The sequence below is a fragment of the Copadichromis virginalis genome, linkage group LG6 (assembly GCF_057382275.1).
Source record: "Copadichromis virginalis isolate Kocher_CV1m ecotype Utaka linkage group LG6, C_Virginalis_male_GT1.1, whole genome shotgun sequence".
Taxonomy (NCBI): Eukaryota; Metazoa; Chordata; class Actinopteri; order Cichliformes; family Cichlidae; genus Copadichromis; species Copadichromis virginalis.
The window spans coordinates 18,506,297-18,627,802 of NC_140623.1; the positions used below are offsets into that span (position 1 = coordinate 18,506,297).

Below are 121,506 nucleotides of genomic sequence, written 5' to 3' on the forward strand. Positions count from 1 at the left end.
ATCTGCCCCACAGGATGCTTTAATCCGCCATTAAGCAGATGAAATGTTGCACTGAGCCCGCAGAGCAGCAGTGACGGCAGGAGCGGTTCTAAAATTCGTATGCACGCCCCTCCGGCCTGACCGCAGTCATGGACACCCTGCGTCAAACCACCCAGTGCAGCAAAACACAAACCTCTTCCTCCTCGGAACTGGATCCAAAGGTCTCAGTTATCCCCTATTTATACGCAGTGTATATTTACAACGGGCTGGATGATTAGGATGCTAGCGAGTAGCGCAAGAGCAAAGAGAATGTGGGGGAAATCTTCCTCGGCTATTCTGAGGAGACAAGGGGTTTATCAGGGGTGAGCCACCTCTCTGATGTCAAAGCTTGTTTTCAAAGAATCTGTCAGAGCTCCTTTACCAAGGTGCTTATCACCTCCTGCAGCTGATCCCTAACAGCTTTTTCTTTTATAACTTCTACATAATCAGATAATTTATGTGAGGCTGAGATCTAGACTGCAAAAGACACCAGGGAGAGAGAAAAGAAGAGAGTCGGTTACACTGAATCAGTGCACAAACAGCAAGAGCGTCATTCACAAATCTATGTGTAACCATAGTTTTTAAAACCACCCACGTTGAGATGTTCAGGACTCAACATCCTTGATCTTTCTTTCATCTATGTGAGATGAGAAGGTGGAAGGTTTTCCAACGTCTGTGTTCGTGTGGAGCAGTTAGATCTGCAGCAACAGTGTGATGTGATCAAGTCAAGAGTCTGTGCCACGAAGAAATTAGGCAGCTTTGACGGGAAAAGGTGGTTCATGCAGGTAGTAGCTTAATAAAGCCTGGTGAGTGTATGCTTGTATGCCAAGAGATGAGGAGAGAACCACGAGGCACAACCGCAATCTGATTCAGAACTAAATATACGGTTGGACAGGATGCAGCACACGATCGTCACCCACATAGCTGTCCTCAAACAGGAGCCTTGAATTATGCCAGAAAATCCAAAATGTGAAACAAATGATGCAGCAAAATGTGATGTGATGTTTATAATAATGTACTGAGATATCCAGTGTTTCTGAATATCTTCATACATCAGGTATTCTGGTAACTCTACAGACACTTACACATCAAAAGCTGGAGAGAGCTGTTTCATCTACTTTAAAAATAGTTGAGATGTTCATGCCTGAAAAGAGTTGCGGGCACGCTGAGAATCTGAAGAATGAGCACTAAAACTTTCAGCTTTCAAAAAAGCAAAACACCCATTAAGGCTTATGTCAGCGTGTTAAGCTGTGGAATGTTAAACTAGTTCCAGTTTACTAAGTCGCTTTCTTGACCCATTTTTTAAAACACTTCCCATCTTTCTTTCTTTTTTAAATCAAAGACAAACGCAGGCGAGGTTGATGCCAAATAAAAAGTTACATAAATTTAAAAAAGAAATTTCCTACAGTTGTCAGACCTGTTGCAGTGTCTGGTGGTTCTCACACAAATGAACAAATAAATAAATAAATAACTTGGGATCATCATACAAAACAAAAAACAAAATCCCAGCACTGCTATCACCTCCAGCTTCTGTGTACGGTGATTTTGTCAGCTATAAAATCACACACAGTCACCTCTTAACTGGATTACCATTGGAGCCAAGAAAACAGCATGCTATGATTTACTCGTGAAAGTGGCTCCTTTGACACTTTCCTCATGTTTAAGTCAGCCATGCTTAATGCTTATAATTATGTTTAGAGGGAAGAACGCAAAAAGGAGACACTTTTAAGTGTAAATATGGTACGTGACACAAATTTAAAGTCAAGACATGAAAGACAAAATCATTTATTCATATATTTCATGTGAATCCATCCATTACTCCTTTGACTTAAAACCAAAAACGCCCTCCTCACGGTGGTGCTAGAGGGTTAGTCCGCAGAAGAAGATCTATCCTTTTCCCGGGGACCTTGAGCGTCTGCACAAACTTCCAAGGCAATCCTTCCAATAGTTGCTGAAGAGGTGTTTCATTTTGAACCAGCGAGCTAACAATGTGAGCCCTGGAGCGTGACTAAAACGAGGGGGTAAAGTCAACAGTTTGTGCTGAGAGCATGTCAAACTGTGAAACGTGTTTACTAAAGAGCTTTGCATTCCCTGTTCTCTGAACATGATGACGCAGACCAGGAATTGTGGGAAACTGAGGAAAATAATCAGCAAATCCTGGATTTTGCCACCGTTGCTGTTAGGGATAAAAGGACGAGTGCTTTGTTTTCCATTTATCACGATGTCATTAGTGCTGCTGTCATCACAGGCTTCCCCCTGGATGAAGAGATGATCCTGGGCACCAGAGGCTGGCATCACACCAGCTTCATTCTCTGTTTATCTTAGACACTTATTAAAAGCATGTCGTGTCTTTAATGTCTAATTTGGAGAAATGCAAGTTAACCAGTTAACCAGCTCGACAGACACCTTAAGCAGCTGTCATCGGGTGATTTATACACGCCTGTTTCATCAGTCATGCTTCCAGCCCAGCAATCAATATCAGGCTTTTCTAACTATCTGAATGGGAAGTTCTTGTTTTTAAGTCTTCACTTTTTTCCTCACTATGGGAGGAACGTGGAGAGTAACAGAATATAAAAAGCTTACTGTGTTTGTTTCTATAGTTACACCATTTGGTGCATGTCCCATTTTTATTCTTGTCCGGTCAAGCGAGGAGGGCAAGATTTATTTAGAGGATGCAATGAAAAGTGTGATACAGAATGCTGGGATGCTTATGGCATCTCTGCTATTTGACCCACACTTAGAGGAAGGTTGCTGAGTGGTTCACAGCGTTGTCCTAAAAGCTTTACCGCCACCGATAAAGAAGCAGCACTTTCACTGAATAATAATTCTAGCAGCTCTGAAGGTTCATTTTTCACTATATTGAAGCATAAATTGCACTGAAGTGCCCTACCTAGCAACAAATTCTTCCATACAAGCAACTCATTATCAGTCCATAACTGGATAAATTTACTGGTGTGTTAAACTATTTAAAAAGAAGATTTTTCCTAGTACGTAGAAATGTCACAGTCAGCGGTTACAATAAAACGAAACTCAAACATTTCCAGCGTTGCAGCTGGAAGGAAAGTGTGAAAATGCTCGAGCGCTGCACATGGATCACTTCGTCAAGTGTCAGGCTCAACTTAAAAGATGACCCATAAAAGGCTACTAGGTATTTTTATCTTAACATGACCTTGTGTAGCATACTGAATACACATTCTCGCTGCATCCAGTGTGAGTGCTCGATGTGTCCACGCTCTGCTTTGTCACTGCAGAAAAAGAACGTCAAATTTTCTTCACCTGCTTATTCTGCTGAAACTTTCTTTTGCGCACTCAGTTTGCCGAACAACAGTGTTCGGTTGCATGAAATATGCAGATGCTGTAATCACAGACGAGGGGACTTTCCCTCATTTGAATCTTATTTAACCTCAAAACACGCAGCCATTGCTTGCAGAGATTCGGTTATTACAAGCGCTTGCTCAGCAACTAAACTTTATGAGAAATGAAGCCAGAGATGTCCCGTGCTATATTTATGCGGCGTATTATATATTTATTTCCATCACAGGTGGCTTAGGTGGCATATTTTCAGCTGTATAATGTTTTTTCTGTGTGTGTGTGTGTGTGTGTGTGTGTGTGTGTGTGTGTGTGTGTGTGTGTGTGTGTGTGTGTGTGTGTGTGTGTGAGACCAAACAGTTTCCAACACCTGTTGTGCCAGCTGATGCCAGGTTATTGTCCCCATGTTTGGAACAAATGGCCCCTCCGGAGCCGAAAGTTGCCTGAACTTAGAGGCCCTTAACTCTAGAAGAGAACAGAAATATCTCCACACGTCATCATTCTGCACAGACACGCCTTTGGTTGAGATACTAAACTTTATTCTTCTGATACTCTAAGAATCCTGTTCAGTGTCTGAATCCCTGCTGACTGGCTCATCTTTGATATAATGATAGTTTGTTTGGGCACATTACATTGCCTTCTCTTAGTCCGCCCTCCATGGTAATATAAGGGATTGGTTGATAGGATAGGTTACACCCTTAATAATGAAGTTGCGTGTGATATCACACAGGTCAGTGATCAAACATCAGAAGACACTGTTCATTTTAAAGTAACTAAAAACAAATCGATTAAATAGCTAAAGAATCATTTTATCGCTGGGTAAAGGCTTTATTACTGTTTTTCTACTATTTCTTAGCTTTAACCCTTTTAAAGGGAACATTAACTGGGTTGCATTCTGACACATTTGCATGTTCACACTTGTGTCTAAAAGAAAAAACTTGGAGGAACAAGATATCAAATTATATTCAGTTGATTTTTTAATTAAATGTATTTATAAAATGATGCATCATATGAAAAAACATGGATATCTATCTATAGTACATCACATTTCCTAACCTATACAGTATAGTGTCAGGGGTTTTAACTGTACAGATTCCATATAATCAAATAAGACTTGTTTTTTTGAATAGGATTTTATCCTCCAACCCCCACCCCAACACCCTTTTTTTAGTGAGAGAAGAGGAGAAGGGTAGGTGTTGTTTGGGGCAATCTTGTCCAATGGTCTTTCTTAAATTAGCTTTGGGGGCTGGAGGCTCCCCTCCCTGCACTGACAGAAGGAGGAGCCTGTGCAAGTCACAGACTACTGTTTCATTCACCTGCACAGCCCTGCAGCATTCACCACACTTGGGTCTGTGCAGCCACACAAGAAACACACAGAGGAGATTCCAGCCGGCCCAAAGTTTCTTTTTTTATGCTTTTTTTCTCACTTAAGAAGCATCAGCCTCCTGCTGCTGCTCACTTGTTTTAACTAAATTACAAGGCAACTAGCAGCAGACATGGCTGCTTGTCTGCAAAGTTGCAAACTTTGTAAAAAGAGTTGCCTTCTTTTGGCTTTTTCTCTCAGCTTCTGTTTTGCCTCAGTATGTGCAGGGCCTTTTGATTCAGCTCACCTCTATCACCGCAGGGCCGGACCTAATGAAGATGATATCATTGTTGCTAACAATGGGATCAGAGTGCCTTTTGGGCGGTCCGTGTTTCTGGACCCTGTGAATGACCTGGTAACAGAAGTGCAGCCCGGTGACCGCTGCCAAATCACAGTCCTGGACAATGATCCACTGGCCCAGAAGCCTGGGATGCTAACCCCTAAAAAGTTTCCCTGTTCATTTGGATCTGAAGAAGTGAAATACACGCATTTTGGATCAAGGAGCCCCAGTAAGGATCGTGTGAAGCTGCAGCTTCGTTATGACTCTCACACAGACACAGTCATTGTCCCCTTCATGTTGGAAGTAGAGGTTGTTTTCCAGCAGCTTGAGATCCTCACCAGGAATATGCCCCTTAATGTTGAAAAGCTCAATGGAGAGAGCAATCCTATTGACAAAAAGGGCCTGGAGTTTTCCTATGAGGATGGTGTCACACAGTGTAAGATCAGCACTCTGGTCGGCGCTGGAGGTCTTCCCAGGTATGGCACTCTTTTGAACAACCCTTCCAATGGCCAAATGGTTGACTGTGATGAGTTTGTGAAGCAGGGTATTCGCTACAAGCACACGGCTAAAACCAACTCACCAAACAGAGACTATATTCCAATGATGGTAGAGCTGCAGGATAACGAAGGAAACATGATAATGCAAGAGCATTTCCAAATGATGGTTAGAATCAGAGAAGGTGCAGAGAACACTGCTCCCAAACCCAGCTTTGTAGCTATGATGATGATGGAGGTTGATCAGTTTGTGATGACAGCTATTACAAGTGACATGCTGTCGGCTGAAGATGTCGAATCTCACCCAGATGACTTAATCTTCAACATCACGTCTCCGCTGAACCCTCAGCAGGGTTATATCATCAGCACAGATGATCAGAACCTGCCTATCACCTCCTTCTATCACAGGGACATCAAAGAGCTTAAAATAGCCTATAAGCCACCCTCAGATGACTCAGAACAAGAGAGGATTTTTCAGCTAGAGTTTGAAATTGTAGACACCGATGGTGCAGTGTCAGATCCATTTGCTTTTATGATTGTGGTAAAGCCTATGAATACACTGGCTCCTGTTGCAACCAAAAATACAGGGCAGCTATTGTTTGAAGGGCAATCTCGAGCTCTCTCCAGCTCTCAGAATTTAGAGATTAGCGATGAGGATAACCTGGAAGACGTGAGAATCACAGTCATCGATGGTTTAAAGCACGGAGACCTTACCATGCTCGGCACACGCAGGAAGTTCTTTACACCTGCCGATCTAGACGCTGGCATTGTTGCGTACCAGCATGACGGCAGCGACACCTATAGCGACAACATTATTTTTAGAATGACTGACGGCAGTAATGAAGTGGAATTTTTGTTCCCCATCACCATTGTCCCCACTGATGACGAGCCCCCTATTATTAATGCAAACACTGGCTTGGTGTTGTTCAAGAATGAAATCATGCAGATCTCTCCATTCATCCTAAGTGCAACAGACATCGATTCAGAAGACTCCACTATTAAGTTTGTCGTGGAGGCACCATACTCCACCATAGGGCAACTCCTGCTTAGGCAAGCAGAGCTACCGTCTGACCCATCTCTGTGGAAGTTCAGCGAGACAGATGAGATGTTTGAGCAGGTGGTGACTGAGTGGCTTCAGCAGGACATTCTGGATGGAAAGCTGTTCTATCGTCACATCGGGCCCCACAGCACCACCACTGTAACCGATCACTTTGTATTCCGGGTCCAGGACGATAACGATCCTCCCAATCAATCAGGCGAGCACACGTTCACTATCAAAATCCATCCCGTTGATGACCTTGCCCCAGAGCTTTTCCCAGGCACCACCCTTCACATGACAGTGCAGGAATATGAGCTCACATACTTTAGGAAGAAATTCTTGTGTTATACTGATCTTGATTCAGATGACAGAGATTTGAAGTACACCATCACTAAGCCCCCGACTGACACAGATGAGAACAATCCAGCCCTCTTGGGTGAAATTGTACTGACTGACAGCCCTGACACTGTAATTACAGAGTTTACACAAGCCCAGGTTAATCACCACAAAGTAGCTTATAAGCCCCCAGACCAGGAATTGGGCATCACTCCAAAAGTGGCTCAGTTCACATTCACTGTGGAAGACACAGCTGGAAACACAGCAGATGGACTGTTCACCATTTTCCTACAGCCGGTTGACAACAAACCTCCACTTATCACCAACACAGGATTCACTGTTTTGGAAAGAGGTACATATGTCATTACCAGGAAGGAGCTGCACGCCACTGACACGGATACAGATGACGACAATATCATCTTCACGGTGACCCAGATTCCCCAGTATGGGCAGCTGCAGTATTTGGGGATTGATATGTCAAATGGCGAAACATTTGTGCTCGAAGACATCACAACCGGTCGTCTAACTTACATGCACGGAGGAAAAGAATCTCTCACTGATGTCATCAAGCTCTCTGTAAGTGATGGTTTCCATGAGGTACCAATTGCCATCAGGATCACAATCGAGCCAGTTGATGACAAAAGGCCCACGATTATGCTCCCACCCGGCCTGCTCGGAGCCTCCATAGATGTACTGGAGAATGGAGCCACGGAGATTACAAGTAACGTCATTCAGGGCCACGATGAAGATACAGATGACCTCATGCTCACTTTTATTGTTGAAGAACCTCCGAGACTGGGTGAAATCCTGGTTAATGGTGCTCCTGCTGAGAGATTCACTCAGGAGGACATAATTAACGGGGTGGTTGTGTATGCTCACACATCTGGTGAAATAGGGCCGACCAAAGAGCACGACTCCTTCAATCTTACTTTGTCTGACATGTCAGAGCAGTGGGTCGTTGGTGGCAACAAGATCCAAGGTGTGACAGTCCATGTGACAATCCTTCCTGTTGACAGCATCCCACCTGTTGTCAGCGTCGGCGAGCAGTTTATAGTAGTGGAAGGGGAGAAGAACGTCATTACTCTGGAGCAAATTCATGCCGAGGATGTTGACACCAACAGCGAGGATATCTTGTGTACCATCATTGTCCAACCAACTTCTGGTTATGTGGAGAACATCTCACCTGCAGCAGGCTCAGAGAAATCAAGAGCTGGGACGGCCATCACCGCATTCGCCATTAAAGAAATTTCCCTTGGCCACATCTACTATGTCCAAAGCATCCACAAAGGGGTTGAACCTGTGGAAGATCGTTTCACGTTCCGCTGCTCAGATGGTATTAACTTCTCTGAGCGCCACTTCTTCCCCATAGTCATCATTCCAGCCAATGATGAGAAGCCCGAGATTTTTGTCCGTGAGTTTGTGGTAATGGAGGGAATGAGTCTGGTCATTGACACCCCAATTCTGAACGCAGCTGATGCTGACATCCCCAAGAATGAGCTGGACTTTGAGATCATCAAACCACCCAAGCATGGGACAATTGTTCAGCAGCTCAGCACTGGCACCATCCCTGTGGAGAAGTTCAACTTGGAGCAGCTCATAGAGGCATCCAACATTGTCTATGAACATGATGACTCTGAAACCAAGGAAGACAGCTTTGAAATCAGGCTATCTGATGGAAAACACAAAGTGGAAAAAACAGTTCCTATCGTGGTCATTCCTGTTGATGATGAGACACCAAGAATGGCCATTAACGATGGCCTCGATGTGGAGATCGGAGAAACAAAAGTGATTAGCAACAGCGTTTTAAAGGCAACAGATCTTGACTCCGAAGACAAGGAATTAACTTATGTTGTGCGATACGGCCCTGGCCAAGGCTACCTGCAGCGTATCAGCAAATTTGGAGACGTTTTAGGAAATATCACCCTGGGAATGAATTTCACACAAGATGAAATTGACAGACAACTCATTCAGTATGTGCACACAGGCCAGGAAGGAATCCGTGACCTGCTGAAATTTGACGTCACAGATGGTATAAATCCACTTATTGACCGCTACTTTTACATCAGCATTGGAAGCATTGATATGGTTTTTCCAGATGTTGTTAACAAAGGTGTGACTCTCAAAGAAGGTGGAAAAGTAACTCTCACCACTGACCTCCTCAGCACCTCTGACATCAACAGCCCTGATGAATACCTCAGTTTTAGCATCACGAGAGCGCCTAGTAGAGGGCACTTAGAGTGCACTGACCTCCCAGGTGTTCCTATTTCCACCTTCACCCAGTTGCAGCTTGCTGGCAACAAGATCTACTACATCCACACCTCTGATGATGAAATTAAAATGGACAGCTTCGAGTTTGAGGTGACAGACGGCTACAATCCCGTCTTCCGAACCTTCAGAGTGTCCATCACCGATGTGGATAATAAGAAACCTGTCTTAACCATAACGAGGCTACTTGTGGAGGAGGGCGAATCCAAACTCATCACACCTTTTGAACTTACTGCTGAAGACCGGGACACTCCAGACCACCTGCTGCGCTTTATAATCACGCAAGTGCCAGTACACGGTTTGCTGCTTTTCAACAACACCCAGCCAATTACGACTTTTACCAAGCAGGACCTGAACGAGAACCTTATCAGCTATAAGCACGATGGCACTGAGACCAGTGAAGACAGCTTCTCTTTCACTGTCACCGATGGCACTCACACCGACTTTTACGTTTTCCCTAACACTGACTATGAGACACGCAAACCCCAAATGATGACTATTCACATCAATACGGTGGATAACGGTGTCCCCCAGATTTTGGTAAATAAGGCTGCCGCTTCACTGAAAGTCCTCCCAACTGGACACCTGGGCTTTGTGATCACCAGCAAGGTCCTTCGATCAGAGGACCGGGACAGTCCCCAGAAGGTGTTGAAGTACACGGTGTCCGAGGCTCCACTGCACGGCTTCATCATGAATACCGCCGTGGGCAATGACAGCATCAAGACATTCACACAAGGTAAGATGATGTCACATTTTTAAACCTTGTAACAACGTTTTTCAAAGGTAAGATTTACTCATCAGTGTTTTAGAGTTAATATTGGATTAGAGTGGATGTTTTGTGTGGCACAAAGGAAAGAATTGTTCTGAATTCATGATGCCAACAGCTTTGAGTTAGTATAAAGTTGACAGAACACCAGATATTCTCCCAGGATTTATTACAAAGACTTGTTTTTATAGAATTTAATAAGATGCATAGAAGCACAAATCCAAATCCTGAATGTGTAAAACAGAAAGACAGCTTTTTATAACCGGTGAAAAAGCAAAGAATAAAAAATATTCAAATAAATAATATTCAGTTAAAACCAGTTGGCTGCATTCTTATACTAATATAATGATGCTTAACTGGTTACTACAGACCCCATAAAACAATTTTAACCTCCTAGGACCTGGCGTCCACATATGTGGACATCAAATTTTGGGTTGTCTAGACCAAAATACAAAATTTTGCTCTACAAGGGCCTGATTTCCACTTATGAGGACGTTATGCTGCCACTGTTCTGTCAAAATTTTCAAGCTAATGTCCTCATATGTGGATCTCATTTTTCTCAGAAACAAAAATCAGGGAAAAAAGTCACGTAACTCTTTGTTTTTACATTCATCAGGTCCCAATCAGCCCAAATGGTAAAGACAAATTAAAATTGCATGCCCTGAAAGGGTTCAGGTCTTAGGAGATTAAATATATCTCTGTAAACTATATTTTCTGACTTTGTATTTATACAACCTTATAAAAGTGGTTTAGTTGTCACAGTTATCATTTTAGCTAATTGTTTCTCCATATTTTTTATGCAAACAGCTGATATCAATGACATGAAGATCTGTTATGTGCTGTTGGATGGGAGCAACGCCACCAGTGATATCTTCTACTTCATAGTTGAAGACAACGGTAGGACCCCTCTAATATTTAACGTGCAGTGGCTTCAAGCCACTTTGAGTTTGACTTTTAATGGCTGCTTAAAATTTAAACTTCTTGCTCTCTGTCGGTCACCTAAGTGTTTGCATCACAAAGGCTTAAAGCAGTTGGCCATGACTGACACCCAGTACCGAGGCGCCGCCTCTGTTCGCCCCACTGGAAAGGGCAGCAGGTTTAAAGGACAGGGGTCAAAGGGGACTTAAGTCAAACACTGAATGTGGGTTAGTAAAAGTAAAAGACTACCACATGCTCTCAACTGTATTGTTATTGAACAATAGGGTCCTATACTTTGGGGCGCTTCTCTGGGCTTTCAAACGCCACCTTTCATCATCTGCCTGAAGTGACACAGTGAAATGTGCATAGGTATGCTGATATATCTGGTTCCTCTTACAGCAAGTCTCACAAACATCTTCTTTTATCTTTCTAAGTATCCACTATTCAATGACATGACTTGTGAAATAAAATCTGCAGAATATTTTGACATTATGAAGATTTTCAAATTAAAAGATTCTTAAATTTCTTTTTAATAAATAACCAACTTTATCCAAAATATAAGAACTTCATATTTTTTGTTAGCTCAATTTCTTTCTCTCTCTGTTTTTACTCGCTTACTCTGACATAACATTGAAGCACTGAGGCTTTCTGTAACACTGCCTTACTATTAAAACATTATTTATATCCACCCCAAGCATAATGCGACAATCTGACAGCCGACATCGGTTACCCTAAAGAATTCTCTTAAATGAATCGGATATGCATGGTATATGATGGGTCAGGGTATAATAAAATCACTCGTTGCCTTGTCACATTCACCTCTAACAGCATTACATATTTATAGCAAATGCAAAGCGATAAAATGCAGCAGGTGGGTTTTACTATTTTAGCATTGGCTGTAAAATATGAAACAAGATTTAGAAAGGCAATCAATGCTGAAGGGAAAGTTTAGTCTATAATTATGCTGTTTGGAGGGACATGCTCCACCTCCTAACACCACCATCACACCCATTGAGAAAAAGGAGGACGTGAGTTTGTCTGTTTTTAGTTTAGCTTCGCCTTAATGCCTCCATATTAACTCTTACCCTCAGACTGTGAGTGATATATTTATTTTTAATGAGAATCAGTAGCACTGACATTAATCAACATAGATTAGATAAAAGTGCCTTAATCCTATAATCTTCATTTAGGCCAACATTTTTCCACATGTGGTTTAATAAGATGCCTAAAGCTAAGAATTTCTGTCTTTAAGTGTGGGTTTTACCACAGGAAGGGAACACAAGGGCTTCAATTAGCTCAGCGCTCCCTTTTCTGTTTGCTTACACACTTTATTTAAGCTTCCAGCCAACTCAGCTGAACCAGGTGCAGTGGAGCTTATACTGGGACGTAAAACCAGACCTTGTTTCTACATGACCACGGCTGACACGTGTGGCAGCGCCACATCATCTGTGTGATGAACTGCATCTGCACTTAATGGATACACTTATCAGTAAAATCATCACCATACATATACATAACTACACACACAAATACAAAGACACGTCCAGGAAAAGATCAAAGAGATAATACATGAGAGCGAGTCGAGCCAGCTGGTGGCCCGCTAATGTGAAGTGTTGAAGAGGTGACCCCTGAGGGATGTGGCTTTATCCTGGACATGTAGGGGCATGTGAGTGGAGAGCACAGTGATGGTCAGGCTCTCTGATAACAAATCTCAGTGGGTGAGCTGCTTGTGTGAGAACCGATGGTGGGTCAGTAGAGATTAGCACCCAAGATAATCCATTTTTCACTGGCCTCAGGGAACAAACTTTTGTACTTAAAAAGAAAATCCAAATGCGACTTCATTAACCTAACCTAAGGTTAAATAGAAATCTGTGCTTAAACACCACAAAAACACTATTAAACTTCTTTATAATGAATTCTTATCTAATCAAAGTAGTTCTAGATCCAGACACATCCTTTCAAAATCAGTGGGTTTTAAACCTCCTTTGTAAACTCCAGTAATTCTTAATCCTGAATCGAGTGTAAACATACCACTTCTAAACCTAGTAAGTTTTACACAAATACACACAATCTGAATGTGGCCTCACGCTCCGGAAATACCCCTCAGATGCACTGATATGGGAAGCTCCCTAAGGGTCTTAGCAGCCTTTAAAAGATACCTGCCACTACATGCGCTCCAGTGATGCTTCTTCACGAGCAGGTCAAGAATACACACTCGGATAATTAACATATCCTCATGTGGAACTGAAGCAGTTTGGCATTCCTCTATAAGCCCTGCAGGCTCAAATGTTGCAAGCATACATGTACATATGTAACTGCGAGTCCGTGTATCTGCTGATACAGAAAATTAAGATCTTAATCAAACATAAACCAATGATGTGCAGACCAGTGACATTGTGTGTGTGGGTATGTGTGTGTATGTGTGGCCAGGCAAAGCGGAAGTATGGCTCTTGTAAGAGCACGTGTGTCAGTAAGTTGGGTAAGTTACTTTAAAAAAGTAATTAATTACTAATTACTTAGTCAATATTGTATTTAAACTACTTATCTAATTACTGTGTCAGAAAAGTAACTTAATTACTAAATAAGTAATTTAACTAAATACTTCTTAAAATCCCTATAAACCTTGAGTGGGCAAACAACAGAAATTAAACTTTCTAAATAATAAATACATTTTTTTAAAGACGGAGACTCTACAGTATGCAGCGGTAGCATCTCTTCCACAATGCAGCCTGCAATCACTTTTTTAAGCTCACCTTCAGATGCTTTCTGTGCTGCTGAAGTAAAATCGAGTTTTGCCTGCTTAGCAGGAGCTGCCGCGGTGTTACCCATGGATGATGAACAAGGATCACTCAGAAGTGTTCGTCTATGCTCTCGTGTCAGGCGCTTCAGTAGATTACTCCTGCTATTAACAGCAGCCGATAGTTTTTTCTCCCCAGGACATAGCTTACATATTACTGTAATAATAAGTGATCCGACCAGTTACCATGTAAGTGAAGAGACGGGAATATGTCCATTTCAAAAAACAGCCACTCGCTTCAGCTGAGTCCGACATCTTCCGCTTTAGAATACGACTATAAAGCAAACTGGTGCGAAATGACGTACAGCTGCACTACAGCGATGTTAAAGCGGCAGAGTTTACTTCTACGTTTAGGAGACAAATTATTGAAATTAAATAATGATATTCAGCGAGTTTAATTATTTTACAATGTAACGCAAATACATTGTAAGTAACTGTAATTAAAATACCTAAAAATGAACAGTAATTTGTTACTCTACTTTTTCAGTGGAAAAGTAATTTAATTACAGTAACGCGTTACTTAGTAACGCATTAAACCCAACACTGGTCTTAGTAAGAAGTCAGGAGCAGACACTCGGTTTGATTTCAGGGGTCTCTGTGAGGATCAGTCATTAGCATAGAGTTAGCATAGCAGTCAGTTGTTAGAAAAAAAACCCTCCTCTGTTGCTTAAAGTTTAAATCTACAGTGAAAAACATCTAAATTCTACATTTGATCTGCATTATCCGTACTATATGGTGCATAGTTTGTTTCTTTTTTTAATGTCTTGTGATTCCATTACAGTTTCTGCAGCCTCTGGTTCATTTGAGGTATTCTATACATGTTCATATCTGTATATTCACAAGAAAGCTATTATGTAACATTAAATACTTAAAGGTGTAACGGTTTTTCAAGTCATTGGTTTACTTTTACAGCACCTCACCTTGCTACAAGTTTAACAATAAGAAAGATTTTCTCAAATGCTGATTTGAGCAATAAAAATCTTTTAAAAACACGACAACGTCATCAGTACTGATTGTCCACACCACTGTCCAGCCTCACTGTCACTCTCCTTCTATGCATCTTCTGTGTTGTGGAAAGTTAAATAGGTGCAGAAAGTTGCTTTAAAGTCAGGTGGAGACTGGAGGCATAAAGAAAAATCTTTAATCACAAAATTTTGAATATCTTATAATTATTTGCCAGCAAATCCCGTCTAAAGTAGAAAGAAACCAGTATAATTATCATCTGCTACTGCGGTCATTTTAAAAAACTAATGGCTTCTTACTAAGTACTCAGAATACCAGACTTAACAGATCTGTGATGATGATCTTAGAAACAAACTAGGATTCAACTTGGGCCATCCTCACACCGTTTGCAAGCAGTAACTTGCACTCAAGTGACCAACTCTGGAATTTCTTACAGCCATTCAAAGAGTGGGATACTGAAGCAGTAAATACCTGCTGTGACACAGCTCACATATATCCCCATCCATCAGGAATGGGTCCAGTGAGCCACGGGCTAAGAAAAGAAACCCTTTTGTGTCAGGCCTGTTAAACCTTGTAAATGTAAAGATTTTGGAGTGTTTTGGAACAATAATTTAAAAACAACAACAACAACAACAACAAAAAACAAACAAACATTTCATTCTTCTTAATCTTTGGTGCAAGTCAAAGTGCACCCCAAACAGAAGACAAAAACCAAAGACAGAACAAATAGCTTTGCATTAAGATAAGGTTTTTTTTCTAGTTGCAACAATATAGTCTCCCAGTTCTGCAGGGGGATCATGGGCCCTGGTGAGTTGAGTGTTATGTGATCATTCAGAGCCGGGGAGAGGAATGCACTTCCTATGGGACTCCAGACTCCAGGGCCACAGACAGAGCAGGGCCTAGAAGTGAGGTGGTATCCCAGGCAGACAGGTGTGTACGTGAGAGTGGAGGCTCCAGAGGGATCCCCTTTCAAAGCCTGTGGTCACCCCACTCCCAGCTCTGCAGAAATCTAACCCAATCTCAGATAGCCCGATAACCCACAGATTTCCAGCGTAAGAGTTGCCCGCTCTGGAGGGGGCAGCTCCCCAGAGGGGTGCAATGATATCAAGCCAGAAGAGAAAAGGGGAAACTGAGGAAAAGGAACTTGAAATATTTTTAAAAGGGCAGCATTTTGGTCACATTTCTTCAGTACTGTAAGGGTACCCTGCTGCATGTGGACTGCAGGCTGGCTGACATGGACATGCTAAACCTCTGCTCCCTAACAGTGTTTTGGGATCTTACATGTCACTCGTGTCAACAGTCACCGGGAGATTTACTGGCTAATGGTGCCACTGTCGGGGCCCCCGCGGCTTAAAGAAGCTAAGGCCTCTCAGTCCTCCTCCACCGCACCCCGTCCTGTTCTCACTTACCCTCCTTCCCCTTTCCTCTTCTCTAAGAGCCCTTCAGGGTATTACTATTCTTTTTTCTTGTTTCTATCTCACGTTTCCCTCCGGCCCTTTCACTGAGCTCTGCTATTCCCTCACTCTTTGTCTCTATTTCTCTTTTTGTTCTTTATCTTGAGCCTTGATTTATGGCGACTGGTGGACTTCTGGGGTGCAGAGTTATGATGTATAGCTAGAGCGGTTATTCTTATCTGCTCCCACGTGGCAAAGCTGTCACTGAGTTACTCTGTGCCATGATTTTTTTTTTCAGCCGCACTAGTGACTTTGCTGCAGAGAAGGAAACACTGGTTTGTTGGATTGTTGGTTCACTGTGGTCTGAAGTGAAATGTCTCAACAGCTTTTGAATGGATTAGTTTTGGTACATTCATGACACACCAGGAAGAGTTTGAACTTCCTGGTTTCAGTCGAGGTGCCTCAAAAGATTAATCAGGTGCAGTTTTTCATAATTTTTTGACTCAGTTGTCTTAACCAGAGCCTCCTTATATTTCAGCATTACACCGGTAGCTGATGCTACACCTGATGCTACACCTGATGCTACACCTGATGCTAATTTTTCTGGTGCCACAAGGGACCATGTATGAACAACAGGGTGGAGGGAAATGATGTTCAATGCAGGGAAGCACTGACTGTATGTGCACGTTGCACCAATACGGGAAGCTGCTGATTAGTGCTAAGCAGCAGACCAATAAAGCGCTAAAAGTGTAGGTCACAAAGCAAGCCACATTATTTATCACATAATTGCGTAAATCAGCTAAATCACTAAAACCCCATATGCAATCAAGGTACGCCGTTCAATGTCATTCAGTCATTGTGATCAGACCGAACAGGCATTTAGTTAAAGAGACTGATTATGTATTAATACAATTTAAGTAGATATGTCCATGTCATCATAATAATGTTGGTCCACGATTAACATTGCAACTGACTAAGTCATGTTGTGTGAGCATTCGGTTAGCATTAGCAAAGAATTTGGTGAATGCTATTAAAAACAATCACTAGCAAACCAAAATGTTAACCAGTGTCCAATTATGGGCACTGAATAAGCCAGTCTACGGGTATTTTTCCGTGCTTTCACACTGGTTTTATTTTTTGTCCCCTGAGGCAGCGTTCCAACATTTTAGCCTGAAATATCCTTCAGTACAGCCTTAATCTAGATTTAGATTGATCAATAGTGTTGTTTTGTTCATTATTTTTGCTTTTGAACTTTTTGCATGATTTGACATCTACATGTCAGTGCTGTCTAAGTTTGCTTGTTTTCGTTTTGTTGTCCCCGCCTACTGGCACACATGGGTCAAAGCTATTTTCAACTTCCTGCAGAGATGTCCTTAATGTCCTGAACAGATGCTGTGATGCAGACACTTCGATTCGTTGATTCATAGCACACACTGAAACTGAACGATTAAAGTCATCATTGCATCTAAGAAACCTAAATTTTAGATGAATCTTACCTGATCTCCTTTTTTGTCTGTTTACCCAGATGTTTGACATCCTCTAGATTTAACAGACCACACTTAAAGCCAGTGATATTAAATGCTGAGCATAGCTGGCAGGAATCTCACCAGTATTCATATGAACTGGATGATTGATGACGAAATGCAATAACGTGACGCTTGTCACTCAATGAGGATATTCTTAGAAGGTTGCTCTTCCTTGCATCATGCTGGTGAGCTTCATATTGACCTTCCTCTCAAGTGATACCTCCAGCCTGACCCACTGTACCACTGCATCTATGTATGGTTCCGGCAGTGCCGCTGTGTAAATATGAGCTGAGGGAGAATGCGCCGTTAAAGGACGCCTTTGCAGAGAAATTGTGAGGCTGCAATGTCCTGTAAATAAGCCATGATGTTGTGCTGAGTCATCCTGTTATTCTGTAACTGCTCTGTGTTTTCTGATGCACATTCTTAGTGCTTGTTAGGAGTTTGTGTCACTCGGCTCGTATAACAGAACACATTTCTTTAGCATTCGTTGCCGTCCAACTGGCATCAATCAAAGTGAAGCTAATTTATTAGATGGCTGCTAACAGGAAGGTTTGGAAATACATGGAGCCTATAAAACATTTCATCCCAGCAGAAATTATAATGATTGTCAGTTTAAAAAGCTAATGGAAATGTGAGCTTAGTGAGTCAGTCGCCGAGTGTATTGGATTTGATAGCCAGACTAATATAGCATGAGCGTCATAACAATTGCAATAAATCAAAAGAATTAATCATAAAGCACAGCAATCTGGCTCCTATGTTTGCAGCTACTTTTTGTGCGGGTCTTTCTATTTTGGGCAAAGCTAAACCATTTTCATTTATTTCTGAAGTGCTATGTGCACGCCTGGCATCCCGACTCTTGGCTTGCTCAGCCTCATGCCAGCGCCGGCCTCAGCGTCTGACAGCACGCACAAAAGAATTCAGAGAAATGTGGAGGCAGGCAGGCAGGGAGGCACGCCATGGCGGCAGATCTGGCCCACCCAGACTGCGGCCTGCTGTCCTTCTCAGTTGTTCATCCCCTTTTTGCGAACAAAGCCGACACAGGGAGGAAGGGGAACACAGAGGGGGAGGAGGTTTGTGGAGTACATCTGTCACTCTGCTACACATAATCTGGGAGTCTGGCGGGAAGGAAGGTTTTGTGAGACAGGGAGGGACAGACTGACAGACTAAGGGAGATCTTCGCTTTGATGTTCTTAGCCAGAAAACAGTAGTGCTGCTTTCTGCTCCTCCTGAGCATATATTATAACAGCAAATCACATTCTTCGTACTGTAGGAGTGAGGTGCAACGGAAAAAGGAAGATGTGAAACAGCCATTTCAAACAGCAGTGACAGCTGTTATTTTGGATAAAAAGATTATTAAAAACAACCGTGGATCACGCTGTGGATAACAAGGAGGCAATGCCAGATGTAACTCTGTGGTGGTGTCTCTTTATGATTGTAAATGCAATCATAAAGAGACACCACTATACGTCCCCAGAGCAGAGCTGTGAAACACACAGCACGACCGTTATTCGGCTGTGTAATGGGGCCTGTTGTTTTAAAAGTACAGGATTTGCATTTATTCACTTCTGCAGGTTATTTACTGTTGGAAAAATGAAAACGTAAAATGTAAAAATGAAGCTAGAATGTTTGTTGCTTATGATGGCAAACACATCATGTCAGCAGCAACATGTGTAGTGTGTTTCAGATAGTAATGTAATAAGATATAAAACATGTTACATTTGTCCCCAGCTTTCCCCATATATGTACAATTATATTTATATCTAGAAACAGTCACAGAGGTGTCGTAAAATGTAACTTTTCAGTGTCATTTGAATACTGTAGAAATATGTCGTTGCAATTTCGATGCTTGTTATTCAACAGCCTGTGAAATATCAGCCCAGCACACTTGGTCTGATTCATAAAAAGCCCTTTGTTTTACTCCTTGTAGTAATGCAGAAACCTAAAGCTGCCTGATTGCTTGGTGCCAAAACAATAGCAGTTTTTTGTCTTTGCTGTGTTCATTCAATAAGCCCTGATGAGAGACTCTGAATGAGCTTCTCCTCATATCAGCTCCAAATAGGGCCAACTGCCAGCAAGCACTTTTTTTTCCAGCACAGAAACAATCTGATGATTCAAGTCTTTTTTTCTGTGTGTGACTGTACATCAGGCTGGAATTGGTGCATTTTCCTTCTTGGGTGCTGAGAGCAAATCTGTGTCTTTAAGAGTTTTGCTTGTTTAGCAGGTACTGAGTCGATTCTGCTCAGAACACAACAAAGTCGAATGTTTTCAAAAGCCCGTTATTCTATTAACACTTGAAGAATTTGGGTCAAGCAAAAACAGACATGATACTTGTTTCCTGTATTTTTAGCCATGGCTGCGGGAAACCTGAGCACGAGCCTGGTGCAGAGTGCTCACCAGGCATTGCCGCTCCATTTTCGCAAGAGGATAGCCTGCATTCATGTATCCATCCGTGTACGCTAAACAGAATAAGACTCTTTCTTTAACTTGAACTCAGTTGTCCACACTCTGTTTTCGAGAAAGAAATGAAAAGTGATTATTTATGTTTACTATCCCACATTTTCCAGACATTCATCTTACTCAATCAAACATCAGCTGAATCTGATCATGCTTCTGCCTTTTGGTCCATGTGGATCGTTTCTATTGTGATACAACCTGGCTTGGCTTCAGCGCTGACATGTGGGTTCGAGGAAGCGGCCCCCTTCCCATCCTGAATACCCACACTCAGCTCCCCAGTGTTTTCATTCTCCCCGGTCACATAGCATAAAGACTGCAGCCCCTTTCTTCTTCACTGAGGCAAAAATGAGCTCAATGGTGGTTCAGTGTGAGGACAAGGAGAGGCTCCTTTCTATTGTCCCGTTGTTTGTTTTTGTTCATGCTCCTTTGACTGGTGTAATGTCTAGTTCACATTTGTTTTATTTTTTCTGACACCTGTATCAAACCTTTAAAAAATCTTCCCAAAAACTTCTGCTTCTTCTCATTCAGTCAAGTCCTCTCACTCCTCTAAGCAACTTTTTTACAGAGTTAGGTCAGCGGGGCTGCTCTCAGTGTGACCAGCCGAGCAAAACTAAAGCGAGCCAGTTGTCTCTAACCTCTCTGATCCAGAGAATCCGCTGAGCCTGACCCATTTCAAAAGTCACAGGTCACCAGGCTCGCCTCACTCAAGGATAAAGCATTAAGCTATTTTACTGCCATTGCTAAAAAAAAAATATTCCAAGTATGCAGCAGAACTTATTCGCTGACATATTTCTGAAGCTGTCTGCATTAAGTCAGTGATAGAAACCAAACTGGCAGTTAGAGGGATTACATGAGTCATGAGATAGTGTGGATTAAAGACGGGATCTATGACTCTGACCTTTTGATATTTCATGTCAAATGTGTTTCACTTTTGGAGGATAGCCTCTTTCACTCAGTATTTACTCAGGCTCATATTGTGCGCATCCACACATTAAATCATCCTTAAAACAGGGGCAAGAAATTAATATTCCCCAAGGGGCCACATGAGAAACTGTTGTGGATGGCCGCACCCATAAGTAGTTCTCCACAACAATCTCAGTTTCTCATCTGGCCCCTTGGGGAATATTAATTGGCTGCCCCTGGCTTAATGTATGATAAAAAGTCAGAAATTAGTAGAAAGGGGTAATTGTGCTCACTTTTTTTAAAGCCAGAAACATGTAATCATTTGTATATGCTCTTTGAGGTCACTAATAATATCCGACTCATCTCTATGTCCTGGAAATGCCCCACTCCACTTCATTATTTTCACAAGGGAACGCTACAGAGCATGAACAGTGCATGGCAAGTTCAATAAAGATAAAACTCTATGAGTTTTTCAAAAGCAGACAATTTCCATTTTATCTGAGTTCGCAGGCATCCTACTGAGGCCTGAGAATAAGAGAGAGCTGTAGGTAGACGTGGATAAGAATCCATTGAAATAACAAGTAATGCAACTCCTCCTGGTGAAGTGAGCTTTAGAGAAGCCCTGGTATTAAGTTATCATGTTTCCCTTCCTAAATTAAAATATCCCTTTGATTCCTTTTATCCTTGAGCCCAGAGCAGATTGCAGTTTATATGCCTCAGTGAGTCCCGATAGGAACAAACCAGATTATTGTAGTCTCCATCGGAAAGAAGTTTCAAATGAAATGCTAATGCGTTAGGTTCTTTTTCCCCCTGCCTCTCTTTAGGTGGAAATAAACTAAATCCCCAGCCATTCCGACTCAACTGGGCCTGGATCTCTCTGGAGAGGGAATACTATTTGGTGGATGAAGATGCCAAATTCCTGGAGGTGACGCTGAAACGCAGAGGCTACCTGGGAGAAACTTCTTTTGTCAGTAAGTGCTGACAAGTCATTTATTTAGCTTCTAATTAACTGCAGGAAACCTAATTAAATTTGTATGCTTTAGAAATGAGTGAGTTTTTTGTTTGTTTTTACAAACATAATGATTGCTTTTACTATAATCTGCAGACATAAACAGGTTTTTATGTGTTATGCTACTGTCTGCTTCATATTTTGGATGCAAATATTGTATTTTCTACTCCATAACATTTATTTTAAAGCTTCAGTAGCTTATTTTGGAGATACGTTGACTCAAGCTACCAATATATAAGTAATTAATATCAACAGCTGCAATGATCCAATAATATAATGGTAACAATATAATGGTAAATGGACGGGTTAATGCTTTTCTAGTCTGCTTGAGCATTCAAAACACAGCATGTCTCATTCACCCATTCACAAACATAAGAGCGTTTTTGTCTCAGTGCTTTCTATCCAACATTCACGCTCCAACGAACGCATCAGGAGCATGGCTCAGTATCTTGCCCGTGGATACTTTGGCATGCAGACTAGAGCAGCCAGAGATCAAACCACCAACCGTCTGAGTAGTAGATGACATGCTCCACCTCCTGACCCACGTCCTCCCCAGTTATATGAAGTGCCATCCTCATAGTTACTTTAGCTTCTTTAAATATACAATAAATACATCATCAGCTACGTAAGCTGGATTATAACTTTGACTTCATTAAAAAGTCCAGATACATTTTTTCCACATGACTAAATTTAAACTCTTTCCTGGAAATGATCCTGAGCATTGTGGGACTCACTCGTTTTTAGAGCCAGCTTCAAGTGGCCCTTCAAGAAAGTGCAGTTTTTGGTACTCCCATAATGGCCTTATTTTTTAGCTCCTAAGGGGCCACTTGCTTGTCACTCATAAAAAGATATGATGGATGATGATACCACACGACCCTTTATTAAACTGACATTTTAACAATGAATTATTACCCACTTTTAAAGTCTCTTTAGACTTTCATGTTATTTATGTGTTTTTAAAGGTCAGACCTGCAATAAAGCATGACCATAGCTGCCTTTAGTTAAAATCTCTAAACATTCCTTTTAAGGCTGCAGGGCTTATCCTCAGCTTATCCCTGCAGCCAAACGAAGAAAAACTCCACACTCACGCTGCAGACATGTCCCCAAAGGAGCAAAGCTTTTGTTTTCTTCTTTGACTGCTGCTCCATTTCCTGTCCTGTCTGTGACAGAGGTTCAGTTGAATTCATGTATGACATTTCCTAGTAAGGCTTGCATGCTGGCCACTCACTCGCTGTGCAAAGGAACGTAAAACTCGAACTATCTTTTTCTTATTCTGCGGCGTCAGCAGACAGAATATTCTACCTGTTATTGTTGCATCAGATTGAAATTATCATGTGTACTGTTCAAATATGAAAGCCTGTACTTTGACATAAGCCCCAGGAGGAAGCACTGGGGTAAAATATTGCTGCCACTGGAATGCTTTTCCTCAGGTATTGCCACTAAGGACGGCACAGCAGAGAAGGACAAGGATTTCCGTGGTAAAGCCCAGAAGCAGGTTCAGTTCAACCCAGGCCAGACCACAGCGACCTGGAAAGTGAAAATCTTCACAGACCAGGACTTTGAGACCTCGGAAACATTTGAGATACAGCTGTCAGACCCTGTCATGGCTGTACTGGAGTTTCCTGACGTCGCGACGGTGGAGATTGTGGACCCTGGTGATGGTAAGAATCTGGTTATTTTGAGTTATTTGAACAAAATTGTTGTTCTTGGCCTTCATTTGTTTTCCTTCAAAACAGAATCGACCGTCTACATCCCTCAGTCAGAGTTCAAGATAGAGGAGGATGTTGGAGAGCTGTTGGTGCCAGTGCGACGTTCGGGAGATGCCAGCCAGGAGCTCCTGGTAGTTTGTTACACTCAGCAAGGTGAGATCAATCTGTTTTTATCAAAACACAAATAAATGAAATTTCAGGAGTGGAACCTTTTCTTTCATTACTTTTGACTACTGGTGATATATTAGAGCAAACATTTCTATGTTCATGTGTAGGGCTGATTATTTAATTAGTATTTATTTTGTGTTATTTTTTACTTCCCCCTTTTTAGTCCAATGACTTCCTGCTGTTAGTTTCCCTGCAAACTGATCTTTCTGTTCCCATAATTCCTCAGGAACAGCCACCGGCACCATACCCAGCACAGTCCTTTCCTACTCTGACTACATCACCCGGCCCGAGGACCACACCAGCGTGCTGCGCTTCGATAAGGATGAGCGCGAAAAAGCCTGTCGCGTCATTATCATCGATGACTCCCTTTACGAGGAAGAGGAGAGCTTTAACGTCAGCCTCAGCATGCCCATGGGGGGCCAGGTGGGCGCCAACTTCCCGTCTGCCAAAGTCACCATTTTGGCAGACAGCGATGACGGTGAGTGGGAGCGTTTGATCATTTGAGAAAAATAATGATGAACGTATGCTGAGCTGAGCTCGTTCTTTTTGGACCCGCATCAGACCCGGAGTTGAAGATGAAGAGAGGGATCTCCATCAATCATCTGTTTACAGACAGAAGGAGGGACCTCGTGAAACTATTGCACGTACAGTGTGGAAAATGATTATTTGATCCCCTGCTGAATTTGTAGTTTTACTCAAACACTCACAAATTTTACGCTAGTTTCATTTTAACTCAGAGAGACAGAATATCAAAATCAAAAATCCAGAAGAAAAACACATTACATAAAAGTTATGACCTGATTTGCATGTCATTGAGTGGAATAAGTATTTGACCCTGAGCAAAACACAGCAGTAAGATGCTTCTTGTAGTTGGTCACCAGGTTTGTTGGTGTACGCTGACATCCTTTGCTGCAGTTAGAGAGCCACAGAGGGCGGCAGGTGTGCTTGATCCTGTTGCTTACAGAGTCTCTTTGCTCTGTGTTTGCATTTGCATGTCTGCTCGCTATTAATCCACCAAAGGTGCGCAGACAGTCTGATCACCACAATCACCAAAGCCTAAAGACCTGGATGCTGCGCCTGCATCAGCGGCTCGACAGTATGGCTGTGTTTATGCTACAGTTATCCACTATACTCAGCCTGTCTGGGCGTCAGATACAAGATAACAGCAGACAGGTGCTGAGTGGGGAAAAGGCGACCTCTGTGAATGTTATGCTACACTGTAGCCCGACAGATCAAAGGACTTTAAATCTCACCGTGCTCCGCGGGCGACCCTCACCGGCATTTAGGAAGGCCCAGGGGGAAACAGAGGGCACCCCTTTGTATGAAGGGACCAAAAGGCAGGTGGTGGAGGGGGGGTGGGGGGAGGCTTTTATGCAGGGAATCCAAATGACTGGCATGTTTTCCAGCACTATGTGGTCTGTATCTCTAAGGAGTCTCAACATATTAGCTTGAGAAAGAATCACAACATTCATTAGAGCCTCTTGTACTTTCTTTTCTGAATCATTGATGACAGATTTATTTTCCTTTCTCACATTTACCCCGTCTCTCGCGCCTTTCGCCCGTTTCTCGCACTTGCTTGGAGTTTAATTGATCTTTATATAAATATAACCATTGTGCATTCCCAGACACGTGAAGAGACAAGAGAAGAGTCTTTATTGTAAACCTCTATTGTGATCCTTCTTCTTCTTCTTGGTGGGTCCTGAAGTACCACCGCGCCACAAATCTGCTTCAGTGCCTGTAATGTGTGCGTCTCTGTTAAACAATCAGCCCTGCCTGAGTAAACTTGTGGTTTGGGACCTTGCCAACGACGAGCCTCTATTGTTACTGTTTGTCTGGATCTTCCTCCCACTGATCTTAAGGTTGCCATGTTGGCACTCACTTCACCCTCTCACCCTTATTTTGGTGCTAAATAGAAGCCGGAAGGCGCTGAATGCATCCCAGCAACCATTCCCTCAGCTTCAGTTGTCTCTCGCAGCATACATCGACTTCTAAGTAAACTTTAAGAGCAGATCTGCCGTTTCTCCTCAAGTAGTAATTACTGAGAGGGAAATTATTGAGACATCTGACATTCACTCATAGTGTCCCGAAATGGTTAACAGATACAGTGATAGATTTTTATTGACTTTTGTTACATATCAGCTCTGAAAAGATGAACCTCTATATCTCCACGTCTATCTATAGGTCAGATCTCTAAGAGCGCTGGCCGGACGCAGTGTGTTGAAAACCTGCTTTATACACAAGTGAAGAGAGATGAATGTGTTCCAGCGGTCTGAATTCTTGCCCTCTGTCTTTACAAAGGAGACGGTTGCCTCTCTGTCTCTGCCACCACCCCCCTCCCCTCCTTTACCATGCTTCTTATCAGCTTCTCTGTCATCAGACTCCAGGAACGTCCCTTCGCTTACCCATCATTGCCTGTGCACATACAAGCACACAGCTTATTCATCAGGTGTACCCTCAACCCTTTGGCGTTGAGTTCAGAGAGAGCTGTCGGGATTTAGATAAGTGGGGGAGGAAGGTTGAGGCAGGATAAGATGGATGACAGCTCTCTTCCTGTGCTGAGTAAAAAATGGGGGCATTTTGCTCAGCTATTTACTTCAATCTGTCCCTGAACCTGAACTACAAAACATGTAGTCTAAATATCCTCACAAATTAACTGCCAACATCCAAATGTCTGGGCTTATGCTGTGCCACAAAAAGATCTTTGTTTTAAGAGCCTGTAGAGAAAACACAGATTACTTCCTTCACTTTATGCGGTTTTGGAAACTACTTTGTCAGAATATTTCCATTAAGAAAATACTGACCGCTGATCATGGCTCAATTATTTACTAATTTCCCTTCCTAATATTCCCAACTCTCACAGAGCCTTCACTGTACTTCGGTGAGCCTGAGTATATCGTGGATGAGAGCTCAGGCTATGTCGAGGTAAAGGTTTGGAGGACAGGCACTGACCTGTCCAAAACCGCTACCGTCACCATCCGCTCCAGGAAAAGCGACCCCGTTTCTGCTGAAGGTAAAAATCAGACGTTTGACAGAATCCACAGCACTCAATCGCATTAAATAACACCATCATTTAATGGCTTCTTCTCTGTCTGCCAGCTGGACAGGACTACGTTGGCATTAGCCGCAACCTGGACTTTGCTCCAGGGGTGACAATGCAGACTTTTAGAGTAACCATCCTGGATGACTTGGGCCAGCCGGAACTAGAGGGACCCGAGACCTTTGACCTTGTGTTGCGGATGCCCATGAATGCGGTGCTAGGAGAACCAAGCAAGACGACCATCACCATCAATGATACTGTCACTGACTGTGAGTATCAGGTTTAGAAATCAAACCAAAGTACGGATTTATAAATCTGCACTCATAATCTTTTCAGAAGATATTCTATATTCATATTACTTATAAAAAAGTTCATTATCAGTAAATAAACAATGACTTAATGGCTACTCTGGCGCACTGTTATGTAGCTTTAAGGACAAATAAAGACTTTCTGAATACTTTTCATGTAAGATGTCATATGCTGGCTCTTAACTATTATACATATGTACATTATGAAGCATTTATTAAATGGTTTTACACATAAATTGTAGGACAAAAAATATCAGATCGCTTTAAAAAAATATGGATTCTTCATAGCATGAAACACTATCTTCTTTTAAATTTGTGAAGACTTTCTTGTAATTGATTGCTTGTTGGCTTCTCAGTGCCTAAGGTTCAGTTTAAGGAAGGAAGCTACAAGGTGGATGAGTCTGATGGGGAGGTAACAGCCACAGTGTACCGCAGTGGAGACATCAGCCTCAGATCCACTGCACGCTGTTACACTCGCCAAGGCTCTGCTCAGGTCATGATGGACTATAACGAAAGGCCCAATACTGATGCATCAGTCATCACCTTTCTGCCAGGTGACACCCTCCCTCTGACACCCTCCCACCCAAACTAATCTTTCATGTATCATTTGAGGTGTATTTATACATATATATAATATTTATTCTCTGTACCCTAATTTTCTCCCCAGGTGAGAGTGAAAAGCCATGTGTGGTTACCCTGGTAGACGACTCCATCCATGAGGAGGATGAGGAATTCCGCTTGGTGCTGGGAACTCCTAAGAGCAAGTCTCCTTACGGAGCCTCTATCGGGGAGCAGAAGGAAGCACTGGTCACTATCACAGATGAGAAAGACAGTACGTGTTTTCTGGAACTAAATATATTGCAAATAATAAAACAACATTTGCACAAGTGGGAAAAAATGTATCAAATATCTTGGCTGAGGAAAAAAAAGATACCCCTGGCCCAAGCCAAAGAGTGTGTATTTGTACTAAGTTAGCTAAAACTGATGTAAATAACTACAATAGAATAGCTCAATTATTTTGCTGCGTCTCATAACATCTGCTAACAACAGAACACGAGAATCTCAGTACCTTTGCCTTTTTTAACACTTATTCCCATAAACCACATTGTTATTTGGTAAAATCTGAGTTCAAATCAAAGATGTTCAAAAGAAAAAAATATGTTCATTTAAATGTTTATAGTACGTGAATACAATTTTTCTTCCAGAGCCGATCATCCGTTTCTCTGAGATCAAGTATAGTGTGCGTGAGCCCCAGGTGAAAGGCGAAGTGGCCACAGTGAAGATTCCTATTCTTCGTTTTGGTGACACTTCAAAGGTTTCAGTAGTGAGGGTGCACACAAAGGATGGGTCTGCAACCTCTGGAGAAGATTATAACCCGATGTCAGAGGGTGAGAACCTGGTTTTAGCAGCTACACAGTGACTAAGTAACTTGCATGCTGCCTCCTGATATGACTGCACACGTCACTGTTTGTGTTTTAAGATGTGGCGTTCAAGGAGGGCGAGAAGGAACACTTTGTGGAGATTGAGGTCCTGTATGACGGTCAGAGAGAGATGAGAGAGGCCTTCACTGTGCACATGAAGCCTGATGACAATATGGTGGCTGAAATACAGGTGAGACGACGGCCACGTGGGATGCACGAGCAGATGCGCATAAACAAATATAAACCCAGAAGAAGGTTGTGTATGTGCGGGGTACAGTACTGCAGATCTACACAGGAGCCCTGTCATGTCAGCCTGTGTTAAAATAAGCAGGCAGCAGCTGGCAATGCTGTCAGCACGCCTGAACCACAGATATATAAAAAGCAGGAATGAGATGCTGAGGGGAATGTCCCAGCAGAGCCAAACAGAAGACAAACCTATAAACAGAATGGCGACATTCTGCCCATATACTCTACAGCAGGCATGTACAGCTCACGTGACAGAAATAGGTGATTACAGTACAATTTGTGTGTTGAAATTACACTGTATCATTTAAAATGACAATGTTTTATTTCGGTGAAATTAAACTAATCTCGAGGGCTGCACGGCAGATATTATAATAGCAATGTTTTGAATTCACAACTAATTTGTTTATCAAGAGTTGATTGATAAACATGTTTAGGAGCAAATCAAAATCCATTGTGGCATAACTATTAATCTCCAGCACCCAGTGTGTTTGCAGTATTACTCAGAGTGTATTTCTTTGTGAACAGTGCATTGAAAAGACAATTTTGTGAAAACAGATGAAAATTTCTTCGGGCTGGCTTCATTCAGATACACTCCTCAGATATTTTAACAAATACACCCGTTCAACTGCTTTCTAACACAAATATCTAATCAGCCAATCACGTGGCAGCAACTCAATGCATTTAGGCATTTAGACATGGTCAAGACAAACTGCTGAAGTTTACACCGACCATCAGAAAAAGGATGAAATTTGATTTAAATGGTTGTTGGTGCCAGATGAGCTGGTCTGAGTATTTCGGAAACTGAAGAGCATCTTAGGTATGCAGAAGACCACACCAGGTGCCACTCCCGTTGGCTAAAAACAGAAAAGTAAGACTACAATTCATATAGACTCTCTTGAATGAGTGTAATGAGGACCCAAATGCAGACACAAAGGCAGACGAAGGGTTAAACAGAAAGCGAGCCCTTCGAGGCGTTGGAACAGATACAAACGAAGATGAAAACCCAAAACATAAACGGGAATCTACACTGGGAATAGCAATAGGGAAACTGGAGCACAGAACAGGGATACACAATGGAGGACATCCAGGGACAGGAATTTAAAAGATACATGATTGGAACATAACAGATGTTCTGACAAGGGAGACTGACACTGTATACACACAGGAGGGTGATTAGTGGTGGAGACACATGGGAACACAGCTGGACTAAATACATCTAATGACAAGGGGAAGTGAAACAGAACTTAATACACACAGGGAAAGACTCACAATAAAACAGAAAACACACACAGAGACACACAAACTTGTACACGAGAGAGAGACATGACAGAGCTGAGAGAGAGGGAGAACGAGAGAGAATGACATGGAGAGGACTTACAGATGAGACCAAGACAACCTAGAAAGGGAACTGACTAAACATGTAACTAATAACTAGAAATACAAATGATTAAACACACATAGGGAAAGTTGCAAAGGACTAGGTGAAGAAGAATCGCAGTATAACTGCATCATTCGATTTGCTAGGTGTACCTAATAAGGCGTCCAGTGACTGTACACCAAATTGTGGTAATGACTAATCACACTGCATTGTTTTGAACCAAAGCATTCAATGAGATAAATATGTTACTTCTAAACCTTTGCCACACTAGATTATGAGTTAGAGTATGTGCTTTTTACACATGCATACACATTAATGATACCCATAATCTAATAGTCTAAATGGCAGCGCTATAGGCTTATTTAAAGTGTTGGGTAGTTGTTTAGGATGACAGCCAGTTGACTCTGCGTTTTCTCTCTGTTTCCCAGATGAACAAGGCCATTGTTTACATTGAGGAGATGGACAGTGTGGCAGATGTTACTTTCCCTGCCATCCCCCAAGTGGTTTCCCTTCTCATGTATGACGACACATCTAAAATGAAAGACAGACCCTACCCACCCAATGGATACCCTGTTGTTTGTGTGACGGTGAGTGAGACGCTGCTTTATTTACTCTAATATAAAATCAAACAAAGCACTTTTTCAGTAGTAATTATTATATAAAACATATTGGTAATGCTGTTTTTAAAAATGTAAGGTTTATCATATTGTTTCTAGGCCTGCAACCCTAAATATCATGACTTTGATAAAACGGGTTCCATCTGTGCCGCGGAGAACATCAACGACACGCTCACTCAGTACCGCTGGCTCATCAGCGCTCCCACCGGATCAGATGGAGTAACCAGCCCCATGAGGGAAGTGGACACTAACACTTTCTTCACCAACACCAAGTCCATCACCTTGGATTCAATCTACTTCCAAGCCGGCTCTAGGGTTCAGTGTGCAGCAAGGGCTTTCAATGCCAACGGAGATGCTGGCCTGGAGCTCGTCAGTTCTATAGTTGTGATCAGCAAAGAGGAGGGTAAGAAGAAGCCAGCAGAGATTTACAGACAAAATACTGGATGTAGAATTATCTGGTTTAGCTGACCCTACCTTTTGCAGGTATGTGTCAGCCTCGTATCCCGGGTACTGTTGGAGCTGAACCTTTCTCTGCAAAGATTCGCTACACGGGTCCAGATGATCCAGACTTTCCCAACCTCATCAAACTGACAGTCCACATGCCTCACATGGACGGTAAGTGGCAAATTTTGTTGCAAATCTCAATATATGCCCTTATATAGCCAATGTGTGTGACAAAAAAAAAACAAAACAATCTTTTGCCCGTTCATCAGGAATGCTGCCAGTGATCTCCACAAGACCTCTGTCCAACTTTGAGCTTACCCTGAGCCCGGATGGCACACGTGTGGGCAACCATCGCTGCTCCAATTTGCTGGACTTCAATGAGATCCAAACCGGCTACGGCTTCATCACAGACGCAACAAAGAACCCTGAAATAATTGGGGAGACATCGCCCTATCAATACAGCGTTGTCATGCGTTCAGCCAACTCTCTGCGCTTTTACAGGAATCTCAACTTAGAGGCCTGCCTCTGGGAGTTCACCAGCTACTATGACATGTCAGAGCTGCTGAACGACTGTGGAGGATCCATCGGAACCGATGGACAGGTAGGAAAAAAAGTTAAATAAGTGAAGACGGTAAAATGTGTTTTAAAATCACCACATTTTACTCAGTCTGAATTTTTTTTTTAAGTTTGTAACATTTACAGGAGGGCCAGGATCCAAGGTTTTCCAGCAGAAAGCTATATAGTAACATTATGAATGAGATATTGTGATTCAACTGGTATTAGCTGAATTGCCTGGTGAGCCTGTCTCTAGCTAGCTTGCTAGCAGTACCCCATAAAGTTGATTGTGTTCATCTGGAGGTCGCGTTATTCATCCAAGTGACCGGCTGACTAGAGGTTTCTCCAACCTTATAAATGATACAGCTGCATGACTGAAGCTCGGGCTGTTAGCTCAGTTTTGTTAGCCAGTGGTGTTAGTTTTGGTCATTATTGCAACTGTAGCATTTGTAAGGTTGGAGAAACCTGCAGCCAGCTGAGATTGAAGAAGTCACTTGGATGAGGGACAAAAAGTGTGTTTCACTGAAAAAGTCCAGATGAGCAGAATCAACTTCCTGGGATTTTCTTACCTGGATGATTAAAGACACTCACTAGCATTAGTTCCCAAAGAAATAGGTATTATTCACGACGGTGCCTTTTCCCTGCCCATTTAGGTGCTGAACCTGGTCCAGTCTTATGTCACCCTGCGTGTTCCTCTCTTTGTGTCTTACGTCTTCCACTCTCCGGTGGCTGTCGGAGGCTGGCAGCACTTTGACCTGCAATCAGAGCTCAAGCTCACCTTTGTGTATGACACAGCTATTCTGTGGCAGGATGGCATTGGCAGCCCACCTGAAGCTGAACTACAAGGTATCTTCATAGCCAACGCTGTTAGTCTTTACTGAGGAAAAATGTAAATTGGTGACGCTCATTGGAAAACGTTCCCCTCTGTACTCGTAGGAGCCATGTACCCCACCAGTATGCGTATAAATGAGGAGGGCCGTCTCGTTGTCAACTTCAAGACCGAGGCACGCTTCAGGGGGCAGTTTGTCATGTCTCATCCAGGTATGCATGTACAGTGTACACACCCTAAACCCATCTTGTGGGGTCATTCTGTACAAGCCGCCTCTGATTACCCTGAGGTCCACATCCTGTCGTTATCTATTTATGGAGTTCCACCTCAGGGGTCTTCCTGTTTGAAAGACCCAGAGGTCATTCAGCAAATGTCAAAATGACCCAACAGCGTTTACTTTTAGGCCGCAAGTAGCACAGGCAGTGTGAAAGGTCACTCTATAAATAAGTAGACACTGTTACTAGCTTAGGTTGGGCAAATTGCATTTGTGAAGATTTATGACTGTATACATGTTTGTTTTCAGGAACCAGCGTGTCATCTATGGTGATATGTGCTGACCACTCTGGGCTGACGTTCACTCTAGCCCTGGTCAGGACTGAGCCTACATACAACCAGCCCATGCAGCAGTGGAGCTTTGTCTCTGATTTTGCTGTGAGTCATTTAACTGTGAAAGCATCCTTCAACTGGTAAAGAAATAGCAAACCAAACAGCCCCATTCCTCAATGTCTGTCCAACCTCTAGGTACGAGACTACTCCGGGACTTATACAGTGAAGCTGGTCCCCTGCATTGCATCACCCAATGGGGAGTTCAGCATCCCTCCTGTCTGCCACCCAAGGGAGCCGCTTACTTTTGATATGGACATTCGCTTCCAGCAGGTTAGAGCTGATCGCTCTTAAAGGCTTTTTCAGTGTGTTGTATTTACACTATTTATTGCCTTTTTAATGATCCTTGCTCGGCAGGTGAGTGACCCGGTGGCAGCCGAGTTCAGCCTCAACACACAAATGTTCCTGCTGTCCAAGAAAGAGCTGTGGTTGTCCGATGGCTCCATGGGATTTGGAGAAGGAACCGATGCTGCTTTTTCAGAAGGTACTACACTGCTGCCATCTAGTGGTGTTAAGTAACATCACAGTGGGAAACCATGACCCACAGGGAATGTCACGTCATCTGTACTTCAATTCAGGCTCCATGATTTATGGCCGTGTGATGGTGGATCCAGTCCAGAACCTGGGTGACTCCTTCTCCTGCAGCATTGAGAAAGTCTTCCTCTGCACCGGAATGGATGGTTACGTTCCCAAATACAACCCCACTAACAAAGAGTATGGCTGCCTGGCAGACGCACCCTCTCTACTGCACAGATTCAAGATCCTGGTATGATGCAATAGATCACAAAGTATGATTGGATACTGTGGAAGTGAAAAAAGTAGATGGGGTTTCTGATTTTTCTGTGTGTGTGTGCCGTTCTGCAGGACAAAGCCCAGCCAGAGACTCAAGCTACATCATTTGGTGACGTTTCTTTTAAGGCCACACTGGCGCAGGACACACCAGGAGCTCTGTCTTTGATCAGACAGCCAGGCACTGACGGCTTCACACTGTCTTCCTCTCCACTTTTTCAGGTCTGCATTATTCTCAGATACAATATGTTCATATATGGAGGCCCAAAACTGAAGAAACAAAAAAACCATAAATAAATGAATAATTTAAGTAAATATGGTGAAAAACATAGACATGCTTTTCCATGTTGATCCTTTGAATGACAGCACCCTCATGTTAAAGTAGAAATTGATCAAAATTGATAAAAATCAATAAATACACATAACGTAATAATACAAAACTGAATTTTAAGTGGTAATGATAATAAATATGGGAATTAATGCAAAAGCGATGGAATAAACTAGCACGGCCTGCAATATTTTTTCAAATTCTTCTTTTCAAAGTCTTTGTTTCGCATTTATCAAACAAAATTCAATCAAAGACACAAGCTTTGGTTACCATAAAGCTACAAGCAACATATGTTAAATGTGAAGGGTGAAACGAATTTAAATGGAAATATAAATGTTTTTAAAAATATTTTGATATTAATGATCGCTGTATGTGTGACAATGTTTGTGCAAAGTATTGTTGCGACTGGCCCACCCGGTAAGAACGAGGTAGGATACTTACAGACATATGTGCGTACATATGCTACAAATATTATAGTAGGATTAATGGTTGTACATTTAATGATAAAATACTTTATTTATTATTATTATTATTAAATATTTTTTGTTTGTTTTTTAAATTTGGCACTTCTGGTCCTCCGTAGTTGTTTTTGCACAGGCCCAGACTTAAAGAGAATTACACATCTTGTGCTTTCAGGTGGCTGCTGGTCGAGAATGGTTCATCCACACCATCTACACTGTCCGCTCCAGAGAAAATGCCAACCGCAACATTGGCAAGCGCAGCGTAGAGTACCTCCATCACAGCATCTTCTCTGTTGAGCAACCCCGCTCCTCCACCCGCCACCGCCGTGCCGCCCCCTCTTTCTCCGCTCCTGCTGTAGCCCAAGACATCGGTATCGAAAATAATCGGGGCACCAACATCCAGCACATCGCCCTGGACCGAAGAGACCGCATTGTGGTCAGCCAGCGCCAGCCTTGGCTCCCTAATCGTGACAGTTTCTTAGAGCGCCCCCTGCTGGAGAGTTCAGGCAGAGAGCCGAGTGATACTTCCACTATACCTTTGCTGGTGGGCGTCGCAGGCCTGATCCTCCTCACCTGCCTCATTGCCACCGTCGTCATTCTCCTGCTCCGGCGCAAGAAGCGTGAAAAGAAGAGCCAGTACCCTCCTTACGCCACCTCCTCTTCTTCAGCCTACAACGGCTACAGTCACAGCCCAGCAGGCATGTGGGGTGGCTCAGACAGCTCAGAGGTGTAAATGTGGGCCCAGCTCCAGTTCAAACATCTGTCCTCTATTAAAGGGACTTTGATAAGTCTCCTCCACCAATGTGCCTTCGATGCCAAACTTGTGTAGCACTGAAAAGAGCCCAGAACAGTCTGTGGACAGCAAAGGATGTCAGTACTCGGGGCCCACAGGCAGTGAATGCACCAGAATAATGAGGCTTGCTGATCTCTGATAATTGTTTGTCTTTAATTTACTGTACGTTCGTGCCTTTATTACAACCTATGCAGGATCATGGATATAAGTAGAAGCCCCTCAAAATATATCTGTTTCATTTAGGTTCCAAGTTGTAAAATATCGCTCTTTATCCAGTGTTTGCAAATGCATGTAATGTAACTCGTGAGTAAATGGCATCCTTGTTTAAATCTCATAAAAGCAAATTATTTTCTATTCAGTCTTTTTTTTTTTGTTAATTGCTGTATTTCACCATGTTCATTATGTTTTTTTAGTGGAGAACAAAAAGGACTGAATGTTAGTCAAAACTGAGCTTAATGAATGATGTGATTCTTTTTCCTTCTATAAGAAGCCTGCAATACTACTACTGAGAAGAGTACTACTGTGGTGTCACTGAAAGGGATTGTAAATGTTATTTTAGTCTTTTGAAAATGCAGAAATCCACTTTTTTTTTTACATTTTCTAGATAAATGTGGCTAAAATCAGATGCACACCTATCCGTGTACATATCAATGTAGGACTATGGGTAAAAGGAAAAAAAGTATTACTACACCCTGGTGAAACTTGAAAAAAGAAAAATCTGTCTGGTTTGTTGATCAAGGCCTGAAAACAAGTGCAGTATAAAAACTATACTTTTTCCTTCTACAAGTGACAGCATATTTTAATGTGCCAACTATTAGTAGACTTTTATGGCTTATTAACTTTGTGAAAATTTTCCAAATACTGGATGTATGTAAACTTAAACTGCCAAACTGAAAAGAAATATTTTATGAACGTGTCATTTATCAGCTTTTTTGTTTGGTTTTTTTTTTAAAAAAGGGGGGAGATTTATTTGCGATGCTCAAAAAGACATTTTCTACAATATAAGATACAAGAACAGATGTTTTCTTAAAAATAAAAAAGGGTACATATTGTTTGTTTCAAGCAATGGAATGTGGTACAACCAACAGGCATAAATACACATATTTCAATTAAGTACTAGTAAAAAATAAGGACTAGCAAACAAAATCTAACCCAGCACAGCTGCAGTGTTTAGGTAAGTGACAACAAGGCAGGCTTGTAAAGAAACACTTCCTAGAACCTAAAACAACCATATCAGTCCGTCAGGGATTTTACACAGTACATTATCACAGCCTGCAAACAAACACAGACACTAGGACTAATGATAGCTGGCTGCCGTCTTTAATTCTGTTAATGCGGGTTTTTCCAGCAGCTTCACAACTTGAGCTTTTTCCTTCGTCCTCGACCGTCTGGAGTTCCCTCTGACTTTCGTTTCTGCGCCTGGGAGGGAAAAAATGGATTAAAAAAATAATAATAAAAGGATGTTGTCCTTAATAGACAGCTTAAAATAGTTTGAATTGTTTATTATGGGATGAATTTGTAGCTTACCGAGCCGGTCTTTGGGCCCCGTTTCTTCTTTTCCGCCTTCTCCCTCTCCTCCAGCTCCATGTTCTCTCTCTCTATCAGGGTGATCAGGGTGTTGCATCGCCTCTGGAGCTCCTACACGATAAATGGGGGGAGAAAATAAAAATTGCATTTTTAATTATTAAAACAATTTTTTAAAAATGTTTAAATAACAGAAGAAAAAAAACTGAGAAATAAGAGTGAAGTAATCCAAACTCACCATTGCAGTCCTAGATTTGAGGAACCAGTCGAAGCGGAACTGTGGTGAGTTGCGGATGCACTGGCGGAGCTCGTCGTACACGCTCTCCTTATCAAAGCCAAGCTTGTGAAGCATACAGATGAGGAAGCGGTCTTCCTCCTCTGTGTAGTTCTTGCCTTTGTTAGTCCCGTAGGAGATACGGAGCTGATGGAAAGGAGCCTTGTAGCGGCCAATCTAAAGGAGGATTTGAGAAACACATTGAAGGATAAACACAATGCTGAATGAGAAATCTACTCAGCAACTTGCACTACAAAAAGAATCTTTTTTGGGGTTTTTTAGAAAACATACTATATGATACGGGGCCGATGGCGCGATATGGCAGCCTGGCTTCTGTCAGTCTGCCCCAGGGCAGCTGTGGCTACAACTGTAGCTGCCTCCACCACAGTGTGTGTGAATGTGACAGTGAATGAATAGTGGAATGGTAAAGCGCTTTGAGTGTCTAGAAAAGCGCTATATAAATGCAATCCATCATTATTATCATTATTATTATTATTATTATTATTATTTCAAAGTTGACTGACTGCTACCTTTGAGTCCAGTGCTTTCTTGATGCTGATCCTCCTCTGAATCCTGGCCTCTCCTCTTTCTATCTGAGCCATGATCTTTTCAATATCCTGCAACTCATTGCAGCGCTCCCAGAATACAGCTGCAGGAAAGGACACGAACATGAAGTCACACAATAAATCAATTTAAATATCTGGGTTTGCTTTCGACAGAAGAAAAAAAAAATCCATTACCAGAATATTCCATGACTTCCTCCGGAGTTTTCCCCTCAACCTCTCTGGCAATGTTCTCAATATCATCTCTCCCCCACTTCTCGTTTGCTTTGATGAACTGGTTGAAGTCACGTTTGTTCCAAATAGTAAATCCCTGCGACAAGCGTACAGTTGATCCGTTAATGCACAATTTAGAGAAATATGCAAACATTTCATTTCCTGTATATCAGCCACTGGCTGCAAGTCAACAAGAAAAATAATCCACCTGTTGCAGAAGGGTTTCCTTCTCTTCCAGTTCCTCCTCTGTGAGGGCCTCGGCCTCATCGATCTTAGCCTGCTCCTCCTTCTGGACCTGAGCAGAGTTTGGTATGTCTGGATTGCGAGGAACCTTAAGAGACAAAGCCACAGATCCAGTTAGAGTCTTCTCAAAAGACAACAAAATTTGGACAAATAGGAATGTGTCTGATCTCTTTGAACCTTATATCCAATGGTCTTTCTGTAGAAGAGAATTTCCTTTTCTAGAAGCTCAAAAAGACGTGGAGGGAAGAACTGGAAGTCCTGCACATTTGGCTGCTTAGGCGGACGAGGAGCCTGGCAAAAAAAAAAAAAAAAGGCAATCCAAAATAAGTAATAGGGACATGCACAACTAGTCACCTAATCATCGCTATTGTCACTAGTCTGTACCAAACGTATTCATTCAGTCTAACTGATTTACAATTGATACTCAATGCAGTAAATCAGCGGTCCCCAACCCCCGGGCCTCGGACCGGTCCGTGAGTCGTTTGGTACCGGGCCGCGAGAGTTGAGGCTCAGGTGTGAAATGTATAGTTTTCAGGGTTTTATCGGTTTTCAGCGTTATTTTGTTATTATCGTTTACTCTGTTTTCCTTGGTCTTTTCACGTGTGTTATGAATAAATTTTCTTTTTTCGGTACAGGTACTAGTTTTATTTTGTTGTATTTATCCGCGACACCTTAAAGGCCGGTCCATGAAAATATTGTCGGGCATAAACCGGTCCCTGGCGCAAAGGTTGGGGACCGCTGCAGTAAATGGTTGTTTCCTAAATGTTATGCCGCCACCTGCCACCAGTTGGCGCATCACTGCTGAGAAACGCCATTAATCTAGGCCTGATTGTTTTAGTAATAGTATAATTGTTAGTTTTTCGTGTTAGTTCTTTAAAAAGGTGAAAGACTGAGATCACAGATAAAACAATGTTTTGTAATAACATGTTTTCATATCATATTTAACATCAGTTTATTATACGTGTTTTTCTTAGTTGCCTGTTTGGAGAATACAATGCAATGTCCATAATGCACAATGTAAGGTGGCACACAGTTAAGCGACATGATTCATTATTGAAGAATGTGATTAATGGTATCACATGGTTTTCTTTACAAGGCTTTTGACATTGTATATTAAACGGTTAACAAATTTAACTTAATAACTGAATGTTTCTTAGTTTTACACTAGTTCACTGGACTAATTTGAGTTTTTCCTTGTTTAGTCATCAAAGAACTTAGTCAAACCCCCAATAAATAAACATTAAACATCCTGATGCTTTAATAGATTCTGTCTGTATGATGTTTGTACAGTGATGGTTTCCTACCTTTGGTGCTTTGGGCTCACTGACTCGCAGAGCTTCTCTGAAGTAGGCATCCACCGCGTAATTGGCTTTCCTTTCTCTCTTGGGCGGCTCGATCCAGTTTGTAATGACCTGAACGGAAAAATGAAAATCACAAGCTAAGGATTTAAGTCTTTTCCCAAAAGAAAGGCAGTCCCAGATTATAAATACCGATGCTGGCCAACCTATTTACCTTCTTCTTCTCTCTGTAGTCCTCTCCTTCGAAGGTGTACACGCTGGTGTTCTCCGTGTCCATGGTGAAGTTTCTCAAAGAGCTCTCGCCCAGCGATGACATTCTCTCCTTCATCTCCATAGTCTGGTACACAATCATTTCAAAGTGTTTGATTTTTTTAAATTCACACAATAACTTTCGATTGATGCTTTTCAGCTAATGCAACCAGACTCACCTTCCTTTCACCTCTCTCCAGGATGGCATCGATGTCATCATCTGTGATCTCGCTCTCTTTGGAAGCAAACACATGTGTGGCACCGTGGCGGATGATGGAGAGCATCTCATCCTTACCCAGTTTGTTTGCACTCGGATCCACAAGTCTCCCTATTTTCAAAAAATAAATAAAATAAAGTTTAGTTTATTTCGCAATTTCCAACAAGTACCACTATGTGAACTTCATATTTTATTTCTTAGCAGCATGCAGGACACTAAAACAAGTTTAAACAGGCTGACTTTAAGTGAGATGAGTTACCTTGCTGGATGACGATCGAGTCCAGGCGCAGTTTCATCTCGGCCCTCTCCACAATCCTCTCCTCCACTGTGTTTTCAGTGATGAAACGGAAAACTCGGACCTGCTTCTGCTGACCAATCCTGTGAGCTCGGTCCTAAGCAGATGAAAAAAAACAAGCAAACAAAAAAGTCAGGTAATCTGACCGAAACAATCAAGTTCATTGGTTACACTCATGCTCAGGTAGATCATCATATTAGACTACTAACCATGGCCTGAAGATCGACTTGAGGGTTCCAGTCTGAGTCGTAGAGGATGACTACATCTGCTGTTGCCAGGTTAATACCCAGACCTCCAGCCCTGGTGCTCAACATAAAGATGAACTTTGAGCTGTTGGGCTCATTGAAAACATTGATGGAGATCTGTAAATACACAAACACGTGAAAATTAAGTGCTTTTATAGTCACACTCTCAATACCAAACACTCAGGAATTGCTTTTGGTTATGGAAGATGACAAATCCACATCTCACCTGTCTCTCCTCGTGTGGAGTTTGCCCATCCAGGCGACAGTAACCGTAGTTCCTCCACATGCAGTAGTCCTCCAAGATGTCCAGCATCCTGGTCATCTGACTGAAGATGAGCACACGTGAACCTACAAAACAGGGATGTGGAGACGTTAAGAGACGTAATTAAAACAATTTTGCAATTCTACCAGCATTTAAAAATGTATATGCAAACGGGAGCATGAGCCCTCCCGCCAGTAATAAAGAGATAACTAAAATACTGAACAAAAAGAATCCACACACCCTGCTCTTTTAGCTTGGGCAGCAGCTTGTCTAGCACCACCATCTTGCCGCTGTTCACCGCCAGGTGGATGTCTGTTGTGTACGGTGGGCCGGGCTCAGCCCCATCAAACAGGTAAGGATGGTTGCAGCATTTTCTCAGCTGCATGAGAACGTTCAGCAGACGCATCTTGTCCATTTTACCCGCCGAGTTCAGAATGTCGATGTCCTTCATCAGAATCTTTGTGTACCTGACGGGTAGTAGCACACAACAACTTAAGTTCAGCATCCACAAATACAGCAGGGGAAAAACACAAAAACAGCTCAGGTCTTGTTTTATAGCAAGTCCATTTTAACTGGGGATGCTTACCACTCCCGCTGCATCTTACTCAGGCCAACATAAATCTTGATCTCCTTCTTGGGGAGCAGAGTTTTCTCCACGTCTGCTTTGATACGACGAAGCAAGAAAGGACGCAGCACCTACACACAGGGAGCGCATTAACCCAACTGAAATATAACACACCTTACAACGTACAGCAGCGTGCTGGATAGTCGCATTAAATACATACAGTGTGAAGACGTTCAACCAACTTTTGATCACCCAGGCAGTTATTTGTGTCAAACCAGGAATCAAAGTCCTGAGAAAAAAGAAGAGAAATTAAATTGGCACCTTAATACAGAAACACCTCTTCTCTAAAGCGTTTTCAAGACTTCTTCTATAAACTACTGATTTTGTGGTTTTCTATAGAAATCCTACTTCTGATGAGTTGAAGACATCAGGCAGCAGGAAGTTCAGGAGAGCCCACAGCTCATGGAGGTTGTTTTGCAGGGGTGTTCCAGTCAACAGCAAACGATTGGTGGTCTTAAATTCACGCACAATTTCTGATAACTATGGAGAAGCAAAGAAAACCTTAGCGATCTGACCATCTCACAGTACTAAAGGTTAGGTGGCTGACATGTGTAACTATTTTGTTTCAGCAGCTGTCTGACCTTTGACTTCTCGTTCTTGATCCTGTGAGCCTCATCAATGACCAGGTATCTCCAGTTGAATTTTTTGAACACCGCCTTTTCAATGATGAGCATCTCGTAGGATGTCACGCACACATCCCACTCTCCAGGCAGCAGCACATCTCGGATCAGGGCAGTCTGTCATTGAAGCAGAAAACTGTTTTTACCACCAGAGTTCTACAGATTAATCTCATAAATATGTGTCTACAATACATAAAAAAATAATAATTTTAAACCAGAACAATACATGAGTGTTGTCGGTTACACAATCGTTTCCTGTGTCACAAACAACAAACAATAAATTATTATTCAAAAATAGATGTTATTACCTGTTATTTTAGCAATCTAAATTGCAGTCATAAAAACCAACTACTAAGAGCCTACCTCCCACAACGTATGGCATAAGGACTTTTTAAAGACTGAATTAAGACATTAAACAACAATTAAGGCCTTATTGTTTAGATTGCAGTATTTAACACCTTTTAAAACTTTTTTAAATGCCTGTGGGAGTCAAAAAACAAAAACAAAAAAAACAAAACAATATGGAGTCCACCAAATAGAACTGGTGAAGGACAACCAAAGCATCTGAAAAAATGCTTTGATTTTCACACCATTGATACATTTTTGACACAGCTTACCCGCTCATCTCTGTCTCCGATCAGGCAGACAGCACGAAGGGAAGGCACCCATCTCTTGAACTCATTCATCCAGTTGTAGAGGGTGGACTTGGGAACCAGCACCATGTGAGGACCAGGGATGTTTCTGTAGTGCTTCATATAACCCAGCAGTGCAATAGTTTGGAGAGTCTTACCCAATCCCTGACAATAAGAAAAGAAAACATGAATGAAGAAAAAAAAAAAAGAAAAAAAAACATTATGACACGATAAAAATATCTGTAATTTAACTCCATGAATAAGTAGAAACGTGAAAAAGTGCTGACCATTTCATCGGCGAGGATACCATTGATTCCATTCTCGTACAAAGAAATGAGCCAGTTCAGACCACGGACCTGATAGTCCCTCATCTTCCCTGTTTTCACATCTACATTACAGACAAGAAAACAAAATTCTGTAAGAATTGTTTTAATTTTGTTTTGCCTAATAAAAACTCCCACCACTAGGGGGAGTGCTTCTGCTGCCTCTTATTGGGGCAGTAATAGATCAACAAGTGCAAGTCAAGTGAAATTTGCTTAGGAAGGCTCCTAACTGAGTGAAGTGACACAGATGAGCTGGCTGAATTCTGCTAAGTACAAAGACAATGTGCTTCAGTGCTTCCTTTATTGGCTGTATCAGGATCAGCCACATACAGTGGGGCAAAAAAGTATTTAGTCAGCCACCGATTGTGCAAGTTCCCCCACCTAAAATGATGACACAGGTCAGTAATTTGCACCAGAGGTACACTTCAACTGTGAGAGACAGAATGTGAAAAAAAAAAAAATCCATGAATCCACATGGTAGGATTTGTAAAGAATTTATTCGTAAATCAGGGTGGAAAATAAGTATTTGGTCAATAACAAAAATACAACTCAATACTTTGTAACATAACCTTTGTTGGCAATAACAGAGGTCAAACGTTTACTATAGGTCTTTACCAGGTTTGCACACACTGTAGCTGGTATTTTGGCCCATTCCTCCATGCAGATCTTCTCGAGAGCAGTGATGTTTTGGGGCTGTCGCCGAGCAACACGGACTTTCAACTCCCGCCACAGATTTTCTATGGGGTTGAGGTCTGGAGACTGGCTAGGCCACTCCAGGACTTTCAAATGCTTCTTACGGAGCCACTCCTTTGTTGCCCGGGCGGTGTGTTTTGGATCATTGTCATGTTGGAAGACCCAGCCTCGTTTCATCTTCAAAGTTCTCACTGATGGAAGGAGGTTTTGGCTCAAAATCTCACGATACATGGCCCCATTCATTCTGTCCTTAACACGGATCAGTCGTCCTGTCCCCTTGGCAGAAAAACAGCCCCATAGCATGATGTTTCCACTCCCATGCTTCACAGTAGGTATGGTGTTCTTGGGATGCAACTCAGTATTCTTCTTCCTCCAAACACGACGAGTTGAGTTTATACCAAAAAGTTCTACTTTGGTTTCATCTGACCACATGACATTCTCCCAATCCTCTGCTGTATCATCCATGTGCTCTCTGGCAAACTTCAGACGGGCCTGGACATGCACTGGCTTCAGCAGCGGAACACGTCTGGCACTGCGGGATTTGATTCCCTGCCGTTGTAGTGTGTTACTGATGGTGACCTTTGTTACTTTGGTCCCAGCTCTCTGCAGGTCATTCACCAGGTCCCCCCGCGTGGTTCTGGGATCTTTGCTCACCGTTCTCATGATCATTTTGACCCCACGGGATGAGATCTTGCGTGGAGCCCCAGATCGAGGGAGATTATCAGTGGTCTTGTATGTCTTCCATTTTCTGATGATTGCTCCCACAGTTGATTTTTTCACACCAAGCTGCTTGCCTATTGTAGATTCACTTTTCCCAGTCTGGTGCAGGTCTACAATACTTTTCCTGGTGTCCTTCGAAAGCTCTTTGGTCTTGGCCATGGCGGAGTTTGGAGTCTGACTGTTTGAGGCTGTGGACAGGTGTCTTTTATACAGATGATGAGTTCAAACAGGTGCCATTCATACAGGTAACGAGTGGGGGACAGAAAAGCTTCTTACAGAAGATGTTACAGGTCTGTGAGAGCCAGAGATTTTCCTTGTTTGAGGTGACCAAATACTTATTTTCCACCCTGATTTACGAATAAATTCTTTACAAATCCTTTTTTTTTCACATTCTGTCTCTCACAGTTGAAGTGTACCTCTGGTGCAAATTACTGACCTCTGTCATCATTTTAAGTGGGGGAACTTGCACAATCGGTGGCTGACTAAATACTTTTTTGCCCCACTGTATATAACATATTTGTTATTTGCTCATGCTCAGTGTGTGCTTTGAGTCCCCATAAAAACTGGTCTTTACTTACAGGAGGGAGACTCGTCAAAGCGAGTGCACACATTTGTGGTCTTTGTGCTCTCATTAAGAAGCTCTTCATCCTCTTCTTGTTCCGTGCGACGGTGGCGGTTGCTTTTAAAAAAATAATAAAAGACACAGCGTTATAAATCACAATGGGAGAAAACTTTCTAAATGGAGGAAAAGAAACTGTTCTGTAGGGATAGATACTCACTCTCCAGCTGAAAGCAAATTCTGTTTCTCGTCCTTCTTGATACGAGGACGTCCCGGTTTCATCTTGAGCGGTGAGGTGGGGGTCTTCTGTGCAGCTGGTTGGATGAAATGAGCAAACAGCTCTGTTTGCTTCAGCAGATACTCAAATCTGTTGGTCCGGTCTGTTTGCTGCATTACACAGAAAGAAAGTCCCATTCATCTTCCGACCCAGGAGTACAGTGGTGAGCCATGTAATGATGGAAGAGAGGACTTACCACTTTCTCCTCATAACCTGGAGTAGAGTCTTTAGTTTTGGAGGAAGATGAGGAGGAGGAGGCATCTTGTCCATCAGCACCTGCATCTGAAGAGGACTCTTTTCCAGCATCTGAAGAGTCAGACTTCTCCTAAGGGAGTGTATGGTGAAAACAAACCAGTCTTAGTGGATGTCGTCCTTATGTTTACAACAACAACAACAACAACAACAACTGATAGGAAGAGATGAGCTCACTGGCTCAAAAACAAGCCAAAGGGCAAACCAAAATTTCAAGGTGCATCGGTATTCACATTTGCAGAAAACAGGGCATGTATTGACTGAAATACCGTCAGTTGTTCTTCTAATCATATACTGTCACGGGAAGGTACTTTTGATAGCACATTTGCGTCACAGAATAAATCAGTCTCTTTTACCCCTCTGCTATCAGACGTGCTGAGAAGTACCAGTAAATTTGTGGATTTAAATCTCTATTAAAAGAAGATGAGGTGATAATGATAAGACTTTTTGTGGAGAAAATGCTTCCAATACAAAGCAAGGACGGTGTTTTGGAATTTCAGCTTTCTTTATGTGGGATTTTTATATTGATAGAAGTTTCAAATCATTTTTTGGCCGAGTTGTACGCAGCCAGCGAAGCAGCATCCTTCCCCGGTCACAACAGCCATTGCTACGCGGTCTGCTCCGAAAACAAAGGGGCAGACGGTACAGCTGAGAGGACTGCTTCTGCCCCCCCAATTTGTTTTCACGGGGTTTTCTAAAAGCCGACTCACTGTTATAAGCGTCCCACTGAGTGAACCAGGTCTGAGAGCAAGCATAGAACAAGTAAGGACTTCTGGAGCGATACGAGACAGGCAGCTAGCGGGGCTAAGCTAGTAGAGTGGGCGCTCATGAAAACGGCTGGCCTCGCTGCTGCGCTGGTGGATCTGGCTGTTGTCTTCGGGAGCTAATGGTAGCGCCGCTGCTAGCTAACTGACAAACTGAAAGTTTCACACAGTTGATTTCGAAAAATGCCTGAACAAGAGATGGACCTTTTCAGAGTTATACATTCGTGTGTCGGCTTTGTGAGAAACGAAGTCAGCGTCGAAAGGATATAATTCCCATTTTGAAACATCTTACCTCCGCTCCTCCGGCGTCTTCAACTTCAGCCTGCTCTTCCCGCTGTTCCACGCAGTTTGCGCTTTCGGACATTTTTGTCGATTTTCCTTTTCCGTTCAGGTATATCGTTTGTTATTAGGTGACTTGTGTGATCCCGTTTAAGAGCCGTTGAGAATTTTCGGAACTTCCTCTAGGTAAATAAGGACAATCCTGTTGTTTTTAATGAAAGACACACCGGTTGGTCGCAGGCAGCACGTTCGCGCTAGCAAGATTTTTCTCGCGCACCCGCGTTCACATAGTTACCGGGTCTGAGCGCGCTATCGCGAGATTTTATTATGCTGCCTTCGCAGACTGTCGAAAGTATTTGTTTTTGTTATGGCTCATATGACAGCTTCCAGTCATCTCCAAGGTTACTATAGTTAACTAAATCTAAACTAAAGCCTTTAAAAAATTAAACTTAACTAAAACGATTTTTAAACTGCAACAATGTATAGGTTAATATGATTAGTTTTAGTATTTGCTGGTTTAGTAAAACACTTTTATTATAACTTGATGGTTTTGCTGCTTATTGAATCTCTGGATGTCAGCAAGACCGGGACTCACCTTCTTTTAAAAGTTTTCTTTTTTATTGAAATACCTTTACTTATTGTTCTGAATCTAGCATCTGACATATGCCCTCCATGCAATGAATAATTAAAAAGACTAACACAAAAACTATTAAAAACAAAAATAAATAATGCATTTTCAAAAATTTTTTAACCAGACCTGACATATATATGGATACATTGATATGTTCCTTGCACTTCCAAAGTTACATGCTTTAATATTATAACTCATTTCTGAAGCCAATGACACTAGCATCACCCCTCTAGGAAGTTTGATGGGTTTCACTGATTAGAGAAAAGACATAGCCAAGTCAATATTTGTGATTGATAGGGTGAAATATTATAGTAAAGTAATATTTCAGTCCCACTTGTGTTTCCTAAAGTAACACGTTTTCTGGGAGTGGATGATGCAGTCATCTATGTGCTGTAGAGAGCTTACTCCCCATTTATAGAGTAAGAGCTGCACTGTGAGGATAAGCTTCTTTGATTTATCAAGTGCATTTCATACAACTCAGCTGCTGCTGCTGAGGGAAAAGTTACAGGAAATGTCAGCAAACACATCAACCATCTCATTGATTACCGACTGCTTGACAGAGAGACAGAGAGGCTGCGGTATGTAAGACTGGGCAGTCTAATCTATTATTATTATTATTATTAGTAGTAGTAGTAGTAGTAGTAGTATTAAAAAACGCTAAAAAAAAAAAAAAAAAACCAAAAAAACAAAGATGTACAAACAAGATTACATATCCTACTGGGCCGAGAAGAAAATGCCCCTATCTCTTGTTAAATTACACATGCCTAACTCTTCCATTCGTATAACAAACAATATCTCCTTAATTCAGTGTGAAAGTGCAGATGGATGCAAAAATTTGAAAATAAAGTCTTTGATAATCACAATTCCAAGATGCAGATCAATCTGGATGTTAGGTGGAAACTGGGAGGTTTCCATCTTTTCATGATTTTTTTTTTAATCGTAGCGTTATCCCAAAAAGGGCAGATGAACGAGTAGTGGTTGAACGCAACACACGAAGTGTACAATAAAAGGATAAAGGTTCTCGAAAATGCTCGCGGAAACGCAGCTTCGTTTAACTGGAAGCGTGTCAAACGGCCAGCAGCGCCATCCGTGGAAACCCACACGACTGACCGTTACACAAATGTAACAAAAGCGGAACAGGCAAAGTTAAGAGAAAAATAGCTTCACCCCAAGGGTCCTACCACCGTCTCTGTCCATAGGAATGACGTCGCTGTACGGTTAATCAGCTGTTTCCGAGCGAGGAAATGGACCAAAATAAATACACATAAAACTGTTTTATCTCTCTGAAGACATTTAGCTCTGACCGACGGCAGAAGCTACTCTGGTCGGACGCTGTTGACATGCTTTATTTGGGTAAGCACACATGTTGGATTATTTGAGTTACATGATGGCATTTATGCTAAGTCAGTTTGTAGGCTAACGGCAGGCCTCTTCGGCTGTTTCTTTCTTCTTCTTCTAATTTTTTTAAAAATTCATTTAATTGTATTTTTGTTGGGGGCAGTTTGTTAGTAAAACTGCCGCTATGGAGAGGTCAGCACTGTTTCTCAGGTTTAGTTTTAACGCTCATTCTAGCCGTACTTTAGTTTCTAGACATATAGAAATATCTGCTAACTTTACAACTAGCTTTAGCAAGCTAGTCGGCTATCTGTGTGTATCCCCCACAGCAGCAGCAACACAGAGCGGCAGGAGTCATAGATCATAGGCAAAACACGTGTGAAATAGCACATAGTAATGTAATGTGCAGTCTTCAAGGCAGATGGACAATACATTAAATTTGTTTTATTACGCTGAACTTGAAAAAAAAATGTATAGCAAAGTCGTGCGTTATATTTAGTGACAGATCCACTGAAACCACCTTAAATGCCCCCCTTCCCGTTAAGGTAAATAAGTTCAACTACACCTTTTAATCCGAGAGGTATCTTAACAGCTATATCGATATCTACATCGATATCTTAAAATAAGTGTCTTTCGTTTTTACTACACGATAAAGAAATGCTACGGTAGTAAATGAAAGAAATCTGTCAGCGCCGCTCTTTGGGCGTAAATTTTAAGAAATTTGTAAAATTACGGAAAAAGTCACGGGATGTCATGTAGATCGCGAAAAAGCAACCGTTCTGTCATTTAATTGTTAACTACAGTATTACTTAATTATTTTTGGTGTAAAGTTGTAAAACCTTTAAAAATACAGTTAAATGTCCAAAATGCACGCCTTCAATCCCACTTCCCAGAGCCATCCAGGGGGCCCCATTGGAGTCTGTGCCTGGCCAATTGTAACCTTGCATTTCTAATTTTGTCTCCCAAACTGCTCAACATGAGCGGTGTTGCTGATATTGTGATTTCTAATCTAATAATTTTACTGTTTACACCTTTGCTTTATAGTCATAAGTCAAAATGTTTTCTGTGACGTGTGTGATCACAAACAAAAACTGTGACAGAACAAATGTTCAGTGCACCATTTAGTGTGACTGCAGATGTTTTCTGACTCTTTTTTTTTTTTAATGGTTCACCTAATTACTTTTTCAATTTTCCTCTACAGATCGACATCATGGACAAGATTTTGGAGGGCCTGGTGAGCTCCAATCACTCTGTTCCAGTGAAGAAGGCCATTGTGAAGAAGGTAGTGGAAGCAGCTGAGAGAGAAGTGACAGAGGATCAGTGTCAGGCACTATTCACACTCACCACCCGCCTCATCTTGCTCGGTGAAGATGCCTTCCAGAAGCAAATTGGCTCCCAGGTTCTTGAAGCCTATGCACGCTACCACCGCCCAGAGTTTGAGCGTTTCTTCAGCAAAGACTTCGTCCTCAGTCTGCTCCAGCAGGGCTACGGCCAGCTGGACCGCAAAGACCCCGCCATAGTAGAATACATTCACTGCTGCCTGCGGTTGCTCATCAGCTGCCCATCGGTGCTGGAGATTTTTAGTGTGATCCAGGTGGAGGTTTTAAGGATGGTGTGTGAACGACCTGATCCCGCTTTCTGTGCCCGCCTGAGCACTTTGCTGTCAGACTTTGTGCAGTGCATCCCAAGAGATAAGTCGGGTATTCTGTTCTGCCAGCAGCTGGTGAGGACCATCAGTTCCTTCCACTGCTTTTCTAGCCAAGAGCAGGAACTGAGAGAGTATGTTGGTCAGGTGACGAAAGTTAGCGCGCTGCTACAGAACATCTGGAAGGCTGACCCAGCCACGCTGCTGCCCTCACTCCAGGAGGTCTTTGCTATTATCGCCTCTACAGGTAAGACTCTTTGATTCCATATAAATTGTGCCTTAAAGGAACAAGAAAGTCATTTCATACGTGATTACATTTTTTTAAATGGGTTCAGTTTTGAGACATTTGTTGTTATAGATGCCATTTAAAAAAAAAAAAAAAGAAAGGAGAAAAAAAAAAGAAATACTCAACATAAAGAGCAAATTTGGATTTTGTTAATAGTAGCGTTAAGGATGGGCATTTCAAACAGAAATATTATTTGATATTTACATCTCTTCCCCAGAGATTGCCCACAGCTCAAATGCTCTTAAATGACTTTGAATTCAGCTGTTTATATTTTCGACACACATTTGAGTGGGCTTCCCTGGCATACTGCCATCCACCAATTAATGATGCTGTTGGGTAATGCCCGTACTCTTATTCTGAAAGTTCAGTCACAGCAAACACGCTAGTACCAGCCCTTCCTGTCTTCTACCATCTCCTGAGAGGTTCATCAGGCTACTGTTGTGATACCCATCCCCCAGTTTGATAGACTAATGATGTGCTCCTGAATAAGCCTGAATTTCTGAGTTCCCAGTCAAAATTTGAATCTCAAACTCCCCCTTTGATTTGCTTTTGCCACTTGCGAAGTCAGAGTAGTAACCTGCAGTTAACAAACATGGTGGCACTAAATGTAAATAGCAGGAAAATCATAAAACTTTTCATTTGTACTGCCACTGTTATGTATTTGTGACTTACTAAGTAAGCTAAGCACAGACCAGGCTCTAACATGATTGTGCAGTGGTGTTTTAAGGTAGAAAAGAGCAAGACTTTTGCTCTATTGCTATTGATTCCTGAATAGCTTTACATTGCTAAGAAGCCAAACAAATCCTGGTTTGTTTGTTTGTTTGTTTTTTGTTTTAAGTTGTTGTTCTTTCTCGCTCTTTCTGGAACACGCTAATTAGGGAGGGACTTTTGAGTTGCAAGGTATGTGAAGGGCAGTATAACTGTCTTGTCTTGGACTTCAGCTAGTAATGATACTCTTTGATCTGCTCTGGATTTTTTATTGAGAGCTGGAGGGGAACTCCAACCAGAATCTGCAGCTGGTTGAGTGCTGGTTCATTTGCTGCTACACTGTTACCTCATCTAGGCTCCAGAGCAGAATTGGGAGTGCACTTCAGATGGGTGGAGTATGAGCCCATCCAACTGAAGAGAAGCTCAGTGGAGAGACAGCTAATACTTACTGTCATTTATTCTCACAGTCTGTTTAGCGTGATTTATTCTTGTTTTTAAGAAAACGTGTGTGCGCCTCCTTGAAGACGCACACCCACTCTGCTGAAGCTACAGCTCTTAATCATTTCTGGAGTTGGTGGGTACAATGACCTAGCCACACAAAGTATTTGTTTTAGTTTATTTAATAATTTACATCTTACATTGTAAAATCATGGTTAGTCCTAATTTATGCACTCATATCAACTGATTCATTTATTTATTTTTTTGAAGTATGGAAGATCAAAACCATCTCCAACCCTAATAAATAAGAGTGATTTACAAAATGCATGAAAAGTATATTGATTTTTTTTTTAAGTCACAGAAATTTTTGTTTTAACTTGCTTATGTGATGATGGTTTTTAAGTTTTTCCAGTTCCCCACTTCCCACTATTCCTTTGTGTATTTGAGATATATGAGACTTTTAGAAGAGTGAAACTGCCCAAAAAGTATAAAGAAAAAAAAGACTGAGTGTATGTGTATACACACACACACACACACACACACAGTCTTTTTTTTCTTGGGCAGTTTCACTCTTCTAATAGTTGAGAGTGTTTCAGCTGAAGTCAAAGTTGCAGTAGCTGATGGTAAATGTTATTGATGTTCTGGGTTTGAAGCAGGAAATTGTTTCAAATATTATATGGACAGTATGTGTTTGAGCTCTGTGAGCAGATCCGCTTTGGATTGAAAGGTCCCTCGGCCTCCATTTTATTGATATTGTTCAGGCGAACAGTGCCCCTGGAATGCTTTCCTAATATCCGCAGAGCATCCCCCCTCTTCATAGAGGATGCATAAAGCACCATAGATGATTGTGATCGTGTTTTCATGATGATAAACCTCTACTTTCATATTGTTCAACCTTAGTGTTTGTTTCTTTTTCTATTTTCTCTTACAGACTGTAAGTGTAATTTGTATCCCAACACGTGTCCGCTGGAACACAAAGAAAAACTAACATTATGTATTTGATTATCGCAGATCCTTCCTTTGACCCAGCCATTGCACTGGCCAGCCTGGTCCAGCATATCCCTGTCCAGATGATCACAGTGCTTATCAAGAGCCTCACCACAGACCAGAACGTCAGAGACGCAAACATGACTAAAGCACTCTGCAGGTGAAATTGCACACTGAGCTATTTGAGTTCAAAAGAAGTGCCACAGTATTTAAATACAAGAATAGAATAATCCTTTAATTGTCCCACAAGGGGAAATTTGGTTGTAACAGCAGCCAGAAAGACACATACAAACAAACAGTACACAGGACACAGAACAGAAACATACACAATTTTTCTTACATATTTACATATGGACAATGGTTACTATAAACAGAGTACTGTACAACTGGAGAAGTACAGTTTTTAGGATGCATGTATAAATGGCTTGAACATTATCTTAACTGAAAATCTGTGGATCTATTTAATAAGAGTGGGTGGGTTTGTTCCAGTCATTTGCTGTTAACATATCCTTTTTCTGTCCATCTAGGATGATTGACTGGTTATCTTGGCCTCTTGCCCAACATGTAGATACCTGGGTCATCGCTCTGCTGAAAGGCCTGGCTGCTGTTCAGAAGTTCACTATCCTCATAGATGTCACTCTGCTTAAAATTGAACTGGTTTGTAATGAGAACTCTTCAATGAGTTTCTAATAGATGGAAATTGTGTGCATTTTACTGAAGCACCTCTATAAATAAACATGTTCGCAACAGATGATTTTATTTTATTTTTTTAAACTCCACCCATAGGTATTCAGTCGTCTGTGGTACCCCATTGTGCGTCAGGGGGCGCTGGCCGTGCTCTCTCACATGCTGCTGAGTTTCCAGCACTCTCCCGAGGCCTTCCATTTGGTAAGGGGGTCTCTTGTGTCCTCACAGCCCATTTCCCTCTCGTATGGCCACTTTATTGGTTTTCTCATTTTCGTCTCTTCTGGCTTAAATTACTTCAAAGCTGCATAGACGTCTTTTCCCAGAACTCTGGGCTTGGCACCACACTCTCACTAATGATGTGTGAAGCACTTAAATGCAGAGCAATAGCCCTTGAATTGGCCAATTTCATTAGATTCTAAAAACATGAATAGGCTCAAAAATACTCTGCAAATGAGACCTCTGTGGGGTTTCTGATGTGCAACCACCCCGTGGCTCACTGCACCACAGATATTTATGATTAATGTTAGCTGTACCTTCTGCTGTTTTCAGCGCTACGGTGTAGTCAACATTTTTCTCTTCTCTTTATTCCCTTCTCTCTCTTAGGTTGTTCCACATGTAGTAGATCTAGTTCAGTCCTTAAGGACAGATGGGCTTCCCACTAGCAAAGCGTTCCTGCTGCAGTTCACTGAGCTCATACACTGCATGATGTACCAGTACTCTGGCTTCCCTGACCTTTATGACAACATACTGGAGGCCATCAAGGTAACCAAGTGGGGAGAACACTTCTTTCTGTAGTTGGATATTTCAACGATAACAAAACACATCAGGTCCATGTTTTATTTATTTGGATCATTATAAATGAAACATGATATGCAATGAGGAGCTTCAGTTAGACTTTCTGTTACTTTTACTTTGCATTTTTACTGTGTTAAAAACGTCTCTTTTCTTTTCAGGATCTACCAAAATCTGCAGAAGAGAAGATCAAACTGGTGTTGAATCAAAGTGCCTGGACGTCTCAGTCCAACTCGTTTGCCTCTGGTCTGCTGAGGCAAGCTAAGTCTGAGACGGGCAAAACAGGCTTAGTCAACTTGGGGAACACCTGCTACATGAACAGCATCATCCAGACCCTTTTTATGGCCACAGAGTGAGTCTTTTAGACATAAAATCTGTAAAAGCAGGTGTTCTTGTTGTGAAATGAAATATGAAACCAACTTTTCTTTCTCTTTCTTCAGTTTCAGGAGGCATGTTTTATCATTGCATCTAAACGGTTCCAACACACTAATGAAAAAGCTTCAGCTTCTCTTTGCTTTCCTCGCACACACTCAGGTTAGTGTTGCCCTGTTAAGTAGCAATTACAAGCATTGTTAGTGGAGAACTACAGCAGCAGATATTAACGTGTTTCATTCATTTGTGTTTATCTGTCCTACAGAGGGCGGCCTATGCTCCCAGAAACTTCTTGGAAGCGTCCCGCCCCCCCTGGTTCAACGTGGGTTCTCAGCAGGACTGTTCAGAGTACCTCAGATTTCTTTTAGACAGGTATTTTAAATTAATAGCTTGTCAATCATTTGCATTACTGAAAGCGGAATGGAATAAATGTTAATGAATATAAAGCATTGTGAGTGCTAACTACGTATGAATACTGTTTGTAAACTGTGTTTAAACAAAGACATAGCCGTTGCACTAATTTGTTTGATTTTTTTTCAATAAAAAGCTGAGTGTTTTCTGATCCCAAGGTTACACGAGGAGGAGAAAACCCTTCAGGCACTGGATTCAGCTGAACCAAAAGCTGCCTCCCCAGCTGACACGAGCTCCAAAGACCCTGCAACAACGTCTGCTCAGGAAGACAATGAACAGACCATTTTGCCTCTAGCAGAGGCCAAACCTGGAGATGACACAAGGACTTTGATAGAAAAGATGTTTGGAGGGAAGCTAATCACGAGCATTTGCTGTATGCTGTGCAACTGCATCTCTGAGAAAGAAGAACCTTTTACAGACCTCTCTTTGGCCTTTTGTCCAGGTACCACTTTACAGGATGGCCCTCAAACACAGAGGCAATCAGAAGAGCCCAAAGCTCTCTGTCAGGGATCTGTCAATGGTGGCAGCGAAGCTCCTGAGCCAAGCTCGGCCAAAGCTCCAGCTAGCAATGCCCATTTTGTGCCAGTAACAAATGAGCCTCCTCTCTCCGTGCCTGACCTGGTGAATTATTTTCTGGCTCCGGAAATCCTCGACGGAGACAACGCCTATTTCTGCGAGAAGTGTAGCTCCCTCCAGCGGGCAGAGAAGACCATTAAAGTGGTGTCTGCCCCTGAATACTTGATTCTCACTCTGCTGCGATTTTCATATGACGCCAAATGCCATGTCCGTAGGAAGATTCTTGATAATGTCACCATCCCACCGCTGATCAGACTTCCTGTACATGACCCTTCCGTACCTACACAGTGTTCTTCTTCTACCTCGTCTCCTTTGCAAGTGGATTCTCCTGAGAGCAGCGAGAATCTGGCCAAGAAACTCAAATCATCGCAACACGATGAGGAAGAGGAGAAGGCAAGGATAGATGGAGCAGAGGAGATGAGCAGGGCGATTCAGTCGGTCCCCTATGTCCTCAGCTCGGTCGTAATACATTCTGGTATATCGTCAGAGAGCGGCCACTATTACTCTTATGGTCGTAATATTAATGGAACAGATGGGGCACAGCATCCAGACAACCAGTACAGCATCAAAGAGGATTTAGGGAACGCCCAGGCCGAGTCCAACCTCTACACCTGCTCAGCTCCCTCGCTTCCACGTGAACAAAGCGAAATGCTGCCTAATAGTAGCCAGGAGGCAAAAGATTGGCTGCTCTTCAATGATAGCAGAGTAACATTCACATCTTTCCAATCAGTGCAAAACATTACTAATCGGTTCCCCAAGGACACCGCTTATGTGCTCATGTACAGGAAACAGGAGCTACCAGGGCAAAGCTTAAATGGGGGACTAATGGCAAATGGAATGAGACTGAGTGCCGAGCCTCCTCTGCAGAAAGAACTACTGGATGCTATTATCAAAGACAACAAGCTCTATTTACAGGTACGTTGGGTTGAACACATGAAATGCACTTCCATATACTGGTGTTCAGTTACCCTTTAAAACTGTCACTGCCTATAAATTCAAGTGTGAAGCGATTAGCTCGTATTAAATCTGTGGTTTAAGAACTCTGAGGGTATTTGGATAGAAATTGTGCTTATTTTGCCTGTTTTACACAAACATGACTTAAAGCCTCATTAACACTAACACTTCTAAGAATCGAGGTTATAAAAGTCAGAGAGTCACCGAGGTGGAAAGAGGTGAAGGGAAAGCAGGCCGTGCTTTTACGGATAACTTGGAGATGTAGTGTGTAGGAGTTTTTTATTTGGACTGCACATCTGAACTGTCCTGTTACAAGATGTGAAGAGTAATTTCACGAGTCATTGAACTGTGCTCCATCGAGTTGACATTCCACCACACTTTTTTTTTTTCATTACAACTGCAGTAAATCTCCTCTAGGGGGTGCTATAATTACATGCAGCGAAAGCTCTGATGGACTTTCAAGCACACGCAAACTAGCGTTGCTTCTTTGTCACAGCAAAGTTGAGTGCTGTTTAAGCTTAAATATAATCTCGCTTGGAAATAACACTTCTCTCCCCTGCTTGCTGTCATTAGGAGCAGGAGCTCAGCGCTCGGACCCAGGCTCTTCAGGCCCCATCATCCTCCTGCTCATTCAGGCCCAACGGTTCAGATGACAATAACCCACCGGGGAGCTGCGGCCCATCTGGAGGAGGAGGAGGAGGAGGAGGCGGAGGCTTCAATACTATTAGTAGACTGGTCTTCTGAAAGAGAGAGAGAGGCATAAAAATGCTGCAGGAAATCCAGATGAACTGGTGCTAAGGGAGTTCTGGGCTCATCCCACAGGACGCTGAATCTTCTCACTATGTATAGCAAAGGAGGAGCACTGAAATGATCTAGCAACACACATCAAAACTGGCTCTGATTCTTCATTTGATTTTCTTTAAATCTAAAAGTTTTGGTTAGTCCTCATCTATGATTTTTCTTTATTTATTTTTGTGATTTGAAAACATTGTAATCTCCTGTTAATCCTACAAATGTCAAAACTCGGGGTGGCTATTACTCACTGGTGCAAATATATTTCTGTCTCAAATGAAAGAATTTTGGCAGGATATGATTCAATATTATACAAACGACTTCAGATTAATCTTCTAATAAACAGACAGAAGGCATTCATCTGTTGGAAATACAGATTTGTTTAATTTTTATTTATCATACTTTAAGTTTTTACTTGCAGCTTATTGTGAGCTGTGGTATTTTATTATTGAGGATATTGTGCCTGGGATCTGTACTCTGTTTCATACAAGACATGCAATAAATGTACATATGACTTCAAATAAAAGAACTTCAAATTGATTACAGTATTGACTTGTGTGTATCTATATAGATACACACGTGTGTGTGTGTGTGTGTGTATATATGTATATGTATATGTTTGTTTGTTTTTTGGTTTTTTTTTTTCTTTTTGCCTGTCCCGTTTGGCTCTTTTGCCATCAGAATTGTTGTCTAAAGGCAAAGAAAGATGCCCAACGGATTTACTTTACCAAATTGACCATCCCAGCCTTGCCGTAATGGTCCATTTGATTCACCTTTTATTGTTTATTTTATTTTCACTTACTGAATACGGGACAGACTTGACTGGAGGAAAGAAGGGGAGAAAGAAAGAGGGAAAGAGAAACAGCTGAGAAGAGGGACGGGGGAGAAGGGCAAAAACCAACAGAATGAGCAGGAAAAAAAAAAAGAAATAAAAAATGCATATATCAATCACCTGGATCACCTGCTGAGAAAGAAAAAAGAAAACGAGCAGAAGAGAACAAGAGTAATAGAATAAACAGCATCACAATGATATATGGGAATATGACAGTAAATACTAAATATTAAACATTATTGTGCAGCACATAAGATCAACAGAACACAGTGTGCTTTGAGGTAGGAGCCAAAAAGGGTGTAGTTTGTGGGTGTGATCACCCGTGTGTACACCTGTGAGCATGGATGCGCTTGTTTTTTTTTTGTTTTTTTTAAAGGTTCCTTCATGTAATGATCTGCTAGAGGGTGTGGGGGGCCACAGCCCCGTCCACCAGGGCATGAAGCAGGTATGGAGGAGATCAAAACTCCAGACATCCAGAGGCCCCCAGAACACAAGAGACCAAGGAAGACCAACAGAGGGGCAGCCGCGCCACTGTCCCGGAAAGAGCTGAGGAGAGTCCCAGATGAGGGCTCACTCAGCAGCCGCGGAGCAGAAGCCAGGGGGAGTTGCAGTGACGCGCCCGTGAGCTCCGCCGGCAGTCAGCCGTGCCTGAGTGACCAAGCCCCAGGCCGAGAGGCCGGGGGCACCCCACCTCCGAAGTGGCCCGAGCGAGCACCAGGCTCCAGGCCCCGATAAGCGGCCGCCAAGGAGTGAGCCGGTGTGTACCTGGACGCCCATCCCCGGACACAAAGAACCACCAACGCACCGATGTCTGAGGGAGTCCGCCACTGGCAGGGGGAGTGGTGGTAGGGGGAGATAGGCCTCCAAACCTTGGAGGGCCTGAGATGTCCCCAGAGAGGTGGCATCTGATACCCAACCTGACATATAGACACAGAAATACAGGCACACACATATACAAACATCCATTCCCACCCTCATGCTCTCATATGCACTTACTCCACACTCAACCAACGTGGAGACAGACATAAAGAGACGCTGTACACACGATCACACTCCCCAAGCGTACTCTACAAACCGGGTCTAGGTACCCTTGCCCCTGGAGGGGGGAACTGCACCCAGACCCAGGTGGTGTTACCCTTTTCCCTGCGGTGGGGGGAGGCAGACCGCCCCGACTCCGCAGCAGCAGGGAGGCCCCACACTCCAGACCGCAGTCGGACGGCCAACTCCTCCTCCTAGCCCCCCCGCTCCAGCAGGTCGCAGAGAACGGGGGTGAGAGAAGACTCCAATGTATATATATATGTATATATATATGTGTATATATATATGTATATATATATGTATATATATATATATATGTATATATGTGTGTATATATGTGTGTATATATATATATATATATATATATATATTCAAAATCGCTTTGTCAAATGGAGTCTACTCAAACCAGTATTGGAAAAGGGAACTGCAGAGTCACATGCCATCACATACTGTTCCCACAGGCAAATTATAGTTGTCTTTTTTTTATGCAGAAACACAAAATCATTAGCAAATGTTTACTTTTTACACATTTTTAATTGATGTGGTAAATACACAGTGGCATGTGAGCCTTCAAAGGACATTTGGAAAATAAAAAATCTCAAGACTCCTTTTTAAGCAAGCAAACCTCCTGTTTGGTGGATTTTTTTTGCTTTTTGTGGATGTATTTTCAATATTCTGTATCCATTCAGTAGCCTGTTACTATGTTAGATAATTTGCAGACAATCTATAGCTCATCTGGAATATACTGACACCATATCTTAGGTCTGTCTTTCTAGGTAATACTGAAAAGCTGGAAACAGGTAACATAATACCCACATGAACCTTTAAATCTTAACTCTGGAGACTCTGGGCCTTTGCTTTTTGATGATGTGCACATATGGCTCTCAAAGAGAATTAATTGGGGTTGCTGTGTTGTGTCTACAGCCTTTAATTGCTCCCTGTTTCTTCATCAGGACTAATGCTGTGGAAACAGGCCATGTGTCAATAGACTGGCAAAGTCATTAATCACAGAATAACAGGGAAACATCCTTTCGGAGAAGCATAACCATACCAATAGGATTCCTCAAATTCCACTCGGATTCCATAGGAAACACGCCTTTGCCAGTAGAAAGGACCAGTTATAGATGGTCTTTTTGGTCCCCCGGGATATTGACATATTTCTAGTGAACCACATCCAGGCTTACAGGAAAAAACATTTTCTAACAGCTTTGGTGCTGGACTGTAGCCTGTGAGGAGATTGCTGGTAGCTTTAGGCTCTGTGGATTTTTAGATTCAAATAAATGGTATGGGAAGTAGATTTAAATTTAGCAGTGACAGAGATGATATAGCTTTGTAAATAAATAGAGACACGGATTCATAGATAAAAACGTTAAAAAACTATCATGTAAATAGACTACTGAGTCTATTTTAACATGATTGTATACAGATTCCTCTCTGGGGACTCCAGCAGCATTGTGGATAGTGTAGTCTAGACATGCAGTGATTTGTTGGGACCCTAGGGGTTGAGGCGGGTCCTTTCATTGTCGCTTTTTTTAAGCTCATTGTCTTCACCAAGAGGTGCATGCTTCTGTATTAACGTTATGCGTCATCTACAAAAAGCTAAACAACACTGTTATTTTTTTAGGAACGGGACACAGAGAACTGTTTGAACTACATGTCCCATGATGGAAGCTCTACAGCTTTCCCTGCACGCCGCCGCCTCTCCAGTTTGTGCTCTGAAGAACCGCATCAAGCAGTCGGAACAAACATCAACTTCCGACTTTGAATTTCAAAATAACATTCTAGAAATTAAACCACGTTGAGTCGTGCCTCGTATGTGCGAATATTACCATGAAGAAATATTCTGGAGTGTAAAAATGAAAATATATTCTATGTTCTTTATAACAATGTAGCATTTATCAATTTACAGAACTAGCCATAGTACTACAGTATTGCTTAGATGAGAAAAGGTAGATGTCAACCTGTCAATCAAGACTAAAAATAGCAAATTACACTACTACGTTTCTAAACTAAAGGCAGCTTCAAAGCGTGCTAATATTATTTTGAAAACAAACCAATAACTTCCGGTCCTCTCGCCTATGCGGCTGTTAACTCCATTCAGTAGTGTTCCAGAGGAGGGTGAGTTTAGGGAAAGACGGAGCCACCCTGTCAATCACAATTAAGGAACCATGGGAGTAAACTGGTAGGAAAGCTAGGCGAAACCACCGTGTTTACGGTCGAGCTTGTTTTAATTTGCGTTCAGACGACAACTATGCACCGGTACAGTGTGGGACATGCACACCCGACCTCTCCAGATGGGAATCGCTTCACTTTGACGGGAATTAGCATGAGACGTTAAATATAACAACAACAAAAAAAACTTGCCGACTTTCATTTGTCTGCGCCTGTTTTTTCTTTTCTTTTTTCCTCTTTTTTTTGCCCCCACAGCCTTCCAGTTTGAACAAAATACAAAAGTCACCGCTGATATTTGTTCAAAAGGCGGTGCCGCCGGGGTTTATGTTTACTCCAAGCTAAGGAGACACGTTTATTTGAGTACAACTCGTGGAAATCTGGTCTGTGCATTTCACAGAACTGACGTGTCGGCGAGTCCACTTTCGGAGGAGTGACGGTTGGTTATTGCGCCTTTAAAAACACACATACACGCACAGCATTTTTTTAAAACAAACTTTATATTCGAAGTATGTTTTGACTTCACCGTCTTAGCCTCATATTAACTGTTTTATTGTTATTTTTCCCCCCAGGTACAAGAAGACACTCCCGAAAACAACCAGCGCCAAGCGTCAATCCGGGCTCAAACTCCAGAGAGAGCAAGAAAAGGAGCAGAAATGAGCGGGGGAGAGGTGGTGTGCTCGGGGTGGCTGAGAAAGTCTCCTCCTGAAAAAAAGTTGAGACGTTACGTAAGTGCGCTTTATATCCTCTTTGTTACGTTGTAATAAAGTAACCTGTTAGACCAAAGGGAGGAAAAAAACGTGCATGCTTTTCCCTGGAGGCTCTCCCCGGGTGCAGACGATGTGTAGGCCTCATCTTGTGTGCATTGCAACAATCAGCTTTTGTCTCTCCCCCCCTTACCCTTTTTGTTGGTGAACCTGAAAGTGTGCGTTACTTATATAAAGTAAAGTTACTTAAGCGTGACTTAACAGGCTTTGCTCAAGGGCACGTCAGCGGGGCGCATGGCCGCTGTTTGGGAAGCAAACATGAGACTCTGGCAAGCATTATCTCGGGAGAATTTGATTGTCTTTGACCAGTAACGCAGTGCTTTGATTACCTTTTGAAGTCACGCAGTCAAGAGTATCAAAGGTGGTCGCTGAGAGTTAAATGATTTACAAATCAACTGCAAAATCAGAGCTAGTTGTGGCTGTCATTACATCTACTATATCTGCCATTGTTTACATCCCTGTGTTGTCTTATCTGCAGCTCTGTCAGTCTCTACTCACACCTGCTATTCAGTCTTACATACTTTTAAAACGATATGCAATCAGTTATGACATGCCATTGATTTTTTTTTTCCCCCCACAAGTGTAACTGACAGTTTTATGTTCCTGTTCTCTCTGTTTAATTAGTGTGCTATTGGAAGAACCTCTCATATAAGGCTAAAGCAAATAACTTGATTAGCTGCTTTGTTAGCCATCAAGCCCATTTGATTTCTTTGTGCACGGCATCTTTATTAATACAAGAGCTGTAAGATCAGAGAAGGGATGTTTTTGCAGAAACCAGAAGTTCAAGAGAGCATAAAATATACACTTAGAAGCAGGGTTCATTGAGTGCCTGCATCACATCTATTACAGAATAGTGTTTTATTTGATGACAGAGGTCACCTTGTTGTACAGTACTTTGTGACAACACTCATCCAGGAAACCTCTCAGCTGCGAGGGGGAAAAACCCCTGGTCGGTGCAGCTACGCGTGCTGAATAGTCATCGACGAATGCTTTCTTGTAAAACTAGCATAGATTTTATCAGAAGTTTAATAATTTATGAATGTGCTCGAAGCGAATATTTAACCATTTCCTTTTTTTTTTTTTCTTTCAACTAAACCACAGAAATTCAAAGAATGCATACAGTTTGACATCATCAAGTTAAAAATTCATAGGAAAAACCAAAGATTGATGAATGAAATCTGTGTTTTGCTTATTAATGTAGAAGTTTAGAAATTTTGTTTGCAAAGTTTGCATTAAATGGAGGGGTCCAGTTCTGTAAACCTGCATCTTGCCTGTAGCGGCAGGCTTTGGTATCACTGTTGTGTTACCTGCAGTCAGCATCTCGTATGGTCATTACAAAAAAGTCTTTTGTTTAGTTTTTTCAAAGTTGCACTATTTCCCAACAGCCTTGTGCACAACTAATGGCTAATAAATGAATCATGAAGCAACAGCAATATAACTCCTCATATTGATTCCTGACTTACTTTAATCAAACAGAGTCATGGTGCGAGGGAATAATACAATATGGGACGCTTAAAAATATCAATGACTAAAACATGCTATTTCTTTCTTATTTTGAAATGATTTGAAATAACAATAATGTTTGCATCCACAATACAAAAGTTAATATGACCCCAAATGTTAGTTTCTCAGGAGAAAAAAAGAAGTAGGCTACTGGAGGACCTAGTTATTTTCAAATGGTTATGACAACTTGTTGCTCAAGTTTGTAACTGTTTTAGTGTTTTAAGAACTCTGAGGAAACTCGTGATTTTGTGAGGTAGAAGTTAAGCTGTTTAAAGCTGTGAAATTATAGTTGTTGCTTTTTATATCTGCATAAACTGCATCTTTTTTTCCCTGTTTAATGTTAAGAAAACATTTTTGAGTTAAATGTTGGCCATTGCTTTTATACAAACAAGGAACAAACTGCAAGCTGGTTTCTTTCGTTTTGGGGGGTTTATCAACGCAAATGCCACGTTTTAGTCTTTCTGTCACAGGTAGCGACATAATCCTGTTTGAAAATATATTTCTACACTTTAGATTTCTGTTTGACTTATTGAGGCCATAAGAGTGTAACAGCAGAGTTCAGCTAAATCTTTCGAGAATACAGCTTCAGATTGTGGGTCATGATTCTTCCTCTTCATTGTTCGCTCTTATTAGATTTTCTACGGCTGCTACAGACTGTTCATATCAGAGTTGTTTTTCAGTGACTAATACTCTGATCTAACTTTCAACAATGCCCTCTATAGTAGTGCAGCAATCTAAAATCTAAAAATACTGGGAAACACAGCAGGGTGGTTTGAGCAAGCTCGGTCACATGAAGCTGTGTAATTAGTGGAAGTACTTACAAGTTGTTCAGATTATACTAACTCAAATAAATAGAGAAGTTGATTCTCTCTTGTTTTTCTTTTTCTTTTTTAAATTGAAACAATTCAGCTGGTTATGAAGCATGAGAGCTTTTGTGGGATTAGATGAGACATTCTTGAATTGTTTTACTTCCTTGCTGCTTCTTCTTCCTTTTCTTCTTCTTCTCCTTTTCGGTTACTGCCTTAATGGGTCATCGCAGCAATTCATCACCTTCCCTCTAACCCTATTCGGAGCGTCTTTTGATGTCACACTAGACTTCTGCATGTCCTCCTTCGGGACATCCACAAATCGTCTCTGTGCCTTTCCTCTTTTCCTCCTGCCTGGCAGCTCCATCTTCAACATCCTTTATCTAATATATCCACTATCCTTACTCCTCAGCAAACATCCAAACCATCTCATCCTATCTCTCTTTAACTTTGTCTCCAAACCGCCCAGACTTAGCTGTCCCTCTGATGTACTTCTATCTAATCTTGTTCAGCCCCAACAAAAATGTTAGTGTCTTTTAACTTTGCTGCTTGCAGCTACACCAGCTCTTTTTTTTTTTTTTCTTTCTTCAGTGCCACTGTCTCCATACCATCACATCCTGTAAAAGTTCCCTTTTAACTCTAGCTGCTATCCTTCTGACACAGCATTTAATGTAATCGACACAAAGGTCAGCGTATGTTTTGAGCTGCAATGGTGCAGGCGAACCTGCAGCTCTCCCCAGGGCTTTTGTAGTTTTTTTTTTTTTCCCGAAGGTGGACGAGTTTGCTGCTATGTGGGCGGCCCTGACTCTATCTGCAGTTCCCCAAGCCACTTTTTTTTTTTTTTTAAAGGTAATTATTTGGTTTTCAGCTGGACTAGGGCTGTTCGATATAACGATATATATCGGATGATAATATAAAAACTTTTATCGTTTCATTTTACGCTATCGTTTGTTTCGTGGTGTCGCAAAATAAACTGTTTACGGCAATATTTTTTCATCGTTCTGATGGTCACTGTAGTGGCTATATTAATTTCTTAAAGTTCTCTCTTTCTTTTATATTTAATATAACCACACTACGGATGGACAAGCGCCTGTTTTTATGCGTTGTCGTTAGCAACAACTACGGTAACACCATCACGTGTCCGCTTGTTTATGTTCCACATAAACCTTTCACAATAAAGCTCAAGATCCTGTTGAGACTTTTCAAAATGAACTGAATCACGTGAAAGAGCAGATTATTTACGGATGAGAAGTAAAAAAAGAGCCGTCAGGTGCTAAAAAATAAACCTTAGACTCAAACGTTAGAACAGGCTTTTCCCTGCAGCACGCCGTGTAATAAATACTCACAAATGTAACGGTGGCCGTTACAACTTATGTCTAAAAATGTATAGTTTCATGCATCTGTTAAAACACTCGACTCCAGCTACATGACGCGCAGCTGGAAACACTTCCCGCAAGACGAGCTGCCCGAGATTCACAGAATTTACAGAAAATGGTACATTTTTGTGATTTATATCGTTATCGGGACGATAGAATTCTTATATCGGGATATGAGATTTTGGTCATATCGCACAGCCCTAAGTTCGACTGATGTTGGTCTCACTATTTGGCACAATTGAGCAGTCCTAGATTAAATGTGAGTTTGGTGCCACATGCTACATGAGGTTTGCTGGCAAAGTAAGCTAGTGATTACTGACTTTATTTTTTTTGTGGTAAAATCACATTACAGCTACATTGGTGCAAGCATTTTAGTTTGTCAATGTCCTTTGAGAACAGGGACCAGAATAAACTGCTGTCTGTACGCTATTTAGTACCAAACCGATGTGGGCATTTTGTTTTTTGTATCTAAAACTACTCACCTCAGCTTTAAAAAATACAAAATATACCATAGGGTCAGTACAGCCTTGCTCCCTGGGGTTTTCCATTTCATTGGCACTGCATTTTTCCATCCATTTCTCCTTTTTCTCTTTCATTTCTCTTAACTAATGTGCATATTTGTCTCAGTGTCCACTAGTGTAAGCATCCTTAAAGGAACAGCTTTCGAGATGGATGTCTTCAGGACATCTGTTGTGTTGTCACATGGACCCAAGGAGATGCAGAGATCGAGTTACAAGGTTGCTGTCGTCACTGCTCGATAAAATGGTGTATCTCAGTTAATTCTGCCACCACATCATGGAGGTGTAGGTGAAAACGGATAAAGGAAATGAATAAGGATAGTTACTGGTAACATTTTATTGATACCGATGCCATTATTTATTCTAGGTCTGTTTTTACGGATTCTCTCATTGATCGGTGATCAATATTTTGCGTTGGGGAAACATGTAGGTCTACAAAGGTTTTCAGCATCAGTGCTGCTGGTTATCATCAGGGTCTGATGTAGGATGTAGAAACCAGATTTAAACAAACAAAAAAAAAACCAACAGGTATGTACTTCAGGTGTGGAAAAAGCTCCACTGCCGGGGGTTTGACGTCATGCTTTGTTATGTGAAACTGCAAGAAACAAGATGCCAGCACTGATGAAAGCAATTGATAAGCTCTGAGACAGACAATTAATATAAACTGGACAGTTTGGAACCGGTTCTCTGTCGAGAATCTTTAGTTCTCAATCAGCCTCTCTATCTAATCTAGAGTTGATAGAGAGATATGTATATAACTGCTTCAAACGGCTGTTTATGCGTGCCATTTTGAAGCCGCCATGTTTCAATTAAACGTCATTGTTCGGCTTGTTCATATTACAGTAATACAATTCCTATTGAAAGGAATCCTTAATTTTAGTTCAAAACATTAATTAAACAGCAGCAGTTTTGAAAATGTATAAAATAACTGTCTCCTTGATTTTTAATAATTTTGCTTAGCTCTTAGTTTCTCAGTTCTTGCCTTCCGGTGCACATAGCTTCATAGACCATTGTAGTCCCTGTAGTTTATTGGCATGCACTTTCTGAAAACAGATTAGGATTTTGCTGAACACTTTGTGCAGCCCTTACAAGGGCCTCAGAGCAAGAGCACAGGGCTGCAGGGTAGACCGGATGAAGGAAAATATTGAACCCTGAAGGTCCTCCTCTGGCTCTAAAGGGAGACTGAGGACCTACTCCGTGCTGGTCTTATGGCCTCTTAGCTGAAAAACAAAAAAGCATTTATAGTGTACATCAAAGTGGCTGTTAGCTTTTGTCTGTGGCTGACTGTAAAAAGTTGTCATTTACACACAGTTAAAGAAAACTGTATGCCACCAGTGTAACAACGTGGTCGAACGAAAACAAAGGCATAGCTCATTTGATTAAGTAGAGGATTCATTAAATCTGCTTAGCAAGTGGAACAGAGAACAAACGCTCACTTTCTGTTAACCCTCCCCCCGCCCCTCCCTACGTGCTTGAAGAAACAAACAAACAAGCTACCCAAACGGGATGCAACAGAGGGGTACTTGTGCAGCATTAGCCTCTTAGGCTAACAAAGAAAAATTACTGGACTGTGTCCTCATCGCAGCAGCACCAGCAGCACAGCTCTCCATTTGGAGCAAGCAGACTACTGTTGTGTGATCTGCCACAGCTTGGAAATGGGTTGAATATGCCATTAATTATTCAATGCCCATTACAAACAAATAAGCATTAATTATTAATATATGTGCTACTACAGTAGTTGTCTCTTTTATCCCTGACACAGACTATCGTCACTGTGTTATACATAGGCGGTGTCATTTTCATCGTAGCCTAACTGTTGGTACAGCAGTTTAAAGGATAAAAAAAAAAAGCTGTGGGAATGAGGGTGGGGGGAAATGTGTAGAATCTGTAATATTCACAACCATTTTCCCCCCAAAGAACTGAAAGCTGTTCTGAGTCCTGTACTGGTGTTTTGGTCTTTTGTTTTAAAACACAATCGAAGTAAACATGAGTGTGGTTGTTCTGCATTTTCTTCTGGGTATTTATAGTCTTAAGCATGAAATCAAGTCATTGCCTCACAAAGAAAAACACAGCCATGAAAACAAAACATTCAGTTGGAGCCAGCCCTTGGGGAAGTTGGCAGCACAGAGCAATTTTTATTTTATTTTTTTTTTGGGGGGGGGGGGGGCATAGTAAATCACTGTCAAACCTGTCACAGCATTACTCAAGTGGTGATGTATACAAAAATATGACACTTTTTATTTTCTTCATTTTTTTTCATCGGTGCTTCATGTGACATCAGTTTTGAGAGTGATGACAACACACATGGTGCATGTCAGTCACCTAAAACATAGTCTGTGTTTTTGATCGTCTCCGTGGGATCTTAACAGCAGCGTTTGGTGCTGTCGATCTTTGTGAGCGCATGCTTCATTGTCGATACAGAAGGTCTCTCATCTCTTATGCAGGCGTTTGTAAGCAGTGTCTGATATTATGTGCATGATGACGAAAAAAATGGGTTTAACGCAACAAACGTGAACTTGAGCTAACCTCGAAATCACGTTCTCATATGTATACTATTATGTCCTGTTATGTAAACTAGACACTTGCATGCATAACCTTTCATGCAAATTCTTGAGCGACGCAGCTGCTTTTCAGAGCACAGTAAACCTTTGTTTATACCAGCACGCCACTGCTTCAAAATGAAGCTGAAGTTTAAGATGATTGTTTACGCGTTACAGACTAAACTTTAGTGTGTGCGCTCCAAAAAGAGTGAGAGGTTACAGTGAGTATGTTGCTTGCAAATTTATTTTAAGCTGAAAGGGGATGGAGGATGTAATCGGTTAGGAGTCATTAAGAAAAAGATTTAAGAAGTTCTGCTTTTGAGTGCACGTCAGCGCATAGTTGGTTAGATTTCAGAAATAAATGTCATTTCTGTATGAGAACAAAGGAAATGTGATCATCATTGTGATCATGTCTGTTTTCGGCTTGTTTTTGATTCATAGGTGGCGCTGTGTGCTGATAATGCTTAGAGTTACCTCCCAAAATCTTAACTTTCACTTGTATTATCATTTGTGTATGCCCCTTTAAACTTAATTTGTTACCTTAGTGCAGAAATGACACCGTTGATTTAATTGGTAGGTCAAGGCTAACATGGAGCATTTTGTAAACAGATGTGTCTCTTTTTGCCTGGCGCAGCTGTTTACTGTGTCGTGTGCCAAGTCCGCAAAGCAACTCGTGGAGTGGCTGCAGAAAAGCGGTTCTCATGCAGGCTTGGATTTGCTGTGCGAAACCTGGGAACAGATTCTGAGTTGTGTTTTCTGCTGTAAAATGATCCTTTTATTCCTTTTTTTTGTCACTGCGCCAAGTCGAAGAGTTTCAAGAGAAGCTATTATTAAATGCAGATGACAGAACCCTCAGAGCTTTGCTGCTGGGCTAATTGCACACGTCATCATGCGTCTTATTTTCTGATGACTGACGGTTGTCTCATATGCAAGGAAGTGACACAGGCCGAGGTTAAAGAAAGCTGAACGTTTTTTTTGATCACAATGCTCATTCCTGGTTTTCGTGTTGCGACTTGCCAGCTAATGACACGAGGCGGTAAAAATAGGACGTGTCATAAGGCTGCTTCTATTTCCAGGGTGTAGTTGTAGTCTTGTGTGGAAATAAAACAGTGTTAGTAGGGAGAACACAGAAGGCCCATAGATGGTTTACAGTAAATCAAACACAAAGGCCGAAGGGGTCCCTCTTCCCACCAGATTGGCGCACGTCATTTGAGGGAACGAAAGCTATCGCGAGTCGGGCCAAATGTCTGATTATTTGCATTTTCTGGATTCTTGCAAAGCGCGCAAACATTCTCCAAGATTAAAGGTGAAGGACCATAAATATGTGTGCAGGAAACGACAGGCGGGCAGGCAATAATTTTATTGTCATTGCGGAGGAGAGCAAAGCTTAAAAAAAAATAAAAGCAATCAAGATGAAAAAGACTGGAGTGCTTCTCAAAGCCCCACCATTAGGCAGCCTCCAGTGAGAGCAGCTCTCTGTTCTCTCCCTCTTTCTTTCCGTTCCCAGTGCTTCTTGGCAGGCTCAGACAGCAGGAATGCGAGGTTGCTCTGTGCTCCTCTTTGCTGGTCTGCAGGGGTGTGAGCGCCTGGTCCCTTGCTGCTGCTGCTGGTGGTGGTGGTGCCGCTGCTGGCTCCTCAGCTGAGGATTGAATGGGCTGGACTACACTACCGTGCACTGCACTGCTCTGCAATGCAATGCGCTGGCTGATTGTTGTTTCTCCAGCACCATGAGGGAAGAGGAGCCGCTCCCTGGCGCCCCAGCAAGGCATGGCTGCTACTTCCTGTGTGTGGTGTGATGGCTACCAGATGGCGAGTGAAGACAGAGGAAGGGTCCCCTGCTCTCTTCTTTTTCTTTCCTTGGCTATTATATTGTTAACTCCTGCATATGTCCTCTGCTGCTCTCTAATATGTTTTATATATATAATATAGCTGCAAATGTTTATGTTAATAACAGATAATGAGAAGATGAATTTGGAACTTAATGTTACCGAGCTGTTTATGTACCTCTGAGTTATACTCACGAAAGACTCCACTGTGACTCACTAGTGATCTGTGACTCACTGAAGAGTTGTATACTTTGAAAAGCCATTCTTGACACACTCTCTTTTAAAAGTCACTGCAGTGTTTTTTTTGTTTTTTTTTTGTTTTATTTTCTTGCACCGTAGAAGCACTCACTGCTGGTGTCTTTGGACACACCTGGAGTACGACAGCACATATTTTCATGGTGGTACATTGAATAGGTAAAACAGAAAATAGGAAGAAAATGTAGCCAATGAAAGCGGGGTGCTTTTTGTTTAAAAATGTCAGTAATATCCTAATTAATTGGCTGCCAAATGCTAGATTATTTTGGCATAATGTTACCTTCAGATGTGTCCTTTTTGCAAGCAACAACTAGTTGTAGTTCTGGTGTTTTGAGGTTGTTTTTGGTACTACTACTACTACTACTTCATACGGAACAGATTATTATTGAATTTGACTGAATTTTAAATCAGCAGTTGACCCATATATGCAGCCTGAGGCCTGTAAATACCATACAGGAAACAGTATCTGCTGATGTGATGTTTATCGTCACGTTAGCTCGACAAAGAGAAGCTTTTGCTGCCACGTCTTGTGATCTAAGCCTTAAAGAAAAAAAAGGCAACTTCCTCTTCTGTTTTTTTTCTTTTCCTTTCACAAATGCCAAAGATAAACAAGAAATTTTCCATTGTGTCAAAACTTGTAGTTGCACATCAGATATTCAAATGGCTTACACAAGTGTTACAAATAGGTCCCAGAGGTTCCCGTGGATAATTGGACATGTGCTGTGCGTTTGCAGAATCTCCGAGCTTGTTCCTAAGACTTTTGTTTTATTCCAGAGTTTGCACTAGATAAGATGCTCTGTACTGCAGCTGTGGTTGACCTGTAGGCTACAGCAGTGAGAGTGAGAGCACAAAAATCATGGTTAACCTTGTTCACATTCAACAATGAATGATTTAGTCTACCGCAGCCTGTGTAAGTAGGAGGATGGAGAAGAAGATAAAACGGTATCAAGTCATAACAACCAATTTTGAGCTGTTTTATTTGTATAATAATTGTATTTAGCTTAAAAAATATGCCCAATACAAAGTCCCCCTGGATGGTGAACTTAGGCACCGCTGGGCTTGCAGTATACTCTGTATTGCTCTTCCTGAATTGAGCCCATGGATGAATTTAATACTTGAATATGTTGGATGGTTTGAGGGTTGCTTTGGAAGGTAGAAGTATGTGTGACTGTATCTGTTCCCATTTAACGCTTCACCTGTTGCACACACATACACAGCTGGCACTCGAGTTATGCAGTGCTGTGTGATCTGACCCTAGCCGCTGTGTCTGCAGCCCCTTAATATAGCCCGCTGCTGTCATGGTACTTTTTTTTTTCTTTGCCCCTCTTCCCTCGCTCTGCGAGCACCAATTTGTGTGCATGTTTGTCCCACTCTTTAGACAGGCTGAGTTAGACATGTGGGTGTTGACAAGTCAGCTTTGAGACTAGATGCGAAATAGTCCTACTGACCTGTGTAATTTCCTAACTTACTGTGACTCACAGGCCGCTCTTACAGTGAATCTTATCAACTAATAGTCTCGTTCTTCATTTGGTCTTAAACATCGTATTTAATAAGAAACCAAAACATCAAAAAAAGGGTCTCTTTGGTATTTACTACTGCTGCTGTTTCTTCTACTGTCCATAATTGCGTTAGTTATGATGGTACTACCTAGTATCTTTGCCCTGGCCTCCAGCCAAAGGACGTTGTTAAACCTGTAGTCATGTACACACACACAAACACACCTACACACACACATGCGCGCTGAGAGAGACAGAAAAACTCCTGCTCTTGTAGACGATTCACTCGTAGCCTGATTGGAAGCTGAGAGTCTGGAGGTCCTACCTTTCTTGTTTAGCTGTGTGTAAAGTTTCCTGGGCACACTTCTCTTCCTTTTACTTTTTTTTTTTTTTTTAAAACAAACTTGTGGAATACCTTGACGTTTTTGCCTCCACTCTAAAACGATGGCATTTGGATAACCCAGTCACATTTGATATTCAAGGTTGGTGTATAAGATAAGTTGTTTTCCTTTGAATATAAGCAACTAATGCTTGTAAGCGTTTGAGGTGAGCGAAAATGAAAGTGTTTAAATCCATAAAACTTGATTTGGTGTTGCATTTCTATTTTAAACAGTGTATTTGAAGTTTAAGGTAACCTTTTATGTTGAATTTTGAGCTTTTAAGTCCCGTGTGAAACAAGCACAGTTTTAGTTTCTATTAGTTTTAAAGGATGATAAAAACGAAACATCTGTGTTCCTTATTTTGCTGTTTCTGTCAGATTCCCGTTTGCTTGCACTGCATTGTTTATTTTCGGGGGCTGAAAGCTGAATTGTTTGAGCCCGTCTCGTCAGCGGTTAAGAAACGGTATGCTCATGTGAACAGTCTGCTATGCCAAAAGAATGTGTTGAATTCTAACCATGCGGCTTTGACAAGTGCATGTGACTAGAGCAGGGCGATATGGCCAAAAATATTTATCACGATATATATTTGAAAATTTGCGATAACGATATAACTGATGATATAATTGATGCGAGACAAAATACAACTCCACAACATTACTAGCGCAAAAAGACAACCTTCCATTTATTTTCACTTAAACAAGAAGCTGGTTTTTATGTACATTAAAGCTTTATAAAAATGTAACAGTGCAAATGCAAATTCCTTGAATGAATGTGCAGGTAATCAAAAATGATGAATGTAATGGGTAACCATCTTAAAGTGTCAAGGCTGTGGAGTGGCAAAGTGTGCATACTTTTGACTTTCTGCTTATCTGGGAGGAAAAAGTGAAAAACTGAAAGCCAACATGCCAAGGAGATATGGCAGGAATATGATAAACTTGTGTTTTAGGGAGTAAAGTGTCCTGAAGTGAGAAGCAGATGTTATCTGTGCTACAGCTTTAGTTCTCATGGCCGAGAATGCTGCCTGCATTCACAAACCACCCTCCCTGTATGAGCAAGGTTATTTCAACACTGAGTCTGGGAATAATTTTCAGCTACCATTCTGATTGGTTATATTTCAGTTGTATTTGGTATCTGTTAGTGACTCAGCAACCATAACCTTTATTAGAGGAACAATTCATCAATTTATTTGGCAATCATGAAAATGATTGGAGGTTATTTTGTCATTTTCAGGCATGATTGTGAAGAACATTTCTGTGGTGTGTCGGCGTGCAGAGTGGGAAAGAAATTAGTTTGAAAAGCTCTGATAATGTTTAAAATAATAACAAAAACCTGGCCTAAAGTGCAATAGATGCACAGTCTGTCTTTCTCATGTCCTGAGCTGTTTTCTTGCTCAGTCAGTAATAGGCATTGATTGCTAACCTGGATTTTGCCCTTTCTACCACAAGCCAATGTTGATGGTCGTTTACCATGGCAGAGAAGCAATAGTATGAATTACAAGAAAGTGAGAAGGATATTAAAGTAATAGTGAAGATGTCTTTTAATGATTTGGTGAATGCATTTCAAATGCGCCTCCATTTTCATTTTGAATTTCACAATAGCATATGTAGGTGATACATGTATCTTGAATTTTTGACTTTGCATTGTTTGTATACAGGCTTTATTTTTTTATTTTACAATTAGTTTATAAAAATGCATTAGGGACAACTATGGGTTTAGCCTTTCCCAATGATACTTCTGCATGTGGACTGGAGGAGTCGGGGATCGATCCACCAACCTTACACTTATCAAATGACCCCACTCTACCACCTGAGCCACAGTTGCCCAGTTGGACTATTTAAGAAAGACTACAATTTTGCATTAAGAACTTTTTTCTTCTCTAAGAAGTAATTAGTATTTCCCCACTGGTTGTGAGTGGTTGCTGGAGATTGAAATAAACTACCAAAACCATGAGTCTCACAGTCCTAGAGACTAGTCAGTGACATCCCCCTGTGTATTCCCCAAATAGCTGGCAAGTGACTGCTTGAGGTTGCTTGCTGTCAATGAGTGCAATTGTTTGAGATTTAGGGCGCTGCACTGAAAACCTCCGTGCAATTACTTTAATCTGCAGCTGATGCTATGATCACCCTGTAGTTTGCGTGGAAGACTGTGGACACTCGACAGCTACTCACTAAACCATCGTCAAACTGTGAATAGTGGGACGCATACTTAAAAAGGAGACCATTTGCTCTCAAAGAAAAAGCTGCGTCTTTTGAAAGATGTTGGTTTTAATATTAAGGTACAACTTTTACTTTGAAGGCAAACGTTCTGTTTCCAGTTTGTGTCTCAAGTTTCAGTGTGGCTTAGTGGTTGGTTAGTGACTGTTTGCACACAAGTTGGTGTCTTCCATGCAAACGCACAACCAAAGCAATTGTACGGTGGTGCAGCTAAGGATAAGAACAGGTTCTCTAAAATAACCGGTTCTTAGTTGAATTCCTTGGAATTGTTTGTCTGCTTGCCTGTCTGTCCCACTTATCAGTTCTTGTACTTGCGCTACAATCAGCTGATTTCAGTTGTTGGAGGAGGAAATTAGTAGGCACGTTTACAGTGTGGATACGGACATAATTTTTATTTGCATTGCACAAAAGGACAAGAGCGTGATGGTAAAGTGCAAACTGCATCCAGGACAGAAATGGCTGCATCGTGCTGGTAACACAACTTCAGCTCTTTGCAAGTACCTGCACAGACAGCATGCTAACGCTAAGCTAGCCACTGAACCTTATCAGGTAACAAGCAGTAAGGCTGAAGCCTCTGTTTCTACCTGTGTTTTTTTGTTGTTGTTGTTGTTTAAAAAAAAAAAAAAATTGTGTCCAGTTTCACCTAGTGACAGAAAGCAGCCTTGAGTGATCGCCAACTGGTCAGGGAATACACGTTTTTCCCCCAACAACTGGTCGTTACCAGGTGGTCGGCACCCTGTCTCTAGGTTTGTGTGACTGAAGCTTCAGCTCATTCAGCTGGATGAGCTGATGAGCTTATGCAATGTAGAGGCATCTGTCCGTCTGACCACAAGTCACAAAATCACTACTCCTCTTGGAGCATTGGAGATTTTAGTAAAACAAGATTATTTTGTCCTGACTATTAGGGATTGTTTTTACAAGGGCGATTTATTTGTTTATTTGCCCATGAGTACGCTTGCTAATAATGATGGAGCTAATAGAAGCAGTCAACATAAAAAAAAAATAATAGCACTGTTTTAACAGCAGCCTCTTTTATCTGTGATCAAATGCTCATGCAAGTTAGTTGTGTTTGACTCCTTTGCTCGCACTATAGGTCTGCACAGGCACCACACCGCTTTGGTTACATCCTTAGGTTTACCTCTTTCATCCAGTTTAAAGCCAAAGAAATCCAGAATTGGCGACTCTTTTTTTTTTTTTGGCAATTATTTCATCCATGTTTGGACTCCTTCTGTGTTGTAAACGCGTGAGCCTCCTTCAATTTAATTCTCATTACTTTGTACAATAGAGCCAACCAGTTCTGACTAGAGATGGACCGATCCGATATTACGTATCGGATTGGTCCGATACTGACCTAAATTACTGGATCGGATATCGGAGAAAAATAAAAAATGTAATCCGATCCATTAAATATCACGAAATAACCTCACAAAACTTGCAACACGCCGTAACTCACCTCAGAACGTTAGCACGTCGGAGCAGTATGCATCACGTGATAGAGCGGCTGTGGCATGCGGGACCTATCGGTGGTCTGGATAGCATTTGGAGCTTCGCTAGCAACCCGGCATTTCATCTCCGACAAAGTTATCCCCGAGAGAAGTAAAGCAAGTGTGTAAGTCCATCTCTGAATGTTTGTAAAGCATTCCTGCGTTAAGCTTAACAAGCGACTGCCTCTTCTTGCTGCTACTTCAATCATGAAACTGCTTAACGATCAGCTGGTCGGCTTTTCTGTCGCGAGTCCGTCTCTCGTTTGTTTTTGGCCCACTTTGCACCAGAAAGAGGAAACCAGCGGCTGAACAACAGCAGCATGTTTAAGCTTGATCAGCTGTTGTTAGAATGTATTTAATATTACTTTCTACACCAGGATCTTTTTCTACGTACTGTAGCTGACGCTGGTAACTGTGCAGGGGCGGATCTAGCAAAGTTTAGCCAGGGGGGCCGATAGGGCATTAACAGGGAAAAGGGGACACAAAGACATACTTTTCTTTCTTATTCTCATTTAAAATGTCTAGCTTTTAATAAATAATTATCCAAATCTTACACCCAAAGTTTTAATTTGATGTAAAATGAATAGAAGTCAATTACTGTATATAGTAACTATTAAGTCTAATATATATATACCCTAGTAAGCTATAGTAATTTTTCCTTTGGGAAGGTACCATCTGTGCAGTCTGCAATTTTGTTGAAGAAAGATGTTGAATCTATTTAAGCATCATGAGGTGGAGCGTGAGGGGTGGTTCCCTATTTTTTTATTTTTGTTGTTGCTGGGAGTTGGAACCCTATTAGTTAGGTTGCTTAATATTTATGCTAAGTACTCTTTAAAATACCAGAATAGGGAGGATGGTGCAGGTTTAAGTTTATTAGATTGATCAGTATTGCTGAACTATGAAATATTTTTTTTGCATACAGGTATAACAGAATAGCTTTAGTGTAGTTGTTGTTTTAAACTTGAGTATGAACTTATACAAAATGCAGCAAGATATTTAAAAAAACAGTTTTGTTGATTAAAACACACTATATCGGATTCATATCGGTATCGGCAGATATCCAAATTTATGATATCGGTATTGGACATAAAAAAGTGGTATCGTGCCATCTCTAGTTCTGACAACTTAATTTTCTTTATGTACTTCACACAATTCAGTAACCTGTGAATGGTGATGATTGTGATGAATCAGATGAACCACTGTGTCATTAAAATTCAAGTTTTACCCCCCCCCCCCCCAAAAAAAAAAAAAAATGCTTGAGATCACTGGTCTAAATTAGAATTATCTTTACATGAATAAATATTTTACAACACGGAAAATTTGGAATTTCTGTGAAATCTTAGCTATATTGTGGAAGTGGGAATGTCTCAGGATACTTCATAAGTTAGTCTTACTAATCAGAAACTGTTGACAGCTGTCGGCAAACAGTTGAGATAAATAAATGGAAATAAATGAAAATGGCACTTCAGTCACTTTACTCAGCTGGACATCCTTATATCCGCTCTCAGACACAAGTTTTCCTCGATCTATGACCACGTTCTTGTCAGTCTCATGAATCTTGATCTCGTGGAGTCAGGCCTTGTTGGAGAATCTTCACCATAAGCTGTAAACAGTCATGTTCCCCGAGGATCAAAATATGCAGCATCGTTGTTCTGATTTTTATAGTCCAGTCGGTCAGATTTGTGACCTTGCCAGCTCTGGAGTCAATCTTTTCATGCACTTTTAATTACACTTCGGAGATGTGTTCATAATTGTTAGGATGACTGCATTTTCTATGTGCTGTTTTTTATTCTCCTCGTCCCTGAAGTGAAGGTTGTGGAGCCGGTAATAGGCGGCTATCAGTTCTGCTTATGCATCCAATACACTCCCCTGATTATTCTTCCTTCACATGCGATGTGACCATGATTGTCACTAGTATATCTTAAAGTGTAGCTTACTCTGATTGTACTTTTTAAATACTGTGTAATCTTATAGAGTTGCATTAAACATATGAATTTGTAGGAGGGTCATCCTGTCGCCTCACAGCAAAAAAGTGTGTTTTTGCGTGGAGCTTCCACGTTCTGTCTGTGCTTTGGATTCCCACAGTCCAAAGACATGTTTGTTAGGTTAACTGCTGATTCTAAGTTGTCTCGAGGTGTAGATGTGAATTGGAATGGTTGTCTACCCTTTTGCGTCTAACACAGCCAAGTCTAACACAGGACTAACAGGGTGGATCCTGCCTCTTGTCTGAGTGACAGCTAGGATAGTCTCCTGATAAATTGGGCATCTTTTTGTAACCATCATCAGAAGCAGCAAAAATGTTATAGTTTATGAATAAATCCTCATTGTCCTGCAATTTTTTATATTTTTTCATATAAAAAAAGAGGCAGTCTGTGGTCAGGACTATTGAGGTGAATGGTAAATTGTTTATTAAAGGGTATGGGACACCACTTTGTTTTTAATGGAGACAGCTCTTACAAAGGAGTTAATGCATAATTGCGGTTTAAGTGGTGGATCAAACTCTGGCTTTCTCGCTACAGCATGCATTAGATGGCCATAAAACCTTGAAATGCACAATTGCATGGATTTTTTTTTCCCCGTTCCACATTACAGAGCAAGATCTTTATATATAGACTATACGTTTTAGGAAGTTAAACCTTTTTGTATAAAAGGTTTAATTTGTAGATAAGTGTCCCATAAGTGAGAATAAGTCAGCAAACATGTAAACGCTTAAAAAAAAAAAAGCCACAATGTTTTGTGTAATAATTTAGTTTGAAAAATTGTTGGCATTGTTGTCTTTGCCGCTTGTAGTGTGTACAAGAAATTCCACACATTCTTTGGTAAAGGCGAACCAGTGTGTGGGAAGCACACAGCCACTGATGCAGCACACAACCTCTCAGGTATGTGTTTACAACATACAAATTTGCTTTCAGCTGAAAGTAAAGTAGTATCATCTGAATGTGACAACAGAGAGCAGAGGTGTGTACCAGTTTCAGGGGACTGGTGAATAAAGGAGGTGTGTCTTTACCTTGGCTGAGAAACAAGCCCGGGCATGCTCATCAGCTCTAAGAACAGGACACCAAACACGTTAATGAAAATAAGAATCAACAAGGTGCGCTTCAGATCTGTGAAAGGCAGCTTAGTGAATTATCTTTTGCAGCAGAGTCATTAACTTGTAACTCTGATCTTTATAACACCGAGCTTTTTAAAAAAAATGTTTTTCCTTCTTCTGTAACCTGGCACCACTTTTTTGAAAGCAACACCACTAGCCACACAGAATTACATATCAGACTCCATTTCCTTATCTCTGCGTTCGGCATCTCAAGCCATTTCCTAGTGGACAGACTCTTCCAAGGGAGCGACTAATTAGATCACGTCTAAGGCAACCTCTCACTGGCCACTAAATCTGATTTGGAATAATTTTCATTGGACTGATTGGATTAGACTGCTACATGGATAAGAACTGGGTTAGATGCACACATGCAGTGGAGTAACACAGTGTCTGTTACCCAGCTTTTCTTTTTTTATACCATTTTTTAAATAGTAATATAAATATCTTTATTTTTTATAGATATCTTGCCGGGGGTTCATTGGTGTATACTTCATTTGAGGGCAAGCATTATTAACATAACAAATAAGCCTAACATTTACACACATACACCCACACAGGCACTCACAGATGCTTTTTAGTAGTGATGTGCGATACCACTGATTTCCTTTCCGATCCGATACCAAGTAAAATTCAGGGTGGTATCGGTGATACTGATCCGATATCGATACTCTGTACAAAAACTTAATGTTTCATTGCATTACATAATACAATATATAATTGTATTATGTAATTGTAATAATAACATAACCATATTGCTTCATAATGATTAGAGGACATCAGACAACTTGTTTTTATTGCTTAATAATGCAGAATAATCATATAGAAATAAAAAAAAACTGACGTTGTGCGCTATTTGAGCATGTTGCCTGCGTGCAGCACTAAAGGACTCTGCGAGAGACGTCTGTCTCGCTCTAGCAGCACCTTTCCCTCTCCTCCTCTTCAGTTCACCTCAACATAAGCTCATCATATTCTGTGATGTGATTTACTCCGAGGTGTTTGACGAGGTCAGTGGTGTTGCCACAACACCTCACTGTCTTGCCACATATATCACAAACTGCGTCTGGGCTGTTTGTGGAGGTAAAACGCGTCCACACATGACTCTGTTTGCGCTCAGCCATTGTTGTGAGTGTGCACGCCATGGGCTGCAACACATTTATACAGCCGTATTTCGCATATGACTATGAAAGGCATAAGAGAAAGTAGTTCCTTCCAAATTAGACGATCTGAATGATATAGTTTCTTTCCACTGCGTTCATTTTAATGGAAAAACTACAAATTTACCCCAGAGTACTAAAATATCGATATTATAATATGAGAATCGATTCTAGAACATAAATTGCTGGTATCGGAAGAATCGATATTTCAGTATCGATCCGCACACCACTACTTTTTAGTCCTGACTGTGGAGAGGTCATTCATCTCACTGTGCAGTGGGGGTGCAGTGGGATCATCATGAGTCTGCAGCACAACCTGCTGTAGTGTGAAACTGAAGACTTGATGTATAAATATACCAGAATATCCACGATATTAATATATAATATCATTGATGTCTCTCTTTGTACTGCAGGAGTGAATAAAAAAAAAAGAAAAAAAAAAGTAGTAGTCATGCTTGGAATGCAAAGTGGGATGGTGCACTTTGTGGCGTGTGGGCACAGCTTGTTGAGTAGTGGCTGATATTTTTGGTTCTACCCACCTATCTTGAGCCAGCCTGTTGTAGGTGTTCTGCAGTGTAGAAATGGTGTGCAGTGGGGGGTTTGCGGTGGGCAGTTGTTGCCAGGGGAGGTGGTGTGTTATTTTCAGTCCATTGTGTCTACTTCCTGTGGGTCAGGGGTTATTGGAGCAGGGTGTTGGAGACTTGACAGAGTGAGAGGAGGGGAGGGAAGTCAGTAGGGTAGGCAGGAAAGTGACCAGACTCACTCGACAACAGTGGCTGGTCAGCGGCTTGGTTACCTTGCTTCTCTTGCACCGTTTTTTCTTTTTTATCTGAGCTAAGCTTGGACTCGTCAGAACCAGGTAAAGATATATTAATTGCTCTTTAGTAACCAGCCAGCTTCTCATTCAGGATTCTGTTTTGTGTCATTGTAGATTTGCTGCTTTGCTTATTTAACAAACAGCGGTAGCTTTGTAACCCTCTGCAGTAGGTCAGAAATAGAGTCAAGTATTTATCAGACATTTAAATTGAAATTTGTACTTGAGGCAAAGTATGCAGGAAATATAGAAGACAGGAAGTGGGTGGAAGTTTTGACGACTCTTAGGTAGCCTAAATCCCACTTTATGGTTGTGTATTTGGACCAAATGATTGTGACTATCACTGATGGCTACACTTGTACACAAAAATGTGTTGTTACAGCACAATTAATCTTTAAATAAACCATATGTAAACAACTGAGTGTAAATGAACAACCTCAAGTGCCTTGTTGAAAAGTTATGAATGAGTATCACAAAAAAGTGCTCCCAAATGAACACAAGGCATTTTCTTTTTTTTGTTTTGTTTATCACAGACAGGGCCAGGTGTTCAAAATGGCCACAGTTGTGTTGGAAATTCTTTAAACATAAGCGTGAGCTTTGCCTATGCAAAAGGAAATGACCATCATTGACTGCAGCAACTTCCAGCGAGTGCTGTGACAGCTCTTGTGTGAGAAGAAACTGTCTTTAAGAGCAGTATTGAATGCATTAGAGACACTTTAAAGCCACCTGAAATGGCAAGCACCGTTTATTGGGAAGTAAAAATCCATGACCATGGTGCCATACAATTCACCTGCCATGTCTTTAACTCTAAAATGGTTATTAAACACTTATGTTTTTCCTTGTTTGTGCTTTGGTTCTGGCTGCACACAAGGACATTTTGGTTGTTTTGTTTAACAACTAGAGTAATACTATATGTATACTAAATACAATCTCTCACCCACACATTGGTATCAGGTAACACTGGCTGTGCAACGTGAGCAAATCCTTGAATTCTCTTATAAAGTTTTCACAGTGCAGATGTGTTACCGTCTCTGCTTCCTCTACCCGCTGCATAGACGTTAATAGCATTTATAGCACAACGTGCACAGGAATCCCCTCAGTGAGTCATTAGCTTCCAAAGAAGACAGTCATCACTGTCAAATTGCATCATTTGGGCCACGTAGTTTTAATGGAGAAGCCGACACATTACCTGTTGCGGTAACAGGTAAATTTTTGGCCGAGGTTCTAAAGTTAGCACCCGACAAAACAGCCCCCAAACACAGCCACGGTGACAAAAGAAGGCAAAACAGGAAATCTTTTTGCCCGGCTTGTGTGTTGGGAACAGATGACCAGGAAGATAAAAAGCGCTTACAAAGTGGAAACTTCCACAAAGGGATGTTATTTTGCTTTGTGTGTGTTTTTTCTCTCCTTTTTGCTATTTCACAAAGACTCGTGCTTCCTGGAAAACCTAGCAAGAGGTATTTGGTTTAGGTACGATGAGAAAAAAAAAAAAGTATATCTATGTATATGTAGTTTCCTACATTATAGGAAACTACTGACACTTCTGTGTTCCTTGAGTCATACTGGGATGTGAGACTGTGTTAATATTTAAACCCGCTCCACTGGAGTTAATGCTTTACCTTGTGAGTACGGTTTAAGTCTGAGCCTGTCTGAAAGTGAGGCCGGGGTGACCCACCATTCTGTCAGCTACTCTTCAGAGCTGCTTATCGGTTCTTCTCCTCCTCGCGCTCTCATCTGTTTCATCTCCCCCACCTTCTCCCTCTCACTTTCTCTCTCTCGGTCTTTCCCTCCTGCTGTCGGAGCACACTCTAATGAATGATATGGGATGATTGCTTGGCTGAGAGTTCCTGTCTCCGCCCTGCGAGGAAGAGTTAGTGCAGAAACGACAGCAAATGCACAGCTGCCTATCCAAGCCAAAGAAGTAACAGGGATACTGTGGTCCTGGGCTGTATGGACACGAGACGAAGGTCACGCAGTTGGTTTAGGGCACATCCTCAACAAAGCTTCAGAGAACAAACTGCCTGCTGTTGCAAACCTGGGTAAGCATTACCGTTTCAATTGTAGATCTTTTTTTTTTTTTTCTTCACCCTCGAAGTTCAAGGTCATGCCACACTTTAAAAAAATTACCACCTTTTAGTTGTTTCAGATTGTCCTACTGTGTATTTGAAGTTATGGCTAGGTGGTTGTGGTCTTTGCTTTAAGTTGTAGTAGTTTTTGAGGTAATAGAGTTTGAAGAATCATGGTGTTATCCTACTATTAGGTCACCTGTGAAAGCCCATAAATGAAGAACACCTGTTTGCCCTTCAGATGGTCTTTCATCTTTGTGTGCGCTATTTGCAAAGATAGCAGTATGACTACCGGGGTCTGTGTTCTTTGGACCGCTACCGTAGATTGTTGGGGCTGGGGTCAGATGGCGCCTGGCTGGGTGAGAATTTCACAGCTGCACATGAAAGCAAAGTGACCGAAGGATGGTGGATCGAGGGAGGGAATGACTGATTGTGTTGATGGGGAAGGAAGCGAACTGGCATGTTTTGATCCTGCAGTAGATGTTCTTAATGGGTCAGCGCACTGCTGAAGAGCGCACGTTCTGTTTTTACTGTACACAGCAGATGTCTGTTCACCGGTTTATTTCTGGCAAAGTTGGAATGCACAAGTGGTAGCTCCATCATATATGCCCAGTTGCATAAAACAACTGCCATGTCGCCATGTTTGTTTGGTCTTAACAGCCTCTACCCAGGCTGGCTGTAGCTGCTGCACAAGTTTCTGCACAGATCCCCATTAACTTGATATTTTGTTGTGCAATAATGAGATATTATCATTTGTAATTAAGCATTTTAAAACAGTTTCTTAAGGACATTCTTATATTGAAATATTGGGCTTCAGAATAATTACATGTCTCCAGCCTGTTCTAGTGTGAAATCTCATGTGCTCAACTTATAAAGCTTTATAAATCTCAGAAAGCCATGAAAATTAGTCAACCATTAGTCTTACCATGTGAAATATATAGCATGATAACATCTTTAATAATCTCCATATTGATATTTGAATATTGCAGATCATTCATTCATTGTTGTTTACATTTAGAAAAACTAAAATATACCAGCTATGCAAGACCTGCACAGTTAAAAAAAATAAAAATTAATCTACATTGTTTAATATAGGCCCTGTATCTTTTGACTTTAATAGATATGCTACTTAGATAGGTTATTGTTTTATGTTTCGGGCCTATCCCCACCAAATGAAGAAATAACAGGAAATTTTGAATGGGCTTTGTTGAGTAATGTTGAATTTTTTGGCACGACATTCGTGACTCGGATGACGTTTCTGATTCCCTGCATTTCGGGCAACATTTTCTGATGAGTCCGTGGTATAGGCTCATATTGCAGTAAAAATATCATTGTTGTCTGTACAGAGATATGTGCAGCCACAGAATGAGCAAGCACAAAATTCATCAATATTACTGCTTTATACCCATCCAGTTTTGTGTCTGCTGTTCGTCATAAAACTTTGCTGAAATATATTAAAAAATGTCTGAAAATGAACACAGGATTTAAAAATAAATAAATAACACAGAGAACTTTAATGCAAGGTTAGTCATTTGCAGTCAATTAAAAGTGAAAATGTCTGTTTTCTTGTGAATTGTTGGTCTTGAACTTTGGCTCTTCTGAAAGAATTGAGACTTGGGATTCTCACTGTTGTGTTTTTTGACCTGTGTGGGAAGATGGGGTAGTTGCATACAAAGGAACGATGTGATGGTTCTTGTTTTCTCTTGGAGAAGAGAGAAATGAAGAGGTTGACTCTGAGATGGGAGCATGGCTATGCTGTGGTAACGGTTCATAATTGAGAAGTTAAGAACCAGTTGGGATATTTTTTTTTTTTTTGTGGGTGTTTCTAAGATGAACATTTAAAGGTTCAGTGGGACACACACATAAGCTGGTATTGTAGTTACTTCGGTTTGTTTGCCTGGGTGGTCCTATCTTTAGCTCTGTTTTCTATTTCTCTTTGTTAATTTCCTCTCCCGTCTTTGGCCTCTCAGCACTGCAGGTCATTGAATTGTGCATTTCTTATGATATAATTTATTTGGACAATTTAATCTCTCCTGATTGTAATACCTAAAATGACTAGTTAAATACATGATAACTTCAATCACTAGTTAATCATTTTTCCAGTGAAAATGCTAAACACTCTCCAGCGTCTTCCTTTCTGTCATGGCAGCTTGCTTCTTGGAAGTAAATTAAATATCAACCTGTTTCGGGCTGTTGGCTTAACTGAATGCACTTAAATGAAAATATATAAAATATGGTGAGGCTAAAACAACTTTTGTCAGTTAAAGAAAAACATAAACTCGACTCTTCTCGTGTATTTTCAGTTCACACCGGATTAAAATTGGGTCAGACTAGCATGCTTTACAACCAGCTTTTACGCTCACAGACATTAGCTCCATATGACTACGGAAGCAGGAGTATCAGCAGCACACGGCTAATTAACATTACATATCCACTTTACCAAAGAGCGATCAGTCCAATCAAATAAAGAAAAACTGGCTAAACAGATGCTCAGATCAATTTTACCAAAAATCTCAGCCGGCTCTCGTCCCTGCTCATCCCATCACAAAATATATTAATTGTTATTATTTTAACAAACTAGTGTTTCTGGTGCAGTCTAATGAGAGTGACAGCTTTTATCCATCTAATGTATTGCTCGCATACATCGCTAATGCACTGTGCCGTTGCACTTCGCGTAACCTGCGTAACTTGGCTGTAACCCTTTGGATCAGTCACAGTTGTTTAACAGGTGACTCTTAATCTGTTAAGCTACTCATGTACACTCTCACTGTTGTTGCACTGCTTAGAGCTATGTCATTTTAAAGCACAAAAACCACAGCTAAGCATGAGCAAACCTCTCTCACCGTCTGATATCTACAGTAAGGTAATGCTTGTAATAACTCTATATTCATTTTCCTACTGTTGCCTAGCTACCAAGGATGCTTTTACTATTTTTTTTAAGTTGCTTTAATTATCATTCATCTTAATATAATTACACGCAGCCTGTTCCACATAGAAAACACATTGGAGTGAGACATCACCCCTTGTTGTCTCTTGACCTCCAGTCACCAACAAGGTATGTTGGCAGCACTGGGAGAAGCATTTGGGGTCTGCCTTCTACTGCGGTAGTGGTTTTGTGAAGGAGGCGAGTACAGAAAGCTATGCACACTGTGGCATCTCTGACCTCTTTTGAGAGTGCAGATGGGAAACCAAATCATAAAGTCTCCACGGGAAGCAGGGGGGAGGCTCAGATCCAGGGAAGAGGATGCAGTCTTCAGATTCTGCCGCAGAAAAAAAAATGCAAAGACTGCAACGTCCGTAGAATTATGAGTTACGGATAGACATTTAATTAGGAATGGAAATTAAGAAATTAATATTTCACTGCTGTAACCTGGGGGAAGAGCTTTATGTGTGAAATCTATCCCAAAAAACAACATGAATCATTGGAAAACATATTTTCATATATTTATTTAAGCAAGATCCTGGTTAGGAAAAAATGATCCTGAATATCCATCATCACACAGGCGGATAGTCTGGGTAAATGTGCCGTTAAAACTGGCTATAAATCACGTTTTGAAACGTAAAAAAAAATATATATATATATAAATAAACATTCAAATACAGCATTATACTTTGACTTTAAGGCACACAGTGTGGTGATTGCAGGTAGATGGAACTCTCCAGCAGCACCGTGTCGAACAACTTTTCAGGAGGAAATCGTGCTTTGTGCGCTGCTCAGAAGAGCTGCAGCTACTACAATATTTTTTTCATAACTGTCACCATCAAGTGTCTTTATTTTTTAATTAAATATTCAAGTAGATCTAAAAGATATCCTTCGAGTGCTCCCTTTTTTCCCAACGGGTTGTGACAATGGGTTGATTGGGCACAGATTTTACACCGGATGCTCTTCCTGATGGCAATCTTTCTATTTATCCCGGTTTGCAATCGGCACTGCGACTGCGCTGCCGTGTGACCACAGAGGCAGGGCTTGTGTGTCCTCCCAGTCTTGGGCTGGGAATCTTCCACATGGAAGGTGAACGCGTTAAACACCGAACCATGGAGTCACTTTACATATTTCTTTCTTAATATTTGTGTATATAATCAAATTTACGATGTTGATATTGACGTCCCTGTTGGATAATTATTGATATTTTGTCCTAATTATCACTTAAAGGGTTTCATGCAGACACTGAACATATGCAGTGTGTTGCAGCTGAATAACGATAAACTGTAAAAGTAAAAATAGTTACACCGAGATTTATTTATTTATTTGAATATCAAGTGGAATACGTTGTGGTACTTCCATATTTCTGTACGCGTAGCGCTTACTGCAGCTCTCCTGGTCCCACCCCCACTGATTTAGAAGTGGCAACTATGAAGGTCTGGGACAACCTGATTACACTGAAAAGGAAGTCGGAGGAGGGAGAGGTTACAAACTGCAGACCCTCACACACACTGCACCACATGATAAAGGCAAAAGGCGCAAACAACAACAAAAACAGCGCCACACACGCTTCACCATCAAGAAATACTGCAGAATACTGCTAAGAAACTTTTGTACTACAGATGTGCAGCTTCCAAGGTAGGGGCACTATTTTTAGCCAGTCATGGACAATCTGTACTTCAAGCTCTGGAATTCTGTATTTTTTTAAATCTTTTTTTTTTTCTTCAGTCTTGATGATGATATTTGGGCTAGAAGGTTTGCCATATAGCGTAACTGGAATACCTGAAAATCATCTTTTTCCTTCATATAGCAGTGCTGCAGGAAAATGAGTTTTCATTAGTTCATCAAAGCTTATTTGTAATGCGCATTAACAATCCCTGCTCATTTTATGGATCCATGTATGAAATTGAAGTCATGAAGGAAGAAGAGCTTTCTTCGTGCCTTCTTTTACGCATGCAGTCTGTATAAATTAGAATGAAATACAAAGAAAGAGCTGGTTTTAAAACATTAATTACATCCTTCTTTGGGCTGTCTTTAAAAACAATTTCTCAAGAAGACATTTAGAGAAAATCTCATCATCTGTAATTCACCAAGATCCAACTTGAATGCTGATTTAATCAGAATTTCCGTCCAAACTTAATGTCCTGTCATTCGGCGCTTGTGCTCTGTCAGGTTTAACTGAAATGGCAGCAGATTTTTCATCAGTTAAGATTAAATATTAAGACCGAGGCAAAGATGTATTGGTAGATCCTTTGTTAGAAGCTCAACATTAAAGCTAAGAATGTTTTTTTTAAATCTTAGTGAAGCAGCCGTGAGACACAAAGAAAGTCTTCTTTAGAATCCAAACTTTTCCTAATCCTAACTTTTCTACTCTCCACTGTCTCTTTGCTATCTGCTAACAGGTGTCATGTTTGAGTGAAATGAATGTTAAGCAAAAATCTTGATAAAGTTGGCAATGCTACTTATTTGATGGCTGAAAAGAATTAAAGAGGCGCCTTTGCGTGTCAGTAATATTAGAAGAAAACACCTATGTACTAGCTCTTTCTGCTCTTTGTGTAGGAAATTGTCTTTTTTTTTGTATGGTTTTTATGCTTATGGAGGACTCGCTGTTGCACTGGCCATCTGCTGTGCCAGCTGTTCACTTTGGGTCATTGCATTAGATTGGTCTAACAATACTCCAGCTTGCATGACCATGATTCACCAGCGTAATCACCAGTGTTTACCTGGAAGTCCGACACTGGTCATAACGTTAGCTGGCTATTAGCAACCGCTCACTGACCGTGGACCTCGGTCATGCACAGCTTTCCAGGAGGTCCCCTCTCTTTCCAGCAGGCGGAGGGGCAGATGACGTTGGCTGAACGGCCTCACTTAGCCAAAGGCCATGCACTCTTACTGGTACGTTAGCTGCCCTCTGCAGTGCTCAGGGATGTAAAAATAGCTGTTTAGCAAGAATCTCAGTCATGTCTCACCAACAAAGACTGATTTATACAAGTTGCAGCACCAAGCATAGAGAAGCTTTTGTCCCTCCCCTCCTACTCCTTTTGCAGACCTCGTCACCAAGGCCGTGAGTGCCAAAATCTCTGACGCTCTTGACACTCTTCTCTTAAAACAGCCTTTGTTCAGCAAAGTATAAAGGACGTGATAGCGAGACTCAGGGAAGCAGTGTGGTCTCTAAAAATTTGCGCATTTGTTTACCGCATTTCAGTAAGATCGCAGTGTCATGGAAATGTTTTGTAGTAGTTTGTTTGCCTTTCTGCGTCAGCGATCGCAATTTCATAATAATCAGGCATTTAACCCAAATAGCTGAAAATGTCACAGGGACTCTGTGAAATTCGCTCCTTCAGTTCCCCCCCCCCAACTCGATTTGAAAATTGATAACTATTAAAATAAAACTGGCCAGCATTTGGCAGCACAGAGGAAACGGTGTTACTGTTTTGGGGTTGCTGTAGTGTGACCTTTCTCTGACTCCACTTAATCACAAGAATTTCCATATTAGTTATGCATATCAACAGTGGAAGAAATACTCGTTCAGATACGCGACATGCTTAAGTGTTTACACAGGAGCGGCTTTAATTGTTTGGGTTGAAGCTAGAATTTGATTAGATCGACATATCCTCTTTTACAGCACTAAGGATTGAATTTCATGTATAATTTTCCTCATGAACACCAAGTAAGATTAGAGCATCTAATACATCTAATTTTTTTTCCTCACCTCCCTCCAGGCACCCTTAGAATGAGACAACTCTGAAAAGTACACAAATCAATACAGACACACTGGTTACTGCAGTACATTTAATTTCCTGCTGTGGAAAGATTTATCGTGTGAGTGTGAGGCTAATACAAGGATTTTTTTTTTTTTATATTATATGAAATAACCAATAAGAGATGTGTTTTCTATGTGGTCATAAAAATTGAGTCTGGTGGTGATTTTTGGCAGATAAAAGAGAATCATTTACTTTTTTTTTGTTTGTTTTGTTTTGTTTTTTCTTCATATTATCACCAAAATCTTGACCTTCTCTCTTTCTCCCTCAGCTTCACCTCGTGCGTATCCCGTGCCCCGTCTCTCCTTCAGCTCTAAACCTCACACTGTGGTTTTTTTCTTCTTCTTCTTTTTCTGAACAAACAGAGAAGCTGTCTTAGACGAGATGAGTCAGTGCAGCTGGGGTGCAGGTCATTTACCCGCAGCCCACTCAGATGGGACAGATGGCTCAGCCAGTCGCATGCTGCTTGGTGTTAACTGTGCACCCAGAGCTAAGCTAAAGCTAACGCTGAGTGCAAAGGGTTCAGCTAATCACAGATCTATAGGTAGAAGTGAAAAATGCACAGGTGATGACTCAATAGCTCAAGACGGGAGTTCGGTATAACGATAGAAACTACGTTTACTTGTTTACTTGACTGTAGGTTAGTGAGGTACTGAGTTTTCTTTTTACAGCAAAGGTCATGTGTGAAATCCTGACACAGCACGGCTCAGCTATGGTTACATGTTTGAGGCTGAGGCTTAAAATTGACAGAGGGCCAAAAAAAAAGACCAGGATATAGCTGAATACAAATGTGGCACGGTTTGTGCACAGAACAACCAGGAAGCTGACTTTCAGATTGCATGTGCCACTTTTTTTTTCTTGTTTATTTTACCGTGTCCCTTGTTCTCCAATGTGGTTTGGATCATGACGATGACAAAACAGCCTCACGCCAGGACTGAAAGGTTCAGCTTTGCATTGTGATATTAAGGTTAAAGGATATTTCTGGTGTTTCCTGTAAATGTCGCCGTTGTGACTCTGTGAGTCTTTACTTGACATTCTCTGCCTGTGATTCAGAGATTGGGGGGGGGGATCAAGAATTTATGCAAAACACATGATTTTTAACATCACCTTTTTTCCCCGCCACTTGTCTATTGAGTCTGACCTAAAGTAAACACAGTAAGTAGCCACCCTGGAAGACACTTTACTGCGAACTGTGTTAGAGATTAAATTTAAAGGCAGCGTCTTATAATAACTGTTCTTAGGATGACATATTAATGCTTACTAACATTTGTGCTGTTTTTCAGCACAGCACATTTCCTGAATTCTCACAGTCATAATTTATTTAAAACTAGAGTATTCTCCAGCAGCCCCCCTTTTCCTTCAAAACAGGAAAGTGAATGGGATTTGTTTGCATGCTGTCTGTGCAGATGTTTTGATTGTGTGCAAATGCAGCACTTTTTCTTTTTTTTCTTCTTTTGACTAGTTGGCAGTTGAACTTTAATATTACTAGTTGGAGAGCTGCTAATGCTCTGACCCAAAGTTTCTGATGTTTGGGGTCGACGTCTTTCAATTTGTAGTTTTAGGAGTTTGTTTAATTCACAGCAAGTTAATGAAATGTTAACTGCTCTTTCCCTGTGTTCTGTCTTTGGCTGTTTCGCTGAGTCTTTGCAACACTGTTTTATTTATTTATTTATTTATTTATTTTAATAAATCAGCAGTTTGAGGCTTAGGTATGTTATGAGTCATTTGGACTGAAACTTGTCTTTGGTCTGTTGCTTGACTTTAGTAATGTTACCAATCCTGAGGATTAACATTACCTTTACTTGGATTGCTTTTTGCGCTGGTACTTTCAGTTTCTGGTATTTTATTTGTCTTTTGACACCACATATATTCAAGTTTATTTTTCTGCTGGCAATCCAGATTTACATGCCCTCAGGTTCACAACTTTGGAACCATTAAGTTCACCAGCAGTAGTAGTAGTAAGGTATGTTTTGGTCTTTTTTCCTCTGATTTGAGCGTTTGGCTGCTCTCACTAAAGTAGTGGTAATAAAAGCACTGCTTATTTGTTTCAGTCAGAGGGTGCAGCCCTTCAGCATAGTGTTGTAATCAGTTATTGTAAGTGTCCTTTTGGCCTCCTGACAATTGACTTTGGTACACTGCATTTAATATGCATAGTCACGACTTGTGCTTGCATTACCACTGATCGGCACACATTAAACACTGACAAACTCTCCCTGAAGCAGAAATAACTCTTCACATGTTGTCCAACAGATTTATTAGTGAGACGGCACACCTTACTGTGTCCTGAACAAACGACGTTATGTAACATCCCGACTGCCCATGTGCAACTGTAGATTCACATAGGCCTTCCTCTCTGTCATTTACCATTAGGCATATGGAGGAGTTTAAGTATGCAGCTTAACAGCCTGTGATGAGAGTACATTTGCATTAGCAATTAGGGCACTTAAAGGCCTTTAAAGCTACATTAAGCTATCTAAACCATGAAGCGCAATTAGCCTTTTAAGCGTAGTAAAGCTGGAGTTGCTGGAGCTTGAGTGTTGTTGGCAGGGTGCTTCACTAGCAGCCAGTTTCACAAATTCAGAGTAATAAATTACATCAAATTCTTGTACTCTGAGTACTATTTCAGCATTTAGTCAAGTTTGGCAGCAGCAGCATGGAAAAGCACATAGCTCAGAAGTGTGTATTTATTTAAATCATACTGCATTTGGGAGCTTAGTCTTTAATCAACACACTGTGGTATCATTTTGGTTCAGTCATTTCTTCCTCTGTTATGGACTTTGGCATAACTTGGTAACTAGCAATACTTTCCCCAACTAGCTTATTTCATGTGTTGGCATAGAAGTAAGATACTGAAATGTTACACAAGCAAATGCCAACAAGCTGAAACAGGGGATAGTGTCAGTATTGATACCAATCAATGCCTAAAAGGCATAGTTTGTCTAATTGGCTTCCAGTGCAGTGGGAATGTTTCCAGACTCCTTCAAGTTGTTTCACTTTCCACATCAACAAGCTCAAACTGCCTGTGTTGGGTTAACATACTACAAAATAAAAGACTGACATTTCTGAAAAAACAAAAACAGATGAATAAAGCAAAAGCTACAGTTTGTCGTAGGCTGCAGCCTCCACCATCAGAGGTCTGCAGGTGCAGGCTGGTTTCATATATGCTCTCAAAAGACCAGCATGGAGATACAGGTTGAGAGGAGGAGTCCTGGTCCCTCCACAGACCCATCTAACGAATTCCGATTATAGCTTCCTCTAGGTAAATCACGTAGCTCTCTTTCTGTCATCTTGAGATTACGTGTTTAGGTAGGCGCTGCACAATAAATAAAATCTAGGGTAGGCCTACCCTCTGTTGTGATTGATGCTAGAAGATACAGCTAATTTGCCTTTCACCATTTCTCTCTTTGTGGAATTAAATAGGACTGTAACATTTGCAGATTTCCCCCCACTTTATGCTCTTTCCCCACTTCTCTCCCCCACCCTTGCCTCCGTCATTCTCAGTGATGTTGGGTCATGAGGGCTCTGACGGCAGCGTGACTCCACTCAGTTGGCATCTCTTTTCAAACTTCCCACCCTCCCTTCCTGTGTCACCATCTTAGTGAGCCCCTCAATGCCCCCTCTGTCTGCTCCTAGTAGGCTCCAGGCCCTGGGTGGGCAAATAGAGGGTCTCTTCCTGTGTCCCATCCCATCCTATCAGAAGGCTTACTTGGAGAAAACGGGTTGAGGGATGAACCACGGCTGGCAGGCACAGCTGCCATACCAAGGGAGCCCTCCCCATCCGGATCCAGCATCGTCCCATGCTGTCCCATTCCCAGCCCTGGAGCCACGAACACTAGACTTCTACAAGCTGAAGCGGGCTCTGTGGGTGAACTTCACAGTTCAGACTAGGACAGTGATTTAGAGAATGCTGGAATAGACATGCGTAGACCATGTAGTCATTAGGCACTGCAAGCAGTCTTAGATCAACTTGGATTTAGCCATGAATTGAACACAGCAGCAGCTACAATGGACTATACAAACCACAAAGCAGGACTAAAGACCCCATCATAGTCTTCATCAGCATCCACAGGAGGTGGGTAATAGTGGGCAGCAATCAATTGGCCTTGCACTCTTGTGTTGTTGTGCTTGTGTTGACCATTTTGTCTGTGTACTGTACATGCACTAACGACAAGGATGTGCAGAATTTTTATATATTTTGTTTTCTTTTTCATCTCATATTTTATTGGAGGTAACATAACCCATCCTTTCTCAATTACTTTGGGGCTTAAAAGACTTTTAATTTATCAAAAAAAGGCCCAGTTAAATCTCTGCATCACCAAAAGTTAAAAAACAAACAAAAACTGCACCATGCATTTGAAAGGATGAAAGGCAAGATGATTACTTGTAGCATTGTTCTATTCAATTTATATAAAGGTAAATCCAAAGGAAACTCACGGCTAGTGCCTGACTACACTGTCGCTCCCCATGCACTTTTAAAAAAGGAACACTTTTTAACACACTTAAATCTTAAATCGTTTCAGTCTGGTAGGAGGTAAATGAGAAATGTGATTACGGACCACTGCATGGTTTTTAACTTCTTTGTTGCAGTTCCTGCCAATATATTCCACAGTTCGTTGCACTGATTTGATTTCTACTTCTTTCATGTTGTCTTGTGTGCATAAACATGATTATGCATCCATGCCAGTGACATGAGGTGCGATTTAGGAGCTGTGTGAGGAGCTGGCCGTCAGGGATGCTAAGACCCTGGGTGGTGTTTTCATTTGTGTGTTATTAACTATGTAGGTGTTAATTTTTATTCATATGCCTAGGGCTGGCTGGGCAATGCAGATCTTTGGTTAAAAAAAAAAAACAGTGCGAGTGTGTGTATAATTGTGCATAAGAAAAACTGTGTGAAATCCCACAGATGGAGGAGAGATGCTCTAGCTACCACACAGCTTGTCCTCCTAGAACCACTTCAGTCTGTGACCATGCTAATGTGGCAGTGCAGAAACACTGTGCACGGATTCATGGCAACACTGACTACTGCTTTTAACTGTGGCTGGCCCATAACACAGTATTGCATGTAGGTTTAAAACTGGCTTTTGTGTTTGCATCTGTTGTTACACTGTAAATACATAGTTTGAAATTATTATATTTTAACAATCTGTCCCAGGACTGAATCATCAATATTTTAACTGATATAATAACTCATTATTACATTTTCAGTACTTTTATTCTCTGGACAGGTGCTTTAACATATGTATTATCATTTATTATAATGAATTACTTCAAGTGTGTTTTTCAAACAGAAGGCACATTTTTGTTAATCAACAACATCTCATGCTGTTGTGTATTCAGTTTGAGTCGTCATTGTGCAGGAATTGCAGATGTTGTCTGCTTGTGTGACATATTTGTCTCTTGTTATTATTATAATTTTTTTTTCATGACGTAAATGATCAGTCCTGTGTATATCTTCACCGGGAGGAGGCCCCAGGGCAGACCCAGGACACGCTGGAGAAATGATATCTCTCGGCTGGCCTGGGAACGCCCTGGTGTTCCCCTGGACAAGCTGGAGGAGGTGGCTGGGGAGAGGGAGGTCTGGGCTTCTCTGCTTGGGCTGCTGCCCCCACGACCCGGTCCTGAATACACGGAAGAAGATGGATGGATGGATGGATGGATGGATGGTGTATATTTTTAAAAAGAACTTTGCTCTGTGGCTGTGAAGCAGTTTTGTGGAGCAGGTTTCACTTGCCCGTGTCTTGAGTGTATACGACTTACTCAGTTGTCAACACTCTCTCCCTGGGCGGGCCTGGCCTCGCTGTAACCCAAGCTCTTGGTCCTTCTGTTCCCTGCAGGGTAACCTGACCCAGGATCGCTTTGTCATATGGAAGAGAGAGAGAGGTTCCTTCTCCACACCCACCATCTCGGTCAAACCAGCACGGGCACATGAGCCTTGTGTTTTTTGTTTGTGTTTTTTTTTTTCCCTTTCTTTTTTTTCACCACCCAAGCTTTTGTACTTTGATATTTGAAATGTGATATTTAAGTGGGCCTACCTCAAAGGATGTAGGTTTAATAGGTTTAAGCCTCAGTTCGGATTGTGTGGGTGTGTTTGTGATTATATAATGCAGGCCTTTTGAACTAGAGTGTGTGAAACATGGGCTGCATGCATGAGTGCACTATGCAAGTGTGTGATGTGAATGTTCTTTGTTAAACGTTTCAGTCTGATTCTTGTATATCTGTGTGCTTGTAATTGAAAATCCAAGAGCTCTGCAGGTCTGCTTGTTTGCTCATCCTGTTGGTGGAGGGAAAGGTCTGATGCTCTTCATGCCGTCTCAGTGTGGCGCTTGGCCCACTAACAAAGGACACCCTGTGGATGAAAAAACAAGGCCAGAGCATTGTTAATAGGGTCAAAATCTTATTCCAAAATAGCAACAACAAAGCTTTAGTTTGCATTCCTCACACTCTGCTGGTATGCTTCCTTATCTGTTTGATCTCAGTGGTGGTTGTTTGTCTACTAGATCTCGTGTGCCATTTTAAACTCACATGTCAAATATCGCTCAGAGGTTCTGTTGGGTTGGCCGTTTCCATTTGGTGTTGCAAGACATTTGATAAATCTTTGAAAAAAGAAAAGAAAATCCCTTTTTCCTCGGCCCCTGGCTTTAGCAGTAAAAGGAAGTGAAATATTTTTGGACAAATCCTCTGTCCTCTACAAAATCGCCTTTTCTGTCTTGGGCAATTCTCACTAATAATTTCACAGAGAGCTTATTTTGAGCTCTAAAACAAACATTCATTTCAGCTGCCATGACTCAACAAAAGCAAGAGAGCATGACTTCTTTGACTCAGCATTTATGTGTGTCTGTGTGTTTATTGAATGTTGAATGCAGTGACAAAGCAATCCTTCCTTTGGCTTTGTACACCCAAGTGGGCCCCTGACTCTTAGGCTACGTTCACACTGCAAGCAAAAGCGCATCAAATCTGACTTTTTTAAACTTTGCGACCCATATCCGATCATGGTGTGACAGTACGAACAGCACAAATTCGATATTTTCACATCTGACCTGGGTCACTTTTGTATGTGGTACTGAATCTGATACATATCTGATGTTTTAGAAAGCGACTGCTGTTTGAATGGTCATGTCGCATTAAATCCATCTTTTACGTCACTGAGACAAGACAGTTATCAGCGCCAGAGAAGCGCTCGAGAAGACATCGCGAAAGCTTCCTGGCGATCCAGTAAAACTGTTGGGAAGACAACGTTGGAGAAACGTGAACATTTTATTTGTACTGTATAATCTGCAGATTCTGACAGAAATCTGCAACTATCCTTTGAAGCACCGCTCCTCTCTAAAACAGCAATAAGGATAATTATTAGGCCATTTGTAAATAACAAAATAACTTTATACCTTAAAGCAAAATTGGGAAACGTTAAGTCAGAAACAAGTCTTTATATTAAGGGCCATCAGTCAAACCATACTGTCTGGTCTGGATCTAAGCTGAGCGCGTTGTGTGTGACGTCTTCTTTTGCGCATGCGGGCCGCTTTGAGGGTTCACACTAGAACGCGTTTGCTGTCACATTTTATTTGTAGTGTGAACATGTGAACAAGTTCAGAATCTGCAGTAAGAAGAAATATAAAGAAGTAAAACACAAAAGTTTAAAAAAATGGACGGCCCTGCTCCTGCAGCTCTCACCTGTTTGCACTGAAAGGATTCAGCCTCAGATGAGAGCCTTTAACCCGTGTTCTGATTATTATTATGGAACTTTTTTTGTCCAGTTACCCCAAATACTGTTGCTTATCCACCTGAACTTACTATTGGCTTTTCCCATAAGGTGCACTCATGCATCTAAACCTGTTGTCTTGTTGTCTTGACAAGGGATCCTCTGATACTGGTATCTGATACTGATCCAAACATAGTTTTAAAATAATAAGCTGAAATCCTAATTTGCTAATTCCTCATGTTTGATGTAAACTGCTTACTCACTTAAAAGTAAAATGTAAATAAATAAAATATTTTTATTTTACTTTTTTTTTTCTCTTCACAAACACAAGTTACGTGTGGAGCTGCCAAAGAGCCGGAGTGAAATATTATTTAACTGAGTTTAGGACAACATGCTAAGTTACTAAAATAAAAGCTTCGTAACAAACCAACATGTTGGGAGTGAAAGTGGGCGAGAGAGAAAGAAAGCATAGTCGTATTCTGATCTTTTCAGTCATGCCGCTTCACTTTGACGATACTTTGAAAATGTTTTTAATTAACTGCAAACATACAAATAAGAGCTGTCGGTGTACCAGGTGTGGAATACCTCCTAACTGCTGCTGCTATGCTTACCTTAGGTAATCTGATCCAGGCTTTTGGGGTCAGTTTCGGAGCAACACCCTGTATCCGTCCTAGTCTTAGTGATTCTGGTGTGAATGAGCACCCTTGGAGTTTGAATGCATGCTGTCATACTAAAGCACGGGTTAAACTTCCTGTGCCTGATAATGCTGTACTTTGCTCCACTTGGGTATGAATGGCACTGAGTTTTGTCATCGATGAGTGAACGTGAGGCTCCGAGTGGACAGGCGCACACACACAAACAGAGAAAGTCCAGGATGAATGACCCAATCAAAATGTTTGCTGCCACAAGTGTAACAACTCTTGCACGTATTCCAAATATTACAGTTATTATGGCTCGAAGAATAATGTTATAAAAGGCAACCTAGCAGTGAATCACAGTAACTGTCACTTTAACATAGTGATGAAGCTGGCAGTCTTACATATCCTATATCTGAAGAGCTAATCATGATTACAGATGAACTGTACGTGGAATTAGTGGCACAAAGGAATGTTTTCATCACAATTTATTACTGATGCATTAGATTATGGTAAATAGCCTCCCATGGTCCCATTCCATTGTTTCATTAATGTCCTTAATATATTCAAGGATTATATTGCTAGATTGCTTGCTCAACCCTTTATTTACAGTGCTGAGCTCTCGTCTGCTTATGTCTCCCCCCCTCCCTGTGTCTGAGTTTGAACTCTTTTGTCTGCTATGTGATGTCTTTTTCTCACAGACAATAAATTGGATTTGAAAGAGAGGACCCAATTGCCCGTTTCTTATTATAGATTTGGTTGTTCACTGCAGCCAGGGTGCTAGACCAAACTATGTGGCTTTTGTTCTGGTTATCCCAGACACATATTTCTGGTTGCGGGCCTCTTCCCTCTGGCTCACTGTTCTTTTAGCAAGGGCAGTGCAGCTGGTGGAGAATGCACACAAAGACACAAGCTATGATAGGACACAGTGGCTAAACTGAAAAAAGTACAGCATTTGGCCAGCCTGTGGTCATCTGGGAATGGAGAAGCCATTGTGAGAACACACATGTAACCTTTGGCCTCATTTCTGTGCTCACCCTGCAGGCATGGAAGAAGCGGTGGTTTGTTCTTCGCAGCGGCCGTCTGACAGGCGACCCAGACGTGTTGGAGTACTACAAGAATGACCATGCCAAGAAGCCCATTCGTGTGATTGACCTCAACTTATGTGAACAGGTATGCTCCCCTTTTACTTCTGCCCTGTAGTTTTATTGCACAAGTTATATAAATTATTACCATCTTGAATAGATCCAGGTTTGCATGATGTCACTTTGATGTATTTGGATGAATATTTGCATAATATCCAAGATGAATTTAATTGTCCTTAAAAATCTGTGTAAAATAATGAAAATGCCCTGTACGTGACTGCGGTGTACAAATGTTTTAGCATAATAGTTTAAGTGCTGGGTTCTAGCGCTCCAAATTTCATTTGTTGCTTAGAGAGCAGTTACCTTTTAGATTATTTTTGCAAATTCTCTTAATTAAGAATGATCACTTTAATACATTTTCCCTTTTTTTTCGTTTCTTTGGTTAGCTCTATTAGTGATCAGTCTTTCCTTGGCTGATGCCACATTAAGCTAAGCCGTGTCGGTTGCTCTCCCTCAGGTGGACGCCGGTCTGACCTTCAGCAAGAAAGATTTGGAGAACAGCTACATATTCGACATCAAAACCTTTGACCGCATCTTTTATCTGGTGGCTGACACCGAAGACGAGATGAATAAGTGGGTCCGCCACATCTGCGACATTTGTGGTTTTAACCCCACCGATGACGGTAATTACAATTAGCCACACATCACTCTGTTTGGGCACTATTGGCACTGATGTTTTGCTTCACTGTCGAGGTTACACAGTGATATTTATGTTTATATATACTTATATTCTGTGTCTTTCGAGTAGAAAGTTTACTTTGAACTGTTGATATTTGAAATAGGGTGATTTTGTTACATTTGTGGCACAGGCTGTGATTTATTTAAGAACATCAGTAGATCAGAAATAATTACCTGGTTATGTTTCACCATAATACACAAAATCTCGGTTTGCATGTTTGTGTGTTTCTTTTTCCACAAACTTCCCCTAGACCAGGGGTGTCAAACTCAAATACACAGTGGGCCAAAATTCAAAACTGGAACAAAGTCGCGGGCTAACGTTAATATTTATTGAAAAAAAAATCTTCCTCTAGATATAAGAATGAATCTTTTCTTATGGACTCAAACAAGTTTTGCTGAAAAACTGAATATGGAACAAGCAAAGCTTAATACTAAACAATATATATATTAGCTGTATAATACCAGTAGGCCAGCTCTAATAGTAATTTGGTATGGCTTCGCGGGCCAAATATAATTAGTCTGCGGGCCAAATCTGGCCCGCGGGCCAGAGTTTGACACCTATGCCCTAGACCATCAGGAATTGAGCCACCAAAAGTGGTGCACAGGCACATGTTAGGCTCTCTTATCTGCATCGGATATTTTCACATCATCATGTTGGTTTGCAGCCACCTAGCACCGGGCTAAAGCAACCCATTTTTAGCGTTAATGCACCTGCAACACCTTAGAAAAGCATCCTAATCTCATTATTACCACAGAATGCATAATGTAACTAGAAGTAGTAACTAGTAACTAGAAGCGTAGTAGCTGTGGACAGCAATGAATAATTTTTAGCATATGAACAACACCTGCCATCTCTCTCTCTTTTTTTTTCTTTTCTTTTTTTCCTTTTCCTTAAGTGAGATTCAGTATATCATGGCAACAGCATGAACAGGCAAAACGATCCTATAGCATGGCCATGTAAGTTTCTCCAGGTAAGAACCGCAGCTTTAAGCGATCCAAGGATTCCCCTGTTAGAAGATGACTACAGGAAATCACTATTTGTCCACGCTGGTGTCTCTCAACAAAGCGCTTGGACATGGTGAAGATGCCATGGAGCATCAGGGGATTCTTTTTAGCCATGACACCAGTTTATCACCACAGCTGAGCAATACAGGATAAAAGTAGAGGATAAATGATTTACATTTGATGGGTCTCTTTTGGATATCACTGTTGTACCTCACAGATGTCAGGATCTTTCTTTCTGAAGGAACTAAGGGAACCAGTTAAATGTGTCAAGAGGTCTCTATTCAGCATAGTTCTCAGCCAAGGTCTAATGATCCATGTGTTGAACTTTGTGCAGTATTGAGGCTCACGTTACTCTTTTTTTCCCCCCCAGTACTGGATAATAAAAGCATTGTACGCCTGTCACTCTCACTGGCCTTCTTTCGTTCGTTTCCTCTTATCTGGTTTTAATTTCCTCTCCCTTGAACACTCCTCTTTTCCTCTCTTGTCGCTCTGTCTTTGAGACTAATTGTCTAAATGTCTTCTATAGTTTCTTGACCTCATCAGCGAAGCAATGAGCATTTTTAGTGTGGTGAGAACTGGCACAGACGTTGCACATGTTCACTGTTTCACATGCTACACTAGGGCTGGGCTATATCATACCGTTCACGGTAATACCGTGTAATTTTGGGCAACGATAGGAAAATGAAATATCGCGATAGATTATGGGTAAAACACGCATGCGCAGTGCCTATGTTTACATACGCACATGGCGGCGACGCAGAATGATAAGAGCGAAAGCGGATCGTTGAATGAAACGGATGAACCAGAATTGGTTTGTAAAAATGCTGCAACTTCAGTGGTGTGGGACTGGTTTGGCTTTCGTCCGTCAGATACACAACAAAGCACTATTTTTGGTAGAGCATGCTAGCGGGCCGTCGTTATTACCGTGTTTTTTTGGAAAACACGGCACACTTAAAATCAATCCTTTGATTTTTCTGAAAATCGACAGTGCCCCTTATAATCCCGTGTGCCTTATGTATGAATTCCGGTTGTGTTTACTGACCTCGAAACGATTTTATGTACACGGCGCTCGAAAATCTGTCAAATGTTTTAGTACGACTTTGCTAAACTACGAACCCGCACCGCTTGATGGATTGTCAGAGCATTACGGCTACCGTAGGCAGGAGTCTCGCGGACTGATACGTACTGTGTTTCAACATAATATTACCGTATTGTGTGTATAACCTCTGAATCCGAGATATATCTGATGTTTTAGAAAGCGACTGCTGTTTGAATGGTTATGTCGCATTAAATCCATCTTTTACGTCACTGACACAAGACAGACGCCAATTATCAACAAAGTTTTGTGGATGTTATGCTGAGGATATGTCGGCCAATTTCCACTAGAAATGCCTTTTGGTTAAACTGTCAGCAAGGAATTTGCACTGTTACATTTTTATATAACTTTAATGCGCATAAAAAAACAGCTGCTTGTTTAAGTGAAAATACATTGATGGGGTTTTTTGCACTAATAAAGTTGTGGAGATGTAAAGTATTTTGTCTAGTGTCAATTATATCGTCAGTTATATCGGTATCGCAAATTTTCAAATGTATATCCATCCATTCGCTTCCGCTTCTCCTTTTCAGGGTCGCGGGGGGCGCTGGAGCCTATCTCAACTTTGATAGGGCGAGAGGCGGGGTACACCCTGGACAGGTCGCCAGTCTTTTGCAGGGCCAACACACGGGGACAGACAACCATTTGCGCTCACATTCACTCGCACATTCACACCTAATGGCAATTTGGATTTTCCAGTTAACCTATCCCCACAATGTATATCGTGATAAATATTTTTGGTCATATCACCCTGCTCTATGCTACACAACTCTGATTCTTGTTGGAGACGAAGGTGCTTTTCAAACCTGGCAACTGAGTCACTGATACTCCTCCAAGGTCCTTCTCTCCAAAGTGTGACTATGCCTCCAGCTCTGTTAAATAGCTAGTGTTGCAGGGTAACCATGATAACAACACTGATGGCACCTTTTCTGTAGATGTCAGAGCTGGCTTTGAAAACCCCGATGTACGAACTCATAGTAAGACGGTTAAAGGAGAACCTGGGTGTAAAAACGGATATCTTTTGCAGATACCCTTCACTGCTCAGTACAAAAGAATGTCCCTGGCTCTCTGTTTTGTGCTTTCTTGCACTTCTCTGCATGTGAGACAGAACTCTCACTCCTCTGTCGCGTGTGGGTGTGGCCACAGTAGAGTGCTTCATAGCTGGGCAGGGAACATTAGTAGGGCTAGGGGAATGAAGGCTCTCAGAGCGAGTGTAGGAGGTATAGATTAGTACACGCAGAGGGGATTTTCCCTTTTCCTGTATGAATCAGCACTTAAAGCTTCAACAAACAAATGTAAAAAAAAAAAGACAAGGACATAGCGGAGGAGATGAGAGGAGCAAATGATGCACGTAAAAGAGAGAAACTGACTTTTAAAAGAAGAGAACTCGGGGACCTTGCATGAGATAAAACCACATCAGTTATAGAAGAGTGTGGGAGGAGAGCTGTGAAAAAGGAGAAAAAAGTAGAGAAATGTGGAACGAAAACACATATACGCATCAGCTATCTTGGCTCTGAGTGCAGTAGAACAATCAGCTTGAGCAGCAGGTTTGTTTAGTAGCTCATCATGTGGGAAAGCAGAGAGACCTTTAAAAATGATGTCTGAGGAGTAGCTTGTTGGAAGGCAAAAAACAGAAAGTAGTCTGTCGACACAAAGCTTTTATTCGGGTGACATGTTATACATGAAATGATGTAGGCTAACGCAGAGTCGTGATATCGGTGACATCCATCTGCTTTAATTTGACATGAGTTGTTTGTGCCAGTGTTCCTGGCCTCATGCTGGGCAGCGTGCTGCATTTGGATTTATTTCCTGTGGGATTTCTCCCCAAGAAGGAAGTGAGGTAATTGTAGTAGCTTGTTGGGTCAGTCAGTAGCAGTGTTTTAGCTGCAGGCTAACGACCTTAATTTGAGGTTTGGTTTGATATACACAGTAGAGGGACGCACATCTGTTCGTCAGAATGTGCGTATATACATCAGCTGCTCAAGTTCACACATACAGGCGCAAAGTTGACGTAGTGTCAGCGTGAATGGAAACAATTGAGCGTTACATTGGAATTGGGTTGCTAGGAAACAGCTTGGGTCCAAGTTTACTTTGCTAGAGTTGACATTGGCACATACAGTTTACTTTTTACTTTGTGCTTAATACCATCTCTGGCCTCTCTTTCATTTTCAGTGGGTTTCACAGGGCCACAGTAGGTGCAGCTCCTTGCTCTTCATCAGTGACTGCCAATGCATGTGGAGTCAAAGTTGAATAAACAGCTGGAAATGTAGCAGAAATGCTAATGTGCTCTGCTGGTGTTGCACTTAAAACTGTGAAGCAGGCATTTACTGACATCTGCTGAGCCACATGTGACAGGTCTTATTGGCATTATTTGTGGCTATTTTTTTAGTTGTGTGATCAGTGTAAGAAATTAATCTTAGTCATTCATTAAATTTTCCCTTTGCTGCTTAGACATTAATTCACTGGCAGTGGCCTGAAACCTCTGTGGTCAGTTATGGAGACAGCTTTACTGTATTTCATTCTTTAGTTCTGTGTACTACTCACTAAATAACATTAAGCTTTGACAGGAGTTATCCTCAGCTTTCATTTCTTTGTCCTCCAGATGCAGCAAAAGCTGCTCACCAGTCCGCCATGGGACTGGTGGTGGAAAACGCTCCACACCCAGGTCCAGGAGTGTTTACCAATGTGCCGGCCCCTTACCAGCCAGTCAGTGTGCGACACCTGGACTCACAGTCCAGTTCAGAGGAGCCCCAGGATTACCTGTGGCTTGCTAACTGTGAGAGCAAAAAGCCTGAACCCAGCAGGTGAGATCGTGTCCGAATATGCTTCTTTTATAGGTTCAAGTCTCCATATTCTCTATGTTGGAGTGTCGCATGGTGAGCTAAGCATTTTTCAGTGTGGTTTCCAAGCCATTTATTCTTTTTGTATACTTTCAACTGTACTGCCACTCCTGTCCTTGTCTCTGCCGTATGCTGTGTGTAGCTCAGTGGAGCATCACTCTCTCTTGGAGAGGGACCAGGAGTATTTGCTCCTGGAGGAGTGTGAGAGCAAGACTGTTCCTCCACAGGCTAGCCTGTGAGTGGCCAGCCAATCCAGCTGGAACTGCCTGCTTGTGTGGAGTGTTGCACACGCATAAAATACAGATCTCCAAACACTTGTGAATGTTGTAAATGTAAATGACGGTTATTAAATCTAGGTTGCATTTGTTTAGCAAAAGGCCTTCCTTCTAAACAGAAAAAGACGTGGGTGTTTTGCCTAACAGTGTAATAATTGTGTTATTTCCTGCATGGTTACAAACAGTTACCAAGAACCTCAGTCTTCCACTTTATCCACAAAAGCGTGCTGACATGGCAAGAGTTGGAAAAGTTTAATGATAAAAGCTGTCTGGATATGACTTAGTTACTAACATAGCCTTTGTATACTAGTGTTTTTGGCTTGGTGTGACTGTGTGATCTGCAAATCAACGTATTTTACTTTTTGTATTAATTATCTGGTGTTTATGTGTATTGTGTTATCAGAGCTCATGCTGAGTGCTCCAAGTCTACCTCTTCAGAGACAGACCTGAATGACAACCTTCCATCTCACCGCACGCCTACATCCTCCACTTCCTCGGCTAAACACACCTCACACAATGGCTTCTTCCCACCGCACCAGACTCCTGTGTCCGCCCCTTCCATCTATGACTCGCCTCCATCACGCGGTGCCTCCCTCTCAACTGACAGTGGCTTTTATCATCTTCCTCGCAGCTACTCCCAGGACACTGTGCTGCTCCCCAAGTCAGCCTCCTCCCCTCCGGCTCATCCAGACGGCGCGGATGCCTCTGACCTTTATGTCTTCAACACGCCGACACGGAAGCCCTCAGTAGAGACACAGATGCGCAACATTTCTATCAGTTACGACATCCCGCCCACACCCGGTGCAAACAGCACCTACCAAGTGCCCCGCACAGTATCGAACACAGGGGTAGGAGGCTCAGAAAGCGGGGGAGATGTAGTGCCCCCTCCCAGACCACCCAAGCCTTCCCTCAGTTCCAGCTCAGGACTCCCGCCGCCTCCTGCTGAGCGCTCACCTACAGACACCTATAGTGTGCCTCGATCAGCCTCAGAGACAGATGGAAACTACTGTGTGCCCACAAGCGCTGGGAGTAAGGCTTTACGCAGCAACACTATTGGCACTGTGGACTGTTCACGCCTCCGCAAAGGTTTGTATTGTAGAGGTTTATTTGTTTGTGGTGCCCTTTTCACTTTATTTTAATTTCAAAACCTATTCTCACCTTTACCTTTTCGACAATACGGCACATATATGTGGTAGGCAGGATATTCTATTATTTAATCTTATGAAGATTTGTTGCACCAAAATCTAACAAAAGCAGATAAAAATGTTCTGAGTTTCCTTTTTAATAACAGTTCTTTAATCCATGGCCAACATCCTTTTTACAGAGCCTTAAAATAGTCTGGCAAGAGAAGAGAAACTCATAGTGTCGATTCTTCTTGCTTCTCCCTCTTGTGGTGACAATCGGAATTGCAAAATAGGTCTTGCTTCATTTCTGTGAAGGTTCTCAGTCATCGAGGTCGTCGTAGTCAAAGTCCTTTGACTACGTCTTGCTTTATTGTTTTAGATGAGCAGTGGTTATTCCCCCAATAAATTTGGGGCATTTGTGAATTTTTTCCCTTTTATGCTTTGTGTCTTGGTGACAGAGCAGATTATTGTGCCTAGGGCAGGGCTGCACTGTTATGGAAAAAAACACATTTTTTTAAATTCGAGCAAATATTATAATTTTTTATAATTTATTTACTTAAGAAACCTCATAAAAGAGTTTTTTTTTTTTACACAGGATGTCCTTATTTAGAAAGAACTCCATGGAAAAACAAATAACTGAGTAACAAAAACAAGGTGAACGTGCTGTTCACCTACCACACCACGCCGGTCTCAGGAGCACCGGTCTTTGCTGGCCTGCAGCCTCTGCTGTGAGATGGCTTCGACACAGATTGAGCGAGTTGCAGCAAACTCGAGCAACTTGGGAGACTTGCATGGTAGCCACAGGGGGAGTGATGGAGAGCCAAAACAGTCTCATGTCTCCTTGTAATGTTCACCCCTCCTTTTTACTCTTCCCCGGAAGAGACTCTCATTTGTCTTCAAAGCTTTTTCTCGCGCTGTTGTGGTTCTTGTGGTCATAAGTGGAATGCATTAGCAACTGCATGAGTACCTGATGACAATAAAATAAAAAATACAGTAATTACATGCTGCAAAGTAGAGTGCTTACATGGTGCCTTTGAGCTTTGTCTCACAGACTAAATCTGCAAAGTCATGAAAACACTTAACACACAATAGAGGACAACTGTTATGTGGGAATTGTCCTGTAGCATAAATGGGCCTGAAAGAAGGCTAATAATGTACAGTGCACATCATTTGCTGCTCTCTGTGTAGAAGGGCTGTTTATAAACTGCATTGTAATCATGGTTTTGCTTTTTGTAGACTTTGGATCCCAGGACTGCTATGACATTCCTAGATCATTCCCTTCTGACAAAAGCTGCTCGTTTGACTTCAATGAAAGCTTCAACACCTATTTTGTGAGTATTTCAAGTGTAACTGCTGGATAATCGTTCTGTGGCTTTAGGGAGAAATGTGTATGTTAATCGGTTTTCCCTTGTCACCCTCAGAAAAGCAAAGGAATGATGCCAGTGGGTAGCCATTCTACAGAAGAGGTCGACCAAAACTACGTGCCTATGAGTGCCAACTCACCGTCACATCATCACTCGGGCAGTTTGCCAGAGCCAATGCACGAAACCAACTACGTCCCCATGACCCCAGGTACTATGGAGTTCTCATCCCTGGGAAAACAGGTTCCTCCACCTGCCCACATGGGATTTCGCTCAAGCCCGAAGACCCCTCCCCGCAGGCCGTTGCTTAGTGAGTGCCAGCCCCCACCTGTGGACCGAAATCTCAAACCCGATCGCAAAGGTGAGCAGACAGTAGGTGTGCTTGCATGCATAGCTGTGACTTCATAAGTGATGTGTGTGAGTGTGTGCGTGTGTGTGTGGAGTTCTTGCTTCAGGGGTGTGTGTGAGTTTGTTGCTGCTGTGAGCTTAGTTTAGTATGCTCAGCGTTCACTAATGCACCAACTGTACGTGCTTTGTCTCACACTCTGCTGCTATTCCCACAGTGGATGGCTCATGGTCATAAAGCCATCTGCACAAAATTTCATTCTCAGAGCGGTGTCATTTTTCATCCTGCTTTAGTTGTTGTCATAATTAATGTGGAAAAATGTTTCTCTCATTTTGTCTTCTTTGGTCTGTCTGGTGTATTAAATACCACCGTCTCCCTTTGCGCCCGTCCTTGACCAGCTTATTTCACCTCTTGATGAATTAGTTTATTTCCCTACATTTGATTACATCCAACACAGTTAGTTCCTTGCCAAAACCGCGTTTGCCTCCAGCTCCCGTGAGGCTCTGTTAGCCATTTCGGAGGGGTCTGCTGTCTGTGCCACGGAGTCATTGAGGCCTTAATTGGTCACCTCCATCCCGTTTGTTCCCAGCATCTGAATGGAGCCTTTTGATTGGGGACCTCATAGACTGAAAGAGAGTTGAAGAATGATGGGAAATAATCACAGAGGCACATCAAAAGCCGGTACTGTTACTGTCACTGTCGAAAACGGAGCAGTTTTCTGGAGTTTTACATTTCCAGATTGGGAATTCTCCCTTTCACGTGGCCCTTGAGTCAGTCAGCTCCAAGTTTGGCTTTGGTCATTGCTGAACTGCTGTGTCTAAATAAAAAAATCATATCAAGTAGCTGCTTTTCAAGCAACCGCTTTGAAGTGATTATTATTTCTCTCACACACACACACACACACACACACACACACACACACACACACACACACACACACACACACACACACACACAGACGCGCACACACACACAGTCCTAATCCTCACTGCTAATAAAACTTGGTTTTACACTTTTGAATATCTTTGGCAGCAGACGAATAAAAATGCTAATTGTAAATGTTTGTAGTCTAGTTTGAGTTTTGTATTATTGCTTAAGCCCAAATCTTTTTGCTTTTTTTTTTGTTTTTTTTAAAGTATTGTTTTATCTCATTCACTTTTTATTTTTTTTAGCTAATATTAAAATTCTCATTAAAATATATTTATCCGGTGTTCAATCCCATTGCTCCTGGCATAAATTTACTCTACTTGGATTGCAGGTTTTAGATATTTGGATCTGTGCACAGCTGCTTCTTGTGTTAGAAAATGCCACATAGACATGAATAAGAATATAAACTCGTATTTTTTAACTGATATCCTTAAATGGTATTATATTAATGTTAGTGATGTTGCTTTTTAGGAGCATCATTATGTGCTGATTGTCTTTTGGACCTTAGCTTTTTAAAGTAGAGACCATTGGTGTATTCATTGTTATGCATGGGTAGGATGTCGCATCACCTTTAAACATCTCTGTGATGTTTTTCATTTCTATATTTAAAATGAGCCATCCACTTCTTCCATTTTCTAGACTAATCTGAATCTCTGCAACCTCTGTTCATCTTCCGTGCACTTTTCTCTCCGCTTTGGATGTCTGAGCCGTATGTTGCAAACACTTTGACTAGTGTATTCAAAGCAAACGGCATCTTATTTCCACTATACGTGGATCCATTAAAATTAATTATCTTTGTCTGCAATCGCAGCGCATTTCTGACAGCACTGCAGAAAAATGTTGTGATCAGTGTGCAAAGGAGCAGTGCGTGTCGTCCTCAAGTTGCTCTGTTCTGCAGATTGGTCCGAGCTCTCGTCAACATGACATGATTTCTCAGTGTTCTCTCAGCGCTTATACACAGCTCGTCGTGCATGCACAGCTGTGATGTCAGTCTTTGTGTGGGAAGTCGTGGTGCATGGAGTGAGGTGCATGTTGGGCAGTATGGGTCTTCTGTTGTCATGACAATCATCCTCTTGAAGTGTGCTGTGCAAAAAAAAAAAAAAAAAAAAAAGGTAAATTGGTGTACGTGAGGTTGCAGTTTTGCTCTTCTTCATCAAAGTCTCGTCTCTTTCGCTTTGCATGGCAGAGCAGTTGTTACAGTAGGGCTGAACTGTTATGATCACCAAAAAGATGTTGTAATCAGCAAAGTCTTCTTTCACCAATCAGGTCACAGTCCTAAAATAATAAGAGCGGGTTTAGAGCGAACTGACTCTCAAACCGTAGGTGAATTCCCAAGTCGACGACGCAAGGGTAGGTACACCACACTGAACTGCTGTGCATCTGAATACTTTTCATTCTGTGACCTTTTCACACTCTACTTCATCTTGATTCTCTGCATGCTGTAAGTAAATGTACTGTGGGGATTTTTACAATTTTTGTTCTTCAGGGGTGTGTGTGTGTGTGTGTGTGTGTGTGTGTGTTCTAAAAATATGAAGTGTATGGAGTGTCGGAGGTGTTGCATTAATCCAGTCTAATCATTTTAAATCCCAGCAGGGGATGGATGAGTGTGTACCTCACGCATGGTGGATTACACTTGTTACATCTTCGAAGCTCATTAAGAGTCATAACACGCCTTTCAAAATAAACCATTTCTACCATCTTAACCTAAATATTTCCTCACTTTCAATGTGATGTTTTTTTCTTCCGTGGAGCCAAATGACTCACTAACGTTTCTCTGCTCAAACATTTGTGTCTGTGTTTTTGTTTGCAGTTCAACACATTTTACTTTCATAGCACATTGGGATGTAACAGCCAGAACACACTTATTGTCAGAGAAGCATTCACACAGGGCTTTGGAAAAGAGTAGACTTCTCTTCAGGAGGAAATTGAACAACGATATTATCTAATAAAAGCGATATCGCTAGCTTCCGTACATACAGATGATGTTTGGGGAAAATCCCAAAGCTCTTGACCATCTGCAGTGAAGGGATCATGCAACTCTTTTGTACTGTGCAGGGCATTATGCACAGGTTTAGTGCACGTGTAACTTTGACTCTTCTTGCACAGTTTCTGTCCTGAAGTGTTGTCTTATAGGAGGACAGCATCTTACCGTTAGGGCATGAGGGGACTGATACAATCACCAAGTAATTCTGAGTCCATTTTAATGTCTATGGGAGGCTCAGGCTGGCTTCAGACAGCACTCCCTGTAAACACCGTCAAGACACCAAATGAGAAAAAAAAAAAATGAAGTTCATCTCATCAGAAGACTTCCAGAAACTCTGAGAACCAGTGCTATAGTGCAAGGTTGCCCACTACTATAATAAGACACTTTATATAGTTTTTTCCTCACGTTTCTCACCCACTGCCTGCTTAAAGCATTTAGTCCAGTCCCTTTATAAGAAGCTTTGGGAAATCATCCATCCCTGGCTAACATCTAAACAGAGTTGCACATTGGGCACTTATCACAATACAAGCAGCACATGGCTCATCGTTCTCAGGTTTACATCTGAAATATTCCAACACCGTTTCATAAAAGCAAAAAATAAGTTCTGGTTTGGTTAAGGATAGTTTTGAGTGCAATCACATGAAGAAATATGAATGAGATGTTAAATAACACTAACTTATATTTGTGTTATTGAGCATTTTACAATCAAACTTTTAATTTTTAACATTTTTAATTCTAATGTTGGTTTGATTAGATTTGAATATGGTTTTGTCATTTAAAAGTGCATTTTAATACACACACAGATCTCCAAAATATAAACATTTATGCTGCTCTTGACCTCTGTCAGTCTTTATGTACAGGGTGGGCCATTTATATGGATACACCGTAATAACATGGGAATGGTTGGTGATATTAAAGTCCTGTTTGTGGCACATTAGTATATGTGAGGGGGCAAACTCCTCAAGATGGGTGGTGACCATGGTGGCCAATTAGAAGTCGGCCATCTTGGATACAACTTTTGTTTTTTCAATAGGAAGAGGGCCATGTGACACATCAAACTTATTGGTAATGCCACAAGAAAAACAATGGTGTGCTTGGTTTCAACGTAACGTTATTCTTTAATGAGTTATTTACAAGTTTCTGACCACTTATAAAATGTGTTCAATGTGCTGTCCATTGTGTTGGATTGTCAATGCAACGCTCTTCTCCCACTCTTCACACACTGATAGCAACACAGCAGGAGAAATGCCAGCACAGGCATCCAGTATCTGTAGTTTCAGGTGCTGCACATCTCGTATCTTCACACCATAGACAATTGCCTTCAGATGACCCCAAAGATAAAAGTCTAAGGGGGTCAGATCGGGAGACCTTGGGGGCCATTCAACTGGCCCACGACGACCAATCCACTTTCCAGGAAACTGTTCATCTAGGAATACTCGGCCCTGGCACCCATAATGTGGTGGTGCACATTCTTGCTGGAAAAACTCAGGGAACGTGCCAGCTTCAGTGCACAAAGAGGGAAACACATCATCATGTAGCAATTTCAAATATCCAGTGGCCTTGATGTTTCCATTGATGAAGAATGGACCCACTATCGTTGTACCCCATATACCACACCAAACCATCACTTTTGTTGTCCAACAGTCTTGGAGGGATCCATCCAATGTGGGTTAGTGTCAGACCAATAGTGGTGGTTTTGTTTGTTAACTTCAGCATTCACATAAAAGTTTGCCTCATCACTGAACAAAATCTTCTGCATGAACTGAGGGTCCTGTTCCAATTTTTGTTTTGCCAATTCTGCAAATTCTGTGCGCCGATCTGGGTCATCCTCGTTGAGATGCTGCAGTAGCTGGAGTTTGTAAGGGTGCCATTTGTGAGTAGCTAATATCTGCCGAAGGGATGATCGGCTAGTGCCACTCTTCAGTGACATGCGGTGAGTGCTACGCTGTGGGCTCTTGCTGAATGAAGCTAGGACAGCCACTGATGTTTCTTCATTAGTGACAGTTTTCTTGCGTCCACATTTTGGCAAATCCAACACTGAACCAGTTTGCTAACTGTAGCATGGGAGATGGGTGGTCTCGTAGATGTCTTGCATTGAAATCTGCTGCATTGACCCGGTTACTGCGTTCACCAGATAACACAATTTCGATCCGCTCCTCACATGTTAACCTCTTCAACATGTCAATGGCTGCGAACAAAGAGAAACTTGTAAATAACTCATGAAAGAATAAAGTTACGTTGAAACCAAGCACACCATTGTTTTTCTTGTGACATTACCAATAAGTTTGATGTGTCACATGGCCCTCTTCCTATTGAAAAAACAAAAGTTGTATCCAAGATGGCCGACTTCTAAATGGCCACCATGGTCACCACCCATCTTGAGGAGTTTGCCCCCTCACACAGGACTTTAATATCACCAACCATTCCCATTTTATTACGGTGTATCCATATAAATGGCCCACCCTGTACAGTTTAAGGATGCTTTTCGAGCAGTGGCTGACTGCTGTGTGTTCCTTCCTGCAGTAAAACCTGCTCCACTAGAGATCAAACCAGTGCCAGAATGGGATGAGCCAAGCACACCTGTACGCTCACCAGTGACACGGTCGTTCGCTCGAGAGTAAGTACCTAAGACGTTCCTCAGCTTTTCTATAGTTCAGTGTTTGGCTAACAAATAAGGGCATGTTCACACAGCTCTTTGCAGCAAGATCATTGTCCCAGAAGACACACCGTCCCTCGCTCCCTGTTAAGAACCTTAAACATACTGCATGTGTATAGCAGCTAATGTTAAGTCTGGATTGTCCTGTGTTTTTTTTACTCTCTGCCACAACATGCAGTGAAAGTATATTTTTCTTTTGGTGTGAACGTGCCCTTTTGTAATAGATCCAGTTAACTAAAGATGTAGGCACTAATACTTCATGCTTTACTGTAGTCACTCTGTGACCAAAGTAGTACTGCTCATAAAACAGGATTCTGTATTATACTGAAGGAAGTCTGTTGGCTTATCTGAGACGAGGTAATTTGTGTGCTTTCGTGCTGTAGGGACTCTTCTGGCTGCAGTGGGTTTGGGCTGTTATGTCTATATTATATTTTGTGCTCACCAGAGACTGCAATTTCTGGGAAGTCAGTGTGTAAACATTGTGAATGCTGCTTAGTCCTTCTAGGTTTCCAATGCCAACGAGACCCCCGTCAGTGCATAGCACGGCCTCCAGCACTGACTCCGAGGACTCTACTGAACCGAATTACGTAGCCATGAACCCTAATATGTCCACAGATGAAGCAGTATGTAACACACAACTATACTCTGATACAGAGATTACTTTTCTCCTTTCTTTTTCTATTCACAGATAATCAAAGCTGATAATCTGATAAATGTCTTCTTTTTTTTGTGGTGTCTGCAATCAGTTTCATCTCGTTTAAATTAAATCTGCAAACACACAAACACAGCAGAAGCTTTAGTTTAAGGCAGACAGTTTGGAGGATCATACACCATGCAACTTGCAATTTTGAGCTGTAATTGCTTACTGAAACTATTAAGAAATCCCATTTCCAGTGCTCTTCTCCCTAAGCCACACATTAGTGCGGACAAATTACTGGCTGCTGCAGATGGACTCCTCGCCACTTCAACCCGTTTCTTTGCAGTTCTGCTTTTGCCCTGCTGCTCTGCTTTCTTTATGCTCCTTCTTTCTCTTCATTTACTTTTCAGGTGTTGTCTTAAATCGGAATATTGGCTATTAAGAAATGAAGTTAACGTGTCTCATTTAAAATTGACTGCTCTTTCTGAAGAATGATACTATTATATGAGCTGACTTTTCTACCTATGGGGATACTTTCTCTTACACTTTGGGTAATCGATTCACAGTTTTCCTTTTTTTTCTCCTTTCTTTTTTTTGCTGTTAATTTTTTTTTTTACTTTCTTCCAACGTTTGCTTTGCTATCGTCTGCTGACCTCCTGAACTTTTATCAGTCTTTTTTAATTCCTTGCTTTCTTCCTAGTTTCTCATTTCTCTACCATCGTCATCCTTATTCCTGCATTTTGTTCTTAACCACCTGCTGTTTTCTCCTCCTTTTTTCTTTCATCCTTTGCAACTTTCTTCTTACTGTGTAGAGAGGAGTCCTTCTACTGCACAGTCCCCATCACCCCTGTAAAGAGGGAGGTGGAGGAACTTGACACCATAGAGGAGGTGAGCAGGGTTGCCAGGTTAGACGTGCATAGCCCGCCCTGTCATTTTTGGGTGCTATTGTGAGATGAGAAAGTACGAAGACTTTGCTGTGCAAAAACCACCTACAAGCTGTGGCTTGAATATAAAGGTTGCAGTGAATTTTCAGACGTTATCTACCATCACTTTCCTTACAGTTAGAATTTCTTAGTTTTGTGTCACCATCCTAATTCGAATTAATCTCTCCATCGTACCTGTATTTCATAATTAACACTAATTACAGGCCCAAGTTGTTGTCACTATGCCTAAAGTAGAAATTTTCTTTGTTTTAAAGGTTTGAAACTATTATTAGTAATGGGACAAATTACGTGAAAAGATGGTCACTGATTGAATATGTTCATTCCTCTACAATTGCAGTCTTTTCAAAAAATACATATATTTTGGGGGCTTTTTTGCCTCTATTTTGACAGCCTTGCAGGAAAGAGTAAATGGTAAATTGAGGGAGAGTGAGTGGCCGCAAGGCATATGAGCACTTGCTCACCCAGTGGGGTAAACTGGTGCCCAACAGTTGCACTTTTTATGACGAGTTTTTGTAACCCTACGTGCACAAAAACCCTCTAAAGATAGATTAGGGCTCCCAGACCTGAACCCATTTGCATGAATATTTTAGACATTGTGACAACACATTGGTGCATTTGAGTATGAGCTGTGTTTCTCTGTGACTCTGCTATCAATTAAAAAATAAAATAAAAATAAATCCCTTTTCTGACTTACGCAGATCACGAAGCTCGCTCCGCCCATGAATGCTGACGGTGGGAGTAGCCCTGTGGTAAAACCAAAGGGAGACAAGCAGGTAGAATACCTGGACTTGGATCTCGATTCCGGCAAGTCTACCCCACCTAGGAAGGTAGGAATTTACCAGCGCCCATACTCCAAACCACACGCTCTAAATTAGAGGAAATTTATGGCCAAACTTTTAAGACTGACCTCATCTCTCCTCAGATGAAAAGCAACGGAACTGGCATCACAGCATCAGACGAGCGTGTCGACTATGTAGTTGTGGACCAGCAACGAACACAGGCCCTTAAGAGCACCCGGGAGGCCTGGAGCGATGGCCGCCAATTGACAGAGACAGACACCCCTTCCAAAGGACCCAAGTGACCCTGTTGTCCCAACAACACAACCCCACCACCCAACCCACTCTAAACTACCAAAACGCCACAGCTTCCACACTAATGCTGGTTCTGGTTTTCGCTTTGGAACGATCCAGCTGTCTCGTTCCAACCTAACAAGATCCCTAGTGTGTAAGAGCCAGTGGAGCGTCATAGCCACTCAACGTTGTTTAGTTTACACTGCTGTCGGGCTTAAAGGAGCGCTGTGTGTACAGCTGTAGAAAGGGGCGTGGTCCAGGAATAAGCTGTATGCAGTTTGAGAGCATGAGGAAAGACTGGACTTGTTTGCAGGATTTGACCTGAGCAGACTCACCAACTTTGAACATTCACTGCCTTCTTTCTGGATTAGTTATGTCGTCGTTCACCTTTCAGCGGCCTGTGGGCTGATCCAGAGTTAACATTTCCTAAAAATTGTAATGCTGTTTGATGTCGTTTTGAAGTGCAAGTGAGAACACTTTATAACATGATCACAGCTCTGTCAGCGCAACACTAAACGTTAGCATAGCACGTTAACGGTGTTGTGTTTTTGTTTTACGTTTTTGTTTTCCTGCTGTTTGAGCAGGGTGAAGTTACTATGGACACTGTTAGCAGCTCAGGAAACTGACCCCGAACTGTGTCTAAGGCGAACTTCAAACTGGAAAGCCAGTACGACAAAATTTCAGAGAAGCATTACTTTAGATTTTTCTTCCACTTGCGTAGGCACCTGTACTAAAATTCAAGCTTCGGATTCACTTGAGGTTTTTAATCCACTGAACATGATTCGATTTCCATTTATTCAGTAAGTGGAGATGCTTCGATCTGTTGTAATGGAAGTGCAAAGACTGTACAATAGTGTTATGTATATAAACAGGAAAAGTGTCCTTTATTTGTATGGAATATCCAGCATGTTTGACTCTAAGGTATATGGATTCTGCAGGGTAGAATCCCGTACCTGACTCGATGGTATCAGCACTTGTGATAAATGAATGAATTACTGTGAGTTTTTAAAAGAACGTGACAGGTTTTCTCTAAGTTATGCAAAGGTATCAAAGCGAGAGAGAGAGAGAAAGAGAGAGAGAAAAATCAGGTACTCTTTATGAATGCATATTAATGCAACTTTCCATTTCTAATTTATTTCTCGAGTTATTGTATCAGGTCTTGTCCATTTTTCTCTTTTTTTTTTTTTAGCTCAGTATTGATTGATATGGAGGAACATTTGCTAAAGTCTGCTAAAATGCTTCGTTTGACAAGCGGTCAATTAGCTTCACAGGTTCATTTCTCCTTTCTCTTCCTCATTTCTCTCTCCACTTAGGTTTAATTTATTTTAAATTGAACTGGCATACAGTTTTGGGAAATTGACTGCCTCGTGCAGTCAACTTGATGCATATTTTAGAGACGGAAAGTCTTTGCCTACATACATCCCTGCTTTACTTGACTTGACTGTCGGCTCTCCCGCAGAAATCCCAAGCATGTGCTACCACGTGATTTAAAAAACAAAAACAAAAAAACAACTCATAGCTGTACATATTTTGCCATCAATTAGATTTAACATGTATCGTTTGAAAGATGTGCCTACTAAGTCATCTTCCTCCTACTTCACTCTTTCCTTTATTGCAGTCTCTTCGTGAAATGGACTGCAAAGCTGATAATGCTTTATCTTTTTTAATGAATCTCAAGAGAAATGTACATTTTAAAAGTGGACTAAATAAAATCCAGCCTCAAACCCATCTACAAGTTTCTTTTTATGTTCTTTGCACTTCTTTCTGTAATTTTTCCAGTCGTAGAATAATTAAAGAAATCATTTCTTTTACACTTAACCTGGGACCTACATATATTCTCCAGCTATGCCCTCCAAGTATGTTTAATCATTGGGATTTCTGATAAGGAAATAACATCAAGGCAGTCCTCGGTCATCTGAAACGGACACATCTCAAAACTGTCAAAACATTTTCTATCCAGTTGTGACAGTTGAAGACTTTTGAACTACTTTAAAACATAAGTAAAGCTAATCGTACATGGCAGCTGTAAAACATTTGGACTAATAAAAATTACATTCAGAGCAGAGCACTACAACTTCCTTAATTCTTTGTGGCATAAATCCAACAAAGTGCTAGAATCACTCCTCAGTGATTTTTGTGACATCATCACACAGTTCCTGCACGTCCATGATGTCAATCTCCCGTTCCACCACGAGGTGCTCTACTGGATTGACATCTGATGACTGTGGAGGCCGTTTGAGTACAGAGAGCTCGCTGTCGTCTTCAAGAACCAGTTGTGACGCTTCTTGTGACCAACAAGGCGTTTCCGAGAACTGCAGCTCACTGGGTATTGTCTCCTTTTCAGACCATTCTCTTTAAACCAAAAACATGGTTGTGTGGGGAAAATCTGTCTGACACCAACATCTGTGGCATCCTTAAATGACCTAAACTATATATAGATATAATAATTGTATGACAGAGTCAAGTTTCATATCACTTGTGCATCTTTGATTTGTGGACTGCTAAAACATTTAAACCACAACTGAGAGATTCTGTTTATTCATGGCAAACCTTGGTTTAAAACTCATAAAGATGTTTAACTAAGACAGGGAACCGGCATCCTAATTGTAATCCAGGTTTTATAATCTGCTTTAAAGGATAATTAAGTCCATTTGCACTCTCGTTCTTACTATTCTCACTTTTCACTGCAGTGTTTTTAAGCCACAGAGCTTTGACAGTATTATAAGATATAGCCTCAAATCAAGTTCTTACACAAGCTCCTACAAAGGGAGCGGTACGTAATTCTTAGCAAGAGTCACTGCTCAACCAAAATCTAAGGAATACCCCTGTTTTTATTTTATCTGTGCTGACCACTAGATGGAGCTGTTGTTTGAAAGACTACATGGCGGCTCTTCTTTGCCTTCATGCCTTTCCCTCAGTCCACACCCCTCCAGTGCAGTCTCTTCCCCTGATCTCCTGTTTGAGGCTCTGCAGTGCTGTGGCAGCCAAAATTACATAAACAGCTGCTTCACCGTGAGCTTCACAGGCTGTGCTGCTGCTCCCCTGTGCTCCTACAGAGGCCCCCAACAGACCCCATGTAATAACAATGATCATTTTAAATATACACTACAGTGTATATACAGAGCAAATTCAATGTTGTTTACCCAAAATGTTCTGCCTACTGAGGTGCATCTTTAGCAGGATTTCAAAAACATAAAAATAAACCTTTTTACCTTGTCATTTATTGTAGTAACCAAGATTTGAAGCACTACATTTCCACTAAACTGTGTGCAGCAGCTACAATCCTTAAAATGAATAAAAAGAGGGGTGATTAGGCTTTGAAATGTAGGCTCTCATAAAAGGTCCAGAGACAATCACAGATTCCTGTTGATTTCAGGTATTGTTCCCTCCTTTTTCTTTTATTTGTGGAATAAATGTGGGTAGCAACAGCGCCTTGAATTAAGGCAGCTTACTAAATCAACAAGAGCGATGTGATCATAAATTACAAAAAAAAAAAAGCAAACAGCTCGTTTGCATCAGAGCAGGTGTGCGTGAGCGTCCATGCATTTGGAGTTTAAAGTGTTATCCGTGCGAGATCAGCCCCATGTTAACTTTGATACTGATGTATGTACCTGTTTTCTCCCTCTACGTAATAAGACATGTACCAGCTCTGACAACTACTTCTGTTGGCTAATTGTTTAGATTTATAGATTCAGTGCAGGGCTCCAGTTTATTAAAATCCAGCATATGGGCTGATTGGCATCACGGTCACGCCTAATCCCATAAATCTGTAGTAGACATTGTGAAATAGAATTCATCGTATAGAAATCTGTCCTTCATGATCCGTTTTAATCACTGTGCAAATAACCCAATTAAAGCAAATGTCACTGTCACGTTGGCATATATTATAAATGTTTGTAAGACATGCAGCAGATTGTCTAATGTTGCCATCAGGTAGCGTCACACACGGTGGAATTTTTTTCTTCCCATCCTGAATTTCCACGTCACGCTGTCAGATGCGGTTCGTGGGATGACGGGTTAGCGTATAACATTTGACAGGTTTCTGGCTCATTTTCTCTTTAATGATTGCTACTTTTTCAGTGCTCGTGTGAGTGGTTGGCTCGCATGCTTGATGAGTGAGAACTAGATTACCGATAATGTCATCATCTAGGCTCAAGTTTATTATTTTCACCTCATGCTCGGTCGCAGGGACCTGGGAAAAACCCCCACACCCTCCGAGATTCCCCACAAGCACACAAATTACCTATTTAAAAGCTGTAATTTGTTGCTTTGTCACTTCTTCTCCTTCTGAACCAACCATTGCACACGTGCAGGTAATAAGGCTGCTCTCCCGGTCTGTGGTAATGAATGAAATCCCAGGCAGCAAAGTGGCATGTCTAAACCCAAAAACCATATCAGCATTCCCCTCCCCCCCAAAACAACAACTTAGATCTCGTTAAACAAACACAGGAGTGATTGAATCTGAGAGCGCATCGAGGATTTTTATCCTTTATCCAGCTAAAAGCTTCAAGCTGTTTCTCTGTGAGAAAAGCATCTTAATCACTTTGTGTGGGTGATAGTGACGGAATGTTTAACATTAAAATACAACTTGAGCCCGAGCGTTTGTTTGCACGTACGCCTCTACCTACCTACACCGCTGTGGCTTTGTGATAGTGCAGCCTGGGGAGCCTCTATGCAGCATCTTTGGCTCTCTGTGTGAGTAATGGGGCAAGGAAAGAGTCTCTGGCTTCTTAACGGGGCCCAAAGAATAATTATGAGGCGAGCTGAGAGGCTGCTCCCAGGCAGCGGGGAGCTCTGTGAGCTTTATTGGGTCGGGC

General features: G+C 41.5%; 4 protein-coding genes across 10 annotated transcripts; 3 read left to right on the forward strand and 1 right to left on the reverse strand.

Moving 5' to 3' along the window:
* Positions 1-4,674: 4,674 nt before the first annotated feature.
* On the forward strand, positions 4,675-36,466 carry frem3 (Fras1 related extracellular matrix 3). Its single transcript, XM_085459032.1, has 24 exons — positions 4,675-9,840; positions 10,678-10,767; positions 21,650-21,796; positions 23,265-23,495; positions 23,571-23,696; positions 23,938-24,189; positions 26,572-26,721; positions 26,808-27,017; positions 27,413-27,610; positions 27,724-27,888; positions 28,262-28,444; positions 28,537-28,667; positions 30,530-30,688; positions 30,818-31,121; positions 31,202-31,333; positions 31,432-31,763; positions 32,371-32,563; positions 32,654-32,758; positions 33,070-33,197; positions 33,288-33,422; positions 33,507-33,633; positions 33,728-33,915; positions 34,014-34,160; positions 34,903-36,466. The coding sequence occupies exons 1-24, from the start codon at positions 4,824-4,826 to the stop codon at positions 35,458-35,460; spliced, it is 9,408 nt and encodes a 3,135-aa protein (XP_085315158.1). The 5' UTR covers positions 4,675-4,823; the 3' UTR covers positions 35,461-36,466.
* Positions 36,467-36,821: 355 nt separating this feature from the next.
* On the reverse strand, positions 36,822-46,956 carry smarca5 (SNF2 related chromatin remodeling ATPase 5). The gene is made up of 24 exons (XM_085459033.1): positions 46,661-46,956; positions 45,549-45,677; positions 45,296-45,462; positions 45,095-45,195; positions 43,068-43,168; positions 42,766-42,945; positions 42,110-42,265; positions 41,877-42,008; positions 41,689-41,757; positions 41,490-41,599; positions 41,144-41,370; positions 40,868-40,989; positions 40,606-40,758; positions 40,361-40,493; positions 40,064-40,212; positions 39,850-39,972; positions 39,642-39,749; positions 38,515-38,628; positions 38,303-38,425; positions 38,059-38,191; positions 37,849-37,967; positions 37,283-37,495; positions 37,048-37,158; positions 36,822-36,939 (listed from the first exon to the last, which is right to left on the reverse strand). Exons 1-24 carry the CDS (start codon positions 46,730-46,732, stop codon positions 36,874-36,876), a joined length of 3,111 nt encoding a protein of 1,036 aa, XP_085315159.1. The 5' UTR covers positions 46,733-46,956; the 3' UTR covers positions 36,822-36,873.
* A 1,306-nt stretch (positions 46,957-48,262) lies between these two features.
* On the forward strand, positions 48,263-57,801 carry usp38 (ubiquitin specific peptidase 38). Of its 2 annotated transcripts, none has more exons than XM_085459034.1 (11): positions 48,263-48,631; positions 49,815-50,505; positions 52,702-52,837; positions 53,205-53,334; positions 53,464-53,565; positions 53,968-54,126; positions 54,318-54,508; positions 54,597-54,690; positions 54,794-54,900; positions 55,098-56,430; positions 57,043-57,801. In XM_085459034.1, exons 2-11 carry the CDS (start codon positions 49,824-49,826, stop codon positions 57,211-57,213), a joined length of 3,105 nt encoding a protein of 1,034 aa, XP_085315160.1. In that variant the 5' UTR covers positions 48,263-48,631; positions 49,815-49,823; the 3' UTR covers positions 57,214-57,801. The 2 variants fall into 2 exon arrangements, with proteins under 2 accessions (XP_085315160.1, XP_085315161.1); XM_085459035.1 differs by lacking the exon at positions 48,263-48,631 and adding an exon at positions 49,096-49,158.
* A 3,420-nt stretch (positions 57,802-61,221) lies between these two features.
* Positions 61,222-118,417, forward strand: gab1 (GRB2-associated binding protein 1). 6 transcript variants are annotated; one of them, XM_085459042.1, is made up of 14 exons: positions 61,225-61,739; positions 61,873-62,028; positions 99,649-99,777; positions 100,207-100,372; positions 105,128-105,329; positions 105,508-105,600; positions 106,044-106,726; positions 108,001-108,095; positions 108,186-108,486; positions 110,665-110,748; positions 113,906-113,999; positions 114,535-114,661; positions 116,318-116,446; positions 116,542-118,417. In XM_085459042.1, the coding sequence occupies exons 2-14, from the start codon at positions 61,957-61,959 to the stop codon at positions 116,698-116,700; spliced, it is 2,334 nt and encodes a 777-aa protein (XP_085315168.1). In that variant the 5' UTR covers positions 61,225-61,739; positions 61,873-61,956; the 3' UTR covers positions 116,701-118,417. The 6 variants fall into 6 exon arrangements, with proteins under 6 accessions (XP_085315167.1, XP_085315164.1, XP_085315168.1 ...); XM_085459038.1 differs by lacking the exons at positions 105,508-105,600; positions 114,535-114,661 and adding an exon at positions 115,488-115,563 and having other exon boundaries at positions 61,224-61,739; XM_085459036.1 differs by lacking the exon at positions 105,508-105,600.
* Positions 118,418-121,506: the final 3,089 nt, after the last annotated feature.

Bases quoted from the DNA above. Each gene is read 5' to 3' on its own strand.
- frem3 (XM_085459032.1), top strand. From the start codon at position 4,824: ATGGCTGCTTGTCTGCAAAGTTGCAAACTTTGTAAAAAGAGTTGCCTT. The intron at 31,122-31,201 runs GTAAGAAGAAGC...TACCTTTTGCAG, and splicing joins TGTGATCAGCAAAGAGGAGG to GTATGTGTCAGCCTCGTATC. The intron at 33,634-33,727 runs GTACTACACTGC...ACTTCAATTCAG, and splicing joins CGATGCTGCTTTTTCAGAAG to GCTCCATGATTTATGGCCGT.
- smarca5 (XM_085459033.1), bottom strand. From the start codon at position 46,732: ATGTCCGAAAGCGCAAACTGCGTGGAACAGCGGGAAGAGCAGGCTGAA. The intron at 43,169-45,094 runs GTAAGTAAAGAC...TCTGTAATGTAG, and splicing joins CTTTGACGAGTCTCCCTCCT to ATGTGAAAACAGGGAAGATG. The intron at 40,213-40,360 runs GTAACTCATCTC...TTTTGAAAATAG, and splicing joins CTCGATCGTCATCCAGCAAG to GGAGACTTGTGGATCCGAGT.
- usp38 (XM_085459034.1), top strand. From the start codon at position 49,824: ATGGACAAGATTTTGGAGGGCCTGGTGAGCTCCAATCACTCTGTTCCA. The intron at 54,509-54,596 runs GTGAGTCTTTTA...CTCTTTCTTCAG, and splicing joins ACCCTTTTTATGGCCACAGA to TTTCAGGAGGCATGTTTTAT. The intron at 56,431-57,042 runs GTACGTTGGGTT...TGCTGTCATTAG, and splicing joins ACAACAAGCTCTATTTACAG to GAGCAGGAGCTCAGCGCTCG.
- gab1 (XM_085459042.1), top strand. From the start codon at position 61,957: ATGAGCGGGGGAGAGGTGGTGTGCTCGGGGTGGCTGAGAAAGTCTCCT. The intron at 105,330-105,507 runs GTGAGATCGTGT...TGCTGTGTGTAG, and splicing joins AAAAAGCCTGAACCCAGCAG to CTCAGTGGAGCATCACTCTC. The intron at 114,662-116,317 runs GTATGTAACACA...TGACTTACGCAG, and splicing joins ATATGTCCACAGATGAAGCA to ATCACGAAGCTCGCTCCGCC.